The 143,131-nt window shown below is 43.1% G+C and overlaps 5 protein-coding genes, 1 long non-coding RNA gene and 10 other non-coding genes across 28 annotated transcripts; 14 read left to right on the top strand and 2 right to left on the bottom strand.

Moving 5' to 3' along the window:
* The first annotated feature begins 46,789 nt into the window (after window positions 1-46,789).
* Window positions 46,790-58,196, top strand: nt5e (5'-nucleotidase, ecto (CD73)). Its single transcript, XM_062550698.1, has 9 exons — window positions 46,790-47,180; window positions 49,845-50,067; window positions 50,376-50,564; window positions 52,681-52,878; window positions 53,151-53,305; window positions 54,078-54,186; window positions 54,412-54,561; window positions 54,856-55,056; window positions 55,190-58,196. The coding sequence occupies exons 1-9, from the start codon at window positions 46,848-46,850 to the stop codon at window positions 55,372-55,374; spliced, it is 1,743 nt and encodes a 580-aa protein (XP_062406682.1). The 5' UTR covers window positions 46,790-46,847; the 3' UTR covers window positions 55,375-58,196.
* Window positions 58,197-60,270: 2,074 nt separating this feature from the next.
* On the bottom strand, window positions 60,271-85,247 carry LOC134097629 (sorting nexin-14-like). 2 transcript variants are annotated; one of them, XM_062550553.1, is made up of 30 exons: window positions 85,009-85,247; window positions 84,401-84,550; window positions 84,170-84,290; window positions 83,997-84,073; window positions 83,794-83,872; window positions 83,658-83,701; window positions 83,485-83,572; window positions 83,174-83,258; window positions 82,872-83,031; window positions 82,592-82,667; window positions 82,244-82,288; window positions 82,057-82,137; window positions 81,534-81,648; window positions 80,374-80,529; window positions 77,989-78,113; window positions 77,314-77,372; window positions 76,756-76,782; window positions 75,080-75,212; window positions 73,335-73,521; window positions 71,928-72,011; window positions 71,718-71,818; window positions 71,391-71,502; window positions 70,813-70,853; window positions 70,236-70,355; window positions 68,710-68,833; window positions 66,246-66,410; window positions 63,876-63,971; window positions 61,704-61,795; window positions 61,251-61,307; window positions 60,271-60,449 (listed from the first exon to the last, which is right to left on the bottom strand). In XM_062550553.1, exons 2-30 carry the CDS (start codon window positions 84,535-84,537, stop codon window positions 60,411-60,413), a joined length of 2,826 nt encoding a protein of 941 aa, XP_062406537.1. In that variant the 5' UTR covers window positions 84,538-84,550; window positions 85,009-85,247; the 3' UTR covers window positions 60,271-60,410. The 2 variants fall into 2 exon arrangements, with proteins under 2 accessions (XP_062406537.1, XP_062406538.1); XM_062550554.1 differs by lacking the exon at window positions 76,756-76,782.
* A 423-nt stretch (window positions 85,248-85,670) lies between these two features.
* Window positions 85,671-92,817, top strand: LOC134098131 (uncharacterized). 2 transcript variants are annotated; one of them, XR_009941013.1, is made up of 14 exons: window positions 85,671-85,917; window positions 86,395-86,452; window positions 86,724-86,773; window positions 87,030-87,082; window positions 87,401-87,450; window positions 87,704-87,756; window positions 88,752-88,808; window positions 89,184-89,236; window positions 89,479-89,534; window positions 89,912-89,960; window positions 90,460-90,485; window positions 91,619-91,759; window positions 92,091-92,183; window positions 92,357-92,817. It is a non-coding gene; the product is annotated as an uncharacterized LOC134098131 (long non-coding RNA). The 2 variants fall into 2 exon arrangements; XR_009941012.1 differs by having other exon boundaries at window positions 90,460-91,536.
* LOC134098583 (small nucleolar RNA SNORD50) lies at window positions 86,211-86,281 on the top strand. The gene has a single exon (XR_009941080.1). It is a non-coding gene; the product is annotated as a small nucleolar RNA SNORD50 (small nucleolar RNA).
* Window positions 86,549-86,619, top strand: LOC134098586 (small nucleolar RNA SNORD50). Its single transcript, XR_009941082.1, has one exon. It is a non-coding gene; the product is annotated as a small nucleolar RNA SNORD50 (small nucleolar RNA).
* LOC134098580 (small nucleolar RNA SNORD50) lies at window positions 86,857-86,927 on the top strand. Its single transcript, XR_009941077.1, has one exon. It is a non-coding gene; the product is annotated as a small nucleolar RNA SNORD50 (small nucleolar RNA).
* On the top strand, window positions 87,229-87,299 carry LOC134098582 (small nucleolar RNA SNORD50). Its single transcript, XR_009941079.1, has one exon. It is a non-coding gene; the product is annotated as a small nucleolar RNA SNORD50 (small nucleolar RNA).
* LOC134098581 (small nucleolar RNA SNORD50) lies at window positions 87,536-87,603 on the top strand. The gene has a single exon (XR_009941078.1). It is a non-coding gene; the product is annotated as a small nucleolar RNA SNORD50 (small nucleolar RNA).
* Window positions 88,586-88,656, top strand: LOC134098577 (small nucleolar RNA SNORD50). The gene has a single exon (XR_009941074.1). It is a non-coding gene; the product is annotated as a small nucleolar RNA SNORD50 (small nucleolar RNA).
* Window positions 89,009-89,079, top strand: LOC134098585 (small nucleolar RNA SNORD50). The gene has a single exon (XR_009941081.1). It is a non-coding gene; the product is annotated as a small nucleolar RNA SNORD50 (small nucleolar RNA).
* Window positions 89,317-89,387, top strand: LOC134098579 (small nucleolar RNA SNORD50). Its single transcript, XR_009941076.1, has one exon. It is a non-coding gene; the product is annotated as a small nucleolar RNA SNORD50 (small nucleolar RNA).
* Window positions 89,727-89,797, top strand: LOC134098588 (small nucleolar RNA SNORD50). Its single transcript, XR_009941084.1, has one exon. It is a non-coding gene; the product is annotated as a small nucleolar RNA SNORD50 (small nucleolar RNA).
* On the top strand, window positions 90,283-90,353 carry LOC134098578 (small nucleolar RNA SNORD50). Its single transcript, XR_009941075.1, has one exon. It is a non-coding gene; the product is annotated as a small nucleolar RNA SNORD50 (small nucleolar RNA).
* Window positions 92,818-93,379: 562 nt separating the features above from the next.
* Window positions 93,380-103,694, top strand: syncrip (synaptotagmin binding, cytoplasmic RNA interacting protein). 10 transcript variants are annotated; one of them, XM_062550144.1, is made up of 12 exons: window positions 94,334-94,387; window positions 95,120-95,279; window positions 96,267-96,385; window positions 96,480-96,587; window positions 96,788-96,901; window positions 97,257-97,433; window positions 98,210-98,345; window positions 98,683-98,888; window positions 99,394-99,543; window positions 99,644-99,765; window positions 99,889-100,427; window positions 102,053-103,694. In XM_062550144.1, the coding sequence occupies exons 2-12, from the start codon at window positions 95,132-95,134 to the stop codon at window positions 102,076-102,078; spliced, it is 1,845 nt and encodes a 614-aa protein (XP_062406128.1). In that variant the 5' UTR covers window positions 94,334-94,387; window positions 95,120-95,131; the 3' UTR covers window positions 102,079-103,694. The 10 variants fall into 10 exon arrangements, with proteins under 10 accessions (XP_062406129.1, XP_062406133.1, XP_062406130.1 ...); XM_062550143.1 differs by having other exon boundaries at window positions 102,050-103,694; XM_062550142.1 differs by having other exon boundaries at window positions 99,889-100,442.
* A 657-nt stretch (window positions 103,695-104,351) lies between these two features.
* On the bottom strand, window positions 104,352-106,462 carry LOC134097849 (uncharacterized). Its single transcript, XM_062550802.1, has 4 exons — window positions 106,346-106,462; window positions 105,821-105,914; window positions 105,602-105,689; window positions 104,352-105,508 (listed from the first exon to the last, which is right to left on the bottom strand). The coding sequence occupies exons 1-4, from the start codon at window positions 106,425-106,427 to the stop codon at window positions 104,834-104,836; spliced, it is 939 nt and encodes a 312-aa protein (XP_062406786.1). The 5' UTR covers window positions 106,428-106,462; the 3' UTR covers window positions 104,352-104,833.
* Window positions 106,463-106,791: 329 nt separating this feature from the next.
* bub1 (BUB1 mitotic checkpoint serine/threonine kinase) lies at window positions 106,792-120,258 on the top strand. Of its 2 annotated transcripts, XM_062550138.1 has the most exons (25): window positions 106,792-106,947; window positions 107,336-107,395; window positions 107,680-107,821; window positions 108,420-108,616; window positions 108,708-108,751; window positions 108,839-108,921; window positions 109,005-109,048; window positions 109,159-109,340; window positions 110,274-110,410; window positions 110,837-111,450; window positions 112,106-112,161; window positions 112,550-112,669; window positions 113,146-113,241; window positions 113,401-113,485; window positions 113,636-113,714; window positions 114,062-114,236; window positions 114,708-114,777; window positions 115,114-115,931; window positions 116,342-116,491; window positions 116,883-116,983; window positions 117,094-117,255; window positions 118,022-118,179; window positions 118,746-118,923; window positions 119,310-119,416; window positions 119,571-120,258. In XM_062550138.1, exons 1-25 carry the CDS (start codon window positions 106,925-106,927, stop codon window positions 119,764-119,766), a joined length of 4,077 nt encoding a protein of 1,358 aa, XP_062406122.1. In that variant the 5' UTR covers window positions 106,792-106,924; the 3' UTR covers window positions 119,767-120,258. The 2 variants fall into 2 exon arrangements, with proteins under 2 accessions (XP_062406122.1, XP_062406123.1); XM_062550139.1 differs by lacking the exon at window positions 112,550-112,669.
* Window positions 120,259-143,131: the final 22,873 nt, after the last annotated feature.

The following is a 143,131-nucleotide window of genomic DNA, read 5'->3' as shown; positions in this document are numbered from 1 at the left end:
ATCGCCAGCATCCAGGTCCGGCCGCCTGTTCCTTTCGTCTGTGCCCCCCAGTGGGAGCTCCTGGCCTGTAGGGCTGACATTTGCACGTTGAAAGTAGAGCATATGTAGTCCATTTATGTTTGCTCTCGCCTGCGCATTCCTCCCCTCGCTGCTTTCTCTCACTTTTAGCAGGGAAGGTCGCTTTCTATTATTTATTGCGCCTCTCTCTCTCTCGAGCGGGCCGGGATCATGACACGTTCGCTTATCACCTCCTGTCAACAGTCGGTGTTCCCGAGGTGCCGTGTCGCTGAGCGAGTCCAGTGCGCAGCTGCGCTGTCACCTCCAACACCGCCACCATCAGCACCACCCACCCCACCCCCCACCCCACCCTGTGCCGACTGCTGCTCATGATCTCAGAACTTCAGTGGAGTGGAGGGAGGCACCCTCTCTCACTTCTCACTCCCCTCCTAGCTCCCCATGGAACCATGGGAACCCCCCCCCCCCCCCCCCCCTTCCTAAAGGATGGATAGAGTAGGCGAGCCAGCCATGATGAAGTGTGTGGTGTCCAGCACGTTGAAGACTTTTTTTCTTCCCCCCCCCCCCCTGCCATGGTAACAGCAGTGAGCAAGGGTCCCTCAGGACAGCCATGGATCTGAGTGCTGGTGTGCGTCATGAATTACTGACGAGTCCCCACCATCCCTCTCTCCCTCCGTCCTTCCCTCTCCTGGCCCGCCCCACCGCCCCGCCGCCGCCACCATCAGCACCGCCACCTCCGCCGACCCCTCCTTTTCTCTTTCCTCGCCGGCTCTGGCTGCGTGAGCCGCTGATAGCCATCGCGCTCGTGCCGTCCACAGCCTCGGGGAGCTGGCCTCTCCTGCCTCCCTCCACCGCTGCGCCGGCCATCTCTTCATCTTTCATATCCTGTTGCTGCGACGCGAGGGCCAGAGAGAGGAGCGCGCGGCCCGTGGAAGGGAAAAAGGGCGGAGAATGAGAGGGAAGGCCAGGACGCAAACAGGAGAGAGAATGGTGGTGGGAGTCGAAGGGGGCGGGGGGGTGTGGGGGGTGTGTGTGGGGAGGGGGAGTAGAAGCCACCTGCGTGCTCAGACCTCATGATGCACTGTGGATCTCATTTTGTATGGAGATGGAGAAGGAGGGTGGTTGTGTATGCTAGGGGTGAAGAGGAGGGAATGCGTGCATGCAGTCACAAAAGATGCTTGTGAGAGCCCCCCTGCAGTGGTAGTCTTAAAACCCGAGAGGGGACCACATGGTCTTAGTGACCTTTAAAACATAAACGCTGGCATGTTACAGTTGAGCAGTCCTCATCCTTGTGGAAAATCTCAAATTATTCAGTTGATTTACTTAGCAAAATAGCTAAGGGAGGGTAAATGAGGAATAATAGGACCTCTCAACAGATGGTCAAAATCTTTGAGCCATGCCTGTGAGTATTCTCTCCCCGAATTCACATATTTGTACAGGTTTTTCTTTCCCCAAATTGAAACATTTATGTTACTTATTTACCGTATTAAACATTTATGTATGGTCTTGGGAGCTCCGCTCCCCAAATGCAGTGGGTAATTAAAATGTGTGCAGCATGATTTTCAAAAGGCCGTATAAGAAATGGGCAAAGAAGTCCCATTGGTCTCCATTAGATGATATTGGGAAACTGTTTGAGAAGTGGGGTTTGTAGTTCACCATATTAGGGAAGGAAAGTGCTCTGTGCTCTTTTTAATTAATACCAAAGGGACGTAGACGCCATCTGTGGCTTGGCTATATGGTTAGGGAGCAGCCAAGACTCTTGACTGGACTGCACGGCCCCCACGGACTACTCGCGATGCCTTTTGTGCTGGACTTCAGAGCGCAATTCTGTTGGTCAAGGGCAGTGGCATAACATGAGTGTCGGCATTTGATTTAGTCTGACTCGTGATGATTATGCGGTACCCTTGGGATGATTCGGAAATGCCTCAGTGGAAGAAAAGATACTGTAAGAGCACAAGGCGTCCAAGTTGCACGCTCTAAAGCAAGTGTTTTCCAGACTGCTCCACGGCACACTCACGTCCCATGGAGGCTGCTTAGGTGTGCCACAGGACTAATTAACAATTTGTGCAAAATTCCGGGCTATTGAAATCTCATTAAGGAAATAGCTTCTAAGTCGATGTGTATTTAATCTGCATAACATTCTCTCAGTTCTGACTCATTGGACACATTCATCCATCTTTCTTGATACCATTCATATTGGTCAAGGAATGTTTTACACTCACATGCTGCTAATCGCACCTCGAACACAGCACAACAACAACAACATACAGTAACCTGCACTCAGATGTAGCATTCACTTCATCATGATGTATATCTGGGCGACACAGACTAAAACTGTAGGGATCATACTGACCATGACCTTGGCCCACCTCATTTTGTTGTGCTGGACAGAAAAAAAAGACATTTCAATTTGGGCAACAAACAGACACAGGGTTCACTCACATGGGTTCCTGACATTTTGTGTCAAAAAAGGAGTTTTCTTTCTGTTGACAGGGGGCTATTAGCAACAAGAAACTTGTGTTGTGGCTTTATTTATGTTTACAGTTTTTCTTAGTTGCTTTGGCGCATCGCTCAGATTTGTTCAAACTCCATGTCATCTTATTACATATGTACATCATTGAAGCAGTTTTTCCCCATCTTGAACAAGTAGCAATGCTTTAGTTTATAACATCCATACACCTGATTTTGTTCAAATGTCTGCAATTTCAATTATTAATGTCACATCAGTCAAATGCACCATACTGGTTCCCTGCTGAAAAGCATGTAATCCACTTGAATTATTTTGAGAATATGTTGCAACTATTATGCAAACGATGATGTTAGAAATGTGCCAAAGCACCTGAGATAAATTTTAATATCGTATTGTGCTGTGAGATTTTCTCATAGTAAATAGTGTGCTGCCAGAGACCAAGTCTGGGAAACATTGCTCTAAAGATTTTAGCAAGTCACAGGTTAGAGCTTGTGAATGACAGTTAATGCAGTCAAAGTATATTTGAAATAGCACACACTCTCACCTGGCTTTTAAGCTGACCCCACACTACAAGAGAATCGCAACGATTTTAGTCCCGATCTGATAAATTGATGCTTTCCAGAATTTTCCAGAACACAGCCGATTACAAAGCAATATGAATTTGATAAATTCAGCAAATTCATATTGCTTTGTAATCGGCTGTGTTCTGGAAAATTCTGGAAAGCTCTAGAAAGTTAACCTATCATAAAGTCAAGCAGTAGGCCTTATAAGAGCACATAGGGGTACACAGAGCAATTGTCAAAGGCAAAGTAACTACCATCACTATAGAAACTCAGTGTACTCAATAGCCCCTTTCAGACCGTCGGGCCAAAGCCGAGCTAGCCAGGCCGTGCCAGGGCTAATTGCTTTCACACCTCTTGGCGGGTGCTAACTGCGGGCCAAATCGGGGCTACTAGCCCCTGATTTCTGGCCCAACAAAATCGTTGGGCCAGTCGGGACTACAGTCGGGCCAGAGGCGGCGTCAAGGTGAAGGCGGAGTCAACCTGTTGCTGTGTGTGGAGTCCACAAACATTGCACATGGAATTTAGACATAACGTTACATCCACATAGATATTTGCCTGTCAGTAGGCTAACTCCGTCCAGAGATCACCATGTAGCACAGTAAAAAGTGAACTAATATAACTAACTAACATAGCGTCCCACTGATGTAGGCTATTCCTGCCAGTGTGTTTTCTGCTATTGATACGACCAAATATTCTTAAATAGTAGCCTAGATTAGCCCAGCTTGACGTTACATTATAAACTTTGTTTTTCATGCTAGCGCGAACTTCTCCTTTTAGTACACCAGAAGAATACATAAACGCCTGGACATGGTAGTGATTTTCACCGCTTAAAATTCATTTATTTTCATTTTGAAAGAAACATGGTGAGGCAATAGAAAATGCCATTGCAGGTCGTTTGTTTAGAACAGGAAATCGCGTTGCCGGGACAACCTGACATTTTCACTGCACGCACTCCAGCCCCTTTCGTTCGGAAATTCTAAAATAACTCTGTTTGTTAATGCTTCAAAATAACATTTAATAAATGAACCTTATATTTTCCAGTAGCCATAGAGTTGTGGATTTTAACAAAGTCCCGTTTGGTTCTTAGCAGGAGCGTCTACTACTGGCTTCAAAATATTTTCTTTAGCCTACTCTGCTTGGTGCTAGGCTGTGAACTCGTGGCATCGTCGTGAAACTAAAATTCCACTGGAGCTCCATGCAGATTTTACTGTCTATGGATTGTACACACAGCCATACAAATGTTTACTGCTCTTCGAGTCAGGTAAAATGTCATTTATGTTACATAACTCATTTAGATACACGTCTGTGCCATGCGTTTCTTTAGGAATCCACCGTCTTGGTTTGTATAGAAATTAATATTAGCCTAAGTGACATACAAACGGACAATAAATGGTGATGACTTCTATAGCACAGCATAGGAAAGCCTACGCGACTTTCTGCTTATCCTGCTTGAAAAGGTGTGGTAATGGTGACGTTTTCACAAGCGAGGGCGTGTCGAGGTAAAGCTAGATATAGGGAGGGAAAGTAATCTCATCGCCACCTGGTGGTTGCGTTCCTAGAGGCTAGCGGGAGAGGATGGGATTTTCTTGTAGAAAAAATATATCTCGGCCCACGATCGGAAGTTAGTTAAATGCCTTCAATATGCTATCCATGTAGGTCAGCTCTATTGCTTCTAGTGGTCATACTTTATTTTTTAGGATCAGTTTAATTGTTTTGAGTTTGTTTGTAACATGGTGATAACGAACTACAGTAGCTAGCTACAGTAGCATTTGACGTCACCAGTTTGGGCGCTCCATCTCCAACTGATCAAAACGGCAATTTGCTTAACTTGCTTATCATATTTTTGTAATAACAGAGAGCGATGTAAACCGCGTGGTAATTACCTTTATGTTGGGATAACTTGTGTTGTGCTCCTACTCACACAAGAGCTGGCAGTAAGTGTGATTGTCTACTAACTAACCAACTAGCTAACAGGCTAATAAACAAACCATGCTAGGTGAGTAACGTCGTCGAAGGGTGTCACGTCACTTGAAGTTGTAGTCCATTTATGAAATGAAACGAGCAATTACGTTTTTTTTAAATAAGGCGAAATAGAGTCTGATATTTTCACAGTTAGTAGATTATTACAGTATGCCGACTGAAAAATATTTTTGGTGGATAAGATCGCTGGTATAGCTGCGTAGTATTTTTTTGAAAAGTCGGTCTATGGGACTTAACATTGGAGCTGCTCTTCGATAGGAACGCAACCACTTGGGGCGCTGGTTTTCACTTTCCCTCCCCAGTCCCGCCCCTCCTCCGAGAGAGGTGCTTGTCCGGAAGTAAAATTCTCATTCATTTCTCCCATTGACTTCTGGAAAAATTCGGATATAAAGAGTTTTAGACCATGCCTTAGGCTAACCAGCTACGATGTGACTCATAAGCATATAACTTATAATTTCGAGTGAAAAAATGAACAGAAAATGTAAAAAAAGCGAAAGGTACAAGACTGTGTACATATCTTAAATTCCGAGATAGAGAACTCAAATCCCAGGATGCTTTGCAAACGTACACACATTTCCAACATTTGCAGCCTAAAGATAGTTTAACATGGTTCCATATTAATCTGATGATTAAAGATGATTACTTGATTGATGATTACTTCCTACAGTTTCCATTGAGTAAATTTAACCTTCAAGATGAGAAAACCGTTATTTTTCGGAAGACCACACATCGGTCCTGATCAGCCCTGCAGCCATTTTAAGTTTTGAAGTTCCAGCGAGACGAAGCTGGACGATAGGCGCGGGAAAAGCTGAGTACAGTTTGTTTGGCATTGCCATGGCAACGGCGATCTCTACCAATCAAAGGCTCTGCTTTCACCAGTTTTACACGTTAGGGTGTCGGGTAGTGTAGTACTCTCTCGTTAAATCGTGAATAAAGCATTGTTTTCTCAAAACAAGGTTGATGCCCCCATTAACTTTTGACATCTATATGAGCAGGTATAATCGCTTAGTCACATCGTAGCTGGTTTTAAGTCTACCATGGACGGTTACGATGTTATGGCTTATTCTCCAATTGTCAATGGAGAAATTGTATTGGATTTTTACTTCCGGACAAGGCTGTGGGCGGGACTGGGGAGCTCTATACTCGACGCGCCCGACCTGTCGCGCGACAATGTGACGTCAAAATGACGTAATTTCCTGTGTCGCAAGCCACATTTCAGCCGCGCACGGACGTGTCGCGCACCGAACATTTGATATCAGCCGCGCGCGCCAACCTCGCACGACAACTAGGAAGAGATTGAAGCCAAGCTCACGGAGCCAGTGTCCTTCTACAGTCATTAACCACATAAACCACATTCAGGCATTATCATATAGCCTATCCAACATCTTAAATAAGCCCATTCATTTTTAAAACGACTGTAGGCTAGTCATGAAGTTTGAATAATAGTGAGTTTGAGAAGTGGGAAGTTAACTTGGCTAGGCTGCAGCGAGAGTTGCCCTTTGGATGACTGATTTGTTTACAGTTGTGAACTACGTTGGATAAGTTAACGAAGTTACCAGTGAGAGTTGCAACAGGAGGAATTAGGGGGAAATGACTAGGACCGAGGCACATAAGCATTCCAGCAAAAGGTAAGGAAGAGATTTATTTTCAACCAAAGGATATCTGCTAGACCTAAAAAAAAAAAAAGATTACACAAACTCATCTCATAAACGAGATGGTAGGCTAATCCTTCAGTTGTGCAAGCTAAGTCTGAAATATCAGCAAAGAAGCTAGTTGCTACTGCCATTAACGTCATTGGATACCGTGCCTCTGTTCAGGAGAATACTGCAAGTTGTGTCGCGACTACCACGCGCAAGTATACATGGTTACAACGTTCCCCGTGACGTCAACATGTCGCACGACAAGTCGGGTGCGTGAACTGTACCGGGGCCTTAGAGGCTAATGGCCTGACAGTCTGAACGCAAAGGTGAGGCTTGTGGACCCGGGCTATTTGCACCAGTTTGGCCCGAAGTTAGCCTGGCCCAAGCTGGCCCGATGGTCTGAAGCCGGCTAATGGCACCCACATATCATTCACTTTTTATTGTTTGTTTTCCTTCTCTGAAAATAGACAAGCACACTGTAAAAAAATCGTCCTATTTCACTATTTCACAGTTTTTTGTGTTGTTTTTGAAGAATTTCACACCTCTTGAAAGTGAAGAACTCAAATATTCAAGTTAAATCATCAAATGCTAACTACTAACTAATCTAAGGACTAATTATTGTAAGTAAGGTGGACTTTAGTGGGACATAAGTTGGCACAACTAATACGGACTCAAAATTGTCAGTAAGGCGTAAGTGTGTAGGGCTTAAAGTGTTGCTAGAGGCAGGTACAGGGGTGCACACCCTTAGTGATGTCATTTTGAATGCATTTTTGCAACTTATAGTCCAGTTTCTGCAGCTTTTATATCTATTCACAGTAAATTTGTAAGGTCCAAGAACCTTCATTTTAAAGGAGAAGATCAATTCCAGCCCAGGAAGAAGTAGACAGACTTCCTGGCACCACTGGGTAGGGGGTAGGTGGTCAGGATGACTAAGCACACTAAAGGAGGCCCTCATAGAGCCTCGTCCCCAATAATACTGTATATTATTGGAGGGACCTGAATGATTTTCCATCATAGGGCCCAAAGTCTCTAGCAGTGCCCCTGCAGATACCTCTAGCATGGATCAGGGGTGTGATTCTTCCGTTTTTAAACGGAATTCCGTTTTTTCAGGCCTGAAAATGAGACCCACGCAATTCGTATAGATCCGCTGAGTTTTTTTTTTTTTTGGGGGGGGGGGTTCAGAGGTTTATTTCTGTAGCCTAAACACAGACTTGCTTTATAATAGGGAGGGAAAGTGAAAACCAGCGCCCCAAGTGGTTGCGTTCCTATCGAAGAGCAGCTCCAATGTTAAGTCCCATAGATCGACTTTTCAAAAAAATACTACGCAGCTATACCAGCGATCTTATCCACCAAAAATATTTTTCAGTCTGCATACTGTAATAATCTACTAACTGTGAAAATATCACACCCTATTTCGCGTTATTTAAAAAAACCGTAATTGCTCGTTTCATTTCATAAATGGACTACAACTTCAAGTGACGTGACACCCTTCCACGACCTTCTCACCTAGCATGGTCTGTTTATTAGCCTGTTAGCTAGTTGGTTAGTTAGTAGACAATCACACTTACTGCCAGCTCTTGTGTGAGTAGGAGCACAACACAAGTTATCCCAACATAAAGGTAATTACCACGTGGTTTATATCGCTCTCTGTTATTACAAAAATATGATAAGCCAGTTAAGAAAATTGCCGTTTTTATCAGTTGGAGATGAAGCGCCCAAACTGGTGACGTCAAATGCTACTGTAGCTAGCTACTGTAGTTCGTTATCACCATGTTACAAACAAACTCAAAACAATTAAACTGATCCTAAAAAATAAAGTATGACCACTCGAATCAATAGAGCTGACCTACATGCATAGCATATTGAAGGCATTTAACTAACTTCCCATAGTGGGCCGAGATATATTTTTTCTAAAAGAAAATCCCAACCACTCCCGCTAGCCTCTAGGAACGCAACCACCAGGTGGCGATGAGATTACTTTCCCTCCCTATAGGCCGCTGACAATGATGACGGTTTTGGCGCTTCTTTCATTCATATCACTCCGCAAGCCTTGTCCGTTCTCTCACTAGTGGAATTCATTGAAAGTGAAAGCAGACGGGTTGATGACTGTTTGATGCAAGTTCGATGTGTGAGTGTGTGGTAAACTATTTGTTTCTTAGCAGAAGCCATGAAACGGTAAAGGTCAAATTATTTGTTTAGGTATTATTATTAAGTTAAGTAGTAGGCTATTTATTACGTTTTTGCTTCGCATTCGCGTCCAGTTTGACGTGTCTGGATTTTCCGATAATGACGACAATCTCCTGGTGCTGATAGCCTATTGACTTTTAATTTCTGCGTGTGTAAACTAGTCTAGGCTACTGTACTTGAAGTTAGCTGTGACAAACTAGCCTACTGGTTTTCATCGTTTTCACCACAAAGCCCGTCTACCTTAGCTTAGGTCTACTAAATTGTTTAGTTAACACCTTGTCATTCCGCGTTTGTCCGGCCGTTCACCTCCGTGCGCCCCATGTCATTCAAAACATATTTCGGGATAGGCATCTCACTATGAGAAAACGTATTATGAGTGCTAAGAGATTGACACTTTGGCATTCTTGGTAAACATCAGTCTTGACTCTTGCATGTCATATTGAGCTGATTTTTTTTAGTGGAAATGGCTTATTGTAGCAATGTGCTGATACATGGACAAAAGTTGCCTATTTAAAGGCACAGTCTGAATTTTAATCCTAGCTCTCCATTGAGTGTGTGCACTTGAACAACTGTGTAGCCTATACCAGTAGGGCCTGCCATTTATTTTAGGAGGAGAGGAGGACATGTTACCTTGGAAGGAGAGGGAGTGATGCAATTTGATTTTCTTTCCAACTTAAATATCAATAACCTTCAAGCAACCTCTTCAATCAGCATCAATAGGCCTATATCGTACAGAACGACTGTAAGGGGGCAGGCTAAATGTTATCATAGGCCTATAGCCTACTAAATAATGTAGTCAACATTATAACTTTATGTTGGTTTAAGTTGAAACAAAACATGAACTGAGAAAATCCATAATTCTACATCATTGTTGGCAAAATGATCATGATAGCCTATATTTCAGCCATATCTGCTTTAGTCTTAAGTAGGCCCTTGGCTACTTTGCTATAAATGAGTTTTCTTTAGGCCTTATAGACCATTTTGTAATATGTTATAATGTTTGAAATATATGTATCTCAGTCTATCAATAGTTCTCATAAAAGTCATCAGATGTCATCATTTAAGGGGTTATTTTTCAAAATTTTCTCCCGGGGGTGCATGCCCCCGGACCCCCCTAGTAAATTACATTGAAGTGCACAGTAGCAATACTATAGTACCTTAGCTATACACTAGAGCAGCAGTTCACAAACTTTAGCCCCCAAGGACCACTGACTTGGCTCGCGTACCCCACCGTCGACACATTAAAAAGGGAGGGGGGGGGGGGGGGGGGGGTATATAGGGGTCGGATATATTTTCCTTTTTTTTTTGTCCTTTGCCAATCACACCCCTGATGGATACAGATCATTAAATATTGAAGTTGAGCGGACTGAATTTTACAGGTTTGCAAGATGAAATTGCAAATAAAGTTGGATTAACACTACACTGCTTGGACTACAGTATAATGGCAAGTGCGGCCCAAGGACAACAGGGTGGAAGAATCACATCCTCAAAACTCTCATGAACCCCCCCCAAAAAGATGACAGACATGTCAGTATGAAATAATGTAATCACTCAGATTTTCAGTTGTTCTTTTTTGTTCTTTTCCCCTTACACTATTGGTCTCTGCTACTGTAGCATTGTTGTTGCTAACATGTCAGAGGACAGTTGAGCTGACATTCCTCCAGCAGCCGCAGCTCAGATCCCTTATCACACAGCTGAGTGGTTTGGAGGGCTCAGCAGGTTTGGCCCCACAGTACAGTAGCTGCTCGGAGGCACTGTGAAATGACACAAACACTGACCTTCTCCCCGGCTCAAATCAGCTGACCTTACTCTATGGTTCCGCAGCTGTGATCTCATGTGAAGGTCAGACACAAAGCATGTTGCTGGGGTTTTTTTGTTTTTTTTTAAAGAAAAGAAAATGTAATGCATGCATGCTCAATGGTGTTTTTGCCCCCAACGGCACCTTCCAGGCAGCACAGCATAAAAGGCACTACCTTTACCCTATTCCTAACCCTAACCCCCTCAACCCTCATCCTACCCGAGGGGAGTAGTGCCTTGAAGGCAGCGGTGCCTGGAAGACACCGTTGAGGGCAAATAATACCGAAGATCATGCAGCTCATGCATGCTGTCTAGCTGACTGAGGCCGTCCTGTCCTGAGTCTGAGTGTCGCCTGACTTATCCCTATCTGTGCTGTCATAGCACTAATGAACCATGATTATGTGACTATTTCTTGGTAAATATGGACGGTTTCATGAAACGTTCGAGTGTTGCTATGGTAATTCGTCTGGCCCTAAATGAACTTCCACCAAAGATCCTTAAAGCCCAACGCCCACCAGAAACGGCGTTGAGCGGTGTTCGGCGGTCTGGGCTTGCCGCGCAGGATTTTAGAATAGTTTTCTATCTCTGTGCGGCTGCTGCGCGGCAGACGTTTCCAGTGGGCGTTGCTCCATTGAAAACAATGGAATTCTATTTTCTTTCGTGGCGCGGCGCGCCGCGTACGCTTCTGGTTGGCGTTGGGCTTAAGAACCTTTTAAGAAGCTTTTTCAATCGTCTCTGCTTCAGCTCTACTTTGAGTTTGTGTATCTTTTACTGTACCGCCGGCAACAATGGCACGTACAGCACAACAAGCAAAATTACAGTTAAGCCTAATGAACAGAAGGAAGTTGGGCTCAGGCTGTGGGATACAATCTCACATACAGGCCAAATGCCATTTCCAAAATTAAAATGTCCTGAAAGAAGAGAGGAAAATGAAAGCCGTAAAAAGAGAGGCATGGCAGCCCGAGAAAAAAAAATCGAGAATATGCAGTGCACATTTTGGGGGTAAGAAACTCATCAGATCCATAAGTGCAAACAGCTCACTATAAACAAGCCCAAGTTGATGCTGTATTGTAGGTTATCCTTACAATAATGTCAAATTAGTTTACGCCGCGATGTAAGTTAGTGACTATATGCAAGAACTTGAAGAAAGTAATGGTAGGACTGCTCCAGGATAAGGACTCAGATATACTGTAGCCAGCTGCTTTGCCAATCACACCATGAGGCCTGTAGCTGCCCCGTGGCATAATTAAACAGCCATTAATCAAGTGGGCCTCACATAGTAATTAGTGAGAGTTTTTTCAACCCCAAATTCCTACACCATAAAAGAAATATAGCAGTAAACATCATGGCAGTCCCAAGGCTCACAGTCAAAACTTGATAGCGGTGAACTCCAGCATTAACCAATTATCTGAACCCTCATTTGGGGTGATGCATTATGTACGGCATCAATCAAGCTGCCAAGTGAAACAGAGCGCGAGCGTGTCTGGCACCGGTCCCTTCCCCCCTATGTGCGCGAACGAAGCACCCGGGCTCAGCGAAGACCGCTGCTCTTCCTCTCCGACAGGAAATCCTGTCTCAGTGTGTCTGTGTCCACCTGCCAAGTGGAACAGAAGGTGACAAAGAGATGATTAATACCATGCTGCTCCATCCGTCTCCGATGCTGGGTCTCTGGCAGCTGTCCTAGAGGGGAGCAGCTGTAAGGGCATTCCTCCACGAGGGTCAGACCTCACGCTTAAAGCGGTGGCCTTCACTTTGTATAGGGTGAGAGGTGGTGAATTATGGACAGAGGACATGCTACTGTCGATGTGGCCGTATGTCTTCGGTTTGGCATTTTATCTATTTCTGTTGAGTGGGTTGGTGATTGCTTCCGTTGATGGAACCAGTGGGTGCTCTCTCGTGTGGAATTTATGTGTGGTCGTCATCATCAACTTTGTCCTGACACCTATTTCATATTTGACAAGGTGGTGTCCGTAATGTGGTTAGCGTCGACATAAAACTGCTTAGTAGCGTAGTGTATAGTGGTATTTGAAGTTTACCGCTGAACCTCAGAGTAAGATTATGCGTTCCAGAAAAGATGATATTGAAACTTGCTGCTGCTGCTGCTGCTTTGATGGGAAAACAAGCAACGACAATGCATTTGGTCTTGCGTTTAGCCACATCGCTTCATCGAGACCACAGTGTCCCTTCTCAAACATGCAGGAGGACAACAGCGCTGACACAGTGACACTGACAGTACAGTAGCTTCAGGGGACAGGCCTTTGTTTGGACAGCTCAGATAAGCAGTTAAACAGGAGGCATGATGGTTGGCCTCGTCCGCTGCCTACTGCCTACTGCTGTCTGGGTTGTGGAAGAGGTGCATGCCCCCACTCTCTCTCTCTTTCTCTCTCTCTCTCTTTCTCTTGTAGGTCACGGCAGCCCCAGGCCCGTCCATATGTGGGCATACAGGGACAGGTTACTGTCTTGTCCTTGATCAGTAGACTTTTCAACTCTGTGTGTGTGTGTGTGTGTGTGTGTGTGTGTGAGAGTGATTGTGTCTGTGTGTCTGTGTGTGTGTGTGTGTGTGTGTGTGTGTGTGTGTGTGTGTGAGTAAATAAGTAAGAGTGTCATGGGTAAGGTGGCATCCTGACAGGAGACGTCACCACAGTGCTGGAGTTATGCCTGGTGCTGTCTTGTGAAGAAACTCTTCAGGGTGCCCTTGGTGAGTGGCTGTCAAGATGCTTTTGAGATTTATCTAACAACATGAGGGAACCTTTGTATGTAAGACAAGAATCTCCTCCATGGTGAATTGGTTAGCAGTACATAAGCTGGATGAGAAGACAGACCAAGTAAAAACTCATGGAGGAAGGTATTTAGCTTTTAATTTCAGGTAGCAAAAATCATGTTGTTCTCAGCCAGCCATTTTCAACTGATTTGGACCCAGGATCCACCACTCTGAAAAAGGAATAAACCTGAGGACCACCAAATGGTGAATCCCACAGTGAGACTACATTATTTAATGCTTGGTCAGGGCCCACCATCACAGACCACTGTGGACTAAGGGTTGAAAACCCCAATCCTCCTGTAGGCCTATCAGCCAAGATCCATGATTCTGTGAAGACAACCCATATGGAAAAGATATAGAAAAAACGTATATAAGTTTTTTCTATATCTTTTCCGTATGGGAATGTAAACCAGGATCACAGACTTGTTGTTGTCTGATTTGTTTGATTTGTTATACAAGCCGTGTATGCATGAGCTAATACAAATTGATATAGTCAGATTGTTTGAATACAATTTCTTGACTGGTTTTCGTAGAGAATAACATTGGATACGGAATGCTGGATATTGGTTGTGATTAGTACAATGTTGACTTTTACAGCTTACAATGGTTCTAATTCAAGTTGAAATGCCAACTTTCGTGACTATCGAACAAAAACATACAAGCCAATATAGTTTTGCTCTTTTTGATTTTCTTGATTTTATTGAAAATCATAGACCAAACAAGGATGGTGCTGTATTCACACACCACATTCACAAAGCCAGGCTGAAGCAAGCAAAGATTTTCTAATGAGGGGAGACAGCACTCAAAAAATCCTCCAGAGAAATGCATGAGGTTAGTTTGTAACGCCAATGTGGCTGTTATCCCGCCGCTTCCGTCGACATGTGAATACATTGTGCCAATCATGTGGTGTGTTGTGAATACATCATGCCAATCATGTGTTGTGATCTCGCCGCGGGAGCAAGGCTGATGTTATGAATTAGATGCCTGATAAGTGCCCAAAAAGTGCTGCAAAATGACCACCGAGTGGAGGGAGTTGCCTAAAAGGACAAGAGAAAGAAAAGAAAAATATAAACATACAGTACTGTACATGATTTTGTTCTGTTCGCTCCCTTTTCCATCATGGCATGGTCTACCACTTACTGTACTGTAGGGCTCCTCGCCTGACACATCTGAGTCGACACGTCATACCCAAGAGGTTTTTGTCTTAGATTTCATTGGCTGTACTTGTGAGAGTGCATGATATTGACTATTGTGTGTTATAGCTCAATGAACACAAGAGCTCTCAGCTATCAACTAGCAACATGATGAAGGTTCTGTGGTTCATTACATTGTGAGGGCATGTTGGTTTAGCCCTTTATTATGGAATGCCATAGCCATGGATTAGAATGATGAAGGGCAAGGAAAGTGGATTACAAATAAAACCAAAATAAAATTGTCATTTTCAACGTAATCTATTAACCAGAAACAACATACCATGTACTGTACAAACCATTTGGCAAAACTAGAAAAGCACTCGGAGAGCACAGACCTCCGCCTGCATTGTTCTTCCTAGGTTGTCATACATTTGAACCTAAACTATTCCGAAATTTTCAAAAATGTGGTGAAGCGGTGTCTGACGATTGGTTGGTTCAGAAGCCACTGCTCTGCAGAAACGAAAGTGCAGTAAACGTGTTTGATTAAAGTATAGTGACAATGAATGTGGTGGGAGTGGACTGACCGATTCTCTCCAGAAATATTGAAATATCTTCTATGATGAGGTGTTCTTAAAGCCATTGAAAGTATTGTAACAGGCAGACACGTATTTTGCTTAAAGAGGAACTATGCAGGATTGGCGATTTCATCTCTGGTTTCGGTTTCATTTTTCGTTTGTGCTCGTTTTATGCTTGCATTTTCTCTGCAGAGCTTCCCCGACAGCTTTAGCGTGTATATTTATACATGTATAGGCTATATTTAAATATATAAATTGCAAGCGTGGTTCTTCGTCTCAGACTTCCAGATGTAAACAAGGAGCGATCGTCTCCTGCAGAAAGTTGCATAGGGTCTCTTTAACACATCAGCAGGTTTTTCCTTCACCTGTCTTTCTCCTTTTACTTTCAACTCCCTCTCTTCACTCTGGTCCTTTCACTTTATCAAGGATACCCATCTCTGTCCTTTACGGGTTTTTTAGCAATCTCAGAGGTCCTAGATGGAGTCGCTGAAAGTCGATCGGCACAGATAGAGAAGGCCATAGGGAAAGAGGGGTGTCCTTGTGTGGTAGGGTAGGACATGTCAGAGAATGTTCTCCATTTGTTGACGGAGTTTGAAATAGGAATTTGTTGGGCCAGCATCCTAAAGCCTGAGGGCTTTATAGTGTGGCTGAGCATTAATGTTTTGGTGTACTCAACTGCTCTCTCTCTCTCGCTCTCTCCCCCCCCCCCCCCCCCTCTCTCTCTAATGATCAAATCAGTGTGATCTTTGTAATTTACTGCACTTTGGTGCAAATTGACACTGTCTCTTTCCTCATTTGTTTTAGTTTAGCATGCTTTTGCATCACAGGGAGGTGACAGGATTATTTTTCCAGCGGCTCCATAAAGGTGAATTATGTCCCAGCGTGGAGCGATCAGAGCCCAGGAGGGGAGCGGAGGAGGAGGAGGAGATGGGATGGGGGGGGAGAGACACGGAAAGTCACAGACATACCCAGTCTGAGTCACAGCACTCTGAGTCCATGAGGATCGCTGTTTGAATTGGCCTTGAGGAGGTACTGTAGCATCCAGCCAAAAATATTAGAGGATTCGTAGAAAGAGGCTCACGCTCCCCAGCATTCTCAAAGTCAAAGTCAGATTTATTATTATTATTATTATAGCGCATTATCATGAATAATCATCATTTAATGTGCTTTACACAGACAGAACAAACAAATAACATTTTTTAAAAGCCCAAGACATACAGTAGACAGAACAAACATAAAATAAAATGGAAATAACCCTTTGTCATCATGATGCTCACTGCTTTGGGGTCAGTGATTCACTCAACGCCGTCTCAAACGAGATTCCCGCCTTGGAACTCGACCCTCTAATGGCAGTTATTTTTTTGAGATCTCATCATTTTAGGATTAATTAAGTTTGTGAGTCTGAGTGAGTTTTTCTTTGAGATCTGCTTTTCTGTGTGCTTTATCTTGTGCGTCTATCAACTGTATGAGGGGGGAAAAGTGGATTTTCGGCGAGACTCTGGCTCTAGTCGCAGGATGGTGGCATCCCCCGCATCACAAGCGAGACGCGTGGGGCGATCGATAAACACTCCTCTAATGCCTCCCTGCGCAACCACACCTCATTTCACTTCTGATGTTCAATTGTTGTTGAGGACAGGCATGATCTGTGTGTGTGTGTGTGTGTGTGTGTGCGTGTGTGTGTGTGTGTGTGTGCTTGTGTAGTGTATTGAGGACAGGCGTAATTGTGTGTGTGTGTGTGTGTGTGTTGAGGATAGGCGTAATATGTGTGTGTGTGTGTGTTTTCTCTCCCCTTGTCTTTGGGCTTCTTTGCGTCAGCTGCATCGGCTGTGATTGCTTTTGAACACAATGCACTCATGAGACCCTTTTGAGTTTAGGAAGGGAGAGAGAGAAAGGCAAGCCCTTGCGTCACAGCAAAGAGAGTGCTGCCGTCATGTGTATAAAGGTCCAATAGCCTACTAACGGCAAGAGATGGAGTAATGCACGTGCTAATTTAGCACACAGTGCACACTACTAACTAGCCTACTCCAATCAGACGGAATAAGTCAACAAAAATAAGGGGCGTCAGTGCTTTCAAACGATTCATCCCAGCATTATGAGAGCTGCTAATTTTGGTGTGCTCTGTGGCGATCTTTTTCAATGGAGGAGTCATTTCAGATGTGTCTCTGTCATCGAAACCATTTGCTGTCACGGATGAAACAGTGGTTTTTGAATAATGGAGGATTCGTGTCACTGAATAAAGTGACTCCTCTCGTTAAGTGGGGGTCCCTAATGCATCAGAGGCAATGAACTCCAGGATATGATTCATATCATTCATTTGCTGTCAAATCTTCATATTATATTCATTAATGATTCATTGTTTTAGAAGCAGAGGAGCATCACACAGTGTCACAGGGGGTTGGATGTTCTTTGTATACAGAAATCTTCGAAAGGCTCAAGAATCACTTTAAATTAGCAGACAGCATTGCTGTGGCCAACCGTGCAACTTCCATGGTTACAAGATTACTCTGTCACCGTAGCCGTAACCATGACACCGAATCCTGACTTAGTTTTTAATGACTATGTTGGTATTTCTGGTGTCACCTTATGGCCATCTTGGGACCTTAAATGAGATTTTATGATGCAGAAGCTTTTTTATTTTCTGAGAAGACCAAGACATGAGCTGATGGCGATGACGATAGTATTTACGTTTGCCTCTGACTTGCTCTGTAGCTCTCCATTCTGTCTCTGTGACAAAGAGATGACGTTAAATAAATCACCCACGAGCAGAAGTGACCTGAGGAACCCAGAAGGGAAGGGCAGAACAAGAGAAGCTTCAGAGGAGTCGTGGAGGCTGTGAGAACAGGTCTATGAGGTATTGCCGTCATTTGTTCGGGTCAACATGTTAGGGCTGCTGTAATTCATTGGTTGATTAAATTAATCAACAACTATAATGGTAATTGATTGAGCAGTTTCTTAGAAAAAAAACCCCTCAATTCTGATCTCAGCTTTTCTAATTTACAGTACGTCCTACTCTCTGGATATTTTGGGGACATGGACAAAACAGGGCAAATAAGGACATAATTTTAAGCTAGGCTTCTAATAGTACCGTCCATCCTGAAACATCTGTGGTCTGTGTTTTTAATTCTACAAATCACTAATGACCTTATATTCACATTTCACATATTGAGGGATTGGAATGAGAGACTTTACAAGACCAAAACAAAACCAATTAGTTTATTGCCTTCAGTGATAGTTTTTCACAAATAATTCTAAAATTGCTTTTAATTTATTTTCTTCTTTTGACAGTAGAGCTAATCAAGAGCTTTCATTTGATGTATATATTTCAATTTTGCCAAAAATGTCACTTACATTCAACACAACACTCTGGTTCTCACGCCTTTAAGATGACATTTCATTGAGAGTATTAAAGAAAAGGACGGCATTTCATTACAAAAAACGTCCACAGTTCGTCATGGTAACACATTGACAGATTGCTCTGCAGTCTTGTTGTCTTACTGAGATAAATGGAGCCAACGCACACAGTGGCGGGGAAAGGTCAAAGAGGCTTAACTACAGATACTGAGAAATGAGATCCTAAAGCAAGCAACTAAATGCCAAGGTCGACAGGCAAGGAGCCCAATGAGAAACAAACCGTGTTTTATTAGGTATGTAAAGAGTATTATACGCATTTGTTACTGTAGTATCTGCTTGTGGGCGTATAGTGGTAAACCCTGGCAGGAGTAAGGTACCATTCTGTGGACAAAGCCCGGTCTTAAAACTGGCACAGAGGCACCTGGCTCCCCATATAAGCACACAGATGGAGGTAACAGGGCCCGGACTTGGCAGGAGAGAACACAGTGTGAGGGGTGCCGCATTTGAACGCGCAGGCGCCCGTGTGCTAGTCGAGTCCAGTGCCCGCCCGCCCGCTCGGCCGTATTGATTTTGTCATCGCTCAAAAGTAGCGCTGCCGTTGCCCCTGGGAAGTTCCTCAGCATGCGGAATGATTCTGTCAGACTCGGAGCCCGGTCTGGCCAGACAGCCATGCAGCCAGCCGGCCCGCCCGCCCGCGCCTGACCCTCACACACGCTGGGCCGATAATGCTGTTTGAGGCCCCAGCTCTAACACATTTGATTGGAGGGCCATCTCGCTTGATGTCCGACGGCCCGTCCGACATTTTCAGTGAGGGTTATTCGAGGGCCCCCGCCCATCACAGAGAGCAAACATTTGATCTGAGGCTGTGCTGAAGGGATGCACGGGCACCCGGGAGAATGGCTAAAGCTTTAATTCTGCAGGATTCATTTAGTCCGCTGGATCAATGCTTGCTTCCAGCGCACCGTTGGTGCACACTGCACAGCAGGTGGGCCACTGCCAAGGCAACCAGGCTGAATTCTATAGCACAGCCCATAATTCTGCCTCATCTCTTGTGACAAAGCACCACCTGTAGTATGTACATATTCTGAAATTGAATTCAAAGAACATTGACTCAATTTACACAACAGTATTTACACAAGATCAGGACCCGAATCCTAAATGTGTGCACATTTTCCAGAATGAAGGTGTTGAGAAATAATTGCCTTTAAAAAAATGTGTTGCATTTATTTTGCTTTGTACTCTGTCAACAGCCCATCTAGCCCCTAATGTTTTACATTAAAGAGGCTCAGGCCTCATTAGAGTTGTTCAGATCAATCAATTCTGACCAACTGAGCACAAAATTATGCCAGTGTCACTGTAGTGGAGTTAAATGGAACGAAAGACAAAGAGCCCGCCTTCTGTGTTTGTGTTTGACGGTGCCAGAGAAAAAGAGTGCTCTCTGTTCAGATGTTGTTTTCATGCCATGGCCCCAAAATAAAAACTAATTATGAATTTAGGGGTTTATGATCTGTTATGAAGATGAGTTGCCTGAAAGCGCTGCAGCTGAGAGCCACTCTGGTTAGATTTCATTGGTATTGCGAGACCAAGTTTGCGTCTTTACAAACTTGTGTGTGTGTGTGAGTGTGTGTGTGTATCCTTTCAGCATATGTCTGAACCTCTGCCCTCTAAGTGCTCTTGAGACAACTCACACGGCTGCTTTTCTCCATCCATCACTCTGAGGAGGCGATAATGAGATGTGGGAAGTGAGCACGGTCAAATCCACAGGCCAAGAGGTGGAAGTCATTGCCGCGAAGGAGGTTCCCTTTATTGACCGTTTCCTCGAGTATTGGCAGTTTAATCTCGGAGTTGAGGAGGGTAATTCGGGCGCCTGCCCACTGTGGTCAGCCAGGGCAGAAGTCAGGGCGCTGGGCTGGGGTTGCCGCTCATGTCCTTGCTGGAGACCACCAGCTAAACTGCACAGTTGGCAGCCAGCCTGGTCAAAAAAAAAAAAAAAACCACGGAGAGGTTCCATTAAATTACTCTCTTTTTTTCATGGTCACCCTGTTTGGAGCCTTGAAAGTGCACAATTATTGCCGGGACTTTTAGAGGACTTCTAAAAAAGACTTCAGAGTGGTTTCCTCGATAGGGTTTACAGTAAGACAGAGCTTCAGACTTGCTAGGTATAAGACCTTGAATGAGCCTTGACTAGGCAGTGGAAATGCATTATTTTGTCCACGAAATGTTTGGCCTTTAGTTCTGATGTTATTTGAATAACTTTGACAAGCATACTTATAGTAGACACACATTTCCCTCCAGGTGGCCATGTTTTCATCAAAATGACTTACAGGTGTTTTTGAAGTCTTGCACATAATTTTCCCAGCCACCATCCTGATTAAAGTTTTATGAAAACATGACCACCTTCTCCTTGGAGTAATTGCTGTACGTTATCTGTACAGGGGGGGGGGGCTGTTTTCTCTAAAAAAAATCATGTTGGTATGAATAATATTTGACTAGATGTAATAGATTTCAGTGAAACTGCTCTTTCTTTGTCTGCAGTCACCTTACTTACCCTGTCATTCACATATGACCTCTGCTATAGCCAAGAACCATGTTTTAATAACATGAATATTTCCAAAGGACAAAAAAAAAAAAAAAGCTTCAACCACTGGCTTATGAAATTGCTCAAGACTAACCCAAGGCGATCTATCGAAAGGACAAGTGCACAATATTTCTCCGTCGGCTGTCACCTAAATGACACGAGATGCCCCATCTCATCTGCAACGATTTGTCTGAGCAATTTATAGGTTACTCACGTTGAAGTGGATGGTCTGTCTTGACGCCATTACAGCATTACAGAGTGACTCCCCCGTCCCCAGCTCTGTCTCTTCACGACTCCCTCTCACATGGGGCCAGATGAATGGGTGGGGTCACAGGTGTTTCAATCAAACCCTGCTGCCAATCCCACCCCGGGGCTGTAGCCTTGGCCACGTCAGTCATGCCAGACAAACACCTGGAAGTTACTCAAATCGGTCTCCTGACCCGTGATGTATTTCCCAATGTCGTATCACGTATTTGTTAACGTCAGAGATGTGAAATGATTTTGGGGGAATGTTTGGACAGGTTTCTGCAAGCACATAGGTGGCATCTCGTTGGGGCAGTGATGGAGTGACTGGCATAGCTCTCCATCACAGCCTGTCTTTGAACAGTTGGCACCTACAGTAGATTGAAACCATCTCAGAAACGTAAAAAAAGAGTCTGTAGATGTCTGTCTGCACCCAGTCTGATCTGTCACTCTTTTGATGACTGGTTTGAAATTTGATATTTGGATACTTTGATGCAGCTGTCGTGGCCAACAGCTGTCTAGTGAAATGAAAGAATTCTTTTGACAGACATGTAATGATGTAACAAAACAACCATAAGCCTGCTTTAGCTGGACAGTAGCGGACAGCCGAGTCTGCTGTTACATTTCTCAGCGAGTGAATTAGTTTTCGTGGACTAGTAAACTCATTGTTATTACACAGTAATATGCAATTTTCCCATTTGCTCAGCCAACGTATCTTTTCAAATATACAGTATAGCTCAAAAAGTGCATGAGCACTTCTGTGCTTGTTTTGGCAGAAACTCTCAGGAAATACCGATACTGTTATCTGCACACAACAAATATCAGCTGGTTTGTGGTACCTCATCAGTAATCTGAAACTGAGACTTGGACTAACCATTATAAATATCAGAACAAGGGCTCATAAAGACATGATCCTTGCCTCTCTTATTCATGGGCTCTCTCTCTGATTGTTTAACACTGTAAAGCTTCATGAGACGTGTAATGTTTTGCCACTCTCTAAGTGATATTGAAAAATGATGAATTGATATTTGCACCTTTGAGACCTTGATTTAAAATGCTAATAACTGCTGTTGAAATAGTGTCATCTTGTCATTTTGAGGTTCACGAGACCACGACATGTAAAGAATGAAAGAGGTCTCGCAGCCACTAGATCAAAGAGAGAACCCTGTGTGCCAGAGTTAGGAGATTAGGCTACTAAAAGGGTGAGGTATAGGCTATTTTGTTTTGTTGCTTGACTACAAATGAAGCCTTCAGCTGTGAATGAATGGCCGCTGCCAGGTCTCCTCTGCTGTGACCTGCTCTTTTGTTGCTGTCGTTGCACCTGTGTGTCACCGCCAGGAGCTCAAGGTGTCTCTTCAAAAAAACAATGACGGGAGTGCGGAGATCGAAGCACGGCTCGGGGATATACTGTTGAACAGCGTCAGTGTGTTTGAAAACATTTGCATAGCATTTGTATGGGATGACAGTGGCTATGATTACCCTTGGGACAACCCAGTCTGCACAATGCAAAAGCGAGCCGGAGATGGTATGAAACACTATCCAGTCTTTGTCCTCTCTTCATAGTGATGGAGACCTCATGTTACACGGTGGGTTGGAAGACATGTTTTTTTGTGAGGGACAGAGGGACAGTTAGAAGCCTGTTGCGCTTATTGTCTCTGTGCTCAAAAGGTCAGAGGTCGCTGATGAACAGAGAGCAAAGGGGCAGATGACTCCAGACTCTCATCATGAAGGTTATTTCACACTGCCACTGCATCAGCTCCTTCACAGTTGCTCAGAAACTTTTGTCTTTCAAACTCACAAAAAAAGAAGTTTCACAGCACAGCCATCCACTCCAATAAACCAAACTAAATACAGCAATTTCAGAATATTCTGTCTTCTGTAATAGTACAGTATGTTCTCCGTACACTGTTCGGACCACCTACAGTACCTTCTATTATTTTCACGAGCCACCAGTGGCTTGTAGTCTCTGACAGCTCTGACATAGAGACAGCGTGGTTGCTTTTTTAATAACCAACTCCCCAACAATCTCATCTTCATAGAAAGTGCACCTGCGAGGGAATTACAGGGCTGTATGCGCACCGTTAATTGCACGCTATAAAATTAAGGCAGGCCCGAAGCGATCAAACGCGACTTGGCTAAATCTGTTATTCATACGCTTCAAGCTCTGTCAATGTCAGTGGAGGGCAATTTCGACTCTCGAGAATCAAATTAAGGGCCTTAATTAGGGAAATGAAGGAGTTAGAAGTCTTAATCAAGTACAGCTGCTAATAAAAGCTCACATGTTGGATATCTGATCTGTAACAGGCCTACTCCGTCTATCTGGAGATTGTAGGCTGGTTAGTAATGTGTGTGTGTGTGTGTGTGTGTGTGTGTGTGTGTGTGTGTGTGTGTGTGTGTGTGTGCGCGCGCGCGCGTGTGTGTGTGCATGCGTGCGTGCGTGTGCATGCATGCATATGTGTGTGCGTTCGACAATGTCCACTGTTTTGGGTGTTATTACCTCCATAGGACATTCACCGTGTGCAGAAATCACACTGTGATTGTGATAACACAAATAGCTGCTGTTCTCAGCATGCAGATTTAATTGTGTTTATCTGTAGGCCTCTGGCTAGGCTGCCATTCTACAGACTCAATGCAGTCTCCACAGCTGTGGCTGGGCTCGTTTCCCTTGTTTATGCATATTGGTTGATTTTCTGTGTTGCCTGGGAAGCCGCGCTTCGTGATCGAAGGCCCTCATTTGAGCTCCCTTGCAGTGCACCGGACTTACGATTCATTTTTTTTGCTTTAATTCAATCGCCTCCATCTAATTAATTCTTTTTCTCATTACCTCCACTTTGCATTTGCAAGTGTCTCCGCTGTCCCTTTTGTTCCGCCGAGGCCTCTCCACACTCACAAATGAGCCGCTCAGATCATCTCCATCTTTTCTCCTCTCGCCCCATGATATGCCACGGAGATAAGCACACCAAGCACTCTCGTGTCCCTTGTGGCTTTTTATATTCCCTCATATCCATGGTAACACTGCAAGTATTTTTATAACAGGCTGCAACAAAAAAAGCTGCCCCTTGTCGTTGTCATCGTCGTCGTCGGTTCCCGCGAGTGCGTGGAAATGAGCATAATACAGCACACTCTCCAGGATATACGCGTGGACAAACCGACACCAGATGAATTAGCCACGGCTGACACGCGTGCCCCGTGTTGCTTTTACAAAAGGTCGATCATTTGCTAACATGCGGGGAGGAGAGGCAGCAGTATTAATGTGTTGACGACAGCAGTGTGATTGCAAGGCATTTGGGATCTCGCAGGGGAGAAGGTGGCTTAACAGGGTGAACAGATGAAAAAAAAAAAGCGTTGATTGTCATGTGGTTTGTCTCTCACGGTTGCTCAGAGACCTAATCAATCATAATGTGTGCTGGCATCCGAGCGTGATGCTATGATTTTAGACATATTCCCCGGTCCCTTGGCGGCCTGCTGGCTTGGGATTGCCTGTGTTTGTGGTTGTGTTTGTGACTTTATAGGTGCATGTTTGAGTGTATTTGTGCACGGTTTACAAGTGTGTGTGTGTGTGTATGTGTGTGTGTACATTACATGTATGTGGTGAGGGGTGTGTTTGTGCTTGAGGCTTCAAAAACTGTATATTACATAGGCCGCCCAAAGACCCCTGCTGTAGAGATTGAAAAAAACACTTGGGAGTAAATTAACTCAGAGTAAGTGGTAAACCTTCTACAACAAGAGCCCGATGGCATTGTTTTGTTAGGAGAACAAAGCCGTACAGCTCTTCTATTAGGAGGTTTACCACTTACTCTGAGTTAACTTACCCAGGTTTGTCACTAAATCCCATACTTAGAATACTCCCCTGGTCATCAGGGTAGGGTCTCTAAGCGTCCTCGTGTTCCCTCCTCTTTGATGTCTGGTGTTCCACACTGTACGTATGTCTCAGCCACTTCAATCGTCTTTTAACTCCCTTTTTTCTGTATGTTCTTTAAATAATTGATTTCTGTCAAGAAGAGAAGAGTGGCATTTGTTGTTCTTTACTTTTGTAATGCTTGTGCGGTTTTGCAAGTTGGGTTAGAAATATGGTCCAATAAATCTATTATGCCCTCTGTCTTTTAAAATCATTAATGTTTCTTCATGCAGACCCCTTCACGGTTGACATCTCCACGTTGTCAAAGGTATGTGCATGGCGGTGTCAGAAAGCTTTCTATCCCATTGAATTGTGTTTGTATGAATTGACTGAAACGTCAAGGAAATGACGAAAAGAAAAAGGCTTACATGTGCTACTTTTTTTGCATGTAGACATGCTGGCTTTGACAACCAGATAGCCATGTCATGTCAGGCTAATGAATCTCTGGCCACTTGCTAACCTCGTCTGCCCATTCTGTTATCAGCTCAGGATCAGGCAGACAATCACCATTAACAAAGACTGATCTACTTAGGTACGGTTCGTGGCCCATGAGTAACAATGACAGCGCGTACCTTGACAGCTCAACATGGCGGTCTATTAGCTGCATCATTTTTCTGACCCCATGCTGTGTGCCCACCCAACCTACAGTAGGCTTGGGATGTTTGCAAACATTGAAGGGGTCAGTAGGCTGCCAATAGTTTGCTTCATAACAGTATGACTTTGATCCCCACAATATTTTCGCTGCCACTGGGGTCTACTGCAGCCTTTTCTTGCTATGTCAAAGACTGGGCAATTATTAGACAAAATCAACACAGAGCAAGACTGCTCTCAATAATGTATTTTTTTTTTATTTTTGAAGATCCAGAGGTTCCATGTTCTACACGATCAAACTATTTCATGGAGTTGTGGATCTCAAGGCACTATGCACATTTCTCTATAAGCAATTAACAAAAACGTTTATTGATATGACACACAGGTGTTACTTAGAGAATCATGTTTTATCCATAAACAAGGATTTTTCTGTTGAACTTCAGCTGGTAGGGTCATTTGCTGATATGAGACATGTCCTAACAGGTCAGTAAGAAAGGTGATTATTTTGTCAATAAGTTAGATTAACTGTATTATTTTTATTTAATTCCCTGTACCCATGTTTATGTAATTCCCATGTATACGCTTTCTTTGTGATAAAGGCTGATTTTATGTTGATATTACGTTAAAAGGCCAAGTTATAGCATTGTGGGCTTTCATAGTCATGAGTCAGTCAAATAAAAAATCAGCTTGTTATCAATTCTGTTGTGCTAAATGTGCTACTGTACATGGGTAAAGTTGACTTGACTTGACCTCGTTTCAATAGCAACTGAAACATTTTCTAATATATCTAACTTGTAGTTAGTCTTGTAGTTGCTAATCAGACATGCAACATTTCAAGTCTGTGCCATTACAAATGTGTTCATGTATGTGACGAGTTTTGCGACATCTCAGCTGTGTGCATTTAGTCTCTTTTACAACATTTTGTTTTGTTGACTCACACAAAGTGGCATCTGGACTGAGTGACATCTGGACTAAATCTGAGTGACATGACATCTGGACTATAAATTTGCCTTAATGCTTACAGCGCTGTTTGTGCTTTACTGTGGACCTTTGCTTTGGAGTCCTGTGTGGATGAATTTAGTCACGTCTCTGGACACAGTGAGGGTCATGCAGCTGGTCTCTCAGTAAAGCAATTTGTCCCAACCCAACATTTTTTCCTTAGCAACATCTACACTCTGTCCAGCACACTTTCCATACTTAATGATTCAAATCTCTTATTCAAGTAAAAGTATAGGCTCTAAAATGTACTAACAGTATAATATAGTATTATGATGTATAAAAGGGCTATTTTACCAGTTGTTTCTGTTAAAATAGGTAGGCTGTAGCATGCAGTGATATTCCAATTTAACAACTGTTAGCCACTGTTACAACTATTTCATAACATATGCAAGCAAGCTTGTTGCCTATGTCACGACCCTGTCAGACCTGCACCCCGCCCATTCTATTATTCTATTCTATTGTTTCCTTCTACCAGCAGGGGGCGGTAGAAGGTTTGCACAGATGTGCGGCGTTTGGGCCTTATGTGGGCCAGAGAATGAAATGGCCAGTTCTCTGGATGCGGAGGGACTCCCTCTCCTCTCAGCCGTCGTTATGTTATGTTATAGTTTGATTATGTTGGCAAACACTCATACCCCTAGACACCAGTATGCACTACACTTTACTTTTTAGTTTCATTATACTGACCTTTCTATAATTACTTAATAAATATACTTTATTGTTATTTTTGCATGGAACTCCCTTTACGTTTCATATGCTTGAGCCAGCATGTGTGTGACGCTTCCTACCAAGCCAAGGATGAGCTCACAAAGAAGCAAACATTCTATGTGAGGTCAGTTTTCTGGCAGAATAAGCCTACTAGCAAAATGTCAGAATATTGTCCTACAGTACAAATTCTGAAGGCGAAAAAGTAAGTAAACTGTGACACACTGTTTCATGTAACCATTGTTTTGCCACTGCACTTTAGGTGGCACCTCTTCAGTTGCAAAGTCAAACATCTTTTTGCATCACTATTGTTGTCCCATCCATTTAGGCTGAAATCAGCTTTGATGTTGGGCAAGCACACAATAACCTCAAAGTCATGATAACTTACCTCAAATGCATTAATACAAAAACAACAAGACAGTTTTGAAATGTTAAGGAGTAGAAAGTATACAGTAGATATTTCTGTGAAAATATAAAGCAAAAAGTTGTTAGCAAAAATAAATACTCAAGTATTTGTCAGATACCTGACAACTGCCGTAGAAGTATTTGTACTTTGTTACTTCCCACCTCTGCTGTTCAGGACTGGCAAGGTGCATGTAACCCCAGATGTGATTTTCACAGCAGCAGAAATGACTGAGACCAATCAACATAATTTAACCAGCAACATTTCTTATGGTTGGTTTGTCGCCTTCTTCCCTCAGGGCCTGGCCTTATTTGGCTTGTCAAGCTTTGGAACCAGATTCCAGCATTCTTTCATATGTTGACCTCCAAGGGCCTGCGTCTTATTGACAAGCTATCAAAAGGTATATGGCTTTGATCTTGGCAGCCGCCGAAGCACTAAACCGGAAACGGAACGCCGCTGTGGCATTGAACGGGACCACCAGTGTCCGAGGAGGGATCAGCAGTGCAGTGATGCACGGGGCTTGTGACAGTTCTAATTGTTTTGAACCAATTGGAGTGGGCTGAGGAAGGTGTCTGGATTGGTTTGAACCATGGTCCCGAAGTCTCTTGTTATCACTTCAGGAACGTTTGCTGTGGCACCTCTGGGTTTGGAGACGGGTCGCCCCAGTGGAGGTGGAAAATGTTCCAGAGTCTCCAAAGTGGTTAGGATCGACTGAGCAGACACAATATTCTTTCTCTAGCTCTCTCTGGCTATTTTTAAATCTCTCTGACTTTGTCTTTGTGGAATAGCTCTTCTCCCCCTCTTCTCCTGCTGACGGGGAGATGATGGCTTAGGCACTTTTTTACATGCTTATTCTCAGCCTGTCTCATTGATCTTCTTCTCACACAGTGGTGTTAATGTGTCCAACTTGCACTATGGTTTTGAGGAGGTAGTAATTGTACACTGAAATTACCTACAAAAATATAATTGCACAAGAACTTTTGAAAAACAAGCAATTTGCTGAAAATGATGGTAATTATCAAACACACACACACGCACACACACACACACACACACACACAAAATGAAGATTTTAAGACATACGCGATGCGGTCTGGGTAAAAAGCAACTGGTTCCAAAGTCTCATGTTCACAGTATAGCGCCCCAGAATGATTATCATCCTGTCATTTCCCTCTATCTCTCTCTCCATCTCATGTATGAGTATAAGACTCCATTCCCTTGCTTTTCTCTCTTCTCTTGGAGAGGAAGATAATGGTCCTTGTCAGCCTCAAAGATGACGTTTCATCTGTATAACAGGACAATGGTGTGAGAATGTGATGGCCAGTGAGTCACTCTCTCTCTCCATCCATCTTTTGCTACATCTATCCCCCTCTCCGCTCCTCGACTCCTTCCTCAACCAAGACTGCACATGTCTGCACTCCTCAGGTAGATGAACCAGTACACTGTTTGCTTTGAAACCAGACTGTACTCTCACCATTGGTGGGGCATTGTACTTTGCAATGCAATGCAAAGAGAAAAGAATGCAATCATGTTGCACAACGGCTTTGACAGGCACTTAACGGTGCAACCCTTTCTCTAAGCATAAAAGCCCTGGCAGAAAGAAAGAGAGAGAGAGAGTGTGTGTATGTCTAGGGGGAGTCATAGGCTACTCTACACAGTCCTCTCTTGGTTCTTTTAAAACCTCACATCAGTGTCCTGTCTTTGTTTGTATATTGCATATTGCTCCCATTCCCCTTACAAATTCCCACAACATAGAAAGTGATTCATTTTAGCAGCATGGAAACCACAGCCACTCTTTTCACTTGGAAGCGGTGGGATCAGGAGGTGCATACATTTCACATATCCATTCATCTTGAGGCAGTGCTTGGACAGCCCTGCTCCCCAAAACCAAGGTTTTTCATTCCATGGATTCTTCTCATTTATTCCTTAATCCACGTTTTCTTTCTGACTCTTTTTAACACATGGTGAGTAACAGCATGAAAACACTCTCATGGCCAAGGAACGAGGAATATGGTATAACAAAGCGGACTGAAAATGAAAAAAATGGAAGTTAAAATGCCGAAAGCAACACCATCCATTTGGTTAACAGCCGACTACGCTCATCAGATAGTCATGCTGAATGATTCAGATTCATCAACATTTGGTGCCACATTCAGGACAGATTTTTCTGGCACGCATCTGTTATGAATTTGACGGTTGGTGTTGCATGAGATATTTTTGACTAATTTCTAAATGAATTCTTTGCATGCACACAATAGAGAATGAGATAAGCAATTTTGTCTTTGATTAAAAGAAAAACAATTGCCCGCAATTGTGTCAATCACTAGATGCAGTGTAACTAAGCAATGACAAGACATTTATCTAATGCAAGGAACATCTGTCTGTGTGTCACTCTGTCTGTCTGTTCCACGCGTAACTCTCGAACCATTCATCTGACTGCTCTCAAATTTGATGGGTGTCATCCTAATGGCACGAGTGTGTGCGGTGCCAAATTTCATGTTATACGAACAAAAAATGTCATATCTATGGGCTCTGCACTAGATTAGATAGGGACTAGTTCCTTAGATTGACAGCTCTCCTTCAGATATCCTATTACTCCTGCGTGTGTTCGTGTTCCTGCATTGGATTCCGTGTTTGGGGTCCCCCCCCCCACACACACACACACACGCACACACACACCCCCCCGTGTTCCCCCTTGAAGCTATACGTGCTTTCTATTCCACACACACACCTGGCCCACAGAAAGCCACAGCCCTGCGGGGTTGACCTGTGCGTCTGCTAAGGCGCCTGGCTTCTCCGCGTCTCCGCAGTTGCGGCTAAATTGGCTCGCAACCTTCAGAATCTATGCGGGTCAAGAAAAAGAGATGGACAAAGAGGGAGAGAAGGGGAGAGGGAGAGAAAGAGAGATCAAGGTCATTAGGATGGCTAATTTTTACAATCAAGGTCATTAGAATGGCTCATTTGATGTCTGCAGGTTGTATTGACTCACTAGGAATGTTCATTGCACACATACTGAGAGAAAATACTCATTCCTTGTGCCATACGGTTCCTGCAAAATGAATGGATCAAAGCACTTACTATGGAGCTAGAATGCTGCAGAAAGTTCCATTGACATGAACTGGCATGCCCAACGTTTGGAGGTCCAATAATAGCGTAATAACCATTGCAAAAAAATGTATAATGATAGTTGAAATGTTGTGCCTCTGCCTCCACTTCTTTCATATCACTCTGCAAGCATTGAGAGTGAAAGTCCGCTATTTGTTTCTCAGCATAAGCCACAAAACAGTTGCAAATTCATTTTAAAATATTTATTGTGTGAATTTTATTTTCTCATTTTCACAAGTAGCCATGTAATAGAGGGATTACTGTATGTATTGGCCAGCCTGTCGGCTCTGTCATATATTGTCCCATCCCAAGTAATCCCATTATTCATATATTATCCCATCTCCGTCTGACAGATTGAGGGGACTTTTTGAATGTATACAACACTGATGCCCGTCCTCCACTACCATCACCACCCTCCCATTGTGCTTGTTAATGAATGTGTACAAACTGTGATTGACAGTCAGATCTGCCAATGATCATACTTGTAGCCCTGTGCTTATTGGATCAGAAGAACCGGGAGCAATGGATTTTTGCTAAACAAATAACAGGCTTTGATTTGATTAAACACCATTAAAAACCTTTAAGGTAGTAAGGTATTTCAATTGATCAGTACATTTGTGTTTGTGTTGTCTATTAATAACATTTGAGGAATTTGAGTCACTCTAGAATGACTTTCAAAGCATTGTAAAACTAAAGATGAATTGCCTTTTGTGACAGAGCCTAGAATGGCTCAGCATAGGCATACTGTATGATTTATTCTCTAAATCAAAATGTAATCAGGTCAGCACCAAAATATCTGACCATGCAGGCTAATATTTGACAGACATGTGGAAGGATCTATGCAATTTCGACTGGAAATAGCACTGACGCATCACACTCTTTCAGTAACATGTACACGCACAAACACTGATACCAGTCACATAATGTGCATTCACATCAGGGATACATACCATTATTAATCCACAGAATACATTAGAATTACAAACACATGTGGGCACAGCAATCCCGTGCTCGCCTCCAGTTGGTAATTGGATTGGCGACCCATGGCGACCATCTCATAGAGCAATGGGGAACTTGTTAAGGACGGCGGCGGTGAATTATGCCGAGTGGCGGGCGGGCAGCAGCTATCTGTGATGTTCAGGCCTCCTCGGCGGCCGGCGTGTTTGATTGCCGCGGTCAGCAGGCGCCGTGTTTGATTGCCGTGGTCTTTTGAAGATTCCCTGTCCATCATACTCCAATCACCACCCTCACCTCTGCTGCCCTCACCAACCCTGCCCACGCCACTCAACTCACCCCCATCCCCCCCACGGACACACACACACCGTAACACACACAGTGACCATTGGCATATACACATATCAACTCCACCAACATGCACACACACATACACCTATATACACAGCGACTATTGACATACACACATATCAGCTCCACCAACATGCACACATACACATACACATACACCTATGTATGCACATGTGCACACACACTTCACCACCACTACAACACACACACACTCACACACACACACACACACACACACACACACACATCCATGATGCATGGTGGGCTGACCGGGGCACAGTGCATAATTTAGGCATGAAAGCCTGGTGAACGAGCACTTGAGTGATATGTGCCAGATGTCGACGCCAAGTGATGGCTTATGAGAGAAGGCGTCAATCAGCAAGCAATACTGCCAATCACATGCCGTATTTTTGGAATGGATTGGGGGGGGGGGGTTCAGTCTCAAATCATATTGTCACAGTGCATTTCCCATCAGACTGGCGTAGTTTTGCTGTCAGCAGCTGATGTCGTGTTATGAGCGCGCTCTGATATACAGTCTGTTCACGTCTCTGCCTCTGGTCTCTCCGTCATTACCACTGAACTCAAAGGGGCTTCAGCTCTCCCACTATAACTCAGCCTCTCCCCCCACCAAACAACCACTTTCCAAAACAAGTTCACTGTCCAAGGTCGGTCAACAAGTGCTTGACACGACCTGATATTGTTTATGCATGGTCAATCCATTACAGTGAAAGGGCATGTTTTTTTTTTTTTACGAGGGGTTTGGTCGTTTTGATGAAATGAAACCGATTATTAACATGTCTGTCACCTGTACAGTAAAGACGGGATGATGTATGTGAACGAGGCGATCATGCGAGCCCCTTGTGTGTAATGCGGAGCCTGTGTCTGACAGTTTGATGGACTTCCAGGAGCACCTGCCTCCCAGTTTATGTGACTACCGTGAAGCTCTGATGCGGCCTCGCTGATTAAAAACTTATCAGCAGCAGCTGGCGCTCACGTCAGGGCCGTGGCATGGGAGCAGAGGGGACGGGGGCTCAGGCCTGCGCTGGGAACGAGACTTCTTTCAGCGGGGCACCAAGGCATGAGCTTCCTCCTGCGGCCGGAGTCCTGATTAAAGAGGGCCGCGCTATATCCTCCACGCTATCACTCTCTTTCTCTCACACACACAGCTTCCATCTCTTCCCTTGCCAGCACACTCCGCACACACACACACACACACTCTCTCTCTCTCTCTCTCTCTTGTACGCCAGCACACTCAGCAGACACACACACACACTCTCTCTCTCTCTCTCTCTCTTTCTCTCTCTATCACTGTCTTTCTCTCACACACACGTCTTGCATCCCTTGCCAACACCCCCTCCACACACACACGCACATACTCTCTCTCTCTCTATCTCTCTCTCCCTCTCTCTCTATCACTGTCTTACTCTCACACACACATCTTCCATCGATTCCCTTATCAACACCCACCAACTACACACACACGAACACACACAAATCCTGCCACAGGTTCCCACTTCCCACTATCAATTAAGGTGACCCTGGGGGTCCCAGAAAATACCCCCCCCCCCCCCCCCCCAACTTACCCACTCTCCGTTGCCACAGTGGATGGGGCAGGTGTCAGCATTCTGACAAATTCCTCCTGGAGTCTCCTCCCGTTTTGGGGGATGCGTGTGTGAATAATGAAATGCATAGATTCGGGAGAAAATTCCATCATCCTGCCTCAGCGGAAATGAGGTGAGGTGGAATCTGATATGACTTCGCCGGGGAGAGAAATGAATTTGCTATCGTCTTCCCTCAAATTAACCTCCTTGCGATCAGTCTGGTCATAAATTTGGGGAGAGGAGTGAGAGGGACAATTCGACTTGAAAACTGAGCCAGTTCCCTCTTTCTCCTCCTTCTTTCTCCTCTCTTTCTCTCTTCTCTCTCTTTCTTTTGTAATCCTGAAAGTCCTCCCTCATTATTGTGATGTATTACATATCTGTAATCGTGACACATGCTCCACTGACTAGTACAAGAAGGTCAGAAGCCAACCAATTGTCACCGGTTCAAGAAACCTCAGCAGATTCTACGCAAAATGTCTGACTTAATTGATCATATCATTTGAAAGAGCTATTTGTCATTTGTAAACTGAAAGAAACTTACAATGGACACTTTTCATTCGTTTTTTAGTTATTCTTGGTTATTTGAAATGTTTCTCAGATTGTCTTTTTCTCTTGTAATTCCCAGGAATCTGGAGAATTGTTGTAGAATTCTATTGGGATGTAGAGGGTTGAGTGATTTCTCTTCAACAGACAAACAAATCTGCATATGTTTCTCTTTACTACTTTCTTTGTCTGGTTTTAAATTCCTCTGTGATTACTAGTCAGCATTGCTGTGGCGTTGGACTTCCTGCTCTTTGTCTCTCGGTCATGTCTTTTGTTCTGTGCCATATGTGTGTGTGCACAGAGCCCCTCGGAGTGCCCGTGGCACCAAACCTGGCACGAACTGGATGCAGCTGGTAGGTAGCCTTGGCGGCCTCTCCAACCTGTTTGAAGATCTCTGGGTTTGCAGTGCAAGGGAATGTTGCTATTGCTTAACTAACTACCTCTCTCCAAATCAATCCCTCTTCATGTTTATTCCTATTTTATCCAGTTCTATCCTCATTTCTTTCTCTCTCTCTCTCTCTCTCTCTCTTTCTCTCTCTCTGTCAAACACTAAATGAAAAATATCCTTTCTTCAAGGATAGCATTCGGTGGCAGCAATGCAAATATTTCTCCAACCATGCCTTCTAAGATACCATTATTTTGCCAGATGTTGAAGACAGCATGCATTCGGATTCTTCGCACTGCCTTCAAGATTCTTTAGAACATCTCTGCTTCAACTCCCACAGATTGAAGTCAGTTGTCAGTCTCCTGGCAACGCTATTCTGTGTTGCTATATTGCTAGGCCATCCGAAACAAAGTTCCTAGCTGCTATTAGAGACAGTTGAGGTAGCAAGCAGCTGCCTGGCATTTCAGACACAGCTTATCTCTCTCTACCTCTGGACCTACTGGACTTAGCTGAGTTCTCTACAGCTTTTGCTGAAGAGAGTCCTGATAAAGATCTTTACAGGAGTGTGTCCTTCAGATAAGTGACCACATCCATCCGGCACTACATATCTCTCTCACACACACACACACACACACACATGCACACACACACACACACACATACACACACACAGAGACAAGCAAACAAACAGCCCACTAAAAAGAAGTTACGGCCGGTCATAACCACTGTATAGGCCATTAGTGACCATTACAGCAATTCAGCCAGATAGCGTGAACCACCATCGGAAATTGACACATATTGCAGCACTTATCCAACCAGCGTTTCACTCATCCTCCTGACCTTTCGCTGGTATTCTATTATCGCCGGCTCTCTGGTTTTGTGGTCAACCATAAATTCGATCATATCTATAGACGATGGTATAATAATTGATAAGGGTATGTTGACCAGGTTCACTCCTCCATCCCCACTCCATCCTTTCACCTCTCCACCCCTGTGCTGTGCCCCACCACTGCCTCGTGCCTCCTCCACCCACAACAGCAGGTGTGCCACACGCCGTGCGCTCCTCCGTGGCTATCGACTGCTGCATCTCGCCATCCTCTCTTGTCGGGACTCTTCATCTGCCCAAGACGGACCGTTTTTTTTTAGGCCCACTCTCCTCTAGTCTCATCTCGTGTCTTTGCACGCATCAAAGACGTGGAGTTCGGAGGGGGGTGTGGTGAGAGCTTCCCCCCCGCCAGCCCCGCAAACACACACGCACACGCACACGCACACGCACACGCACACGCACACGCACACGCACACGCACACGCACACACACACACACACACACACACACACACACACACACACACACACACACACACAACTCCAGCGCTCTCCCCTGATTACCTGCTTTGCGGGGTGCCAATGGAGGGTGTCTCATGAGTCAGCCGGTGGTGACACCTTCATATCTGCTCCCTCGCGCTCTGATGGATGCACAGGGATCTCATCTACCTTCCTGCCCTGTTTCCCAGCAGGGCGGTGGGGGAGGAACGGGCGAAAAAAAGTTTCCAGCAGACATGTGAATCACAGATAAACACACACACACACACACACACACACACACACACACACACACATAATGTTCACACACACATACTGTTCACACACACATACACACGGATGGTAAGCATTTATGATATATGTATTTAATATACGTACATGCATTTCAGAGGGCAGGATAAGTGCAAAGAGCATTTAAGTGCATGGGGGGGGGGTAAGAGTAAACTGCAGGGGGGTGAATGATTCAAGTGTGTAGTGTGTGTGTGTAGGGGGGGGGCACCAAAGGAACACCCAGTGTATGTATCCTCCAAAGCTGATGATTTACAAGGCACCTTTCTGCTGCGTTCCCGAGTATTGTTGTTCTGACTCGTTCCTTTTGATATTGGGCAACTTGTTATTGAGAACTTTAATCATCTGCTGGCAAATGAACATGACCATCCAATCAGAGCTCATGGGACTGGTTATGTGGTTGTTCTGCACAAAAAGCTGTTCCATGGATCACCTACAGCAATAATAGCAGTCTGGGCATGCACTGACAATGTCAGAGGCTTCATTCTCCATATTATGTGTCTGTTTACCATGAGTATGAGTATATTTCAAGGTAATAGATCTGCACATGAACACTGATCCCAAGGCTCTTCTTTCCATTATAAAAGCTTTAGTCGGCTAGCTCATCGATCAGATCAAAACATGGCAACATGTTTCGGCCGACATGGCCTTCATCAGAGCAAAAGAGAACTGTAGCTTATTGCTTTAAGTCCACCTCCCGTGGCTCTCAGGTTTGGTGGTTAGTTTGTAAAAACTGCAATTCAGTGGTGACTTTTTGAATACATCTCTGATACAGTATTTAGGCTGTGAGATATAACAGACAGGTCAGCATAATTGATCTGTTGTCTGTTTGCAGATGTATGGCATGCATGCATCATAGGCAAAGGAAAGCTGTTGCTCTCAAACACTGTCCACTAAATCAACAGAGTCAGTGTACTGATGAAGGAATAGATTGAATAGACAGAAAAGCTATGGAAGGTTTGCAAAGTGGTTTCATGCTCACTTATATCTCCACTTTAATAATACCAATCACTAAAGTGTTTATGTCATTTTCATCGTTTATTAGTCACCTTTACAATGAGGTACATCTTGTAAGCATTGGGCTCCCATGGAATGAGCAACACAAGCAAACGTGTAAGTAGTGCCAACGAAAAATGTGCCAAAATGGCCTGTTATGCTGTTGGAATTCACCTTTGTTACTTCAAGCATTGACGATTGCACTCTCCCACAGAAATTAGGAAAACAAAACATGTTAGGCATACATTAGTTCATTTTATACTCAGTGTCAGGGTCCTCAGTAGCGTGTAGAGGATCCATATGCAGCCACAACAGTTTGGCACCTTCTTCTCATGCTGGTCACCAACCTGGCTACATTCTGCTGTGGGATGGCATTCCATTCCTCGATAAGGATCTGTTAAGTCAGCCAACCTGGTTCTGTTGGTGACTCTGGCACGTAGCACGCCCAAGCTGATCCCACAAGTGTTCAATTGGGTTGAGGTCTGGACTCACGTCATGGCAGGCCATGGACATGACCATCCAATCAGAGCTCATGGGACTGGTTATGTGGTTGTTCTGCTCAAAAAGCTGTTCCATGGATCACCTACAGCAATAATAGCAGTCTGGGCATGCACTGACAATGTCAGAGGCTTCATTCTCCATATTATGTGTCTGTTTACCATGAGTATGAGTATATTTCAAGGTAATAGATCTGCACATGAACACTGATCCAAGGCACTCTTCTTTCCATTATAAAAGCTTTAGTCGGCTAGCTCATCGATCAGATAAAAACATGGCAACATGTTTCGGCCGACATGGCCTTCATCAGAGCAAAATAGAACTGTATTGCTTTAAGTCCACCTCCCGTGGCTCTCTGTAGGTTTGGTGGTTAATTTGTAAAAACTGCAATTCAGTGGGGACTTTTTGAATACATCTCTGATACAGTATTTAGGCTGTGAGATATAACAGACAGGTCAGCATAATTGATCTATTGTCTGTTTGCAGATGTATGGCATGCATGCATCATAGGCAAAGGAAAGCTGTTGCTCTCAAACACTGTCCACTAAATCAACAGAGTCAGTGTACTGATGAAGGAATAGATTGAATAGACAGAAAAGCTATGGAAGGTTTGCAAAGTGATTTCATGCTCACTTATATCTCCACTTTAATAATACCAATCACTAAAGTGTTTATGTCATTTTCATCGTTTATTAGTCACCTTTACAATGAGGTACATCTTGTAAGCATTGGGCTCCCATGGAATGAGCAACACAAGCAAACGTGTAAGTAGTGCCAACGAAAAATGTGCCAAAATGGCCTGTTATGCTGTTGGAATTCACCTTTGTTACTTCAAGCATTGACGATTGCACTCTCCCACAGAAATTAGGAAAACAAAACATGTTAGGCATACATTCGTTCATTTTATACTCAGTGTCAGGGTCCTCAGTAGCGTGTAGAGGATCCATATGCAGCCACAACAGCTTGGCACCTTCTTCTCATGCTGGTCACCAACCTGGCTACATTCTGCTGTGGGATGGCATTCCATTCCTCAATAAGGATCTGTTAAGTCAGCCAACCTGGTTCTGTTGGTGACTCTGGCACGTACAGCACGCCCAAGCTGATCCCACAAGTGTTCAATTGGGTTGAGGTCTGGACTCACGTCATGGCAGGCCATGAACATGACCATCCAATCAGAGCTCATGGGACTGGTTATGTGGTTGTTCTGCACAAAAAGCTGTTCCATGTATCACCTACAGCAATAATAGCAGTCTGGGCATGCACTGACAATGTCAGAGGCTTCATTCTCCATATTATGTGTCTGTTTACCATGAGTATGAGTACATTTCAAGGTAATAGATCTGCACATGAACACTGATCCAAGGCACTCTTCTTTCCATTATAAAAGCTTTAGTCGGCTAGCTCATCGATCAGATCAAAACGTGGCAACATGTTTCGGCCGACATGGCCTTCATCAGAGCAAAAGAGAACTGTTTTGCTTTAAGTCCACCTCCCGTGGCTCTCAGGTTTGTTGGTTAGTTTGTAAAAACTGCATTTCAGTGGTGACTTTTTGAATACATCTCAGACACAGTATTTAGGCTATGAGATATAACAGACAGGTCAGCATAATTGATCTGTTGTCTGTTTGCAGATTTATGGCATGCCTCATAGGCAAAGGAAAGCTGTTGCTCTCAAAACACTGTCCACTAAATTAACAGTCAGTGTACTGATGAAGGAATAGATTGAATAGACAGAAAAGCTATGGAAGGTTTGCAAAGTGATTTCATGCTCACTTTAAAGAGTATTTTTGGTGTTTTACGCACACACACACACACACACACACACACACACACACACACACACTCACACATTCACTTACTTACTCACACAAATGCGCACAAGGATATACACACTCACACAAACACACACACACATACTGTACAATCACTCGCTCACAGAAAGTCAAAGACACACACTCATTACTGTAAGACTGCCAGTCTCTCACACACTCACTGAATACACACATTGACAAACCAGCAGTATAATCCAAGCATGCACAATAGGGGTACCCCTCTCAATTAGAAGAAGCTATTGTGCAGCGTTAAATGCAAATTAGGAAATTAGCCACCATGTACACACACATACATACATACATACATACATACACAAACACAATACCTCATCACCTTGGCCTACATTGTGTGCATCTATATGAGCGTCTGTGTAATTATGTCTAGTTGGGGATAATAAGTGGTCCTGCAAACCCTCACACATAAACAGTCCTGTATAGCTGACTCAAACAGGTGGTATTTGCTGTATTTGCTATCAGCTGTTGATGTGTGATTAAATGTGTGGGTGTTGGCAACGGAATGTACATGTACAAACCTTGAAAAACCACACACACGCTTAATTAGTTTGGGTTGTGGGATTAGTGGCACGCATGCATGTAGAGGTATAATGAAATACGGCATGCACTCAGTGCATAATTGCCATGTGTCATTAAGGTCTGCCCGGGATTAAGGGATGACCGGTGGCTGATGCATTCACATGCACACATACATACATGTAGATGATTCTCTGTAGTCTGTAGCACTGAAATAGGTCATTATGTTCTGTATGTTTTGTTTGTTCAGCAGTGGATGTATCCTGCACACGCACACGCACACGCACACGCACACACACACACACACACACACACACACACACACACACACACACACACACACACACACACACACACACACAGTATACACATCGCACAAACACATTCACAGAGAGAGAGAAAGAGAAACTACCTTCATCAGCTTGGGCATTACTAGCCTGGTTTCACCAAAGCCATTCACTTCATATGGTCTAGAAATGGGGAATGTTTGCAGTATGAGTAAAATATTGTATAGTAGTAATTAGTTTGTAATGTTTACATGCATTTCACAATCATTTTTAAATCATTGGACCAGCCTTATCAATCACATTGATCAGGTATTCCTAACACCACTAACCTTCGCAAACTGATACTAAACCCACACTTTATGTACAGTATTGCGAATTCATCTATCTCTGCCACTGGCATGACAGTTGTTGTGCTCCATCCTGGTGGCGTAGCAAACAGTTCAACAAACAGGGCTTCCAGACTTTAATCTCAGTGAGAAAATAGACTAGTGCAGTACAAGCAGAAGACTCGTCTCTCTCGCTGTGAGCAAATATTTACAGTAGCATGTTGGCTTGTGAATCTACTGACATACTCTCTAACACACAGATACACACACACACACACACACACACACACACACACACATGGCCGTTTGGCGTAATACACATACACACATGACACATATTTGTGCATGTCTAATATATTATCTGGTGTTATATATTTAGGCTTCTCTGGAGAAACTGTTTGATTATTATCATAAATATGTGTAAGCACATTTCAAAATTCACACCGACCATATACATCTACTTTAGATGACAGAGACACCACTCTGTCTATGAAGAGCTGTTTTGAATTATCAGACAAGAGGAGATTAGTGTGTTTGTACATGATGCTTCCAAGAAGTTGCATTTGTATTTCTGTTATTTCTAGAACATTCTTAAAGCACACCATATGTATGTTACCCCCTGTCTAATGCTGAACCATGTCAACAGCTGAATAAGCACATCACTCTCCAGTGATACTCACGGTCTGATGCCAAACAAAAAAACCTAACTTGTAATAGAGCGCACATGAATGTTAACATTCAACATAATCACTATACACTGTCTGCATACAATACGGAGAAGATGTTATAATCCATTCTTGTGTTTTTGAGTGAATCGTTTGCTATAAATTTGAGGTATACCCATGGAAAGACCTCATCGACCCAAATCCTGTGAAAATGGCATGAGAGACGATTGAAGTTGTTGTCGAGGTTGTAAAGGCAGGCAATGGAAAAGCCATAAAAGTTGCAAATTACCAGCGGCCCCATTTTATCACAGAAGTTACCTTGAGTGCACTCATGAAGGTTTTTTGTGCACCAAGATCTTACTTCTCACTTATGTTTGACCTTCTATATTGGATAACTTCTCAAGTTCTGGAGAAATAATTCATTATATTTTCCCCTAGGCTGTTGTGATCATATCGCCTTCGCATTCATAGTCCTCAGTGCTTGTTTTGTCTGGGTTAGACTACCTTTCAGCCACTCTAATTGCTTCACTTTCAGAGTAATTGGAAAGGGAGGGATGCCAGTCAGTCTGTCTGCCACGACTGCACAGGTGTGACAGGGAATCAAATGGGCCGGTGTTGAGGTCATTTAGAAGGTGTCATCATCAGAGAATATTCTGGAAAAGTTCAGTGTCAGGACGCAGATGAGAATAAGGGAGTTTAAGAAGTCTCTGCTTTTTTTTTTTAAACATGCTGTGCACGTACACACAAACTCACATGACACAAGCTCTCTCCAGAGACACAGCACTTTAAGAGTCATTCATAGAGATGCATGGGGTTAGTTTGTAACGACAATATGGCCACTTAACTGTCTAGCCTACATATATTCCGCCCCCATTCACTTGAACAGGAAAAAAGATGGCTGCCGAGTTGGGGGACTTGCTTAAAAGGACTCACAGTAGGTCTCTTTTTCTCTCAGGACTCTCCTGACATTCACACTTACATCCAGTATCATGTCATCTTTATCTGTGTTAAAACCTCTCTGGCCCAAGGACGGGGGACAACAGGTCTCAACTGGACATAGTGTGAGGCAGGTCTCGAATGTAAAGTGAGAACCGGGAGAACATGCTGTCTTCAGCACCATTTCATAAAGGCAAAGGTTGAGGAGCTCCCAGGTGACCTTGCACATGCAGTGCTGGTAACGGCAAGGACAAATCTGAGGGAATGAAAATCAGTTCACCCACAGGACTCAGTGTATACCCACACATGAAATAGATTTGGGTATTAAACATCAACAACATATTTGTGTACACTGTGCATATTTAAACAGTGTATACAGGGATGGGCACAAATACATCAAAATGTATTTCCAAATAAAATACCAATTATCCACCTTTAAAATATCAAAATAAGATACAAAATACAGCAGCCAAAACATTAATCAAAATAAAATACTGTATTTTTATATTTTCAAAATACTACAAAATACCTCTTTTTAAAAGCCTTTACTATAGACTTTTAGAAACTATACTATAAAACAGAAAAAAGAAAGGAAAATTGCAAACTCAAGAGTGCTGTCCTTGTGTGAGCTAGTGGTGTCTCCTCAGTTGATGCCTTTAAGCACAACTAACTTCTCAAACAGTGTTGCATTCAGACGACACCTATTGGGCCTGATGATGGTATTGAAATTGTGTTGTGAGTGCAATATGCCTAAAGTGGCATCACAGGGACTTGACTATGCGAAGGTGCCACAGACAGAGACAGAGATTTGGTGCTACTGTAACCTGCATTGTGTTGAACCACTGCGGTTCAGCCCTGCACACGCCCAGAGTCGAACCCGCGAAACAGCAGCACTTCGGATCAGGAGTCGAGCATGCTAACAATCCAGCTAAAAGCCCAGGCTACTAGCTTTCATACCAGCAGCATTTTTAGGGCGTCGGGGAGTGAGGTTAACCAACATTCTACACGTACAGCTAAGCAAGCTGGCATCCGTTACACCACACTATATTGGTGCACAGACATGTTGGAATAGCTGGGCTTAGCCCCTTAGTTCCAGTGAAAGGATGTCTGAATTCTCTGAAAACAGTCTAACAGTCAGTTCCTTCCCTGTTCCAACATGACTCTGCACCAGTGCACAACGCAAGGTCCGTAAAGACAGAGTTTGGTGTAGATGAACTTGACTGGCCTGCATAGTGCAGTCCATCAACCCAATAGAACACCTTTGGGCTGAATTAAAGCGGAGACTTAGAGCCAGTCTCCTCGTCCAACATCAGTGTGTGACCTCACAAATGCGGTTCTTGAAGAATGGTCAAAAAATCCCATAAACTCTCCTCAACCTTCCCAGAGGAGTTGAAGCTATAGCTGCAAAGAGTGGACAGACATCATATCAAACCCAATGGATTAAGAATGGGAGGTCAATTAAGTTCATGAGTCAAGGCAAGTGACCCAATACTTTTGGCAATATAGTGTATATTGATAGTTAGATAGATGTCATCACATCGTCTCACAGAAAGTATTTGACAGTATTTTGAAAATACAAAAATACACAACGCTGAAGTATTTTGATACAAAATACAAAGGCATTTTCATCATCTCAATAAAATACAAATTACAAAATAGTATTTTGTATTTGAAATACGTATTTCAAATACATGTAGAAATACTGCCCATCCCGAGTGTATAGACTAGCTATAGTTACTCTATGTATTCACTGCTAGCCATGTCTTCAAATAAATTTGAATAGAAATGAGAAATATCCAAATTCATATGCCATGGGGAGCAGAGTCGCAGATGAAAAATATATACAGTACACTAACAACCACAGAGGAATGTCTGAGTGATACTATGGAAGAGAAGCACAGCAGAGTATGTACTGTTTGTGTATAGACTATTGAGGGGCGTCTTGCACTACTTCCGCTGGCTTCCTGCCCCCCCGGTGTGTTGTGAGTGTGGCACAGGGGCTCAGAGCTGGACGCCCACAGTGACCGGGCGGCATTCCCCATCATCGGCAGCAGCATGTGGTGTGAAGAGTCAGGGGGCGGAGGGAGGGGTGGGGGTGGGGGTGGGGTGGAGTGTGTGTGTGTGTGTGTGGGGGGGGGGGGGTAGTTGATAAGAGCTGAGAGGTGATGAGATCACGCACGTCTCTCCTCTAAACCACCCAGGGAGCATCACTCTAGCCCTTGAAGCAGCTGTCGTTGCAAACACAGGTCAAAGTGAATGTCATAGCATCTCTTTCAACATACAGCCACAATTTAAACAGGCTCACTTAAAACACTTGGCCTGACCTTCATGGAAACCCTTGTGGGTTGGTAACTGGTACTGTGTACGCATGAAAAATTACTAGTGTTAAACATATGCTTGTGAATGTTCTAGAGTTACGTATAGCCAATATGTGTAGTAGTTGCCTCTTTGTGTAGGAAGAGGGCAGTCTATTCATGAGTGTTTTCTGCCACCTTGTGTTTCTGGAGGGTTTGTACATCCTATATTGTGGTGGCGTGTTTGTCACTTCCTTGATTTTATTTAGTGAGATGGAACTCTGTGATTAGTCCAAACACTATTCAGGTATTGCTAGTCTGCCTTATTGAAATCAAATGAAATTCAACTAAATGAAATTGCTTTAAGGTCCAGGGGTAAATGGACCAAACTGCTGTAGTATAGTTAATTAAACTAAATTCAGTTAAATAAAATTGCAACAGGGACAGACGATATGTAACAATTTCCTGAGCACATTGTGCACATGGTTTAACCACTATCAGATGTTGTACCGGATGATGACCATCTGATTCTGGTCAGTTTCAATGACATCAGTTAACGTATGCTCAGCAGATGTTGTGCCGCTTTCTCATTCCAAATGTTGTTTTGCATGGTTAAATGTCCCATCTCTTTACACCTTACTCTGTGGACATACAGCAGACGGTCTAACTCTTCAGGAGTAGAATTCCAAAAAACATTAAAACAAAAGTAATGTAAAGTTCATACAAAGATTACAACAACTGAACATACCCTACAAGGAACTCCTGTATATCATAAATGTCAGCACAACCACAAACTTGTGACATTGAGCTTCCTTCCTCTGTGAGAGTCCCATCTGTCCAAATGCTTTTTGGCCTAAGAAGAACTTGTTCCATCATTGGGGAGACCTTAAAACCTTGTGGCTGGAGGGGTGGGTATGTGTGTGTGTGTGTGTGTGTGTGTGTGTGTGTGTGTGTGTGTGTGTGTGTGTGTGTGTGTGTGTGTGTGTGTGTGCCTGCGCACTGAGATAGTGTTCTGCATGTTGTGGGTATAGGGTTAGTAGTTGATAACACTTGACTAAAAATGCCACCAATAGTGCAATCAGCGAGGGTGGACAGTAAGCATGTATTTGATTACTGTACTTAAATATGAATACTTGAGTATTAATATTTTTGGAAACACATCACTTTCATTTTAAAGACAAATACTGTACTTATGAAAGCCTAGTCATTACTTTTCAGCACATTTGAAGGGGTTCTTTACAGTAAATGCAATAATTTTCAACAGTTATCCTGTTTTGTTGGTGGTAAAAAATGTTTTAGATATGTCAACAGAGAATGAATAAAGATTCAAAATGTCATGGTTGCATCCATTTTTAACAGTTGCAAAGTTATGAAAATGGTAAGATATTGAATGTAAAGGCCAGAAAGTAAAGGGGTGTAAGCTACACCCAATTAATGGCATTGCATTAAGCCTACAATACATTAAGAACAAAAATACTTGTCAGCCTACCTTATAGGCATTTTTAAAAGGTAGGCCAAGTAGGCTACTTCAACTCAAGTAAAATAAATTGACTTAGCAACTTTTTATTTTATTGGAGTCATTTGACAAAGTGTAGCCTATACTTTCACTTAAATAAATAAATTGTGTAAGCTACTTTGTCCATCTCTACACGCAATAATGCAAATAAATGTAATTAAAGACTATCTTAATTTAGGCTATGGCTCTTATCTTACTCCAGCTTTTCTTAAACACACAATGCAGCACGGTAGCCTAATTATGTCCAAACCTGTGCGTTGGTGCTTTTACAATGCAGTTTTTGTAGGAATTCTTATTGGTTGTTATGGGTTCGTTTTGTATGCGTATGTGTTCTTTCATACATGGTTTCCTCAACCAGTTGGATTGAGCGCAAAGATTATGGAAACAATCAGTCATACTGTAGCCTAATTGCCAGCCCTCTTCTGGCGGAGCACAGAGCAGAGGCTAAAACTCGCCTTGAGGCTCACAGCAGCAGTGCACTCTGCGTTGCGTGTGAAGTAGACCATAGCCTACCTCTTCAAAGAGACAGCGATGGGGACTGGAAAGTGTCGGTTTTCTACTCTGGTTCTCACTTTCCTCTGTAGCCAAGCTCTCGTCGGAAATACATGGGACTTAACTTTGCTTCATACCAACGATGTCCATGCCCGGATAGAAGAGACGAGCAGGGATTCGGGAAAATGCACGAAAGCTCCGTGTTTCGGTGGAGTGGCGAGGAGACATACAAAAATATTAGAGCTTCGCAGAACGGAACCTAACGTATTGCTCCTGGATGGCGGCGACCAATTTCAGGGCACGGTTTGGTTCAACTTGTACAAAGGTGCAGAAGCAGCCTATTTCATGAACAAACTAGGATACGATGCAATGGTAAGACAGTCATATTCTCTTTATCCATAGGGATATCCTTTTTTGTAGCCCAAATTATGTGTTTCTTGTAATGAATACGAATGAATATGAATCTTGATAGCCTACTCCTACACTTTGCATTGTCTTTTGAGGCTGATTAGACCGATGTTGTTACTGTAGGCTTCCCTTGAAACATCTGGAAGAGCAATAGCATTCTAAGTGCGCGTCTTTAAGCATCATGACACAGTAGCCTAACCCATCAACATCAGTTGATTTCGAGTCAGTAGAAAGTAGGCAAGGCTGAGCCATGCAAAGCTGAGCCATACCATAGGCTAGGGTCAACAACCTTTAGGCTACTTTAAAAAGAGTGTTTTTATTTATTTATTTATTTATTTATTTTTTTACAACAATTGAGAAAAAAAAAATCTGGGGACTACAATATTATTTAAGTGCTTTAAATAAGTAGTCTACAGCCTATTGGTTTGAATTAAAATTTCATCACCTGAATCAGGGGTATAGCCTATACTGTAATTGGACGGGTAGGCTAGTTGTACGGCAGAGCAGAACTTGGCCAACGAGGAGTGCTCCAAAATAGACTGCTGCGTCTTTAAAGAGATTCTGAACAGTTCTCATCGGTTGCCGCCCCCTGTTAAACACAAGTGAATTTACAAAGGTGGGCTTTTGGGCTGAAGAGGTCTGCTTAGTGAATGGTTGGAACAAAAAGACTATGTGGCATGACTTGCAGTTCCATTGATAAACTTTACTTAAGCCTACTCTAACCTCTTCTCTGGACTATTGTGCAGTATCTGGTGGTTATTCCCGCAGCAGGCCTAGGTTTAGAGACAAACCTAGGTAAGAGTAAGTGGTAAACCTCCTACAACAAGAGCCCTAGACCTGATTTTGTTAGGAGAATTAAGCCACAAAGCTCTTCTATTAGGAGGTTTACCACTTACTCTTTAGTTAACTTACCCAGGTTTGTCACTAAACTACTTGGAATACCCCCCTGGTGTGATGAGCTACTGTTGACTAGCCTATGTTGGAAGTGGTATTGAGGTGTGACAGTATAACCATGTAGTTTGTTGGAAATCTCTCAAATGTGTGTAATTTGTTCATTTGTTCTCACAGAATGTTATGAAGCCTATTTTTTGGACATCCACTCATTCACTAGTGTGATATACAGCGAATGTAGTCAGTGCACTATGCAGTCAATTAGTGGATGTTTTGAACGCAGACTAAGTCGCAGGTTTCCATAAGTATGTGTATGGGGACTGACTTAATTCCATGGAGGATGTCCTCCAGACGTAGAGGTCTGGAATCTTATTTGGAGGTGCTGATGAGAGGCCAGGACATGTCTGGACAGGGGCTATCCTTTTCCCCTCTGTGACCATTAAGATACACAAAAGGGCTGTAAATCCGCAACCTTGGGATTCTGAGTGGCAAGATAAACACATGTGTTTTCTATAAGGAGAGATGTCATTAGTCACAGTAGTAGTGATGAGATCTTCTCTGCTTGTTTTGGTTTGAGAGCATAAATAAATTGTAGGTCATTTAAGACAATGTTTACCCAGTAAGTTTATCACCAGTAAAGTTTAGAAGAAAGTGGCCCCAGCTGTGGTGCAACTGGCTGGGGCACCTGCACCGTACCCCGGCAACCCGGGTTTCATCTCCGCCCCGTGGTCCTTTCCGGCTCCCACCTCTCTCTCTCCCATTCACTTCCTGTCATTCTACACTGTCCCTGTCATTGGCATAAAATTGCCCAAAAAATATACTTAAAAAAAAAAAAGATTAGAAGATAGTAATATAAATAAATAAATAAATAGTGGTCTTGGTGCAGTACGTGTCTCTACTGTTCCTTTGAATAGATACGTGGAATGGAGGAGACCACCCCCCTCCGAGTGCTGATTCCACTTTTCTGCTTCGTCTGTTTGAGACTATACATCAGACAGAACACCTTTATTTAAAGATTAACGCTCTGGCAGCATCTGACGCACGTCAAGTGATACCAAAGTTCAGAACTTTTTACTTTACTTATAATGGAGCAAAGCCCTCTGGCAGTGTCTGACACGCGTCAATGGCAAACTTTAGAAAATCTGAGTGTCAAATCCATAGACGTTAATGTGGTCGCCATTAGTGGGCGTTGGCCTTTATATACACAGATCAACATAAGGCGTAGACGCCGACCTCAAACCTACTCTACTGTTCCTAGTTTAGACCACGGAACGGAGCATCTAACGAATGTCCCAATTTAACACCTCTAAAATGTCACCAACATCTAAACCAGTAGTTCTCAAATGTTTCACAATGGGGACCACATCAGAAAATATACAGTATTTTACATTGCACATACTGTTTTGCTAAATTTTGGGAGTGGTCCCAATCGCCGTCTGGATCCAGGTGGCGATGTTTTCGCTTGGCAGAGTTTTGCGCTCTTTGGGTGCTTTTCTAGTTCTACATGTATTTTGACATAATTTGAAGTGCTTATTTGTTCTTCATGAAAAAAAAATGCCACTAGAGAAAGTCACCCTCACCACCAGTGGAACCCGCACCACAGTTTGAGAACCACTGATCTAAACACATGTAATCTGTTAACGTGCCACATGGTTTGGGTCACATGGATAACATGATATTGAGACACTCAGTGACCAAGACTGTTACTCATCTCATCCTCCCTCCTTTTCTCTCCAGGCTCTGGGGAACCATGAATTTGACAATGGATGGGAAGGCCTTGTCAAGCCCTTTCTGAAGGATGTGAACTGCTCCATCCTGAGTGCAAACATCCAACCAGATAGCTCGATGGCATCCAGCGTCTTGGGGCACTTTATGCCTTACAAGATTTTCAAAGTGGGTTCAGAGCAAGTGGGTGTGGTGGGGTACACATCCAGAGAAACACCTGCTCTGTCTATGCCAGGTAAAAACAACATGGTGTTTAAAAAAAAAAACACAACTGATGTCACTGACAGAGAAACACCATCCCTACCAATGGAGTTGTTCTTGCATTAGAGAGTATGGTTTTCATGGGACAGTATAATATGGCACAGCAGATACCCACTATATGTGCTCGAGATGGGATGATGCAGAATAGCAAAAACCCCAAAGTACATCCGACTGTTGTTTTAAGCCCCTTAGATAGCTACACTTTCATTCTACTCATGGCCAATGTCTTCTCTAAAGCACCAGGTACATTAACCTCACTTGTCTTTTTCCTCTTCACTTTAGGTCCAAACCTAAAATTCCAAAATGAGATAACAGCCCTGCGGACAGCAGTTGAGAAACTCACCACTTTGGGTGTTAACAAGATCATTGCCCTCGGCCACTCTGGTTTTACGGTAGACAAAGAAATAGCAGAACAGGTCCCAGGTGTGGATGTGGTGATCGGAGGACACACAAACACGTTCCTGCACACAGGTGAGTGTAACAGTATAGCCAACTGGTCCGTGGCTGTGCCATATGTAAGTTGTGTAATGTGTCAAACTGTATGTGTGTGCTATACAGTATGCTGTACCTGCTGTGTTGGTGTTTTCTATGTGTTTGCGTGCTATACAGTATGTCTGTGTGCTTCTCCTGTGGCACAACAATCTTTGCTTTTTGGGGGCAGCTGTGGTCTACTGGTTACAGTAGAGCTTGGGCTTGTAACCGAAAGGTTGCCGAGTCAATCCCCGACCGGTAGGAAGAAATGTGGGCGGGGGAAGTGGTTGAGCACTGCTGTACGGTCTAAACTGATTCAATGATCTATGCTAGGCTAGAGCTAAAAGTTGTATCGCCAGACTCACAGAATGGCTGGATGAAAGGGAAACAGGTAAATATCAAATTGTTTTGCTCGAGGTGAGGTGAAAAATGAGCTTAATTCCCCAAATGATGGAATAACCCTTTAAGAGTCATGTGAGAGCGAGAGAGCTGTCAGCCTGGGCTTGTACTGTACCTCGATTGCTAGTGTAGGAATGAATTTGAACCTTTATATCCTTTTAACTTTTATATGTGTGTGAACTTAGATCCTTATATGTGTGTTCTGTCTTTTGTCCATTTACTCTCTGTCTTGACTGCTAATGGTTCCTGAGGGTGCCGGGCATGAGCGAAATTGTACTGATTGAAGGTGACTGAGATGATTGTGTGTCTTAACATCTGGGGCATGTCTTCTATGTCTTCTGAGGAGTGTTGGCATTCTTGTTTGGTTGGGTTGAGAAAGTGTGGGGCCCAAGGAGTGAGCTGTCATGGTTTTAGGACCAGGGCCGGCATCCCCCTGGTGATTGAGTGAGTTCGACTTGCTCGACAAGTTTGACTTGCCACAGATAATGGTTTTGGGATACCCCTTTGGGGTCAACATATTCAACAGTATAGCATACCACAGGGGGAGATGTCATTAGCCAAGACTGTACAAGAAGTGTATCTTTGTATTGTATCGTCAGGCTGTGTTTGTTAGCCACACAACGTACTGTAAGTCTCTGGTCCCATGATTAATGCTCTCTGAAGAATTCTGGCCGACTGCTGACTCTGCCTGAGACTTTTTGACCAATCCTGAAAAGTTAGTACAGCACTGGCACACTCAACCTCCAATCTGAGGTGCTGCTGCTGTTTGCTGGTTCAAGTCTGGGTGAGGGCAAGGCAGAGCTGTGCGGTTCAACACAACGCAGGTTACATGTTAGAATGTGCCCTTACATGAATGTAGGCTCATGCTCATGTAGCAGCAATTAAATATTGTTTTTTAGTCCTTTATACAGACATTTATGTTTGTTCTGAAGGGTCATGTTTTTTAGCCATTGTAGATAAAGAAAGAAAAAGGGAAAAAAAAGAAAAGGTTCTGACCATTTCAAACAGGGAGGGGAACAGGTCAGAATCTCTAAATAACAAAGTGTTCATTTTAATATACTCATTTGTTCCAACTGTAGAGACTAAGGGGGAAAAATCTGTTAGCAGCTATGCCCCTTGCCTTGTGTCATGCACTGCTCACTCAAGACAATCTGACCAAGTGCTATACTGTTTTTGCTACAGCTGATTAACTGGGTGTAACTTTTGGGCAGGGTGGGTAGAACTGTAATTGAGATCAGATGTGTCTGCAACACAGTGTTGAGTTTTAATGTCCTGGCTTTGGAAAAATAACTCATTTTCTACCAGAGAGGAAGTTTGTTTCTTTTTATTTTTTCCCCCTCTACTTCCTTGTATTTCAATTGAAGAGTGGTTTGACCTCTTCAGTGTTGAGACTTTGCCAAAATCCTGAAGTCACAACAGCTGTATTTCCACCTAATATTTTAATGCACGTTTTTACCTATTTGAATAAGAAAGCTGAATCTAATCTAATCTTCAGAACCTTTGCTACAGTACATACGCTACTGTGTTTATGAGCTGTGTTCATGTAAGCCTGACAGCATACAGTATAGAAGTCTTCTGGCTATCACAGTGCGGTTGACGAGAGACAGTCAGAAGTGCGAGACTGAAACTGAACTGAAAGTATTTCATTAACCACATTCAACCTCTTAAATACCCATGTCCTCATTTTGTGTGTTTGTGTCCCTCCCTCGGTCTAAAGGAGAAGCCCCGTCCAACGAGGTCCCTGCTGGGCCTTATCCCTTCATGGTGACGTCACAAGATGGCCGGCAGGTGCCTGTAGTTCAGGCTTATGCCTTTGGGAAATATCTTGGCCATCTTAAGGTGACTTTTGACGTCAGTGGAAATGTCCTTGAGGCAAAAGGCAATCCAATATTACTGGACAGCTCAATAACACAAGGTAAATTAACATATTTGAAACGTTTTATGGAAAAGGCAGGTATCAATTATATCAGTACCTTAAATAATGAATGTTTTTGTTTTCCCGCTTTTAAAAAAAAAATGGCATCTCACAATTGATCTTTTCTAAACCTTGTTGCATGCTACACTGCACATTCTTAACTTGTGGTTTATGCATGCATACACATGTACACAAGAGACAGTGTCTCTGTGCGTGTGAGCGAGAGTGAAAGAGAGGATATCTGCTTCACTATCATATTGTGATCACTGCAGACCCTGCAATCCTGGCCGACGTTGAGGAGTGGAAGAAAGGCTTGGCTAACTACACCGCTCAGTTTGTGGGCAAGACTCTGGTCTACCTCAACGGGACTTCACAGGAGTGTCGGTTCCGCGAGTGCAACCTGGGCAACCTCATCTGTGACGCCATGGTGTGTACAAAACAATACACGCCCTTAGGCCATGTAAAAGAATAGAGATTTGTCAGCTGATATTCATACTGATAAACTGGTACAATGTCCAACATTTTGAATGGCTACAATGCGAATGCCTGAAAAGTACCTGATGGTGACGTGTTTGGATAATCAGAATAGGCCATTGTGTACATCAGAGTTGCAGGACACAAATCTGTCATACACTTTTTTTTTTTTTTAAGAAAGAAAAAAGGAGTCGATTTTTCCTTCCTTATTTTGTCTTGCTTGGCTTAGAATAACGTTGCAACCTTCATCAGACTTATAGGCCAGCATTGGTTGGAGCAGTAGTAGTGTAGTGGTGAAGGAGCTGGGCTAGCATGCTGTAGCTCAAAAAAGTTGTGGGTTCAATTCCTGGCTTCCTCCGTTGTACCCTTAAGAGCAAGACACTTAACCCCAAGTTGCTCCGGAAATAATGTAGACTCCCTTAGACATCTTTGTCAAAATTGAGTTATTGACACATTCTTTTTCTGTGGCAAATTAAGAAGGTGAGGTGAGGTGTTTCTTGTAGTTTTCTTGCATTTTTGGACATTAAATTTAACGATGTTTGTTCCGCTTATCATCAGTATACCTCTAAGACTTTGAAGCTCAATATCTCAGAACTACTCAGAATGTAGATATAACCTTAAACTGTAATTTCTAAGGGGACGACATGTAAGTCGCTTGGGATAAAACGTGTCTGCTAAACGCTGTGTTTGTAAATCATTCACTCCATATTCACTGTCTTCTGCAGGTGGACCACAACCTGAAGTACGCCGATGAGGTTCAGTGGAACCATGTGAGCGCTTGCCTGCTGAACGGTGGGGCAGTGCGCTCACCTATTGACGAGCGTGCCCGAAATGGTGTGTTTGTGTCTGCCTCTGGTTTTTGATGTTTTAATATAGTATCACAATGGTGAGATTTAGGCATGCAGTCCACAGGAATGTTATCCACCACGTTAGTACAGAAAATTGATAGTGGATAGTTGTTAAATAAGACGATGACTATGGAGGAGGGTTTAAGAAGGGATTTCTCTGTTTAGTTGCAGAGCCAGCCCTGTATGAACAAAAAGTATATTTGTCTTGCAGGTTCTATCACAATGGAGGACCTGATTGCAGTCTTGCCCTTTGGATCCACATTTGACTTGCTTCAGCTGAGAGGCTCCACCATCAGAAAGGCCTTGGAGCATGGCGTGCGACGACACGGTGGTGGCACAGGGGAATTCCTACAAGTATCAGGTACAACAGTGTGCAAGGAGTCTGATGTCACAGGCCAACACCGTAGTTTCCCAACTATAAGCCACAGCTTATACTGTACATTGATTTCGGAAAATTTCTTGAGCTATGAGGTTAATACAGGGGGACAGTTAATATGGTATTCATATGGTTTTGTTTTTTTAACTTGCACAAAACACAGTCTTGCGGCTTATACACAATGTGGCTAATACACAAGACTGTACATAGTTTGATCTTTGGGGCTTACCCCACACCTCCTCTTGACATTAAAGTTGTTTCTGTACCATGCCTCTGCAGGTTTTCGAGTTGAATTTGATCTCAATCAGGAACCCTACCATCGTGTGAAATCTGTCCACATCCTTTGCACCGAGTGCCGAGTCCCACGCTACGAGCCAATGGAGGATGGAAAAGTTTACAGACTAGTCATGCCATCTTACATTGCGGATGGTGGTGATGGTTATTCAATGATCAAAGACGAAAAGCTGAAACACGACAGCGGTAAGTTGGGTGCGAGGAAAGGAGAAGTGTTTTTCTCACTCACCGCCTTTCTGAACCGCAAGCATTCTGCTCTGCAGAGCCACAGCTGTCGATGCCAGTTTCTTTTTCAACCGTGCGTCATCTTTTTTCGCAGGCGATCTGGACATCGCGGTGGTGGAGCGCTACATCAGTGAGTCCAAGAGAGTTCATCCGGCCGTGGAGGGCCGCATCAGGTTCACGAGTTCAAGCCAGGAGGAGGGCCCGACAGGTGGAGGAGCTGGTCACATGATCTCACTTCCACTCTTGGTCATGCTTCTGGCTTTGTCAATGAGCCTATAGTCAGCAGTGTCTGAGCCGGAGTTAAAAACGAAAAGCGAAAACTAAATGATAACGAAAATGAACAATGCAAAACTAACTAAAACTAAACCGAGCTAAAGATAAAATCAGCTTAGTTTCAGTAACCCCCCCACCCCCCAGTTTGCACTGTGGGTGTTATATAGAGTGCCTGTAAAAAGTATTCACCCCCCCCCCTTGAATATTTCCCCTTTTATAGCTTTTTATAAATGGAATCTTAATCAATTTAATTTGGCCTTTTTTACAATCATTTTCAAAAATGAATATCAAAGTAAAAGCAAATTTCCACAAAGTAATGTCTCTGAACCCACCCTCACTCCTCCAAAACAATGACATTTCTCCATCTTATGCTATATTGGTGCTTTCAAGCACCTGATTCTTCATCCTGTTTCATTTCCCCATAACCACATCTGACCCCATCAGCTCTGTCCACACGTTTCGCAAGTAGCTGTCCAGTTCTAAATCCTTCAACTTTTGGCATAGTTTTTCATGAACTCTGTGACTTCCTGTGGTGTGATTCACCTAAAACCCCATGGCTACTCAGGTCAAGACTACAAAAGCTCCGTTTGCATTAGTTTGTTCGTTGGGTATAATTTGGCTGGGCAGCTTAACCACTGGTGTGGAAATTAACAGTTCGATTTTTGTTTCTATTCAGCAGTGCTTGAATAGCATTTTGCTTGAACACCACGATGCTTTACAGGTATCCTGAACTCTTCACCTGAAAACAGATGGTTCTAGAAGAATTGGTCTCGTGAGAATACACCTGTATACTCAACTCCTTCCCCACTGTGGTGGCGATTGGCGTGATGAACTTGAAACCAGAAGGTTAAGCACATTATACAGTGACAAAAGACTCAGATCTGGCCAATTGTTTGGGGCAAAGTTAGTGAGTGCAGCTTAGCAACTTGTGTAGACATCTAATTTGGGCTATGCATTTGAATTCAGTGTTATTTCAATAACACGTGTAACACAAGAAACCAGGACATTTCAGGGAAGAATTACATGTATTGTTGCTAAGCACGAACGGAAAGTTTAGATGTTTCATTGCACTGAGAATGCACCTGTGTGCCCAAGCCCTCTGACAGGTGCATGTGTGCAAGAAATGTTGGGGAAAACTTACCCAAGAACATAGTGGCCCTTATAGGGTACCAGGTAGAATGTTGCCTGTGAAGAAATAAAAACGTTTTGTAGATTGCTGTGTCGTTTCAGACAAGAACAGTCTACAAAAACAACAGCAAAATAAATAATAGCTTTAGCGAAGTCCTATTGGGAAGACGCATAGTCACATATTCCATTCACACCTCGCTAACCAATCACAGCTCAGGAGAAGTACTACTAGCAAGTTAACACGCCACGTCATTCATTCATTCATTCCTCTTCCAAGCCAATCACAGTCCAATTATGATCACATTGCCTACATCTCCCATTCATTCAATTACCCTATTACAAACCAATAAGTAGGGCATGAGCTTCTCAATAACGTCTGTGTCTAATTCATTTTTGCTACTCTCAGTAAGCTGAATTTGACATCACTACCGCCACCATCAGTTGGTCCCCGTTGAAAGCATACGCCAGGGGCTAGACTCCTTGGCCCTGCTTCGCTCTATCGGCAGGATCCGATATCCCCGTGCTGCTTGCTGGTCTACGCATGGGGCATAGGGTTAAAAATCCTTCCAATTTATTTTGTCTCTCAAGTCTTTTTGGTAGAATTGCAATACCAGGCCCCAGCTGTGGCGCGACTGGCTGGGGCACCTGCATCGTACGCCGGCAACCCGGGTTTGATTCCTGCCCCGTGGTCCTTTCCGGCTCCCACCCCTGCTTTCTCTCCCATTCACTTCCTGTCAATTCTCCACTGTCTCTATCATTAAAGGCATAAAAAGCCCAAAAATATCCTTTAAAAAAGAATTGCAATACCAGAAAGCTAAATAGGTTGCCAGCCCACTTGTGCGAGGACATGCTGTGTATATTAGGTCCCAGTTTTTTGATGAAGTAAAATAAATAAAATATGGCCTAAGAGGAGAACCATTTGAGAGTGCGTGAACTTGTGAGAATATGTGCAATTCATCAAAATTGGCACTAATATTTATTCTGAACTTCCACACCAATACACTTTAGAGGTCCCCTCCTCCTATGGCATAGCTCCAGCAGACAGGAGTGTTGATTTCACCAGCAGATTTCTAATTGCCTTGTCTATTCATCCCTTGCATAAAATGCAGGGGTGTTGCTTATACCGAGCCAAAGAGAGGAATATTCAAACCTCTACCATCAATGTGGCTGTTAGAATAAAGCCGCGTAGTTGAATAATCTAATTTCATTCTAAAGTAGAATGTACGTAGCCTCGAGCCTGATACTGCGCTGATGCACAAACTTAAAAAAGTCTGCTATGTCTAGGCTGTAGTTCTGTCTCTCAATACCAACACAATCCAATGTTCCACTAAATAACGGGAGTTTAGAAGAACGTGTAATAGTCTTTTAAATTGAAGAGTAATATTATAATGTATGTATTTCAATAGCTATTTAATAGCAGAAGGTGTCTTACAAATACAAGAGGAAGATGTTCTGTATAGACTGGCTTTATGATTTATTGTTCAAGAATTGTATCATCCAATTTTCTATACGTGGTAAACATGTAGGTTTTTGTTTATATTATCTTTGAAATAAATGGAAAGAATATAACAGAAGTTAAAAAGAAAATGCAGTTTGTAGTTGTCTAATGAACTGTAACTTATTGCTCATTATTGCTCATTCTGAAAATACTGTTTCCTGGCATAAGCAAAAGGATGAAATAAAATGGCTGTGTTACATGGCTTTTTGACCTTGAACCATTGCAAATGTACTCCACATCTGTCATAGCCTCCTCCTTGTTGTGAGGAATAAGCTGGAAAATAAAAGCAGACTTTGTTCCTGCAGGGTGCACGAATAACTGATGTTTCCCCTCTGACCTCCCAGGACAAAGCAGGCTATATGCACTCCTGTTTGCCCATCTGGGCACACACACACATAAACAATTGCCAGCACAGGGACCATTGCTTCTATTCCAACCATGCACTTTGTGTGGAAAATATGTTGCGGTATGCCAAAATCCATTAAGAACAAGGAAGTTAGTGAGACACTAAGGGGTGTGAGAGAAAAAGGAGTATGAATACTTTTTTTTATATTTCCATGCAGGGCAAAAGTTCACATGAACAGCTGTCTCAGGGGTCTCAGTAGGCCTATAGAAAGTGCAAGAAATTGAGTGCAGTTTTTAAACTTCTGTTTAAACCACAGAAGCTCTCTTGAGCTCTGAAATGCAGCGGTTTGAAACAGTAGTCAGTCATACAGCTCTTAAAACCTCTCCACATATAGAACCACACAGTAGAGGATGTCTGGTGATAATATGCAAATAGCCCCACTGGAAATGTACTTACTGAAAAAATGTCGACGCATTCAGTAGGCCCTACTTATGTGCAGTATGTGGGGATCCAACTACTGCAATCTACATCAAAAATGACTAGTAAGATGTTTCACTCCGGGTGAGGTTATGGTTAAAAGCAACACTAAAGAGTTTTTTGTACCTTAAAATAATGTTTCCAAAAATATTTCAGCGGTTTATCAACTCGAAACAGGGTTAACGGCAGGATCTGCTTTCACTTCGCGGCCCTCTATCGGCTTTAACCGCACTGTGTAACTTTACCAGATCGGGTAGTGTATCTGTAGTTTGATGAAATGAGACATAAGAAACTACAAATTTGACTTGCTTCGATCATAATTTCATAAAATCATGCAACATACTCTACGTTGTCTATGAACATCGTTATTTGCTGGATAAACAAATAGCGTGTGTGTGACAGAGGAAAAGTGCTTTAAAGAGACCCTATGCAACTTTTTCATAGTCATAAAATCACTTAGAAATCATTGTTTTGCTTGACTGACCAGTTTCATCGAAAACAGTAATATTTCCTCCCGCCCCCAGTGTCCCTATCCGCTATTGCAACCTTGCAGTCTCTGTAGGAGGCGATCGCTCCTTGTTTACATCTGGAAGTCTGAGACGTGTAAGGAACAAGAAGAACCACGCTTGCAATTTATAAATATATATATAGCCTATATAAATACACGCTAAAGCTGTAGGGGAAGCTCTGAAGAGAAATATGCCAGCATAAAACGAGCGAAACCGAAACCGGAGATGAAATCGCCAGTCCTGCATAGTTTCTCTTTAATGTTGCTTTAATAAACATCCAGAAATACATCTCTAGCACTACTGTGAAGTGGGGAAGCTGATGTTTGTTTCTGTCAAAACACACTAGTGCTGAACACTTCCAGTGTGCATGGATTTAAATCTTTGTTCTAAAGTGTGTAGAGTGCGTTCAGATGCCTTCACATTTTAATTATTTAAATCACAGTATCTGCATAACAATCTTAATATTTTACAATCTCACTATCACAACTAATTTCTTAATAGAAAAATGTTTTTACAGAAGCTAGTTCAGTCATCTCTCTGTTGAAAATGAGGGCTTTTCACTCCAGCCTCTCCTGTCTGCATGGCTTGGGAAGACGACCTATTCAACACTGCTACTAGTCAACGCTAGACTTGCTACGGGGAAGCACCCTGTGCTTTATTTTGAAGTCCTTTCAAGTGACTCTCACACAAAGTGCATTTCAACTCAAAGCCACTGATTTGGGGTGATCACTCTACTGTAATTATGACTGGGCGTTGTCAGATTTAGCGTGATCCACTAGTTCTTTTTAAAAGTGAAAACCACAGAAACTCCTGCTAACATTACTAACAGTGATTTAGTTAAGTCTTATAAATTCTCTCCTTCACATAAAACCTGCTGAACCGACCAAAGTACCACTGTGAAACCAGGTGCTGCCTAGGCAATCACGTGGACAGCACACTTACAGTTTAATAAATATACTCTCTTTATTTTTGCATCAATATTTATATGTCAATATTATTGTTTGTACAATGGAATGCTTTCGAGCTTGCATGGTCCTTTTGAGTGTGTCCGGTTCTCCTCAGTGGCCCAGCTCCAGAAGAGGCCTTAGATCTTTGGACTGGTGCTGGGGCTCTCCTTCTGCGTCTGTGGATGAGACCAGAGAGGGTTAAAGCGGAGCGAGAGGCGCAAACGTTTGACCATTTCCGCGTTCTGTGTTCGTAAGGGGAAGGGGGGCGAAATCCCCCTTTAAGCAGACCTAGAAAGTAACGTTACATTCGAACTGAACTGCTTGCCAATCTGACAGAGATCGATATCCCACTATGACGTCTTTGCGACACGCCTCTTTAAGCAGACAGGAACTGCTCGAATTTTGCTTCCATAGAGATGCATTATGTTGCTCTATCTTGTCAGTAATGAAGGATCTTTGACATTGCTTAATGGGAATGAAACACTCTGAACTCAAAAGAGGTCCATAGGAAACAACAATAACATCTGCAGTGTTTGTCCTTGCTGCCCACAAAATGAACACACATCTGCTGCTTCTGCCTAGGAGTGGTAGCTGCAGTAACATGTCTGTGCAAGAAAAGAAAAGTCATGACATAATGTCATACTATAGAAGCAGTGCCCCTGCCAGTGACAATATCTTGAGGTGCATTTCAATTGCTTTCAGTAATCCAGAAAACCAGACTTTCCCACATGAAACTTGCATAACAAGAATGTTTACCTTTTATCCGTTCTCATAGAATCTGACACAATGGCCTCTGATTTCCTGCCACATAAAACCGCCCACTGTTTACCAGTAGCTTACAGATACCCAGCCCTTCTGGCCTTCATACAGTACAGTGGAGGCACACAAGGTAAACGGCTCTGCTGTCGGAGCCCTAGCAGCCATAAGAGCCTTGCTGCTTTGTCTTGATGAATGTTTGTTTGGGTAAAGGGATGTACCTTCCTCAGTTCTGGGAACAGCTCCTGCACGGCAATATCCAGCAGCACGTAGGTCATCTGCAATCGGCACACACAATGGAGGCGGGAAAAGAGACATGAGTTGGGGAAACATGACCCAAGTTCCGGAGCGCTCGAGGAAAGATTAACACGTTAGGTTTCCAAGTGCCATTATGAGACACACGTCCTGGGAGGTTTCTCAGCCGGCACAAACATTTCTGATGGACAATCACCTGTTTGGAAATGCCTATTGTTTTAGTGGATTTATGCATGTGTTGAAGTTGAATACAGAATTGCATTGTCGGAGGCATAAACAGGATGTTTAGTGTTTCGAGTGAACATGGAAGGAGCAGAATACAGCAGAAGATGCCATAACTGCCACGCCACAGGAAATAAATGTGCTGACTGAAACAGCCTCACGTACAGTAGCATCTAGTCCACTCCCAATGCTCTTACCTGCTTGTTGAGGAGGGGCTGCTGCATCATTTCGAACAGAAAGCAGACACCATCATACCGGGCTTCCTCACCGATACACTTGACCACCGCATCTGAAATCACATAGATCCCAATCCCAATCAGAGTTAGGAAAAACGGACACCGCGTGCTTTGGCGCTCGGCTTGCACGTTCGGACTGTGCAGCCTTGCAGTCGCGAGGGAGAGACCCTAGCTACCCCCTGCCCTTGATTTCTTGAATTTCCCCTGGGGGATCAATAAAGTATCTATCTATCTATCTATCTATCTATCTATCTACATAGAGCTGAGCTTTCAAGATGAGAACAATTATCACAACTTTATTTTGAACTACCACACAAGCTTATGCCAATCTACTTCCAAACAATAATGGCAGTTTGGGCAGTCGTTTTAAAAAAAAGGATGTGTGGAGTCATAGCCATTTTAGGAAGCTGGGATGAGTCATTGTTGATCTTCCCATTTCTGCCTTCCTCTCTTCCTTACCCCACCTCCTCTCTCCCTCCTCTCTACCTCCCTCTCTTCCCTCCTCGTTCTACCACTTTCTCCTCCCACTACACTTTGACTAGAACTTCTAATGTAGGCACTCCTATCCTGTAGTACTAGTACTGACAGGTGCAGGGGTAATTCCTAGTTAAGGCCTCCTCTGCACTGTAGATGAAATGTTATTCTATTGCTGTGAGTGGCTTGGATAAAAGCGTCTGCCAAATGAATAAACGCATGCATGTTCATATAAGAAGCTGACTTCAGACACACACACTGACACTGAATATTTACTTCCAAATATCATTCCTTGTAGGGGGTAGGTTTAATATATTGTAATGCTGGGTTTAACAGCAAGGCCATATAATGAGTTTCTTTTGAAATGTTGACAATTCTGCCCTCAGCATGGATATTATATATATATATATTATATATATTTATATAAAAAGATGATTTTATATTGTCAGCTTTAGCATGTGTTCTAATACCTTTGGAGGGCACTGTATATATATATATATATAGAGAGAGAGAGAGAGAGAGAGAAAGAGAGAGGCAGAGAGAGAGAGAGAGAGAGGCTGCTCCTGCAGAAGCTATTAGCTATTAATGGGATAGGCCATTTAATCAACTTTCACCTGCAGACACCCAAAGGTAGTGTTCTGCGTGGGAAGGATTTTTCAGTCCTATCTAAGCATTTGCTCTATGGAAAAAATGAAACATCAACCTCGCGCCCACCATGAAACGAGGTTCAAACAATAGAAGCCCTATCAACCTATCAACCCTATGAACCTGCGGTTCCTCTCGTGCTGAGCAGGATAACCATTGCAACAACACATCATCAGTAGGGTAATGGCCCTATCAGCCATTGCTTTTCCTTTGCTCCATGCCAACACAGCATCAGGTCCTCCAGCACTCTGCAATCAAAAGATGCCACTTGCAGCGTTTTGGTCTCGCAAGTTGCATCCAACTCCCCTGAGAGTGCAATGACTTCTGCGCAGCTTATCAGGGAGGAGGATGTCTGCAACTAATGAAAGTGCTGTTTCCTCAACTATTTCCTCATTCTTTATAGCCTGCAAACATAAACTAAGACTAGGTGATAGGGTAGTCTCAAAAGTAACTACTATAGATGTGAAAATAAAATGATGCCTTCAGCTCCTGTATTGCATGTAGGATAGTTATTATGTGTGTTGCGGCGTTTTTTTCATTTTCTGGAAGTGAAATAACTCGGTCATATTTCTGAAAACAGAATGGAATGCCAAGAATGTACAACATGGTTTCGCAAGAATGCACAAAATGTTGCAAATGCACAATTAACTCTTGGTCCAACCTATGAACTGTTATAATCCTGTTTTCAAAATGGCCAAATAGGTATGTGAATAGTATTACCATACATGGGAACCAAAGATCATAGAGCGCTCTATGATCTTTGGTGGGAACATTTTAAATGCTAAACTTGCAGTGTCACTACCCAGATCACTATCTAGTCTTCTTCTACAGCTGTGTGTGTGTGTGTGTGTGTGTGTGTGTGTGTGTGTGTGTGTGCGCGCGTGCGCGTGCGGTTGTGATAACCAGACCACAGTGTCATACTGTGTGTGGGTGTGTGTGTGTGTGTACGTGTGTGTGTACGTGTGTGTGCGTAGGAGTGTAGAGTGAGATCTTTTATCATCTGTTGGCACTGACCTGGGATGTAATTCATCATTTCCTCAAAGGCTTGTTTGGCTCTCTTCTGCTTGTCCTCAGTGGAGCGGACTTCGTTATTCTCACAGAACACAGCATCTGTTCAGACAGCAGAGGACTGTGGTTAGTCGCTGAAGCAAGACACCACCCAGATCTCAATAGTAATCCTCACCACCAGACACCAACCCTGTAATATAGCTCAAACCACAGTGGATCGGTGGTAGACAGTCACGTTTAAGTGTTTGTGTGAGTAAGTCAGTCAACATGTTTTTCAGCACGATGTTAGTGTCAGCTGATAAAACAGCATGTCTAAGTTAAGTGAGTAAAATCATCGTCATGCGTCTCAGCAAAAGTATACGTCTCTAAAGTATAGACTTTAAACTAACGTGTGTCTGAGAGCTCAGTTTTACTTCTTTTTTTCATGATGATATTCTGTGGCTGATATGCTCATGTGCTCTAAATGCACAGCCTCGTGAAAAACAGTGTTTCACTGGTGGTGAGACAGTCAACAAAGAGGAACATAGCCATGGGAGCTAGAGCTTACTACATCACTTCAAACAAAAAAGAAAAACAATCTGTCAATGTTTCACATAGATCTCGGTTTCTCAAGGTCACAGAGTACTGTCGATACAAAAAAAGTAATGCTGGCCCCAGCCGTGGCGTGACTGGCTGGGACACCTGCACCGCACGCCGGCGACACAGGTTCGATTCCCGCCCTGTGGTCCTTTCCGGATCCCACCCCAACGCTCTCTCCCACTCACTTTCTGTCTCTCTCTACTGTCCTATCATTAAAGGCATAAAAGCCCCAAAAAAATACGTTAAAAAAAAAGTAGTGCTGTCCAATCCATTAAAAAAAATCAATTGCGATTAATCTCATGAATGTCCTATTTAACTCGCGATTAAACGCATATTAATCGCACATTTCTATCTGTTCAAAGTGTCCCTTGATTTATCATTTTAATACTCTTATCAAAGTAAAGTGGATAGGCTTGCTTTGTGCAAATGTTTTTTTTTTTTTTTCTAATTTTATTGCAAACCACAGTGTAGTGTTACAGCCATTCATGTCTGTAGTAATACTGTCAATAAGTATTGGGACAGATGACACCTGCTGGCAGCACCACTGAGCAAGAAACAACTTCTCTCCTCCTAGAAGTGCAGATACTGCAATAGGCTAATTCAAGCCTAATTCAAACATAGTAACACACACACACCGAATGCTCACTCACTCACACACACACACTCACACACTCACACACTCACACAGTACATGCAGATAACTTTGCTCTTATCAACTGATCCTGGCAATGTTTTAAAACTAAACTTTCCATTCATTAGAAGCAGCGTCCATTAACGTCTTCCGCTGGACATCTAAACAATGGCATTGTGGGGCGCGCTTACTGTTTTGCTTCTGGTTTACAGCCGGGTCCTGTAGTCTGTAATCTCGCGATAAAAAAAATAACGCCGGTAAAATTGTTTTGAGTTAACGAGTTAATAACGCAATATTTTTGACAGCACAAAAAAAAAACGGTTTACACGGCTACAGCTAGACAGCCAGACAGCTGCAGTGCTCCGCTCTATGGAATGATTTTAGATTTCAGTCTAGAAGTTTCGATCTGGTCAGACCACGATTACTGTTACTTTTGAACAGGACAGTGCAACCATCTTTGTTTAGCAGCAGATAGATACCATACAATTTACTGACCAAGCCAAAATGACACAAACATACAAAGCCAGCAGTTTGAATTCTTGAACAACAGCCAAGTTTTATCAAGAGGAATTCCTCGTTCATAACACTGTGGCCCTGAAAGAGCAAACGACTAAAGTACTATTTTAAGCACATAAAAACTTAGTCCGACTGCAAACAGAGTGTGGTCACTAAACCACAGAGTTCTAAGAGGGAGTCAACATCACATGTTTCCATAGCAACGTAGCCACATGCAAACACAAAAGCAAAACAACTTTTATGATGATGAACACCCTTACAAGCAACCCCCAGTGTTAATCACAATCATTGTGTCATCTAACCCCTGGATAGACTTCATATCCAAATCATTCTGCAATGAGTCACAGCTAGTTCTTGAGAGAATATTTAACTTGTTTGAAAGACATCTTCCGTCAACAGGAGCAGTCTTGGTAAGTTCAAACCACAATGCGTCCCCATTTTAAAACACACTGTAAAGCATACAAAGAACAGACAGACAATCTCTCTCTCTCTCTCTCTCTCTCTCTCTCTCCCTCTCTCTCTCACACACACACACAAACGGGGCAATTTTCACACACAAACATATACAAGACATACTGTATGTCCACAGAACATTCAAGAAAAACACAGTAAATACAGAATCAAACACACACACACACACACACACACACCTCTTAGCATTGTGATGAGAGACACTAGACGGTGCTCCTGCAGGATCTGGTCCAGCTTGAACTGCAGGTAGTGGTCCATGTAAGCCTCCAGGGTCTTCTTGAGCAGGATGCGTCCGCCACACAGCACATGGTGTAGCCAGTCCGGCATACTGAAAACCACTCGGCCTGCACGAGAGAGAGAGAAAGAGAGAGAGAGAGAGAGAGAGAGAGAGAGAGAGAGAGAGACAGTGTGTATATGGAAAACCATTCAAGGGGCCCTTCTCCTTCGCCTGAGTTGATTTTAGATGATATATATCCTGAAACGCAGGCTGGATAAGCCAAGTCACATTCCTCGAAAAGGTCCTCCAAGTGGGATGGCACTTAAAAGTGTGTTTCACAGAAAAATGATTAATTCATTTAGCAGGCACTTTTAGCGAAAACAACTGGGAGGCTACCTTGGGGCGCATAACTGAAGTGTTCCGTTTGCATGAGCCTGCTACAAAAATTTAACCTGACTCTTGCCAGACCCTTGTAGTTCGCTGAGCTTCACGCAAGGATCTGGGACTTCTAGATAGGAGACGTATTTCTGAAGGCGGGGCCTTGTAAAACATCCTTGCATGTGATATGATAAACCACTTGTCCGTTATGTTAAATGACGTGCTAGGCTACTTCAAGCTCTTGCCAAACCCGGTCGGAAGAAGAGTGAAAACATCCTTGCCACCAATAAATGTCTTCAAAACCATTCTCTGTTCATCTTTTAACGAATGAATACTCGATAGATTCGACAAAACGGTTGAAATAGCCGAATCAATGTCAGCATAAGACTCCTCGCTGCGTGCCGCCATTGTTGTTTGAATCAAACACTCGCTTCGGCGCTCCTGATTGGTTCATAATTTTTTGCTCCCTGGAAGGAGTTTGGATTGCCCTCGAGCCCAGACCCTTGTGTGGAGCTCAGCGAAACGCCTCTGGTGGAGCATGGCGGAACTACAAGGATCTGGCGAGAGTCAGGCTAACAAAAATGACCTTCTAATAGAACTGGCTACACCGGACGTTATAGCGGTAAGGGATAGGGATAACTATATTGTGTGGCGGAATAATATTGGGAGCACTTATACTCTGCGCAGTAATACCTCACTCCAAAGTGAAACTGAAAGTGCAAGAGGAAGGATATTACTACGCCACACAATATAGTTGTAGTATCCCTCTTACCTGCTTAGAAATGCACCACGTTTTATTTTGTCTCACCATACTTGGTCATGTGACTACTCGTGTAACTGTATTTTAATAGGGAAAACATGGAGGCGTTTGGTCGCTTCTAACTTCATCTCTGTTTGGATCCTAATGAATGCATTGGGCTAGCTAAGTGCTATCAAAGTTGCGCCACGCACCAGAACCAGTAAGTGCATGCATTGAAACGTGAGAGGTATGTATCAACTCGTCTTAATTAGGGGAATAACGTAGTTTAATATGAAAAAACGGTGAAGTGTTCCTTTAAACTATGTCTATTATACTATCTGCCTATCAACATTTATTAAACCATGTCAACCTAGTAACCACCATATGTGTCTTAGCAACACCTAACAATCTCAATTACCCTAGCAACAACCTAGCAACCACCATCATGTCAACCTAGGAACCACCATAGTAAGTAACCAGCATGTATTACCTTGTCTCCATATCTAACCTTCCATCCAACTTTCTCTCCATCCATTTACTTCAAACCATTTATTAAACTGTCTATCTGTCTATCAACATAAATTAAACTATTTCTCTATCAACATCCATTAAACTATTTATCAACATCCATCAATATATGTGTCTAATTCAATTGCTACTTAGCAACCTCCATAGCAAGCAACTCTGAAAATACATAACTTAAAACAACATACATGTAAATCCTCATTCGCTCTGTTTTACCCCATCTCTCTCTTTTTTGTTTTATTATAACTACAAATTATATTTTACATTTCATTTTTGCCATTTTCGTGCACTGGTAATTCCTTGAAATTGCATTTCTAGTTTGGTTTGTTATTCGTATCTTGTGTTGCTTGCTTTTGATATAAGCTAAATCAAATATCAAATATTTTCTCATCAGATCTGCACAAATCATGTAAGTCACCTATTTTTGATTCAAAATGGCGAAATTTGCCTAAAGGTGAGTTTCAGCAGAACTGTAATGGGGTTGTTGTTTGATTCAACTTTACTCAATTAAAACAACACGACTGGACATGTTGATATTATTGACAATACACAATTAAATAACATGACTTTCTAATGTTTAGACAAACATTTTGTCTGTCCACACTCCACAGTAGCTTGCATAACAATAGCTTGCATTGGTGTTCCTAACCAGGGCACTGCAGCCAGTAGCACACAACAGATAAGACATCTTCGCAATCAGAGCACTGTTACAATTCAACATGACATTGGTTAATGGGTAACAGGAAGGACAAGGAAATTACAAGGCTCCTAGGGTCATCCTTACCCATAAACATCATGTAGTCATACACTCCTTCCAATGGCATCACTTCCATGAAGTAGTTCTGGTTGTGCTTCTTTTCAACCGAGTCTGAGAGGTTTGCGTTGTTTTTGAACAGATCAGTGATGAGCTGAAATAAACAAAACACATTGCTTGCTTATAGTGCCAGTACATTAAGGGAGAATAGTTTACATTTCATTCTGCAAAACATCCATAAGGGATTTATGAGGGGAGGTTGTGTTAAAGGAGATCTCTGTTTCTTGAGGTCACTAGAAAAAGAAAAAGGAAAACTATCAGTTCTTCCGAGGTCAAGTTGCTGCAGCCACCAGCTAGAGCTACCAGGCAGCTACAGTGCTACACTTTGGGGGCATGTTCCTGAACCCCCTGTTAATGCCCCCACAGTGTAGCACTGTAGCTCTACAGTACATGAGAAACATCCTATCTCAACCCTGCAGTCCTTGTCTGGAATGTACAGCCTCAGTACAATAAGAATTCATCAAAGATTATTCAGAATGATTATTCAGAAAGACCGATCTATGACCAAGAGGGGTCTGAGACAGGTCTCAGGGGTTCAAAGGGGTTCAAAAATCTTAAAAAAAAAAAAAAAAACTCTGTTTTTGACCTGACAACTGGTTTATGAGGTTGTTCACTAAAGATAACAGATAACATATCTTATGCAATATATACTACAGTATATTTGCATAACTCTTCCAGTAAATAATTGCAGAGCAAACGTCATTGAGTTAGTCATCAGATTATCTACATCCTCAATTTTCCTTTTCCACCACACCCATGATTGTGACCATGTATGTGTAGCATCTGAACTCTCAGTGAACCCTGACGTCTACATTGTTGTGGACAAAGATATTTACATCTGAGGCTGGGGGGCTAGAGTGCCAGTCTCCTGAGCATGCTGAAACATCCTCAGTGAACTTTGACTTCTACGTTGTCATGGAGAGATGTTGACAACTGAGGCCGGGTGGATAGAATGTCAGTAGAAGTGTATAGAAGTTAAACAGTTTCCTAAGCATCTGAATCACCTTCAGAGCTGTTGACAACTGAGGCGGGGGATAGATAGTAACACTGTCGGTAAGTTCTATAAACCTATAAACCTGTAAACCTTTATTAACTTGGCTAATGATTTTATTCCAACTTACTCATTACGTTATTTATTACAAAGGCAATTTGGTGCTATGTGCCTTGTTCAAGGGCACAATGGTGGACTCAGATGGGATATTGAACCCACAACGTTTCCGGATACTTCATGCTGACACAGCTTCTTAGCACTACGATACCACCGCCCCATCATCTCTGACGAAATACATGGTTTCAGTCCTGCATTGGGCCCAACGTCATGATGACTACTTGTTCCAGACCACATGGGGGGAAAAAAACACCCTAAACTCAGAACAGCAATGGTGGTGGTGGGGGTCTGTGGAATCCCAGGCCCAAGGCAGACCTCCAGTCTGAGCGTGAACAAGAGTGTGTGGGTGGGTGGTGCGTACGAGACAGACGGCGTGTCCTGTGGTTACCTTCTTGTCATTCTCTGAGGTGGGACTCAGAATGGTGAGCTCGGGCTTGCTGGGTTTGGGTTTGGGCGACTCGCACGAGTTGAAGAAGGACTGGATGAAGGGCTCCAAGTTCTGGCCTTTCTGTCGTGGTGAAGGCAAGGAGTGAGGACAGAATAGGGAATAAACAAACAGGGTTTTACTAGTGCTGCAGTGTCAAGAGATTGACACTTTTTTGATGTCTTGTGTAAAAAATACTCTGGGGAGAAGGGTTACAGTGTACAGCTAAGGAGGGAAAACATTTATGGAGTTTCTTCACTCAATGGAAAAGCACCACTCAAAATGGCCTAATACAAACCAACAACTCTGTAAACACTCAAACAGGTCTAAATAAACTCCACTGACCACCACGGTGTAAGAGGTGTTGTGCATTGGATCTTCTCAAATAGCTCAGTGTTTACAAGGTGCGGAAATCATAGTGTGGCTCCAGCTGTCTCGTGCTTATACACATAGACTCAACAAAGCTGACACACACAACTGCACCAGTGATGTCTGCACCTAAAAGGGAGTTTAAAGTCCTCAGTTCAGTCAAGCAACTTACCTCTTTAATTAGCTTTCCTGGAACAGACTTGAAGATCTTCCCTGTATTAAATAAATAAATAAGAAATATTTATTTCCTATAATGAACATTTACATATATTTAAAAAAAAAATTGTTGGTCTACAAAACAGTTTTACGTATAGTGCTGTATAACTGTCAATCCTTTACTATTAGTTAGATATCAGTAGGTCTTCAGAGCTGAAAAGGGGAGAAGTTGTGCCATGGCCACAATGTTCAGCGATTGTGTGTCAGTAGAATGTCAAAACAGAAAACCACAATGACTGAAACAGGAGACTAACGACATATATTACATTAAGGCTGATGTCAATCGAATGTTCTTCTCATTTCTCAAAACTAAGTCTATTTCAATGTACCGCTGTTGAAAGGTGCTTGCACTTCTGGCTCTAGGTAATGAAGTCTTACATCAGAATGAAAAAATTCAAACTAAACTAGAGCTCTCAAATGCAATTGTACAGTGCTCTCTGTTTATAATGCCTGTACACGTAAAAATACAGAGTGATGACACCTTTAAACATGCCAATAAATGGAGAGCATCTTGTCTAAGGTTCTGATTCATACCGAGGTTGACATCTGGGAGCATTTTATCCAGGAACTGTGACTCCATGCTGTGGGGTGACAGAAAGTCTGCCAGCAGCTGACTGTTGCTCAGGTCTGGATGCTGAAGGAGTTTCTGTGATGGTATAGAACAGAAACGTGAGGGCAAATGTTTCATTTGAAATGATCTAGCACAGAATTATCTAGTTTATTGGGATTTCATAGTGGAATTAAACCAAAAAAACATTGACCAAAAAAAAAATATTTAATCTATTATTGGGTAGACATTTATTTTATGTTTTTTGTTTCCTGGTTAGGCCTACAACTCAAGCTTTCAGAGGAACTATGTACCTGAAGATACTCTTCAAATTCGACCCTCTTGGAGGTCAGGAACTCAACATTCTTGGGTCCAATAATCCTTTTAGAGGGGAGCTGAGCATCTGGAAAGGATCCTGGAAAAAGAAGATCAGGGACAGAAAGTCCCGTTTTTTACCTCCATTGTACCAAAGCTGGACACTGTACAGTATAGAGAAGATACACTTGATTCAATACATAACGTACCATGGAACTCTGTCAGTTTGGACTCGAGGCTATAGAATTCAAGATATCTTCTGTAGACTATCCAGGTTTCCATCTCATGTCCCACTGAAATCAGGGAAAAACATAGTCACTGATATTTTTCCTCAATGCTCATTTAGGCAAGCACCAGAATTTTGTTTTAAAGTTACCTGAGAGTAAACAATAAGACATACATGTGGATCTCAAAATTGAATACCATGGAAAGGTTTTTCCCATAATTCAAAAAGTGAAATTGACATATTTCAAGCCTTTTCAAGTTTCAATCTTGATGATTAGGGCTTACAACTCATGAAAATAAAAAATCCAGTATCTAAAAAATTAAAATATACACCAACGAAAAAGCCGTCACTGGGGTTATCAAACAGACACTTCCTTCATAGGCGTTTCATTGAATTAGGCCCACAACACCTCTAGAAAGCTCCACAATGGTATCTGGTGTCCCAGACCCACCCCCCCCACGGACACTCATGAGGGGTTCTCTGCCATATTATTGGTCCTCTTCATTGCTGTTTATTATCCGATCAACAAAATGTACAAACGAAACCCAATGGATATGTTATTCAGCAACATACCCAAACAAAATGCAAACCTTTGATAAGGGACCAGCAACTACAAAACAACAAAGTCCTTTCAGACTACAACATGACCCCAGGTAGGCTGTGATCGCCTCAGCCATACATTGGCTTGCTTTTTCAGCAGCCTCTGATAACTGTTTTACAACTCCTTTCAGTGACAGTCATCAAAAACCACAGTCTAGCAGAAAGGTTGTGGCTGACTTTGCTACAAAGCCTCTAGCACCTATCTCCACAGGTCTTGTGAGTGCTGCTTGCCAGCCACACTGTCTTACCTCTGCTACCAGTTCTGGATACTTTGATTTCTGCCTTTCAAAGGCTTCCTGGGACCTTTTAAACACTTCCCCAATCGCATCTTCAAAGGGAATAGTTAGCTCGATAAAGTAAACAATGAGCTCACTCTTCACACACAGCACCACATCTGATCTCAAAGCAGTCACAACAGTACAATGTGGAACTTGCAGTTGCCTACCAACATCCACCAGAAGCTTTCAGTTCTGTGCTTTGCTCTATTTGTTTTTGCATTGCTTATATTTGCCCTATAGCTACTTTTCTGCCCCTTGTCCATAAACAAAATTCTACAGCCCGTGTCATCTGCCAGCATAGAATTAGTCTGAACTTGTGTCAACTCTTGTTCTCAAGCAAACCCGCTAGTCATTTTAAAACCTGATTACATCTCCAGGTGTAGCAACCTTGGGCCAGGCGAGTTTTACAACCAGAAAGAATATACTTTCAAGAGCTATCAGGAGTTTATCACACAGAAACATCCTGTCCCAAAAACACTGATGAGAAGACCACTCTCTCATTGACCACTTACCTTCCTTTCGGTCATTGCGTTCCACGTCGATGCGGAAAACTGGTACCTTCTCCCTCTTGACATCGTCGTCGAAGAGGTCAACGAAGGGAATGGTGACGGCCCAGGCCGAGAGATTGCGTTGGATCCCCGGCGTACTCACCACCTCGGCTGGGGAGTCGTCCTCCACAACCACTGTGGCCTCCTCCACCTGGGACACAAACGCATATCGGTATGCAATGTAAGAATCAAATATATGTATGTAATGTATATGTATGTAGTATATACATACATAATATGTTTACATACATAATATGTTTGGGAAGTAAATATGTCTTTTTCAGCATATCATCTTTTTCGCCCCTGTTACTCATGAAGTTGCTCAGATATAGGAGAGATTGAGTGTGTGAGAAGGTGAGAATAGTGGGTCAACATAATAGTGTTTTTCATACAGTATATCTCCCTATGACTCCAAAGTCTGACATGACCGGGCATCAAAGGTTGTTCTAACAGACATAATCCCATTGTTCAAACTGGTGTCAGAGTTCAAGGTCACGAACGTTATTAGCTCACTTAGCTTGCGGAAGGTACATGCCTACTGCTGAAGTAATGGCAATGAGTGGTTCAGATCCTACACATTCTGGCACAACAACTGCAGGACATTGAGTCAGTGGCGCTGCTCTCTGGAGGCCTACAAAAAATCTGAAATCTGTCTGCTGTCGATTCAAAACTGACAATCACACACACCACAGTATTGTGTGCTAGGTTCCAAAAAGTGCTTTGATTAAAAACGTGTGAAATGGAGTCTTGAAGACAGTTAAGGAAACACCCACACTCAATGTTGAGTAATCTTGAAATGAGTCAAGCAGAGTAGATTACATTCAATAGACATGCAAGTGGTTTTCCTGCTTCTCAATAAGCTTACAACTAAGTTGCAACTATTTGTAGAAAGTTTGGAAGTTGGTTTTGAAGGCTCCACTGAGTTTACCTATTTTGGTAGTAACATTTTGTTAGTTTGAATGTATTTATTTCATTGTAAGAGCTTGAAAGGCTGAACTCCTCATTGTCCTCATTAAGAGAATTCACAGGTAAGCATCTTTGTGAGAATCATGGGCACCTTTTTACGACACGTTGTTTTGCTATGAACTGACCCTAACGTTATTCGCATATTACCTACTGATATTCCGATGTTACAAGGATACAAGGAGGTTTATCTGTCAAATGCATATGATTACTAAAGTACAGAATGCAGTAAAATGCTGTGTGTCACCAAAATGTATCTGCCAAATATGGTCGTCATCATCACCATTTCCACTCACATCTTTACCCAAATACCATGGCAGATTTATTTTGGGATTAGATTCACCACAGTGCCTTCCAACTGAATAATATGAACTCGTTCACTGACAGCAATCTAACTTGGGAAAACCTCTGTTGGGCTGAACATGTGGGAATACAGCCAAGTAAAGAAACAAGTGTGGGAGCAGTGGTAGCATAGTGGTTAAGGAGCTGGGCTAGTATGCAGAAGGCATACCGCACTGTTTAACTAGAAAAGCACTCAGAAAGCGCAGACCTCCGCGTCCATTGTTCTCCTAGGTTGTCATATATTTTAACCTAAACTATTCAGATCGCCACCACGTGGCCATACCATGCCATTACACCACTAAGCAAAATACATAAATGCCTCCTGACACACAGACAGACAGACGCTGGTCCCCGATGAAAACATAACCTCCCTGGCGGAGGTAATAATGGCAGTTGGATCGCACCTGGTCATCCATGCCTTCGACCATGGCATAGTTGGGAGGCATGGCTCCCTCTAAGGTAGTGCTTCTGAAAACCCCTTTGATTTTGCTGCCGATGCGGCTGATTCCAAAGGATTCCCCACGTTTGGAGGTGTTCCTGTACACAAGCACAGACAAGTGGAGACAGACAAGACAAACACGGAGACAAAAAGAGCCACATTTATCTTGATTTATTTGACAGTTCAATTCTTTGTGGTCCCAGTTGTTTATCTATTTTGAGCACTGGATAAGAGAAGAGGCCTCTCTAGGAGTTTTAACTCCAAAACAACAGCGCCCACTAAAGGAGGGAATGAGTATGCACTGCTGGCTGGCTGAGGAAAAAACATGACAGCCAACATGGCAGTGGAAAGTGTACATCACTCCCCTCCCCTCACACAAACACAGATAAACACAAAGACACAGACACACCCAAAGCGCGCGCACACACACACACACACACACACACACACACACACACACAGCTGTAAAGAGGAGAGGAGATATATACAACCAGAACGGACATTTTTGAATTTGCAAACACAGGACTTTGCTCTGTGGTTTTTGACGAGCAAACACACGCAGGCACAGGCACAGGCACAGGCACGCACACACACCCACACCCACGCACACACACACCGATGTGCAGGTTGGCATCTTGTATGACAGCTAACGCCATCGGTGTGTGAGTGTGTGTGTGAATGGGTGAATGTGAGGCATGACACAGAAGTGGAAATGCATGTACATGAATGCAGTCCATTTACACACACACACACACACACACACATAAACACACACGTAGCCAAACCACTAGACTTACTTCAGCGGGGTACTGAAGGAAGACAGGAAGCCTGAGGGCATCGCTCGAGGGGGGAGGACAGGGGGAGGGACTTGTGGTGAAGGGGCCAGCCGCGGGCAAGCTTTGGGCGACCTGCACCCCCTCGTGTCGCGTTTTTTTTGGGGGGGGGCTGGCGCTAAGGCTATGCATGACATGCGGACCTTGTGGAGGGGGGGATGGGGGGGGGGCAAGATGCAAAAGGGGCAAATCTAGCCGTAAGGCAGCAAGGGATGATGGGAGACACAAAAGGAAGTGTGGGGTGGCATGAATGAAAGCAACATGAAAGGTGCGGTGGCGCCTTGACACAGTAAACACAGCCACTGCCATTTCCTCTGTGACTGCAGGTTACCAAAACAGCAAAACGGCACAAAGCTTCTGGCTGGCAGAGCCACTGACACTGACTGACCTTTGCTGACCAAGTCTGTCTTTCAAGTGCATACTGTATATACTGTATGTATAGAGCCCCACTAATATTACTGGGCACTTCATCCATGCATGCAAACAATCCTTCATCAGATGGAAAGCATACAGTTAAATGGAATTCTTCAACGAGTCAATGCTTAGATCAAAATCTATTAGTAGGAGTGGTTAACTCAGTTCAAAGTGGCAAGGTGGCTTCAAGGCAGAGGGCAATACACACACTCAATCTACACAAAGCAAGCTTAACAAAACCTTAAGCCTTTGTTTCGTAAGCCTAAATATGAAACATTCTCTCTTTTTTTTTTTTTTTGGTCTCTACGGCATTCGAGCATCCTCTACGTGAGCATGCAGTAGGAGATGAGCGGCTGCACTGTCAGCAGACGTCATGCGCCATGCTGGAACTTACCTGAAGTCATCGAAACTCATGCTAGTCCTGAAAGCACAGGCACATGAAGGAGTTACAGTCTTTTCCACAGACACACTTGTATGCCCAAACATAGCTTTATTTGGGGTCGTTCTGTTGGGTTTAGTGCCATGCTGGGGGAGAACGGAGGTGTCTGCTAGGCAACTTTTACACGGCACAGAACGCCTTCAGGGGGAGAAGGGACAGGCTCGATGTGGGAGGCAGAATGAGTAAACAGTGATGTGGAACAGAAAGAAGGGAGGAAAAAAAGAGGACTGACATTGACAACACGGGAAGATGGATTGGGGTTAAAGCTGACAGAGCACTCATGATGGTGTCTGTGTGCAAGTTGGATCTGTGTTTATGTACGCTTGACATGTCTCTGGCACAGGGGGAGCATGGAGGATTCAGCGAGGGAGGGGTGCATGGTAATACAGAGGAGTGGAGATGAGACAGACAGAGAGAGAGGGGGGGGGAGAGAGAGAGAGAGAGAGAGAGAGAGAGAGAGAGAGAGAGAGTGATGGATAGAGAGTTTCACACAGAAGTGTGGAGAACACACACCTGCTCAGCCTGGTGCTTCTGGCAGGAGATTCAGCCCCACACAGCAAATGTCTGAAGTACTGCAGAGACAGAAGAGGGAGGCACTCAATATGAAATCACAACCACAGAGAGCACAGTTTACGTCTGCTTGTTCTAAAGATGACTGAAGTCATTTCTCTCATGTGCCACGGACTGAGTAGATGAGCTTGTTATGGTTACAATGTCATTTGTTTTTATTTCACATGAAAAAGGGAGCGCTAACAAGCTGATTCATGGATGATTACACTGTGCTATGACTCATTTGGAGAGAGGCATGTTCAAAGTTAGCTGTAAACTTTCAAACTTTCCTTAATGTTTACGAAAGCCGTAACATGTTTGCCGCATTATAAAACTCTACTCTAAAATACTACATTTCTACAGGAGGCTCTAGTTCAAGGAAGCGACGGAACATGTGTCACGAAACCACATGTCTTACATTAAGAAAGGAATTTGAGCTACGTAGTCCCCATTCAACTCTGAATGACGATCTCATTTACAAAGACAACCAGATTGAACCCCATTTTTAAAAAGACACTTCCTCCAATATCTGCCTCTTCTTCATCCTGATTGATTACATTCTTTACTATGAGCTGTTTTATCGTGTAGCATCTTCCCACTACACTGAAAGCGTGTGTGTGAACAGCTCTGAAGTCTCACCACATCACTGTGACAGAACATGGGGGTGAAAACGTTCTCCAGGAGGGACAGCACGTGCTCGTACGCCTCAAACAGACAACGCATGGTCTGCAGCTTCACCACCCCTTGGTGCGGACCCACTGCAACTGTAGAGAGGGAGAGAGACAGAGGACAACAGGATAGACCAGAGAAGAAAGGCAGAAAGAAAAGAGAGAGATAGACAGAGAGAGAAACAGAGAGAAAGACAGAAAGAAGAGAAGGAGACAAGACAGAGAAAGAGAGAGAAGGGCAAAAAGAAGAGAGAGATAGACAGTGAAAGAGAGATGTTAGATAAGGCCAATAGACACTTGTCTTAAAATATGGACTTTAAGGCCTCTATCATGACGGTGTAAAACACTTGGTCACCCACACAAAACGTATAGATCTTTTGAATGAAAACCTTTATTGCTCCAAGGGGAACCTGTCTTGCACTTTGGAGCCACAAATTACATAGAGCTAGACAACACTTAAGGCCAGTTCAAACACAAGATCCGCGACTAGACGAGCTGCAACATTCTAAAAACCAGCAACGTTCTAAAACTCTGCAACTAAGATTTGACATGTTGAATGTTTTAGCGACGGCTTGCAACTGCTTGCAACTGCTTGCAACTTTTGATTCACACCGCCGCAACTGCTCTCCGCAACCGTCTCAGACCGTCGCGAATCTTTGGTTTGAACTGGCCTTTAGACATACAGTCAGACTAGCATAATGCTACAATAGAATAGAATTAGATAGAATAGAATGTCAAACAATCTAAACCACATACAATATATATTTAAAATGTGCATGTATGCTTTAGGATAGCGTTAGCCTATCTGAATTCAACCTGTTCAGCAACTGAGTGTTCCTTGGCACAAAAATATGGTAGCTCTGTTTGTTTTTGCATGTGGCATCTAATATCTTCAAGGCTAAATGAATGGTGTCTTCATCAGAAATCTGCTTGACACTTTTCACTTCTGATCCAGTTAGTATGATCCAGTGGGCTTGACTGGCCCACATTCATGTTGATTCTGTCTGGCACATTGTTCAAGAAGGTGGTACTAATCCTTTTCATTAACCAGAGGTGTGTTTTGGGAGTAACATCCTGTGTTATGACGTCTGTCGTTCCCTTTAACAACAAGCAGCGAGACTTCATACAGCACATTGGTATTTTGATGGTCACTGGCGCATTTGAAGGACTCTGCATGCACGTGAGACTGTATGGAACAGGTATTCCTATAAATCAGCGTATGCTCTACTGGTAACACTAGAACTGCCAAGAATTTAAAAACAAGTATAGGACAACCAAGACTAAAGTACCAAGTAATTTTGCTTTGTTTTTTTAAATCTGACAGCCTAATGTTCCCCTTAATTTAAACTGGACTAGTTATAAAGCCCAGTCCAGACCACGACCCCAGTCAGCCAAAAACATACTGTGCAAGTTAGGGCCATGTGACATATACCAAACTCATAATTAGTCAAGTAAATAAATAAATAGTGAAGTGTGACTGATTCACCAGGTGTTCACTGTCCCCTAGATCATCCCAGACTTTTCGGCCCACGACCCCCAAAATAAGGGTGCCAGTGACCTGTGACCCCTACTATCCCCGGAGGTATACAAATGTTGCATGCAACAGTGCACATGCACTAATAGGTCAAAAACACAGGCATATTACTAAAAAAAACCATAAAAGCCAAACCAAAATATAATTTAACAACCATAATATAATATATTAAATACTCTAACTTGAAATGTAACTACTATGTTTATCTTTTGTTACAATTATGTTACTAAATATGCTATTTCTAATATCTTTTTATTAAATATATATTTCTGAAAATCATCTTGCAAAATCCCCGTTGAGAGAGCCTTATGCACAAAGCACATGCCTGAAATTGTATGGGAAAACAATGACAACACAGTTTATGAGGCTGTCAACGAGCGTGTGCTAAAGTTGTTCTCAGTGTCCTGACTTCTGCAGGAAGTTAAAACTGAAGAGATGATTGTTACACAATGAATGTAATTCTGTTTCTCCATTTACTAAGTCTGTCTGGCCAGCAGCTTGTTTGGCCTTCCATAGGCCAACTGCAGAATTATTCCACCCATGTGAAATAGACATTCCATCTCTGGACAAAATGTCCAATTCCAAAAAGGGTGTTGTAAAGTTGTAAATCCATATAACAGGTCCATCTAACAGGTTTTTGCCACTCAATCACAACATCCTCTTTCATTCATATGCTCAAGTTCATTTGTTTTAGACACTTTAGCTAGTTTCACTGTCATACAATTTCAGATGCACCCTATGTACTGTATGTGAAATTCAGGCATTTCAAAATAAAGTTGTCACGGACAATGTCATCAATGCAGAAGCAGCCTGTTTACTTACTGTTGCGGATTTCCTCGACAATGAAAGGGTCGAAGCGGATCTTGTCAATGCTCTCATCCAGACAGTAAACTTCGTAGATGTTCTTCACCTCGCCATGCAAACGCTCCATCTCTGCGTCGTTCAGGTCAGGACACAGGATTTTATCGTTGAACTCCTCTGGAATGTGGAAGATGTCAGAACTGATCAAAAAAATACTTAAGACGGCGTGTGCAAAGAAACTTGGTACCAGGACTGAATGAGATGTGTGCAATAATCATGGGAAAAGTCACTAAGCACTAAGCTTGTATTCAGACAACCTGAGTTTATGTGAGTAATAGTGACAATTGTATTACCCTATCCCACCCATAGCATCTATTCATTTGTAAATGTACATACTGTATTTATCATTTTATTCTTATACATAGCTTACTGCCCTTATTCTTGTTTACTGTTTGTATGTTATTGTTGAGTGTTGAGTGCAAAGATTAACCGGAGTCAAATTCCTTGTTAGTTCAAGCAAACCTGGCCAATAAAGTTGATTCTGATTCTGATTCTGATTCTGGGATAAAAGATCATGCCATTATGATGCTGACACACGCCACAGAGCTCAGCTTGTGATCTAGAAGAGGGTGCCAATGTGATAAGGAGAGACTGGTTGAACAAGCTCTAAAATGATGACAGATAATGCTCAACTTCTGTCAGAAACAACAAGATCCACCAGAAGCTGCTTCTTTTGCCATACTCATAATGCAGATCAAGTCGACCTCCCCACGAAATGCATCTTCCTTGTAGTGCTACATAACCTGACTAAACAGACAAGAAACTATCTAGGATCTCTGTCAAAGCACAGAAAACTTCTTCCCATGATGATGTAAAATAACACCACATGCTGAGACAGAACAGCCTCAACACAAAAAAAATCATGGGTAGATTTAAACATCATTGACAAATGGATTCCAGGTCATGTCGAACCATTTAAAATGGCATCAAAATCATGCACTCGTGAGCTTAAAAAACTGATATCTAGTTCCTCTTTGGATGGCACAGTTGTTTCCTGTGTAACACTCAACTCTAGCTGATATGATATTATGAAATATGGCATACCAAACGGCTGTGGCTGTGCGTGCCAACCTCAAGAGATCCTAATTTGTAAGAGTGCACGAGCACGGCTGCAGACTCACCGACGGCGAGGCAGAACTGGAGCACGTGCACAGCGCCCTCTGCCTTCAGGAAGCACATGAAGCGGAACAGCAGGTCCTGCTGCTCACGGATCTGCTTCAGCTCCAGCTTCAACACCTGTGCACAGGTAGACCGGCCAAAGAGAGTCAAAGGTTTAGTCACAGGTCATGGGGTTTGCATTAAGTCACACTGGATAGCAGCACCAACCATATATACCTGTGAATGTTTAACACAAACGGTTTAAATCTTAACAAAAGACTACCATAGAAAGCTTTGTGACGTGATGTATCTTTTGCATAATATGTTATAGTCATGGACATTATAAAGACTCCAAGCAGGGGAAACTTCAAGGATATTTACTGCTACATATGACATGTGAACAACACATCACATGTGCTTAATGTCATAGCCACTGCGTGAGGAAATTGCTGCTGCTAGGTTTCTAAACAGAAGTGCTAGGGTCAGCTGAAACACAAAACAACAATGTCTGAGAAATGGGCAGCAAAATGAAATGAAAGTCTTTACTGATGGCTTCTTGTCTCGGGGATCAGCATACTTCTGCAGGAACGGCACCAAGGGAGATGGAGGTTCTAACGCCTCTTCTGGCTGTGAGTATCAGAAGACAAACTCAGAATCAATCCCAATTGTAGGAGTGACACATGCTTTTGATGCCTATAGCTCACTAAATTAATATAACGTTCATTTCACTTACCGGAGTATCATCAATAAAGATGAGCACCATGTGATTCAGTGTATCCTGCATGGACGACATGGAAGACAACGCTATGTGAGAAACATTATGGGGAAATATACGTCAACTCTGTGCGGCATTCAAATAATTTATATTCACTCTAGAAATTAATTCTGCAATTATCTCTGTGCTTATTTTGTATTCTACATAAAAACACTTCTAAATGGTGCCCATTTCTTTTCAGAGAAACAGTCGTGGTATTGTGAAAAAACATCAAAACCAAGAATCGCTCCATGTCATAAGACAGTTATAAATGTCACTTTGAACACAGAGCTGACACCAACAGGGATTCTAGTTCAGATCACTCACAGGGTCGGCCATGAAATCCATTGTTGGGAGGACAACTGATCCGGTCATTACTTCCCGAAGTAGGTATGCAAGAGATCTGCTCCAACATTGAAAAGAGATGAAGAAGATGCTTGTGAATTCTGCAGGTTTCTGAACATTTAACTATAAAACTGTATTTTAACAGACTCATGTACAACTTGTGGTGAGAAATTAAACATCAGTATGAAAATATAAATCCAAGGAGACACATAGACCATTCTGAAATGTCCCAGTGTTTCCTGTGGACTGTGTAAAACAGCACCTGCACTCAGGAGCCTTTGGGGGGATGACGTAAGGGAACAGCATGTCTGTAAGTTTGCGCAGATAAAGCAGCTCCTCCTTGCGGCTGCGTAATGCTATGTGCAAATCGGGGCCATACTCATCCAAGGCTGCTTGCTGCAAATGCTCAGGACATCGGGATACTATCACACACACACACACACACACACACACACACACACACACACACACAAACACACACAGTTAGCAAATTAGGCAGAAATAACATTTTCTGCAACAGTTCCATCTGGAGAATCAATAAACAATGTTTGATGTAAATAATACCTTTCCTCCAGGCTTTTGCAACAATTTCAACATGTTTCATGGCTCCTTTCAGCATTTTCTCTGTGAGAAGTGAGGGGAAGTCCACCTACATTGAACCAGTGAATATTACATAAATCAGCAATTAATCACTGTGAGGGCAGATAATTGCACAAATTCATGTATTAGACGCATAAGGAAGCAGTACTGACAGTGTCCATGATTGAAATCTCACAAACTGAATAATAGAATGCAGATATCTAATGGCAATGCTAAAGTTATGACTTCTTCGTAATACAAGTGAGTGCATCAAATGACAGCTTGTGCAGTTCTACCTTCTGAGCTCGTCTCACAATCACAGCACCAAAAAACCGAAGCATCATCCTTAGCTCATCGACACAGGCCTCATCATCTGTAATATCCCTGAGACAAAGAAACAACACATTGCACTGTCAATGAGGAAGTCTTCTCTGCCCAACCCCAAACCCTAATTTACTACGCCCATTACCTGTACCAGGGATACACAAAGTTCTCCAGAATCAACTCCAAAACCTGGAATATATAAAAAGTGATTACGTGTCTTACTGTTTTCTTTTTTAATCGATAAAACTCATGCATGGACTACCAAAAAGCTTTTTAGCCACCTCTGATATGGAGGTATCCACTTTCGAGTACACCTTCAAGTCCAGCCATGGTTGATAGTTTTCCAGGAGAAGAGTTGGCCTTCAAGACAAAAGACCATGTATTATTGTTCATCTATGTATGACCACACACTGGCAAAGTACCCAAATTAAAAGAACTACGTATGCATGGTGGTCTAAGAAGAGATGTCACCGTAATTTCATACCTGTGGCGTTTACACTTCCTTTTCCCACAAACGGCACAGCTATGACCAGATGGAAACAATTCCTGCTGTTCATTTTGCTGGAAAGCATCATTCACAACAATCACACTTTAATACTGTACCTTATTACTTTTCAACTGTACGATGATGCTGTCAAAAACAATAATGGCACTTACTTTGCTCTTTGGTTTCAAATGGAAGAGAATGCTTGGCAGAAGGTATTCCGGACTGATAGAACAATAGAATGTGATCACCCCGGCCAGGAATGACCAGAATACCATAAGGATATGCAAATACCTTTATAGAGAAATTACAGGGCAATGGTTAAGCATGAAATCAATACTATAAGACAATAATGTGCGAAAGCAACTATCAAAAGCTTAAAACATTACATATTCAGGCATTACCTATTCAAAATGATGGTTGACAGGAACATAAACATAAGAAGGAAACATATGAGTGGGTATTGGCGGACCACCTCCCTCCAAATCTCAATCCTCAACCATTGTCGTACGTTTTGTACATATTCTTTCACACCAGCCATCTCGGTCTGTTGCCTGAGGAAGTTTTGAGCACAAAGCTTATTAGATCAAAATGCATTTCAACTATTCTGTTAACGATACTCACTTCGAGTGGGTAAATGTTTCTATGTTGGTAGCCTATGAGTTGTGGTGTAAGTCAAGCCATTTCATCATATAGGCTACGTTCTTAAATATCTTTCCAATCAATTTAAAATCATCCATCTGATCAAGTCAGCTACAGCTGATAAATACGAGAACGCGCTGCAACTTCTTGCTTGTAATGTAAGGGAGCTAAGTTAGCTATCACTAGCTACTAACGATAAGCCACTTAAATCCTGTGCTCTGGGAGTTGAGAGCAAGCCTTGATCAAACAAGTGTTGCTACCATTTCATCATAATGCATACACATATACAATCAATTATGCTGTTGAAAATAACTAACCATTTTGTTTTGGAACGGTGTTAACTAGCTCGCTACTGGTAGTTCCTACTTACCTCTAGAAAAGTTGCGCCGATACCACAACCTTCCAAGCAAAGATGATGGGATTTTAGAAACACGTCATCAAAGAATTTGATGTAACGTTAAAGAAACTTCCAACAGTATTGACATTGCAATCTCCAGTCTAAACGATCGGTGAATACATAAGTGAGAACAGGTAAGGCTTTTGCAATTTTATACTTTAACAGTGCCAGACTTCTGTTGACTCTCTTTTCCTCTGACAGACCAGCGAATGGTTTGTTTACGACACCAACATTCCTAACAGGGATAGGCTGAAAAAGTGAACTGAATAGTGTCACATGATAAGCGAATTGTCACTTCCTGTTGAATGAGAAAGATTGAATTATTCATTAATATGAAGTCTTCGCTGACTATTATTTCCAACGCTTTGTGAGAAACATTATGGGGAAATATACGTCAACTCTGTGCGGCATTCAAATAAAAATATTCACTCTAGAAATTAATTCTGCAATTATCTCTGTAGGCTACTTATTACCCTGCATAAAACACGTCTAACGTCATGGTGCCCATTTCTTTTCATATTAACAGTAGTGGTATGGAAACCCTTGGAATATTTATTTATCATAAATAGAAGGCGGAGCGGCGTTGCACCCCCCCTCCCCCCTGGCTGGGATCCGGATATAAAGCGCGTGAGCACCTCACAGTCTTTCTCCCCGCCCGAAGACGTCTCGCAGCGTCGGAATCGGTCACACTGAATTGATAAGATAGTCCACGTTGAGCAAAATGACGATAAGGTCTGTAATGTGTGGAAGAGCATGTAACTTCGATCAAACTGGATCTAAAAAGAGACTTAAACTTCGAAATATTCCAAGTTATATAATGGTTGCGCTAAACAAGCACGTGTTGCACGCATGCTAAGTGCCTCGAGGTCAAGAATGGCTGTGGTAAGCTTGGCTACTTGGATTTAGCGTTACATGGCCATTTATCATTCTTGTGTTTTTTTTCTGTCCTCATTTCATGTTGATGTTGTGCAATGAAATCGTGTAAAGCACCAATGCACCGTTGGCATAGCTAGCATAGTTCATTGAGGTGGGCATGCAGTCTGCCTTCAACACGGGACTGCAAACTCTGTTGGGTTGGGGGATCCTCTGGGCAGAGTCTTGATCATAATCTTTTCGATTGCACTTAAAATAATGTTTGCAGTAGTTTAATGTTTTAAGGATTGCTTTGGGGGTTGCTTTAAGGATGAATCTATCCCGAACCTGATTTCATGTGAATGAGATTCTTATCGGATCTGACTTCTGAAATGCAACCTGCTATGTTTATGGTAGCACTAGCCTACTAGTCTATGCTGTTCTGTAGCCTTTATAGTTTAATGATCTCCCTGCAAGAGCTGTATTGATGTTGGATCTTATTTCCAGGCCACATGAAAATGGAATTGAAGATGGATCATGATGTCTGTAGGCCACTGAGCTGTAAGTAAGTACCAAACTCCTGTTGCATTCATGTGGTAGTTGTGAAGTGAATTCCTGGGTAATCCTAGTTCTGTTGCCACAGCCCTTTGTTTTGACGTTGCCTTAAGGATGAATCTATCCCGAACCTGATTTCATGTGAATGAGATTCTTATCGGATCTGACTTCTGAAATGCAACCTGCTATGTTTATGGTAGCCTACTTTATGCTGTTCTTTAGCCGGTATAGTTTAATGATCTCCCTATAAGAGCTGGATTAATGTTGGCTCTCATTTTCAGGCCATGTAAAGAGAGAATGGAAGATGGGTCATGATTGTGAGCTGTAAGAAGTAAGTACCTAACTCTTACTACATTAATGTGGTAGTTGTGAAGTAATGACCTTAAATACCTGGGAGATTCTGGTGGTGTCTTGCTTTAAGGATGAATCTATCCCGAACCTGACTTCATGTGAATGAAATTCTTATCGGATCTGACTTCTGAAATGCAACCTGCTATATTTGATAGCCTGCTCTATGCTGTTCTTTAGCCTGTATAGTTTAATGATATCCCTGTAAGAGCTGCATTAATGTTGGCTCTCGTTTTCAGGCCATGTAGAGATGGAATGGAAGATGGGTCATGATGCCTGTGAGCTGTAAGAAGTAGGTACCAAACTCTTACTACATTCATGTGGTAGTTGTGAAGTAACGACAAAATCCTACAATTTCCTGAGATATTACCCGTGTTTGTCACTGCAAAACAGGAATCTTTTTTTGGAGGGGAGGGGGGGGGGGGGGGGGGGCTGTTGCTTTAAGGATGAATCTATCCCGAACCTGATTTCATGTGAATGAGATTCTTATCGGATCTGACTTCTGAAATGCAACCTGTTATGTTTATGGTAGCCTACTCTATGCTGTTCTTCAGCATGTATAGTTTAATCTCCCTATAAGAGCTGGATTAATGTTGGCTCTCATTTTCAGGCCATGTAAAGATGGAATGGAAGATGGGTCATGATGCCTGTGAGCTGTAAGTAAGTACCCAACTGAACTCTTACTACATTAATGTGGTAGTGAAGTAATGACCTTAAATGCCTGGGAGATTCTGGTGGTGTCTTGCTTTAAGGATGAATCTATCCCGAACCTGATTTAATGTGAAAATTCTTATCGGATCTGACTTCTGAAATGCAACCTGCTATTTGATAGCCTACTCTATACTGCTCTTTAGCCTCTATAGTTTAATGATATCCCTGTAAGAGCTGCATTAATGTTGGTTCTCGTTTTCAGGCCATGTGAAGATGGAATGGAAGATGGCTCATGATGCCTGTGAGCTGTAAGAAGTAAGTACCAAGCTCTTACTACATTCATGGGGTAGTTGTGAAGTAATGCCATTCTTAACTTTCCTGAGATATTATTATCGGAGAGGCACGTATTGTCGGACGGCACGGGTTGTCGGACACTTCCGTGTATGTGCAACTTAATATTAATTTCTATACAAACTAAGACGGAGGATTCATAAAGAAACGCAAGCACCCACACCATAAGTGTCTCTCAATGACCCATGTACCAAAAAATGACATTTTACTGTGACTTGAAGAGCTGTAAAACACTGTTGTAAGGCTGTATTTACAAAACCGCTTGGAGCTCCGGTGGAATTTTGATTAGCGACGAGCTAACCGTTGATTTACAGCAAAGATTCTAGAGCGGAGCAAGATATTCAGTTAATGTTTAGAATTCCCACGGTAGCCAGCCTCTGTGACGACACCTGAGCTTATCAAAATGGCGCCTATGGAGTCATAGAACGCACTTCAACGTATCGTATTATCCGGTCTGTGATCTATCTTGCTCTGTTGTAGAATCTTTGATGTCAAATGTGAAAAGGCCGACAATATGTACCCCCCCGGCCAGCGCTAAACCCCGAGCATAGTAAACTAAATTGGATATTTCAGGCGATAAAAGCCCCGGGAAGAACCAAGCCAGATATTGTTCTAATCTACACACCTATGGCTACCGAAATATGTGAGGTTCATTTAGCAAATGTTATTTTAAGGTATTGAAAAACATTGTTGTTTTAGAATTTTCGAACGAAACGGCCGACAATTAGGGGTCTTACGATACCTGTTTTGTTTCACTGCAAAACAATCCTTTTTTGGGGGGTGGGGGGTGTTGCTTTAAGGATGAACCTATCCCGAACCTGATTTCATGTGAATGAAATTCTTATCGGATCTGACTTCTGAAATGCAACCTGTGTTTAGGCTTCTCTTTCTAGGTGTATTTTTACCTCTACTTGATGAGACGTTATCCATTTTAAGCGTTTATGTATTTTTCTCCTCAGGGCAGTCCTCATCCACATGAATAAAGCAGTCGATGGTGGTACTGTGCCGGATAATGGGTAAGTGCTGGTCTCCTAGCTTCCGGTTGCAGCTGTTTTGATCGTTTCGTGTGAGATGGGGAGTGGGGGTGGTATTGGTCTCGTGGAGAGACTTGAGGGTAACAATAGTACCTTTTAGGTTCTTTTTAAAAACAAATGTTGTTAAAGGGATGAAGGATTACACTAATTAATGGTACTTCTGCTAATGGATCTGTGAGTTGCCTTAAGGATGAATCTATCCCGAACCTGATTTCATGTGAATGAGATTCTTATCGGATCTGACTTCTGAAATGCAACCTGCTATGTTTATGGTAGCCTACTCTATGCTGTTCTTTAGCTGGTATAGTTTAATGATCTCCCTATAAGAGCTGGATTAATGTTGGCTCTCATTTTCAGGCCATGTAAAGAGAGAATGGAAGATGGGTCATGATGCCTGTGAGCTGTAAGAAGTAAGTACTAAACTCTTACTACATTAATGTGGTAGTTGTGAAGTAATGACCTTAAATACCTGGGAGATTCTGGTGTCTTGCTTTAAGGATGAATCTATCCCGAACCTGATTTCATGTGAATGAAATTCTTATCGGATCTGACTTCTGAAATGCAACCTGTGTTTAGGCTTCTCTTTCTACATGTATTTTTACCTCTACTTGACGTTATCCATTTTAAGCGTTTGATGTATTTTTCTCCTCAGGGCAGTCCTCAACCACATGAAGAAGCGGTCTCTGGTGGTACTGTGCCGGATAATGGGTAAGTGCTGGTCTCCTAGCTTCCGGTTTTACTGTTTTGATCGTTTCGTATGTGGGAGGTGGGGATGGTATTGGTCTCGTTGAGAGATTTGAATGCAACAATAGTACCTTTTAGGTTCTTTAAAGAAAAAATGTTAAAGGGATGAAGGATTACATTAATTAATGGTACTTCTGCTAATGGATCTGTGAGTTGCCTTAAGGATGAATCTATCCCGAACCTGATTTCATGTGAATGAAATTCTTATCGGATCTGACTTCTGAATTGCAACCTTTGTGTTTAGCACTTCCTTCCTCTTTAGTCAAGTGCTGATTTGGTTACATTACCTATTTTAAGAGAATTTATTTATTTAATAAATATTTATTCATTTATCCCCCCAGAGCGATCCTCATCCACATGAAGCGGTCTCTGGTGGCACTGACAAAATGAGTAAGTGCTGGTCTGTCTTGTACTGGTGTCATGTTGCAGCTGTTGATTGCCTGTATTGGTGTGGGAGGGGAAAAAAATTTGTCTAAAGGGTTCTCATAGAAAGACTTGAAGGTAAAACTTGACACATTCAGGGTTTCTTTTATTTGTTAAAAGGATGAAAGTTTATTAATGGTGGTTCTAATGGTTCTGTGAGGGGACACGGGACTGCAAACTCTGTTGGGTTGGGGGATCCTCTGGGCAGAATCTTGATCATAATTTTTTCGATTGCACTTAAAATAATGTTTGCAGTAGTTTAATGTTTTAAGGATTGCTTTGGGGGTTGCTTTAAGGATGAATCTATCCCGAACCTGATTTCATGTGAATGAAATTCTTATCGGATCTGACTTCTGAAATGCAACCTTCATGTTTAGCGCCTCTTAAGTAGTTTGCCTCTAGTCCAGTGCTGACTTAACGACGTTACCCATTTTAAGAGTTTTTTTTTTTTTTGTCTCCCCTCAAGGCAATCCTCCACATGAGCGTCTCAAGGTACAGTGCCAAAGTGCTGGACATGGGAAGCATCATAAAGTAGGCCCCAAGATGTGAACCAATCTCCTAGCAGTGACTCTATCGGACTCCAATACCAGCCCCCCTGATCTGAGTTTTTTTTAAAAGTGCTATTTTTGGGCTCTCCCTCCTGAACTGAACAATTTGTTTCCCAAAACGATGATGGATTGTGTTCTTGGTCTTAATTCATGTAAATTCATTGATTATTAATGTTTCAAAGTCGCTACTTCTACATGGCTCAAATGCACTAGGTTTAAATGACTTTGTGCAATGGTCTGTCACCAATTACTTAAATAAAATGTTTTAAAGTCTCTGGCATTTCAATTGTCAATATATCAATTGTGTTGTCATCTACAGTAGAATAAATATCCCATAAGGGCCTTAGCCTCCACCTTGGCAAAATACAACTAGTTTTCTACAATGAAATACTTGGCAGCAAAAGTGTTTTATTTGGATGCTTGTATTAGGGAGTCAAAATCCCTTCAAATCAACTTAGGGAGTTGTCCGATTTGCTCAGTAAGATCTGACATGGCCACCAGAAGTAGGCCTATGCAGTGAAACACATCTGCTAAGCACCACCACCATGTTTCAAATCCTAGCTGAATTAAGGTGAAAGTCAAGATATAAAAAATATAAAATGGTTATGTATCGCTAATGAGATTGTTGGACAAGAATATCCATAGCAAGTTAATCACACTGTGTACAGCGCACTGTGCTAATTTCCCATTGCAGAAGCAATTCTTAAACTCATGGCTGTGGCCCATCTTACGAAATCCTAACTATAACTTGCAATTTGGCTTAGGATCCAAAGGTGGGCAGGGCAGCTTTTTGTCTCTCCTGCAGCCTCACAATGCAATCTGGTGTCCTAGTTCTAGAATTGCATAAAGTTTGATGTCATCACAAACACTTTAGCTAACAAAGATGTTCTAGATTTCCACACATTCAGTGATGGAATGTAATTCTACTACAGTATTTGGGCTGATTTCAGTACTTGCAGTGTTGTCCTAAAATGGATACCTCAAAACGTCTAAAGGTAATGGAGAAATGTATTTGACAAAGAAAAACCTTAAAAATGGTGAATATAATGTGTTAAACTGTTCTTTATACACACAAAGTCCTCTGCAGGAACTTCTAGAGGGTCCGTCTCTGAGGATTGTAGAATTGATGACCGACTGTTGGACAATCTGAGAGGCTCTCCCAGTTCTGGCACCAAACCTAAGCAGAGTATTTGGAATAGGGAGGAAGTTCCTCGAAAGGTTATTTTCCTTGCTTTTAATATAATAGCATTACTACCCAGTATGATGACAAACTAATTTGGTTTGATGTACATCTTCAGCCTGTGTATTGTAACAGTAATTCCAGTGTTGTAAATTGCTGTGATGTTCTCCCTGGAGGATCATATAGTGTCATCATAAAATTGCATACACTTGCAAGCCTGGCTGTGATCAGTACAAGTCATGAGATCTGTCTCATTAAATGCATGGACTGGGGGAGATGTATTCTAACACAATGCCCCACCCCAATTTAGATACCAGTGGAGAGATGTGGTCAAAAGTATGCCTTAAAAAACCTTATGTATACACACAGGTTGCAGTTGTTCATCCCAGATGTATATCAGAGAGTGATGTAAGTCCACTTGTCAGACAAGCTCAACAGCAGGCAATGGTTGAACAAGGCGAGGTAAATGTTGCCATAATCTGTCATACCCAAGGCACATGTCAGGCCGGAGAACTAGATACACGACAAGCAAATTAATATCAACCTATCATAGTTTCAGTTTCATGCAGTTTATTAACACCAATTAGTAATGGAGATGATTAGCATCTGATAGTTTCTGGTTTCCTTTTGTGCAGGCGAGAACCATTCGGCTCGAAGAGGGCACCACAGTGAGGAATGTCTTCAGGTCCAGCGGCAGTCTGACAGACAGAGAAAACCTAAGGGTGACCATTGTGCCTCAGCAACCCCGCATTCCAAGTGAAGTCATGGGTCCAGAGAGCGTCTTTCATTATTTGAGTGACTCTGATTCTGATTCTGAATCTGAATCTGAATCAGAGTCAGATTCAGATTCAGATTCAAACTTACTCTTTTTGTGGGGGATGTTACAGTTGGCTGCAGATATGGACTCTGACTCAAGTTCAAGATCAAGCTCAAGTTCTAGCTCAACTTCCAGTTCATCCAGCTCTTCCTCTAGCTCAGATTCAGAGACCTAGTTCTATTTCCAAATCACTTTTTCTAAGCAATTGATTAAATCGTCCTTTAAAACTGATCAACTAAAATACATTTTCTCTCAATAAATGATTTTTGCCATATCGCACACTGTTTGATGTGTTATTTCTTTAGTTTGTAGCCATGTCTAGCTATTTGTGGTTCTAATGTGTCTGCACATAGACAAATATAGTAGCCTATACTGTGTCTGCATTTAGAGACTTAAAGAGTCTGTCAGTTATTGTAGCAGGTATGTTGGGCTTATGGTCAACTGTTTTCTCACCGGTTTTGTGGCCTGTTATGGTAAAACGCATGAAAACCAGAACTGGTCCTATTTTTATAGATTAAAACGCTGAAACACACTTGCACTTTCATTAGTTTTAGAATGATAGGCCTCCAAATGATCAGTAGTTGACTTAAGTGTGAACTCATTATGTAAAACGATTGGCTCGAAATGCGCTGATCAATTTGCAACATAAATTCTATGCAAGCATTTGATAGACGATTTTTATTTTAGGTCTACTAGACGGGTTGTCTGGAATTCGATTTACAGTTCCCGTAGTTAATTTGAGATAGCTCTGGTTCCAGTGTACAGACAACTGAGCCCGTGTATGATTGTCTCAGAAACCCCATAGATGCGTGAGAAATCCTGGCGTGAACGTATCCGCCATTTTACATCACCCGAAGTGAAAGAACCCGACCGGACTTACGCCGGGGAGTCGTAGATTTATTTCTTTTCATAAAAACACCCCCAAAATTGAACAGATCCTTACCGTGCACCTTATTGAGCCATCTTAAGGTAACTATATCGTGAACTGTAAATTGCTCGCCCTACATAATGCTGTCTATTTTTTATAGCTGTAGTGTTTCTAAACAATGTGAGAAGTGGTTTGTCTTGTGCTGTAGCCACCCGGCTTTTTGAAAATGGACTCCAGTTATGTGGCGGCACGTTGGTCATTTGGGTTGATTTCAAGATTATGTTGCACCCTGTGAACTCCTAAACAACACGTTAATTAGTACTTCTGTCTTCTTGGTATGCACTGTGTTACATCTGTATTGCAATTGCTGGCATGATAACTTACGACAGACTCATTATTCACTGAGTCCACTGACTGTTGTGATATTCGTTAGCTAACCCACCTAGCCGGCTAGATTTTTTTATTTCAGCTGGATCAATGAAGGTCTAACGTTACATTGACATTCAGTAACGTTATTTTTATGCACCGATCTTTAATTCTGCAGTATGCAAACCCTACACTGATTCATGAAACTGTTCATTGATGCAGATAGCTTGCTAGATGACAAGAGGTTAACGTTTTGACAGGGCATGGCGAGCTAACATTATTTCAGTTAACGTGGGTTGTCTGACATGGAATGATATTTTTTTGTCAGATGCGTTAGCCTCTGCTATAGTTAGCGTGGACAGCTACCTTATGTGTTGCTGAGTGTTGTTTTACCCATCGGGGTATATGAGTTTGACATGACAGACTGACCACAAGCTCACTGGTTTTCAAAGCTAACCTGTAACGTATTCAACTTATCAGGTAATAGGAGAAGACTTGCTAATGTCAGTTGGCTTTCTGAGGACCTTACAGTACAAGCCATTGTAATTTATGTCAGGCATGCTTTACTTTCCAGCCGAATGTAAATATACTCCGTGTTCAGTCACAGTGATCAATGTAAATATGACACGTTTATTTATTACATGTCTTAAGTACACTGTAACGTTGATTATTTGTGAGTTGTGAGCTGTGAGCGGCATGTCAACAAGCAAATCACGGTGATGTGTAGTTAGCAATGATATTGAGCTAGCACTAGCTGCAACTGCAATTGTTGACATAAAACGAAAGCAATCGCTTAACCATACTATAACAGAAACGCGGGAATTCCAGTGTATGGTTACAAACGTAAACCTAATCTTGACGTTTATTAAGTGATGTTGCCGAACTTAGTGACATGCTTGTAGCTAATGTTGTTTTACTAGCTTCCTTTCATGTGCTGTTTTGCCAAGCTGTCTTGCTATTGGCATGTGTGGATGTAGCGCTTGTGATAACAAGTTGTTTGAGGTTAACGCTACTATTGTTTACATCGTTAGTATTTGTTTAACGTTAAGGTAGTAAACACTAAGCAGGCAGTTGACAAAGTCTTAAAGCACTAATGTAATACACTTTATGGCAACATGAAGGTGCCCAACTGGTTAGATGGACCTTTTCCTACAGCAAAACTGGTCGGATGCTTTAAGACTAACTTCACTGTTGGATGTTTTTGAATGGCTTTCCTGTCCCTTTCTGGTGTCTGATAAACAATTTACACAAATTAACTTACATGATGATATATTGATGACCCTGATTCATATAAATTCTTTGATCCTCCCAACCTCTCAATTAATTTGGCCCATTGCATTTGAACAGATTGCTGGAGACATGGCAACAGAACATGTTAATGGAAATGGTACAGAAGAACCAATGGACACGACCGCTGCAGTTACCCATTCTGACCATTTCCAAACTTTGTTAGAAGCTGGTTTACCACAGAAAGTTGCTGAAAAACTAGATGAAATTTACGTAGCAGGTAAGCCTGTGATAAGTACCCAAAACACACTCTCTTTTTCGCTCCCAGATATTTCCTCCTGTGCATGTACTTTGTAAGCTATAGCTATTTGCTCTGCGGAGTGGGAATCAGGAAATCTACAGTAGCCTAGCAACTTTGTGTGGTTGCCTGACAAAATGGGTACTGCAGTTGCAATTGACAAAATTCTCAACGCCTTCAGTAGACAGATTAAACCTTAAGTGCATTGTGTATAGAAGAAAGCACACTGTGTGGATTAGTACACTGTTGTTGGGGGTGGGTGGGGTGGTATGGGGAAGGAGAGGGGGACGGGGGGCTCTGTATTAGAGGTGCTTCTTGGTATGGTCCCATGGGAAAGGAAGGCCAGCTGGGTAGGCTCAGGAACAATAGTAGCAGCTGTCTGATGCTGGGACAGGTGATGTGCCCCTCTAAAGCCTACTGCCTACAGGCACACTAATCAGCAGAAGAGTGGTGTGTGTGTGTGTGTGTGTGTGTGTGTGTGTGTGTGTGTGTGTGTGTGTGTGTGTGTGTGTGTGTGTGTGTGTGTGTGTGTGTGTGTGTGTGTGTGTGTGTGTGTGTGTGTGTGTGTGTGTGTGTGTGTGTGTGTGTGTGTGTGTGTGTGCAGGAGGGGTTGAGGTACATAGAGGTAGGCTTGTGCCAAAGCTATACAATGTGCAGTCTTTCTTTGTACGGTGTTGATAAATTAAATTATTTTTTTTTAATTCTAAGATTAATTATGTGTGTGTCTTTGAAGTGTACCTTAAATGTGAGCTCAGTTGATTGTGGCTTGTTGTATGCATTCATATGACAGGGGGCTTTGTGTGTTGATCTAAATGTCCTTGTGATGCTATTGATTCTCTCTGTGGGAGTAATTTATGGATGGCTATGATGGTTCTTGTCAAGATCTCACTGGACAAAAGAGGTGATTCTTTGTATTTGCTGGTCTTACTGAACAAAAGTCTTATGGTTGACATGTCCCTTTTACCCCAGGCCTTGTAGCACACAGCGACTTAGATGAAAGGGCAATAGAGGCCTTGAAAGAATTCAATGAAGAAGCTGCACTACAAGTTCTCGTTCAGTTTAAGGAGAGCGATCTTTCACATGTGCAAGTAAGTTTGTACTCACTGTTTCGATTAAGATGATAGCCTAATGCTGCTATGGGACTTGGAGGTAAAACGGCAAACCATCCTCTCGTCTCCACAGAACAAAAGTGCCTATTTGTGCGGAGTAATGAAGACGTACAGACAGCGGGAGAAGCAAGGGACCAAAGTTTCAGACTCTACTAAAGGACCAGATGAAGCAAAAATAAAAGTAGGCTGTTTTCCCTGTGTGGTTATTGACGTAAACCTGTAGGCTAATACATCTGTTAGTAAGTGTACCAATTATGTATTCAGTGTGATCATACTGCATGTTGATTGATTGATTGCCTTTGTTCATTTAATTGATTTTGTTCTGGACCGTTGTTAGTAGATTAGAGTAGCTTTCTGATGGCAGTCTGATGATTTTGGCAGACGCTGCTTGAGAGAACCAACTACACACTCGACGTGACGACAGGACAGAGGAAGTACGGTGGACCCCCGCCAGAGTCTGTGTACTCAGGACATCAGCCGCATGTTGGCACAGAGGTGAGAACCCTGTCAGCAACACTCTACATCCTCCTGCACTGTACAAGACTGTGAACTGTGGCCCAACCGAAGCATTGCCAATTTGCCAAACAAACAAGTGTGAAAGATTCCTCACATAATCTCGATTTGAAGTGGCTTCTTCTACTGTGAAATGTATTAGTTCAGAGCCTGACACAATATTTGTCACGTTACAATGACAATTGAGATTATCCATATGATGAATTATGTACTGTACCTTGGCTACGATGATCATTTACCGCTATGAAAGAGTGTCAAACTCCAGTGTCCTTCTGAACTCTGGTTTATGAGTCTTCTTTAACCTTTGTAACTTGAATCTGTGCCCTTTTCCTTTTAGATATTTGTTGGGAAGATTCCAAGGGATTTGTTTGAAGATGAACTGGTGCCTTTGTTTGAGAAGGCCGGCTCAATCTGGGACCTGCGGCTCATGATGGACCCTCTCACCGGCCTGAACAGGGGCTACGCCTTCATCACTTTCTGCACTAAAGACGCCGCACAGGAGGCAGTGAAGCAAGTGAGTGTGTCTGTCTCATTGATCTGTTCGGCTGGAGTGTTCAAATCAGCTTGTATACAAGGATACAAGGATACAAGGAGGTTTATTTGTCTAATGCATATGATTACTAAAGTAAAAAAATGCAGTGAAATTGTCAGTTCCTTCGGGGGATAGGGGTAGTAGTAGGCTTATAGACCCTTTCTATTGCATAAACAAACATTTGCATTCCTAAGACATATCCGGTGGCACAAAAAAAAACACATTGAGCTAATGTCACTTAGGGACAAACAAGAAATAAAATAATTATAATAAAATAGTTTTTTGTAGAGCATTACGCTAAAGTCTGATTCGTTTTCAATTCAAAGTATATGCGTTGGTTTTGAGCACCTCAACTGGAAATCCTCTCGGAAGATATTGAATGGGTCTATAGCTTGTGCAAATAGCACTGAAATAGATTTCAGTTTGATCGTGTCAAAGCCATTGAAGTTGTGCACACTGATTTTTATATGAGCCACTGGACTTTCTTGTATTAAAAACAGATTCCGTTTATTAGACTTTATTGAGCAGCTGCTGGGTGCTGTTAATGCTCTGTGACATTGTAGAATGCATCATTGTAAACTCGTTATTTTCCACATTGAATGATACCCCGTGTTGGTGTGTTTATGAAGATATTTTTAGAAGCTGACTTTTAAATGTGACAATTATGCAGAACACATTTTTTACAAGCTCCTGTAATGTGATCAAGACCTACCATTCAAAATGAACATTATTCTGTTTCTCATCTCATTTTTCCACAGTTTAACAATCATGAAATTCGCCCGGGCAAACACATTGGAGTGTGTATATCGGTTGCGAATAACAGACTGTTTGTTGGGTCAATCCCCAAAAGCAAAACGAAAGAACAGATCGTGGAGGAGTTTTCTAAAGTCACAGGTGAGACATGGTCTTTTGTGTGGATGCCTTATGTATATTTTAAGTGAAGTGAATAATTGATGCTGTGACAGATTGATCCATTGGAGGTCATCAGGCTCCTCTCTGACTGTGAACACTCAGTCAGGAGTGTTGTGTGGCTTCACTTTATTGTCACAAGCTGGGAACACTAGAAAGACTTTTAAAATTATTCTTTTTTTAAAATGTAGGACTTCCTGCCCCACATAGAAGAAAAATGACCACGTCAGTTTTTCTTTAGGCTGTCATTGCTATTACACCAATAAACTACTACTGTACATGACCCATTAAATATTTCCTCTTTTGCCCCCCCCCACGACAGAGGGTCTTAATGATGTCATCCTGTACCATCAGCCCGATGACAAAAAGAAGAACCGAGGCTTCTGCTTCCTAGAATACGAGGACCACAAAGCAGCCGCACAGGCCCGGCGGCGGCTCATGAGCGGCAAGGTGAAAGTCTGGGGCAACGTGGTCACGGTGGAGTGGGCTGACCCCATTGAGGATCCAGACCCCGAGGTCATGTCTAAGGTAACGCAGTCTGTTCACTCTTTGGCTTCAGCATGGCAGGAGGGTAGAGCCTTCCCTTTTATAACTTCACAGTTGACAGGTTTCATGGTCCCAGGTTGAAGCAAGAAAGTCCTGTTAATGTTGTCAGCAGCTGTTAAATTCATGAGGCGTTTATCAAACATCAGGCAAGGAAATGCAGAAATGGACTCAGCAGAGTCAGCTGGCATTATAAATAAGATGTAACTGCATCATGGCAGGTTATTCTTAGGCAGTCTGAGAGCACTGCAGGTGTTGGTGGTATAGATTGGACATACAGTATATAGCCTTTGTGTTGGATCTGTAGGAGGTGGTATTGATTTTAATTGGATATGGAAGTTATACTTTGCTGGTTGTGTAGCTACAGCTGTAACTGAAATGTGAGATATATGCAGCGCGTGTGTGTGTGTGTGTGTGTGTTAATGCTAGACATGGCCTTTTGATGGCGATTATCACATTTTTTATTGTATCTTGCATCATTTTGTTCCAGGTCAAAGTTCTGTTTGTCCGAAACCTTGCAAATAGCGTAACGGAAGAAATACTTGAAAAAGCATTCAGTCAGTTTGGTAAGCTGGAACGTGTAAAGAAACTGAAAGATTATGCCTTCGTTCACTTTGAGGAGCGGGACGGAGCCGTCAAGGTAAGCGACTCGAGCGCGTCTGCTCTCATACTGTTCAATATGGACAGCGGAAGTCTCGCTTGCTTATCTAAACTTCATGTTGTGCTGGGAATCTGTGCAGGCTCTGGCTGAAATGAATGGGAAAGAGCTGGAGGGTGAGCCAATTGAAATTGTTTTTGCAAAGCCCCCCGACCAGAAGAGAAAAGAGCGAAAGGCCCAGCGGCAGGCAGCTAAAACACAAATGTAAGGCACCAGAATACCCTATAAAAAGATCCTAACGAAATATGTTTCTTTTGGTTTAAATAGTGCTGAATGGTTGGTCCTTGCTTTGTCCAAAGCCTGTTTCCCTCTACCTCCATTCCCCAGGTACGATGACTATTATTACTACGGCCCCCCTCATATGCCCCCTCCCCCTAGAGGTCGGGGCAGAGGCGGTGGTGGTCGGGGGGGTTATGCCTACCCCTCTGACTACTATGGCTACGAGGACTACTATGACTACTATGGCTATGACTACCACAACTATCGCGGTGGCTATGACGATCCCTACTACGGTTATGACGACTATCAGGCACCGCCAGCCAGGGCCAGAAGCAGCCGAGGGGGTGCACGAGGAGGCGCCTCTCCAGCCAGAGGGAGAGGAGGGGCAGGGGCGCCCCGGAGCCGAGGAGGGTCTGGCGGTTACCCCCAGCGAGGCGGAGGGGGTCCAGGAGCGAGCCGAGGGTCACGGGGGTCCAGAGGAGGTGCGCAACCGAGAGGCCGCGGGGTACGTGGTGCGAGGGGTGGCCGCGGTGGAAGTGTAGGAGGAAAGCGCAAAGCTGACGGGTACAGCCAGCCAGATTCCAAGCGCCGCCAAACCAATAATCAGAACTGGGGCTCTCAACCCATTGCTCAGCAACCGCTACAAGGTGGTGATCATTCTGGTAACTATGGTTACAAATCTGACAACCAGGAGTTTTATCAGGATTCTTTTGGGCAACAGTGGAACTAGAACTGTAGGGCTGATTTTTATTTCATAATTTTTATTTTTTCCCTCAAACCCTCTCCTTTTTTTTATCAAACGAAAGAAACTGAAAAAAGACTCAATCTGACATCTGATTGGCCCTTCAATCCATATGGTTGCTTACCGTTTACTAATTGGTTATATCTGGCACGGTTTTTAATGTACATATTTTCAATAATCCGCTTGGACTTGAAAAGTAGTCACTCTGTGCTTCGGGCGTACTGGTTTTATTGTTTTAAATTTGTGTTCAATCAGTGATCTATAATCTCGGATTTGAAAGAAAAAGAAAAAAAAAAAATTTTACTTATGTGCTCAAACATGTCTATTTGGCTTTATAGCATCTTGTATGTTCATAGCAATTTTGGTCTCCATGTCTTAAGTAGGTGACCGCTGCAAAGCAAATATCTCCTCATATTGTATTTACCATAAAGACCATTTGTATGTTACAAAAGAAAATGCTAGTACAATAGCGTTGTTGTTTTGGGGGGGAAAAAGACTTTTTTGGCTTTACATTTTGGCTTGTACTTTGCTGTTTTGTCTGCTTTAATAAACATTACACGCACCAGTGTACGAAAAACAAACTCAAATTGTGTTTCAAATTCATGTTTCGGCAAATTTTCTCCTTAAATTGCCTACAAATTTAAAGCTCCTTGTGGAAGAAAAGGACGTAAAGGTTTGCCTATGTTAGCCACATGCTGCAACCTCACTTATGCATGCCATCAAATTTGTAATCACCAAGTCGGCATCCTCTATCCACTTTCTCCAACTTTTATATGTATGTGTAGTGACATACTCCATCATTTCAGTTACCGCAAACCCAAAAGCATATGTTGATTTAAAAAAAAAAAAAAAAGTTCTTCCATTGGGGAAAAAAGACTTTGAGGGATTTTGTTAAAGAAATCCCACCAAAACACAGATGTTTCTAGCTATCAGGATAATCTTGTGATGGAGCATCCATCAATTTAGGAACCAGAGATCACAGGAAGCACAATTTGATTCCTTTTGACAGGAGAACTCGGCAAAATCAGACAGAATATCTGTCTCCAAACGCTTTTAACACTGATCTGGCTCTGCATGTACTTACTTCTAAGACTAAAAACTTCCAGGAAGTAATTGGCATGCATGCACTTACCTGCCTCTAGACTAAAACTTCATTTTTTTAAAAAATAACAATAATAACAAATAACAAAAATAACAGGCCATAACTTTTTCCCCCACTATTCTTGTCACCAGTTAGACACACCAGTATCACTGTTCTGCTTGTTTTCCTTAAACCATAGTCTTGTGCATGTGAATTGGAAGGATGTTGGTGGTAGTGATAGTGACTGCCTTCAGACATTTTTTCCCCCTCTTTTTTTCCCCCCTCTTTGTTTAGTTCTATCGTCTCAACATCCCCAGTGATGTTCTCAATCTAATTACGTCTGCCATGCACTTATCTGTATTTTTAGTTTGTGTTTGTTTATGTCTCTGTTTAAAGCTCAGATGCTTGAATTATCTCCTAATTGTTTCCTTTTGTTACCCGACAAGCAGGGAAAAGGGGCCGAGGACGGTGCTGACCAGTCACTATGAAGACTAACTTGGAATAGGGGGTTGCACCAGAAGCTGCTGCCAGTGGATTCGATGGTAAGGTCATTTCGGCGGTCCAGTGCTACTACAGCCTTACAGAAGCATATCTCCAAGACTGCCACACAAGAGCAAACGCAACATGTTTTTGGACTTTTGCAGTGTTTAGACATCAACTCCCCACCATCTGTACCCACTCTTCAGCACCCTATCTGTCCCCAAAGAGTTTGCCATTTGTAGTTGAACATAATTTGTTTTCCTGAGGACTCCTCAGAAAAACATTTTTTTTTTTTATTTTATTTTTTTTATTATTATTATTGTAATGAAAATCTTAATTTGCACTTTGCCAGAATTCAAACAGAGGATTGACATAAAGGTCAAAACCCAGTCCTAGCTAACAACAAATGCACTTAAGAAATCATAGACTTCCGCGAGGTCTTACCACTTTAATGTATATTAGGATTCATCACCTTTCTTTTGTTTTCTTTTATGTTGAGTTAGCTGGGACTGGTGTCTTCTGTACAGAGAGAATCCTCCATTAGAATTCTGGAGTTAAGTTTGATGTGGCTCTGAGGAGCATGATGCTATGTATATTTTTGTGCTAATTTTAGCTTTATCATGGAATATGTCTACTTTTTTTTATTATTGATCATATGGATGATGTTTGCAGTCTTTTTAAGGTGTAACCACCTGGCATGAACAGTCAGGCATTCCAGGCATGTGGTTCTTTTCAGAACTAGTCTATTTTTGTTTATTTCTCTTTTTTTCTCTTTTAATAAAGGGTTGGTTAACTACCTCAATATGGAGGATTTAAACTGCCCTATCTTTACTGTACATAGGGAACCTTGTGATGAACGCAGGGCTTGACCCAGCTCCTGCAAATTAGGTACAAGGGCAACATCAGAACTCTCTTTGTGTAAAGTTAGTTTTTTTTATATATATATATGCTGTTTCCCAGACATTTCAAACCATGAAACTGGGCCTTGTCAAACTCATATGAGCTTAAACAAGCCTTGCCTTCATTATCTTTCAACAGGATAGTTATTGGTTGTATCATAGTTCTAGGAAAACTGTTACTTTTATAAAAACAAAAACTACAAAAAAAGCAAAACAGCGCCAACTACTTTTTAAAAAGAGGTTCTGCAGTATCCCTTTTTACTCAGTGGAACAACAGGTCTTAACTTTTTTATACAACCGCATCCTTTTATGAAGGCGTGCTCTTCTACACTATGATGTCTAAAAGCCATCGTGCATACTATTCATGTAGACATAACTGACCGTAAACATTGGAGGAGCTGCCTCTGGTCACCATCTTAGACTACACCTAGTAAGTGAAGTAAGAACAGCAATAGCTGGAGTAGAGACTACCCCAGTTCTAAAGGGATACTGCAGCTTTGAGCTTCTTTTTCTTTACTCCATGGATTGTGATATGCAGGGTTTTTCTAAACACTACACTCCTACAGGGAGTCAGCATCATCTTCAACTCTTAGCCAGGTTTATGAACCAGTTTGTTGGTGGCTAACAAGTGTTTTTTGCATTCCTGCAAATAAATTGTTTTATATTGTAAATTAAGTGGTGTAACTTATTTTTAATAAAGTTATTGATTTTCTTTATGTGTTGATAGTGTATTAATTTTGTCAAATGATTCCAGGTTCAACAAAATATACTAGTCTCATTGATCAGGGATTCTTGACCTTACTTCTCACTTTGACTAAACTTTACTAACTGACAGTAAACAGCATTCATTAGCAGTCAGGAAACTGTGTATGTAATCTTACTTTGCTGTAAATAAATTGACATTCTTCTGACTGCAATTTATGATTTTTGCAGGCATTGCTACTGCCGTTTACCACAGCCACTTTTGTCACTTTTTCATCAGTGATCAGGCAGGTAATCTGTCGCCCGATGGAAATGCTAGTTATAGGGGGTGCCTCTCATTTGGGCTTTTATACATCCTCCCTCGCTCCTCGATCCTCTCTGATCGACAAAGAATGATGGGGCGAAAACAATGGGATAGTCTATCCAGTGTTAGTTACAGATCAGTGGGAACGCCCCTCGAGGATCAGGGAGGCATGTTGAGAAGCACCTATGGTGTCCCACACTCCCTGAAAGGAGATCTAGGTGGGCGTGGCCAGGCTAAGAGGTTACTTCGTGGCTATTTGTTGGTGATATTGTGTTCTCTACCATGTAAGGATTGGGAGAGCACTGTAAGTAACACTCCATAATGACACATTAAATACCACAAGAGAAAAAATTTTGAAAAAAGAAACATTTATTTTCCAAACTTGACAACACCTATCATTGACTAAATGTCCAATACATTTTGTTCTAAAAAACAAAAACAAAAAAAAACTTTAGTCAGTGACTAACAGTACAAGATGTGTGTACATCACATACACATGGACCTTAATGGTACTACACTACACAGACGTTGAAAGCATGTTACCTTAAGACCAAACCCAAATTAACAGGGTCTTTCAGGGTCACCAGTGAGACTTACACAAATCCACTATTACTCTTGACTGGATATTCAGCACCATGGTAATATGAGGTTTTTAAGGCCAGTAGTTGGTCCAACACAAGCAGATGACAGCCTTGCAATTCCAAACCAGAACCTGGTAGTGCTGATTGTTCACAGGCCTGAATACCCCTTCCACAAAGGGTAACTCATCATAAACAGGTTAATCCTGTTACAGGATTCCTTTATTTTCTGAGAACCATTAAGTGTGTTTACCCAAGACCAAACACTCATTTGTTGAGCAACTTCTCTAGAATAGAAAGAAGCCGCTCCTCTCTCTCCATATACAACCTCTCCATCCTTTCGTGTCGTTCTCTAAACTCTGTTTCCCTCCTTTCCTCCCTGTCTCTGAACTCTTGCTCCCTTCTCTCCTCCCTCTCTCTAGCTTCTCTGTCTCTACGAGCTTCTCTTTCCATGGCATCCCTCTCTCTCCGACCCTCTCGCTCTACTGCCTCCCTCTCTCGCCTCGCCTCCCTGGCGATGGCCTCTCTTTCCCGCCGTTCCTCTCGCTCCACGGCTTCGCTCTCCCGCTGCTCCTCCCTCTCCAGAGCCTCCCTCTCCCTCAGTTCCTCTCTCTGTATCCATTCAATGTCCCTCTGCTGGTCACGGTCCTCTTGCTTGCCCAGGAACTCCAGCATGACGTCGGTTGAATTAGTCCTCTGCCTCTTTATTGGAGGAGGGGGAGGGAGAGGGAGAGGAGGAGGGGACTGGGGGTCCACAGTCAGTTCCAGGGAGTGGACCATGTCATCATGGTCAGTAGAGATAAAAACTGCAGGCATCTTTATGTTACAGGAAGGCTTGATTTCTGGGATCCTCCCCCCAAGGGCATCCTCCATCTGGCTGTACCATCTCCAACTCTCAGCTGCAGAATCTGTACCACTTTCCATTGACACTCTTTTTAGGGTCTACAAAAACAAAACAATATTAAACAACGCCTTTGATAAAATGGGCATTTTTTTTCAGCTTCTAAAGAACAACCTATAAACACATAAACTTACCACATATTTTTGTTTGAGATTTTCCCATTTCTTCTTAATGAATGCTGGTGATACTAGCCCTTCCAACCCTCTCTCTTTGACAAACACTCTGTGTAGAGGGACATGCACAAAATAAGTTCAAGAAAAACTGAGGAATACACATAGCAGAAATAATATGAAAAGAAAAAGATGCTTTTTAAGTCGACTTCAGATCCCGGAAAAAAAGAGCTAATCACTTACTCGTAACCTCTGATGGCAGTCAATCTCCTGCCTGAGAAAATACCCGCATTGCGCGCTCGCCAGTCTATCAACATGGCGGTATCATCATTAGTCCCTATGATAAATCAGGGGGGGAAACACCAGATAAGCTGTTTGTTAAATGCATTCGAGAGACGTAGAGACAGTAATGGGAGTCAAGTGATTACCATTTTGCTAGCAGATCAAATTAAATTCAAATCACTTATCTACTGCGGATAGTTACAATAACTAATTAGATATGTTGCCTACAACTCTCACTGATGAGTTGGATCACTTCATTATTGTAGCACTTTAAGTCAGGAAGGCGTTTTCAATACATGCAATAGCGGGCAAGCTCATTACTCATCGAACATGATACGCCAACGTTACCAACGGTAAATACCTCAAAATATGCGCATTAGGTTACAAATGCTGGTTTGGAGAAGGCCCGAATGCAAATGCACCAAATTATTTACATTATGCTGTTAAAGAAGCCGTTATATTAACATAACCAACGAGCATACTCACACTTGTAAATGGAGGCCGCCATGTTTTTCAAAACACTCAAACAGACCCACCCCCAGGATGATATGATGTTGACGACTGCCATCCACTGGTGTGGAGGTTGAACAACTTAGCAGCTAGTAGCCTCAGATGTTGGTTTGTCTTTGCATGCTGTTGTAGTAGCAACAAGCAAGTAGCTGGCGTTTGGAAACACAATTAAATATTATAGTTTTTTCGTAAAGGTAGCTTCTGGATGGATACTGTTGTTGTACCAGAAGGTACAACATTTCTCTCTGGCTCACCCGGGTACGGGGTACATCCACCTGGTGCGGAAGTATAAGTTGCCCAATGACTACTTCGAAAACGCCCACAACGCTCAGTAATAGAATCCGATTGGTTTGTTCAGCGAGTGTAGTGACATTTTATTGGCCACGCCGGGAAATTTGAAATTCGGGTGTGGACGTCAAAGATTTCGCATAGGCCGTTGTGTTGCAAAAAACAACAAGGGTAGTTGTAGCACGTTTCAGTACTGCGGTAGTTTTATACGTTTTAATGATATAATTTGTATCACTTTTAAATGGGAGTTTATTAAGGACCATAGGAATGGACGTTGATACATATTTACAGTAAGTTTAATCTTCGGAAATAACTTGACACATTTCTGAATGTCCCGTAGTCTGGCCTGGTTAGCTCTGGCTCGCTTAAAACGGCGCATTTGTGTTTTAATTTTCTCAAACTCTCTGATAATGTTATCAGCTTTCGTCATAATTTTGTATGATAAATATAATTGCTCTTCAAGCGATTACTTGGCTTTTATATCATAACCATGTTCCAGTGGAATGGACTAATATTAGTTTACTGTCTTGCCAAAAATCATCATGATGTTACTAATCTGCTAAATGGCCAAGCATGATAAGCACTGTCGTTAGATGCGTATGGTAATTAAAAACGTTTTCTAAGATTGCTACTGTTATTTGCCATTTGACCGATGTAAGAACAAATCATATTTTGCAGAGCGTTTGAAGGATCCTTGAGCACATATTCTGGAGATGACCCACTTGATCCATGGGATAGGTAGGCTATATGGTATTGTTGTTGCAGAGATCTGGAAAAGTATGGAATTCTGAATCACACAAGTGTGTATGTGTGTGTACATCTGTGTTAGTATTAGAAAAAGTATTACATACATTTGTGTGTGTGTGTGTGTGTGTGTGTATGTGTGTGTGTGTGTGTGTGTATATGATTTAGAAAAAGTTATTTGTTATACTTTTTCTAAAAACTAACACACAAGCTACATTGAAAAGTGAACACAGTGTACCGTTAATGTTAACATTTGTATTGTGACTGTGTTTACATAGATTTGTGCAATTCCTGGAGGGGAAGCTACCTCAACAAGAAAGGAAAAGTATGTCTGTTGTATTTGATCGTCTTGTTCAAAGATTTCTACAAGAGGAACGGTATCATAACGACCCCCGATTCGTCGACCACTGCATTAAATGTGTAAGTTCAGACTGCAGCAGGTGAAGTTTCCACGAATCAAGATCTTAGATTTTACATTATGGGTGCAGGCCTTACCATTTGTATTTTAAATGTTGGTGTCACATTTATGCATGATAGAATAGAGCCTCATCAGTAATGAAGAATGAACTTCAGGGCTCCCAGGGGTCATGGTATTGCTGAAATATTATGAAATTTTGATGAAGTCTATTCCAGACATGACAAATCAGGGATTTTTTTTAAATTTGGGGTCATGGGACATCATGGGATTTTGTTATAGCAGTTTAAAATTGACTTGCCAAAATACATTAGGCCTAATACAAATATATTTCAATGCAGAATTTATTCAATGCCCATGTATTCATCCTCTGCTCTAAAGAAGTAAAAGATTATTGAAGGCTATGTGGCTACTCTGAAATCCTTGGTACCAGAATGTTGTACCATTCATGATGGGTTATGGAACTTTAGTTCTTTTGTCAGGGAGAGGTCATGGAATTTTACATTTGACTTGAGTGGGAACCCTGTATCCTTTTTCAAACATAATTTTTATTTGTTTATTATTATTATTCAATCTTTTTTTTTTTTTTTTGCCTTATTTCAGGCTAGCTTTTATGATGATCCCATCAAAGTGTACAGTTATGTCCATAGCCAGGGCATTGGAACCAGAGCGGCAACGTTGTACATTGCCTGGGCCCAACAATTTGAGAAAAATGGTCAGTTGCCACAAGCTGAAGCAGTCTATCAAAGAGCTGTGGAGAACCAGGCCCAACCCGTAGACACCGTGCTTCAGCACTACAGGTAACAATAAAAAAAATATAAATTAAATGAAATAATGGATGGTCCTCTTTGAGGCAGAATGCTAATTAAGATTGATCTGCTCGTTTTACAGGAAGTTCCAGGACAAGGTGTTGAAGCCTCAGACCGGTGCATCTGGTATGCATGCTGTTCAGCTTGCTTTATGATTATGATTTATTTGTGGCATCATCATTCATGTTAATTGCATTTACATCTTTTACATAGATGTGCCGAGGAGCCCTCTTCAGAATTCACAGTTAGCCAATCAACAGTCTCGACCAAGAGAAATACTTCAGCAACAGTGCAAGGTAGGTTGAAAACATTTCTGTGGCGTTTTTTATCATTGTTGTGTTAATCCAATGTGTGACAGTGAACCACTGTCTGTGTCCAGGAGCCTGATCCGCCCCAGTTTCCAGATGACCGAACGGTTCGCATGTAAGTTTTATCACCTCCGTCTGTGAACTTAAATTGCCATTTTCAGTTGAGTTTCTCTTTGTAGACACATTGCTTTTTTTTTTGTTGTTGTTGTTTTTTAACTTCTGCAGAATTTCCAAGTCAGAGTATAACCCATCCAACCAACCCAAAGCCCAGAGTGCACCTCTGCAGCAGGTGGCCATGTACTGTACGAGTGAGTTGGTCTGCGAGGGTTCAGAGTACTGCTTTGAGGAGTTGAGAGCGAATCGCTACTGGGCCAAACGTAAGCAGCAGGCTGAGCTCCGAGAACTGGGTGAGTGTTTACGGAAACCACAGTCACTGGTTCATCAACAAAAGATGGGTCCTGTTTGCACTTGGTTTTGAATTGCATCTCAGGTGATCACTTCACAAGTAGGCTAGGCCGTGTGAGTAATATAAAGGGCCATCAATTTGTGTAGTGCTCAAATTGTTCAAATTATCTGCCAAAGTTGTCTAGGATGCATTTCTTCTTTTTTGTGTAAATGATAAGTCGTCCTGCTAGCTCCAGTAAAAGTAATTTGATCCTTTCCAATGAAATCTGAACACAAGTGGTCAGCTTGACACCTGGAAGATGCATGATGGCCACAAGGGGAAATGGAAACGTGTTTTGGCTGTACATTTGTGACCCATAAAGTTGCTTCTATATTCAGGGGGTAGAAACCTTGTATAGTCATTATCAGAGGTGTGTTCAAATGAAAACATTCCATCTCAAAGGTAATACTTTCTGTCCAACTCCCAGCTCCAATGTTCACGGAGAACTACCTCCTAAAACTGTTTGCAAATGTTCACCTATGATTGCGAATTTGAACACAGCTCTGGTACTTTGGTATTCTAATTAGGACCTGTGTCAGAGTGAACTGCTGATAGATCGTGAGAGCAGGAGATTATTACACTGGGTAAACCCAGCATGATCTGCTGGTGATTTGGTTTTCTCCCTGCAGCTCAGGCTGGAAACCTGCACACACTTCCTTTCCACGTTTGCTGGAACCAATCACAAACTGACTTCTCCAGCAGGCAGACTCTGATCGTTGTTCTTATTGGTTGACGGACTATCCGAGCGTACAGAGTCATTTGGACTATGCCCGTTGATCACGCCTCTTGTGCAGTACAAATGCAGCGCAGGATTTATTTACTGAGCTTAGTCTGGTGATAGCCAGCCTAGGATTTTGGGATGGCTTTTTGGTTGATGGCTGTTTCCCGTTGACAGAGGAGGAGCAAAGGAAGGCTCGAGAGGCAGAAGAGGAGTTGAGACGAATGCAGGAACTCCTGAATAAACTGGACAACAAATCCCCCGTTCCACTAGCAGACTCGCAAGCATCTAGCAGACATCATGACGGCCACCAGGTAAGAATCAATGTGCTTTTGTCAAAGTCGCATAGCGTTGGTGTAACATTTAGAGGACAGTCTGTCATTTGCTGCTGACGTTATTTACACAAGATGATGCTCAAATAGCTTTTAATGTACCGCATAGAGTGATGAATCATAAACGTTAGTGTTGCGATATCCTGGGCGGTATTATAGATCTGATATTTGTCGGTTTTAAATATTGGTGGTGGTAGTCCCTGCACGTCCATTGAATGTGTCCACAGTAGTTTTGGTGAAATAGATAGATAGATAGAGTCTTTAACGTCCTATAAGAATATTCTTTTTTTCACACGTATCATTACATTCCACAAAAAGACAGCAGTGTCTGATGTTAATGTCACAGCCTACATAATGAATAGACAAGGGACAACGTTGATTATAACATTTGTATTGCTCTTGTGCTAGGAGAATCATGCTGCGCTATCAGCTGCAGGTCATCCGGAGCGAGCGGCACTGACGGCCCGACCCTCGGCGGCGCTCGGCAACCGGCTCTCTCTCAGCCACCGGCCTGCGTCGACCTTCAGGCCCAGCTTGGCCCTGCCGCCGAGTCAGGACCCGGGGCCCGGCGCCAGGCGGAAGTCCAGGCCGTTCGCCTCCGCGGTGTGGGGCCCGGGCGGGTCGCTCGGGTCGCTCCCTCCATCTGGTCAGCTGTGTCCCCTGGAGGAAGCCGAGGCCTCCCGCCACGAGGTCGCCTCCCTCCAGCAAGCTTCGGCGCCGGCCGGTCATCCGTCCGGGTCTCAGATCTCGCCCAGGCCGGCCTCGCCAGCCGTTGCTGTGGCTACCGCTACCGCCGCCGGCGGCGCGTCCTCCCTTCAGACCTCCCTCCTGCACCGCCAGTCCAATATCGCCGTGGAGACCGCGGCGGACACTCTCTCCGTCCGTGGTCACGGGGCGCCCGTCTCCTCCGAGGTCCCCTACGGAGCCCTGAGTCAGAGCGGCCTCTCTGCGCTGAGCAGCGCGGAGCCCCTGCGCTCCCACCACAGCAGCAGTTTCCACCAGCCCCTGGAGGACGCAGGCCAGTAAGTGTGTTACAGTCGTTTTCTGTGTGTAAGCCGCAGGACAGTGTTTTATGCAAGCTAAAAGAAACAACCATGTTATTACCATATTAACTGTCCCCGTGTATTAACCTCATAGCTGAAGACATTTTGCAAAATCAAAGTGGAAGTCGCGTCTAATACAGTAGTTGGGAAATTATGGTACCATTGAGGAGCCGCTAACCCACTTTTTAAAATGACTCCCTTATACAAATCTTTGCTTCGAACTCTTTAGGTTGTAGGGTTGTATTGTGTATGCGATTCATCTGGCTCAGTCATCTGTTGGGTGCTCTCTTCAATTATCTGTTCAACGGCTGGCTACTGTCCAAAGATCACATTAGCTTGCAGCATAAATTCATTTTGTCAAGGGCTGTTGTCGTTCACGTAAATAAATGGCAGCCTTTTTTTATGAATCGGAGCGTCTATGCGTGCATTGGTTTTTGTTTTTTTGCTTTTGTTGAGTAATTGTGGTCTGCTCCTTGGCTTCAGTCCAAGAGTCATGTCAGATGATTGTGTTGGTGTGTGGTGTGTGTTGTGGCTTGCCCTCATTTCTCAAGTGTCTTAATTGGTTCTCTCTCTCTCTCTCTCTCTCTCTCTCTCTCTCTCTCTCTCTCTCTCTCTCTCTCTCTCTCTCCTCCAGTGATGTTTCAAAAGATGGGGCGGATGGGGAGATCAACAGAGAAGGCACCAACAATGGTGGGTGATGCATCATGATTAACAAAGTCGTACACAAAGGCCTACATCATTGGACCAGACAGCCTGAATGCTTCTGGGTTGTACGTGAAATCCATTCTGGATTAATATCTGTATTTTAATTGATGCACTTTTCACTGTTTTTATGTTGAAGAACAAAAGAGCTACATTTCCATATTTGTTCGATAAATGTCAGCTGTTTTCAGTTACGTTCCTATTAGCATTCTAGGACAATAGAGCTGCATTTTGAAAATGTACATTTGAATTTAAATAAATGTCAGCTTCATCATGTAGCAGGAGCAGGTGGGCCATGGGGGTCAGATGGATCTGCTGTCATACCACACACACTCACTCACTCACACACACACGCTGCTGTTTGTCATCCGGTCAGTCTCACTGGTGGGCCAGGGCAACCACTCCCACATCACTCCAAACACCTCCCTCGGGCTGGTCCAGGCAACGCCGTCTCGGGTTCTCCCCTCTCCAACTGTCCACACGCGGGAGGCACTCGGTGAGCTGCTGCTTCTTCCTCTTCCTCTTCCTTGTCTTCCTCGTCTTCCTCTTCCTCTTTCTCTTCCTGCAATGGATTAGTAAAGAGCCAGGACACACATCCATTTACCACCCTCTTTAATATCTATCTACTATCTTCATTCTCACAAATCTTGACAGTTTTAGCCGCAATCTTCCATAAGGCCACCAGAGGGCGCAATAATGTAAATGTATGGCTGAACTATTTGCTTAGAGAAATCCCTTACTCTGGGTTGTTCCTCCAAAATTAATTAATTAAATAAAATAAAAAATCAGTTAGGAATAAACACAGGCTTTTTCAGATTAAATAAAATATCAGAAAGCCTCAACAATTTTAGGTGTGATGGTTATTTTTAGAAATCAGTTAAAATAGGCTCTTCATTTTAAAACATACTTTGCCCTAATAATGATAATTTCTGAAATGTCACTTGTCACTTAATGCTTTTTTCCTACATTTAGATCTGATAATGGACATGTTCCAGGCCCCAACCTTTGCACCAGATGGCCTTTCTCACATTGCTGAGGAGAGTCTCAACTTTGGACATTCAAAAATCAGTAAGACATAGGGGTTATGTCCCCAGTGTCAGTCACACACACCATCTGAATGATTTACAAAGACATGAGAAGTCTCGTGTGCTCCACAGTTCTGTCGAGTTTTACTCGGGTTAATTAGGTGTGAGTGCATCCCTCCCTCATCCTCTTGATTCCCTTCAGGTAAACCAGCTGTGCCCCAGCCGGCTGCTGCTGCCGCTGCATTTTTCACCGTCTTCCAGGATGAGAATGACCAGGAGAATGGAGGGTAAACAATCATACTGGGAACATACTTTCCCAAATTCTCTGAGCATATTTGAGTTTTTTAATTATTATTATTATTATTATTATTATTATTATTATTATTTATTTATTTCTGGATGTTAAAGACTCTTTCTGATTTAACATTACTTTACAGACAAGTTATGGCATCCAAGGAACGGAAAGCATTGCAGCCCCGGGCAGAGGTTTCAGTATCTGGACCAACACAACAGAATGTATGTTGAATGTTGATCTGATTATCTTCTGATTTTCCAAACACATAGTCTCTCTGGTTACAGGTACTATGACCATCACAGTGCATGCAATAGCTTGAAACGTTATGGGTTCAATTCCCACTGGTGTGCCCTTGAGCAAGCCACTTAACCCCAAATTGCTCCGGGGACAATGTAATCCCTTGTAATATCATTGACATGTAAATCACGTTGGATTAAAAGTGGATTAATGAATAGATTAATAAATATAAATGATAGAAGCAGAGTACTCCTGCAAGGGAGTGTATAAATAAGTGGCTACCCCTGCACATGTTCAATAATAATTCAATAATAACTTAATTGAATATCAGGAGACCGCTGTGGGCGTGGAGTCTGTGACGGACGAGACGGCGATGTGGGAGTCGCGGCGCCACTCTCTGGCCGCGTGCCCCAACAGCACCCGAGACTTCGCGCTGTCCGCCCACCTCGTGTCCACTCCCTTCCACCTCAGCGCGCCGCACTCCTGGGAACTGGACTCCGCTCAAGGTGGCGTGCTTCATTTGCACAATTACAGACGCACATCAACATCGTGTTGAGTGGCACTTTTGAGGGGCTCGATGAAAACGTATCTGAAAAATCTTCGTGAAGCACAAATGCTCAAAGTTTATGGATGCGTCTACCGGAATTTCCAACTATTAGCTGCGGCTTATACATTGATTTTGCAAACATTTCCTCATATATGAGATATAATACACAAAGGCAGTTAATATGGTTTTGTGTCTTTTAACTTGCATGAAACACTGCCCTGTACACAATATGTCTAATACATGCACAGGAAACAGTGCGCAGATCTTTCTTTTGATTTGCATGTGTTTATTGCTCCTTTTAGTTAAACGAGTCTAAATTGACTAGCACAATACAGGCACAGGCTTCAATACAAATGTTGGGAGTGGGAGGTGAGCGTGTCCTTTCTGGGATGTTGGCCGGGTCTTTGACTTTTGTTCTGTGCTATTGTAGAGAATGATGCCCCAACAGTGTTTGCTGAATCCGATGAGAACCACTTCATGCGCCAGCCCACCAAACTCAGGTAGTTGATTCTCCACGCAGGTCATGGAGTTGAGTGCCGAATGGGTGGATTAAGTACCATGCATAAACATGTTTATTCATTTATTGCACAAGACGTACGGACATTTAGCAATAGCAGGTGATGGAGTTGAAAGCTCAATGAGAGGGTTAAATGCACTACATAAAAATGGTACATTCAGATGCCAATACCATTTTTTTTTTCACCAAAAGCCCTCCTATTGTTCCCTTTTAAAAGATGTTTTAGGACTTTCTAAATCAATAGCTGTTCTCTGCTGTGCCAAGCTGGCCCAGTGCTTAATGCTTAATGCTTTTTGTGTCCTGATGTGTCTCGTCTCAGCCCCATCATGGAGCAGAGCCCGGTGGACGAGAAGCTCTCTCAGGCAGAGCGCACGGCCGGAGCCCAGGGCACCATCGTGGGCGAGGCGCTGGCAGCCGCCCAGCAGGATGTTTCCAAGATGGCCGCCTCCGCCAGCTCCATCAGCGCCCACCCGCTGGCCGCCCTCTCCTTCCCCGACCACACCGTCGCGCCCACCGAGGATGTCTCCAAGATGGCCGCCTCTGCCTCCTCCTCCTCCTCTGCCGCCGCCCCTAAACCCTGCTGGACCATCTATCAGAGCCCGGAGAAGACGCTTGCAGACCTCTCGAAGGTGATTGGCCAGTGCGCTCCCCAGGAAGTGGAGATGGAAGCGGACGTGCCCATGACCCTGGAGCACGTCCCGGCCGCCCACTCCTTCCTCTCCAAGAGCTCCTTTCACGTCCCGCAGACGGAAGACCTCTTCCCGGGCTCCCAGGACCTGTTCCACCGGTCACACTGTGACGTTCCCATGAGCCCGGACCCGGCCCCGACCCGGCCCTCTCCGGACGTCCCCATGAGTCCGGCAGCGCCTGCTTTCAAATCGTTCCTGGACGTCCCCATGAGTCCCGTCCCGGCGGCGCCAACGCAGGGCTGGTTCGGGCTGAGCAGCCCCGCGGCGGACCAGCAGTCGGACCTGGACTTCATGGGCAGCTCGCGGCAGCCCCGCGGCCACGCCGCCAGCCTGGCACACTCTTGGCTGGAGGTCCCCATGGCGATGAGCCCAGCCAAGGGGCCGGAGGTGTGCCTGGACGTGCCCATGAGTCCCGGGCAAGCTCTCGCGCCAGCGGCCACCCCTGCAGGTACACCCGCTCCACCTTCATCAAATACAGGGCTTTAAATCATCTCTAAAATGAGAGGGAATGTCCGCACACTGGAGTCGCTCCCAAAAGTTAATTAAAAAAACGCTACAGGGTCTTCTGAGTTTGCCTGCCGTTTCTTTAATTAAAGTTTGGAAGCTGTTCTGGTTCTCTCTTGTTTTACCTTATCATACAGTATACCTTGTCTTGCACCTGGCCCAAAGATAGCTGGGACATGCATGCAACCACTCGACTCCACCAAGACATGTAAAGCATGGCTCAAAGTCTTATTAACAAAAGCCTCAGCGGCAAAATGTCAGAATGCAATGAAAACAGCACATCAGATTGACCTGTTGTTTATAATGGTTGTAGGGAATAACAACTCAGCTGTTTTTTTATGTCTTGCCGTCCAGCTCCCTCTCACCTGGTCCCAGACCCTTGGAACGACGAGCTGATCAACTCTCTCCTGTCCAGGCTTGACACCCCGCTGACCACGTACCCCAGCGTCACCACGTGGGAATGTAACCTCCCCAACGTCTCCCCAAAGATGACCACCACCATGGGTGAGCAATAGATAAGCAGGGGATAGGAGGTCGTCATGTGCAAAATCAACATACCTGTCGTTCCAACTAGTGCCTAGAGATGCACTGTGCTGTTATGCATGAAGACTGAAAGTAAAAAAAACACATTGCAAACTAAACTGCCATAAGACAGCACTTAGTATGCCAGCTGCTTGAAAGTGTTTGTGTGGACAGCCACAGAGTAGAAGAAAATGTTCTTCTGCTTCTGTTACCCGGCATCCTCGCCGATTACTGATGAGGGGCTCAAAGGAAAACAATTTTGTGTGCGCTGCCATCTGTAATTTTCCGTGCCTGAAGAGCATCAATGTGCATTTTTTCTCATTATTGCACTTCAGCCACATCATTTAATTCATTTGAACTCTACTTCCCACAGCTGGTGAATCGTTGCGAGTTGATTTTGTCCTGGGCCAGGGTGCTTTTGCGACTGTCTATCAGGCGACAAACCTCACAACATCAGAGAAGCTTTTCCTGAAGGTAAACACACACACACACACACGCATGCACCTGTTGCATCATGTCATGCTGTCTCTTGTAAAAATGAAATTTACCTTCAGATGACCTTCCCCATCACTTTACCCCTGTAGGTGCAGAAGCCAGCCAACCCCTGGGAGTATTACATCAACGTGCAGCTCAACGTTCGGCTCAGGCCGAGCCTGCGCCACCTTTTCAACAACATCCACTCGGCGCACCTCTTCAGGAACGGCAGCATTTTGCTCGGGGACCTGCACAACTGTGGCACCCTTCTGGTGAGTCACGCCGGGATTTGATTCAAGTCTGTGAAACGCTCATGAACATCTTGTTTCGTGACACACCACAGCTTCCAGTCAAGTAGGGCTGTATCCCCCTCGACACTGTCTGGAGCTTTTGTTCCAAAACCTGAGTCATCCGTTGGCGTTCACTGAACAGAGAACAGAAGGTCTTCCCTTCATCAACACCATGTCTGTCTATTAGTCCTTTGTCTGCTGCAGATTTGGATACGTAGTCATCATGGTCTTTGAGCCTTACTGGCACAGAGTGCAAACCACAATCCTCTGCACAATCTTCTCCTTATTTCCAATTCTAAAGTGTGTGTGTGTGAGTGTGTGTGAGTGTGTGTGTGTGAGTGTGTGTGAGTGTGTGTGTGTGAGTGTGTGTGAGTGTGTGTGAGTGTGTGTGAGTGTGTGTGAGTGTGTGTGAGTGTGTGTGTGAGTGTGTGTGTGTGTGTGTGTGTGTGTGTGTGTGTGTGTGTGTGTGTGTGCGCGCGCAACTGGCAAAATTCTGCTCCATATCAGCTGTGATAGGCAGTCTTGCTATGTGGCGTAGGCGATGCTTTATGTACCCTTGAATGTCAAAGTTGTATTTTCTCTGAGAATATTTGAATCCTTTCTGTATGTGGATGTGTGTGGGTGACCGCTATTTGCCAATTGCACGAATATGCTGCAGTTCAAACAGGATACCATAACATACACACCTGCATGAAACAACCTTGTAGCATAAAATATACTTGTGTGTGTGTGCGTGTGTGTGCAACAGAATGCCATCAACCTGTACAAGGGGCGCAGTGAGAAGGTGATGCCCCAGGCGCTGGTGCTCTTCTTCACCTCCTGCATCCTGCACATGGTGGACGAGCTCCACAGCGCGCGCATCGTCCACGCCGACATCAAGCCCGACAACTTCCTGCTCGGGGAGAGGTAAAACTGTCCACGCCCTGTCCTCTCTGACTCTCTCTCTCTCTCTCTCTCTGACTCTCTCTCTCTCTCTCTCTCTCTCTCTCTCTCTCTCTGCGTCTTTTTGATGTGTTTGGCGAAGCTGTAGCACAGAGGTCTGTGATTCGCTCCTGGTGATGTTGTTCAAAGCGTTTTTCGCGTGGTGAGAGAAATGAATAAAACATGACCCGCGAGGTCTGCAGACGCCTCCAGCAGTTCAATATTTTTTAAGAGAATTCTAAATATTTATTGCCATTTTGGGATAGAGTGTAAAGACTTTGAGTTTGTTGATTGATTCAAACGCTGTTGGCTAAATGTTACTCAGAAGTGAATAATCTGCTGGATGAGGAGTGGCTTGTTTACCGATATGGACTTTTGCATAAGCCGAGTTCATTCACCTCTGAAATCATTTTCCCTGTTGTCTCTCTCTCTCTGTCTCTGTGTCTTTCTCTCTCTCTGTCTCTGTGTCTGTCTGTCTCTGTCTCTCTCTCTCTCTCTCTCTCTCTCTCTCTCTCTCTCTCTCTCTGTCTCTCTCTCTCTCTCTCTCTCAGGTTTCTTGAAAACGAGTCCTTTGACCCGGACAACTCTGAGCACGGCCTGGCCCTCATTGACCTCGGCCAGAGCATCGACATGACCCTCTTCCCGGAGGGCACGGCCTTCACGGCCAAGTGCATGACCTCGGCCTTCCAGTGCACCGAGATGCTGAGCGGCAGACCTTGGAACTACCAGGTAACCACCACGACGACCCAGCGCTGGGCTCCTGTGCCAGATGTGGCACTGCCCAGGTTTAGCAGCAGAGGGACCATTCCAACTCTTTGGCTTTGGATGAATTTAAAAGAAGAATTTAAAAGAAAGAGTTTGCATCGCAGTAGACTTGCTTTCCTTCCCGGCCCTGACTTTGCATTATAAGATTGAATAAAATGAAATAAAATAAAATGAATGCCCTGTGCTGATTCAGGACAGTGTAGCCATGGTAACTGTTTGCCCTTGTTGTTGTTGATGTTGATGTTGTGTTAAATCATGTGGACATGGTGCAACAGCACACCGCAGTTTCCTGCGGTGTAAATATAGATTGACATTATTGATCACCATTTCCTGTTGTTTTGTCCTCACAGACGGACTTCTTCGGAATCGCAGGCACCGTGTACTGCATGATCTTCGGCTCGTACATGCAGGTGACACAGGAAAACGGCGAATGGAAGCCCAGCGGAACATTTAAACGGTGAGCTTCCCTTTTTCAACTTTTGTCCTTCGTTACTTCTCCTTCACCACACAGACGCTTTTGACAACCCACACCTACACCCAGCCACAGCACATCCGCTTCTCTCTGACCGCACAAATGATGTTTGCGCCCTTTTTTCCCCCCGATATTTCAGGAATCCGCACAGCGATTTGTGGCTGGAGTTCTTCCGCGCGCTGCTGAACGTGCCCGACTGCAGCTCGCTGCCGTGCCTGCGGCGCCTGCGCAGCCGTGTGCAGGCGGAGCTGGAGCAGCACTACGGGACCAAACTCCGCGGCCTGAAGAACAGACTGGTGGTGCAGCTGCTGGAGTCTCGCTCATCACGCCGATAACACACACACACACACACACACATTTACGTCACACACACACACACACACACACACACATCCCCCAGTCATACTTTGTACAGCCATACACTCACACAGCAGCAGCAGCATACACACTGGAGAGATGCATGCACACACACACACACACACACATATTCCCTCTCTCTTCAGGGATGCGCGGAATGGACACCTGCAGTGGCAGCACTCCTTTGTTGATCCTGAGCTGAGCTGGTTTTATGACAGAAGACGGAAGTCTTTTTTTAAATTATACGTTGTGATCTTTTGGAATGTGCGACTATGAGCATTAGAAAATGTTAAACTGCAAAACAGACATGTGTAAATATGCTTTGAACTGTAACTATGTCATTATTTGTTTTAAATACAGCAACCTATAATAAGGCCAAGAAAATCTTGAATGAAGTCTTTGTGTTTTCTTGTTTACCTTTCCACTGTTCTCTTTACATATTTTTTTGAAAGAAACAAATAAATCTAAGAAGTTTGCTTTTAAATTTTTGTCCTTAAAACAAAGATGATTATGTACTCTAAGTATGTAGGCTTCCTGAGAGGGGCACTGTTGGCCTTGGATTTACTTACTACATAGTTAAAGTTCAAACTCCAGAGGTGAACGCTAAAATAAAGTACCAGGCAAAAATATAAATAAATGGTCACTTGCTCTTACCACTGATGATCAGTCAGGTCCCAACTGAGACTGTTACTGTGTTACCTGCGTAAATTCAAGCCAGGTAAGGGATTAACGTACCTAAATTACCTGAACTGCTTGGTAGAAACGAGCGATCTAGACTGGATGTCAGTTGTCATACTTGTTAATCAACTGGCCTCTGACCACCACAGGTGATGGCGTTGACCAAAAGGTTACTTGTCTATTCTATAGGTCTGTAACTTCCTGTATGCCCACAGTCGAACAAATGTGACTTGCATACAGAAAGCTAATATTTACTCGTTAGCATTTAAGGTGTAGGCCAATGAAGAATTTGTGATTGAGCATGGTATTGAGTTGCATAAAATCATGGCACATTTGATTGTAGATGTTGTTGAACAGCCAGCTTCGTCCCAAGCATGTTCTGGCTGCCACTCGTAAGCTAAACTGCAGCGTTTGTTTTGGCGAATGATTTGAATCGGGTTTGTATAGGAGGGTACCCGTGACAACACCTTCTGTATCATGATTATCCCCCGTCCGCTTGTTTTCTCGGGTTGATTTACGCTTGTTGATTTATAGGGGTCGTTTAGTTAGAGTTTCACACTGTTGAGTTTATCCCTCCATTGCTGGAGTATGAGAGCATCTCTGCATTCATCTGCCCACTGCTCATCTGCTCACTCTTCTAAATTGGTTGTAAAAGGGGAAAAAAATTCCCCAGTATGAAAAGTGAACCTGGCACGCAGTGACCTTTGAGTGCACCTGGATTGCTCAAGCCCTCCTCAGTAGGTCCACTAGAAGAGCTTTTGTTTATGCATCTCCTTTTGATGTTGAGTGCCCTGAAGCCTTGTTTGATAGACCCCATGTGAATTGAATTCCCCATCTCACTGCTTATGGTAGCGCACGTGACAGTGGACGCTGAGCTATTGCCAGGAAATGAATATGCCACTTTTTACCAACTATTTCAGTGACTACATGTATTTACATTAATTAATTTAGCAGACACTGTTGTTCTTACATACAGTATGTCAGTATTACAAGGGATTACATTGCCCTCAGAGGAACTTGGGGTTAAGTGCCTTGCTTGAGAGCAGGTGGAAGCTGGGAATTACACCCACAACTTTCCCAGCTCCTTAATCCACACTACCACCGCCCCTGTCCGTGTGACCACTGCATAAGTAACCTGTAGGCTGCTACTGAGAGACCTGACACTCTGAAGTAATGGGAAAGGGTACTCAAAGCAGCTCCTCATAAAATAAAATGTTCATTACAGCTATGGGAACATTTAATTTGACAAAGAAGAGATATTGCATACCTTACCACAATCAGGAAAAGGGGATATTTCATAGCTCTATACCCTACCTGCCTTGTAGAGGCCATCTATCTTCCGACAGTGTCTTGGGTGACAGTGGTTTTCAATTAGGTTTTTCCATGTTGATGTGTGAGGACCTTACCCAAAGTGGGAGGCCTAAGACTGGGACCTAAATTGTGACCTTTCCAGGAAATGAATCGCGGAATGGCACCGGCAACTGCCAGCGAGTCGTAATGAGATTTCTTAATTAAACTCGACCTCCCTAATGTATAATCTCACAGAGGTATGTCACATTAAGGCTTGCTAGCGCATATCATCCATGGCCGCCTGCCTTTGGCCCCCCTGCTGTGGGGAGTCAGCTGGCCGCCTGGGAAGCTCCTGGAATGGGGGTGTATGCCTGGGAGGGGTGTCAAAGCCCTGGAGGTCTTGGCCATGCATCAAACATTCCTTCAGGTTTGATGATTAGATCACAGCTAGTGCTACAGCAGCCCCCCCCCCCCCCCCTCGACCCCATCGCCCAGCATCCCCCTTCACCACCACAACCACCCGCCTCCCAAAACCTAAAAGCACATCTCTCAGAAATGCCTAATGAACCATGGCATTGGCAGAAGGTCAGCGCCGACAGAGAGGGGTCACTCTGTGACGAGCCGGGCCGATGACCGAGAACTAACAATGGCATCCAACCGTCTGTCTGTCCCTCTGTCTTAAATGAGAGCACCTCAGCGTTGATCATTATCCAATACCAGGGTGAGGCTCTGCCAAAAAATCGCGCCTCTCTTGAGAGCCTGCCAGGCTGACCTCTTCGTTTTCCGAGGCTCGCCAAATTCCCCACATTATGAAGCGCAGATGCCTGCCCTCCCGCAGCGCCTGTCCTCTCAAAGTCAGCGCTGTGCTGTGGCAGAGGAGAAGGGAAATTGGCGATCGGAGGCAGCCAGGGAAGCCCGATGTGGTTGACTGGCGCTCTCCGCTGTGAGGCCCTCACCAAAGCTGCTATTACAGTCGACTGACTGCTAATCAGGCTCTGTGTTACAAAGTGATTAATGTTGTGAAGGGAAAAGAGATGGGTGCCATCTTTTTCAGAGATCCAGGTCACTTGAGTTCATGGTGGGGAGATTCGGCGGAGGTTTTGATGTGGATTATATTTCTGTCACATCTGTAATGATAGGATGACAGGTGTGCACCTCATTGCAGATGAATTGAATCTGGTCATCTGGACACGGTTGCCTAGAAACAGCAGCCTACAAATTGATTTGAATCTTGCGTCTTAAAAAGTCAAACACGTTTTATATGCATTGAGCTCAGAGCTCCATATCGTTAGGCCTACTTTTAGCAAAGAAGTTAAAACATGTTTACTTCTTCACACATTTGAACAGATTCTTACAATATTTAATATCCCACTTCCTGCTATCGTGATATAACCGCAGTGCAGTAACTCAAATAGCTTTTTGAAGTGTAAATGTTTATTAGGCTATTTGTTTGACAAAAGTCCGGCATAGGCTACAGAGTGTACCCTTGCATTGACATAAAGCTGTGTGGGGGGTCAAATTTATTAAATGATCTTCTTCAGTCAGCTCTTTATTGTTATGACAAACGGTTGGCTCTGACCACCCAGGTCCAGCCAACTGCTAAAATTATTTGTGATGAAGGTGCCAGATTTGGGAGGATCAAGGTGATGATGTTGCAAGAAATGTGTTGACACTTGGACAGAGAATCTGGTTGCGCTGACGACACGGTGGAATGTTTTCCGGGCTGACTCACATATTCACCTTGATGTGTCTGCTATCCAGTCAGCCTCCAGACAGATGCACACCATTTGGATGTCCTGTGCTTTCCACATGGCATAAGATCTTAATTCTTTGCAACTGCAGAGAACCATTATTTATGTTATACAACACAGGCACATAAACAGATTATTAAACGGAGCATTATTTGAGGTTTTCCGGAATCTTTTGAGGACAAACAAAGGCAGCAATGAGAGGTGTCTCTTTGCCAAGACGTTCATTTTTCCTGTCCCCGGGCATACTAAAACTGCAGATGAAGTGATCATTACCATGTTGTTTTTCTGAGCCGATGGCATAATCAGCTTATTATTTCCTGAAAAGACACAAAGCCTGCTGCGCTGAGAAAAGCAGTGGAGATTAAGCACATGTGCCATTAACTAGCGTGAAAAATAAGTGGCCCCACTTGGTCCGTGTAACGCTTTGCAGTGCTTTGTTCTATTTGCAGAATTCACATGAAAATATGGAAAATGGGTTCAAAACTTTCATTATCCATTTGTCAGACTACTCAGCAAATGGACAATTGATGCTATATTTTTAACTTTCGAGTGTGGTTTTTGAAACGGTAAATAATGAATTTGAAACAAAACTAAAATTGAGTCCATTTTCCAATTTTCCATTTTTCCATTTCTGCATCGTGGTTGGACTGAACCAAACGCGCCAAGGGATGTATAGGCCTACGTGGCGCCTCTGGCCAGTTGCAGAGATAGGCTATAAATGATACAGATCGAGTTATCAAGTCAAATTCATGCTAAGTGAGCTCGAGACGTAGGCCTACCTAGACCGACTGGAGGCGATTGAGGACCGCTCAACTCCTCATTCCCTCACCTGCGCCCTCGATGGTTAGACTTCACAGTCCTTCAGATAGCCTACAGTAACTTGTCTCATGCACTTGTTGCAATCTCTGCTGATGGTGCTGGTCTGTGTGTGTGTGTGTGTGTGTGTGTGTGTGTGCGTGCGTGCGTGCGTGCGTGCGTGCGTGCGTGCGTGCGTGCGTGCGTGCGTGCGTGTGTGTGTGTGTGTGTGTGTGTGTGTGTGTGTGTGTTGGGGGGGGGGGGGGGGGTCTATGGTGCGGAGTCGGTGACGCTTTCATGCTGCCTATGCAAGCCTACGATAGCATTTGTTCACGGTTGTTGACGGTTTGAATAAATGTGAGCAACCCTACCCATGAACTAAAACCTCTCCACCAACATGCCTACAGAAGCTGTTAAACAACAAGTTGACAAGAGTAGGCTAAGCCCATTAATAACATCCCATTCTTAACCCAAGCAGACATCGGGTGAAGTGAAACCTCTGGGCCACAACGCAACTCTCCGGTAACCCCCAGCGTTCATGGTTCAGTCCAACCCCAAGCGCAAAAACACAAAGTTAGAATATGAGTCAATGTTTGACTTTCGAACTTCTGAGGAGAAAATCCCAAGTGTACTCAATGCAAAACAATAAAACACACAACAATCATCAATTTACCGAGTAGTCTGAAAAATAAATAATTGAAATTTCAAACATTTTTTCATTATTTTCATGTGAAATCTGCAAATAGAACAAAGCACTGCAAAGCGTTACACGGACCCCACTTCTTCCACAATTACCATTATGCCATGAGATTGTGCATATCTGCTGGAATGGGTTGCATGAAACAAGTATGCCTCAAAATTATGGCTGCTTGTGTTACTGAGACGCATGTAATATGTATGTTTTCTATTTCATTGTTTGTAGTGTTTTGTTTTCTGTTTAGTGAATGGGTTGATGAGAGATTACTTGCACGCTCCCTCTAACCTGTGTTATGTCTTGCAGAGCTGCCACTCAAATAGATTGGTATGGCCATGGCTGTTTATTGTGACTCTTTTTTTCCAACTTGAAAAAGACAGCTGGGCTTTGCACTTCCAATTACCATAAACATATGTATAACCTGGGCAGTCAGGAACGAATGCAAATATTAGCTGTCAAAGGGACAGGGTAAGGAGAGAGAGAGAGAGAGAGAGAGAGAGTGTGTCTGAGTGTGTGTGTGTGTGTGTGTGTGTGTGTGTGTGTGTGTGTGTGTGTGTGCACACAGCAGTCTTCTTCAACACACCGCATCCGATCTTGTGCCTCCATACGTCAGTTTCATCAAAGCAGCATGTGATGAATGTTCTATGCGGGACCCTTAATGGGAAGCTAACCCCCATGTGTCATCACATTTGACTGCTGGAAGACCCCGTCTGTTGCCTCAAGGCTGTGGGAAGTCAGGACTCTGTCCTTTGTCCTAGGACTTTGTCCGAGGTTGGTGCTTTTGATCCCACTTTTGTCTGGCATGTCACCATGGAATGGTGACACACCTCACAAACACAAATAGAACCGTTCATGTCAGCTCAGAAGAGGGAATGTTGCCCGAGGTTACTGGCTGTTGTGGTCTCTGAAAGGAGGTAGTTATATTTGATGGAACCCTTACAAAGCAGCAGGCCTTCCAAAGTCATCACCCTCAAACAACAAATTGCCCATTGTTGAAGACATGCTCCCTTCGCATTCTGTAGCGAGAGGAAGGGATACAAGCTTTTTCCCATTTTGTCAATGGAAAACTTGAGCTGTGATTCAACTTGTGAAAAGTTGCTGCACCTGAATTAATCCAAAGCCTGAAAGATCTGTGCTTGCCTCCCACATCCAAGGACAAATGACATCAGTCTGCGCTTCGGTCTCAGGTGCAGAGATCGGCACATCTTGCCAAGTACCTTTTGGCCCGAGATATGCTGAACACCTGGATGGGAACCTGCAGGAGTTACCCCTGCCGTCCTTAACATATGTCTGACAAGACTCAGTAGTGCTCTCAAGTTCATCTTCACTGTGGCTTGATGCCTTGACACTCTGGGGGAGACTTTTACCCAAGCAGTCTGGAACAGCATGGCCACAAGTATACTGGCCACAGCTTCAGCCAACCGTAAACTAAGTCATCTCTACAACTGAAGACCAGTGCCGTTGATATATTAGGTAACTATATACTAGGTTTTGCTTCCCAGATCCAAAGGGATAGAAATAGTAGGTGTAGTGTAAGGTAAAATAGCTCTGGCACATAATCAGTGCAACAGTTTTGTGTGCAGAGGGACTTAATCAATACAGCCACTTACTGCACTTTAAGGCCATGCTGAAACACTTTACTTGTACTTGATGTTTTTATTTATACTGTAGAAGGAAAGTCCTCCATCGCCCAGAGTTAAAAGAGTAATGGGCAGTGTGTGAAAGTGTTCATTGCAGATGATTTGTCATTTAGTGAAATCGACTGCAAGAAATTATAGCGTGAATTAGATTTAAGTAACCCTGTATCTGTTTCTAAGAGCAGATATGCCTATTACATCTGTATCTGCACATAGTCTGAGAGGTAGCTGCATGCGAGCAGACATTTCAGTGGGAGTGGGCAGCCGGCAGCGCTTGGTCGATCCTTATCGACATTATTCACAAAGGGTCCCATAAGTGGTTTGACCTCCTCACTTTTCAGCAACAAGGTTAAGATTTATGTTTCTGTTTGTGGTATTTGGCAGACCCATTGGTCCAAAGCAACAAGGCACAACTTATGAGTGTGTACACAATACATTAGAAATAATGGCATTCTGGGCGTTGTTTTTTCTACAAAAAATTGCTGTTGAGTTTATATGTGTTGGGGTTGGGCTGTGAGATTGAGTACAAAAAAGATGTATTTATTTATTTATTTATTTATTTTGCGGGGAGGATTTGATGTAAATCAACCAGCGTGTCGGAAAACATCACCCCAAATGATGACAAACCCTTTTACACTTCATCTCGGTCCCTGCAGCACCCAAATAGATAAATAGCCCAACGCGAGCATGTAGAGAGGAGAGATGCACACGGAATGAATGCAAATCGCCCATTCAGTCCCAAAAGGAAGCGAAGCCCGCTGCTCCAGCGGCACAGAGCTAGCGCGCTAACCTGAATAGATGAAAGCGGAGGAAGGCTGAACATGTGTATAAATAATGAGTAATGGTGGAGTCGGGCTGTGACCGGAGTGACCTATGTAAATATCTATGCATACATGATGTTAGGCTATATATATAAAAAAGAGCTCACCAAGGAAGCCTTCAAATGTAAACACTTGCCTTTCATGCCAGAGGTCGTCTCTTTCAAAACAAGCTCTGGGAATTACCCTGTTTGATTCTAATCAGAATATTTCGTTGCTTCGCTCCACTGAGTCACAGGTGAACTCTGCTGCAGCTGAGTGATTTAACACATGTTTTGTATAACACCTTGAATAAACCTGGATACACTAAACAGCAGCAGATATTTAATGTATTAATTCTGGGCATATTCTTTTAGATGCATTTCTGTAGGCTGCATGTGGTATTTAAAGTGTGTTATGATGCCTGCAGCAGTGTGCAGCACACACATGCATGGAAGAAATAAATATCATATATTATGCAGGAATGGAAAAAAAGGAAGTCAACAATAAATGTCAAATGTTTAGAGATATAACGTGGCCTTCACAGAGGCTCTCTGTTGCATTTCAGCAGTAAAGGAATGATTTTCCCCTCTTACATCCTCCTTACTGTGTGTGGTGTGTGTATGTGTGCGTGCGTGCGGGGGTGTGTGTGTGTGTGTGTGTTGATTTGATTTGAATTGATTTGAATTTCTTCAACAACAACAAAGCGTACTACAGACAGTACTACTAAAACTAGTGAGCTCTTTCCAAAACGTAAGCAAAACCTTGAAAACTGGTAGCAACCACACCTGTCCTTCACACGTTCATCGACAAAATAGGATGAGAATGATGTTGATGACGAGGATGGTGTTGGTTGGAGGTGAGGATGGTGTTGATGATGAGGATGGCGTTAGAGGAGAGGATGATGTTGGAGGTGAGGATGATGTTGGAGGTGAGGATGATGTTGATGATGAGGATGGTGTTGGAGGTGAGGATGGTGTTGGTGATGAGGATGATGTTGGAGATGAGGATGATGATGATGATGATGAGGATGGTGTTGGAGGTGAGGATGGTGTTGGTGATGACGATGATGTTGGAGATGAGGATGATGATGATGATGAGGATGGTGTTGAGGAGGATGATGTTGATGATGAGGATGGCGTTGGAGGAGAGGATGATGTTGATGAGGATGGTGTTGGAGGTGAGGATGATGTTGGAGGTGAGCATGGCGTTGGAGGTGAGGATGGTGTTGATGAGGATGGTGTTGGAAGTGAGGATGGTGTTGATGATGAGGATGGTGTTGATGAGGATGGTGTTGATGATGAGGATGGCGTTAGAGGAGAGGATGATGTTGGAGGTGAGGATGATGTTGATGAGGATGATGTTGGAGGTGAGGATGATGAGGATGGTGTTGGAGGTGAGGATGGTGTTGGTGATGACGATGATGTTGGAGATGAGGATGATAATGATGATGATGAGGATGGTGTTGGAGGTGAGGATGGTGTTGGTGATGACGATGATGTTGGAGATGAGGATGATGATGATGATGAGGATGAGGATGGTGTTGAGGAGGATGATGTTGATGATGAGGATGGTGTTGGAGGTGAGGATGATGTTGGAGGTGAGGATGGCGTTGGAGGTGAGGATGGTGTTGGTGATGAGGATGGTGTTGGAGTTGAGGATGATGAGGATGGTGTTGGAGGTGAGGATGGTGTTGATGATGAGGATGGTGTTGGTGATGAGGATGGTGTTGATGATGAGGATGGTGATGGAGGAGAGGATGGTGTTGGAGGTGAGGATGATGTTGATAAGGACGGTGTTGGAGGTGAGGATGGTGTTGAGGAGATGAGGATGATGATGATGAGGATGGTGTTGGAAGTGAGGATGGTGTTGATGATGAGGATGGTGTTGGAGGTGAGGATGATGTTGGAGATGAGGATGGTGTTGAGGAGGATGGTGTTGGAGGAGAGGATGATGTTGGATGTGAGGGTGGTGTTGATGGGGATGGTGTAGGAGGTGAGGATGGTGTTGGTGATGACGATGGTGTTGGAGGTGAGGATGACGTTGGAGGTGAGGATGGTGTTAGTGGTGATGTTGATTTGAAGATGTTTCCATAACCATTGCTTTACCTAGATGTGCAATTTTAGGCAAGTACCTGTTTTTTTATATAGCCATTCCTTGATTATGGAGGTCAACATATAGTATGTTCCCCTTAATTAGATTGTATGTTCTCTTGTCTTTCGCATGTTGAATAATGAATAAGGCACTTGTCCTCTGTGTCACCTTATTTGTGAAACTGCAAGTCATGGGTTTCTACTCAGAGACACTGATTAAGTTAAATGGAAATGTCATTTTAATGAATTTTCATAAATATTCTTTGTACATTTGTTTCCAAGTAATTTCAGCAGAACTGTGTAGATCTTTAATTAATCAAAACAACACTACTTCAATTGTATTGATATGATCAGATATTCACAATTAAAGGACTTTGTAATAATTGTAAAAATGGAGATATAGCGTTTTGTAACCAAACTCTTAATTTTTAGGGCGAGTTGTGGAATAAGCGGTAGTATGTGTACCACATTCCAGTGCCCTGAGCCTGAGGGTCAAATCCAGCCTGAGGTCATTTCCTGATCCCAGCTCCCTCTCCTACTTCCTTCCTGTAACTCACTGTCTTGTCTGAATAAAGCTTTTAAAAAGCCACCTTCGAAATGAAAAAGATTTCATTTTCTTAAACTAAAGATCGACTTTTTCTATTTTTATTTATCTTGTTTTTCAGGGTTTGGTTAAGCTAACTGACAAAAAGGTGAAGTGCTTATAGCTTTACTCTTAACTTTACCAGAGGTGTCAATTAATGTGGAAGGTACTGTTTAAAGGTAAACTATGCAACATTTTTCAGTTACAGCAATCATTTCGTTCCATACTGTTACATGATTAAATGAGTCATTATATGTATCTCCAATTCTAGGGAGTTTTTCCTTGCCCCTGTTATTCATGGGCTCTCTTTGAATGTCTAACACTCTGTAAAGCGCCATGAGACATGTGTAATGTATTGGCGCTCTATAATCGACATTAAATTGAATTGAAATTACCGGTCGAACGATGTTTTTTTCGGCCGCCCTAGTGGTTTGTAGCGGTAGAACCACGCTTGCAATTTCAGGAGCCCTCGGGCACGCACCCATGGTCTACTCCTGGAAGTGTCATGTGAAGTCTCATGAAAAGGCACAGAAGACTGACCGATTGAGGATGTTTGTAAAATATGCACGCTAAAGCTGTAGGGGAAGCTCTGCAGAAAAATATGCAAGCATAAAACGAGCGAAAACGAAAAGCTAAAGCGAAACCCGCGATGAAATCGCCAATCCTGCATAGTTTCCCTTTAATCTACTTAGAACATTTGACATTTCCCTTCCTTTGTTCCCCTTATTCATATCTATGAACAGAGGAGCCAGAGGACTACCTTTCATTCCTCTAACTGCCTGGCCGCAGACTGCCTTCTGTTCTTCCCCGTATAAAGTTCATGCTTTTTGACCCCTTTCACCTGCAAACTACAATCACACACAGCGTGCTGGCAGTGCTCCGATTGCACTGCCTTGGGTCATTGCCCTGGAGCAACGTTGCTGTGTCTGTTAGCCCTCCAGCTCCAGCCTCATTCTGACAGGCCATTCAGGCTTTGAGCACAATAAGAAGAACGCCGATGGGTGTGTGTGTGACACCTCTGTGAAAGTCTTCTCCCAGGTTCTCCTCCAGGCTCCCTCTCCAGTGAGCTTAGAGCCATCTCTCTACTCCTGTAGAAAGGGGGAGCGGCTGCTGATGTACACCCCAGCCTGGCAGCTCAGTTCATATCCCAGCACACTTGTGCCGTCCTCGGCAGTTCTGCAGCCTCTGCTCAAGCTGAATGCATGCGACAGCTTTTGTTAAGGACAACTGTGTGCTGTAGGAGGACGCCCGTGGACCTTGTTGTGTCATGACTCACGTTTACACACAGTAGTGTTTCTGGGGTGACCGAAGTGGAATCCTGAGCGGTGTAGAAATTCCTTTCCCCTACTTCACCTTGCTTAACATGACTATCTGAATGCAAAATATCTGCTCTATTCTATTATTTTGTTAAGGATTGTATTTAAATCTTCAATTTTATCAGGACTGTTTTCATCGTGCATGACTTGATCAAGGGTTTAGTAATGAAAATAAAGGTAAGGTACAGGGTCTTTGTTAGCTTAATTATGCCAAAACAAGGTCTCATTATGATGGACACGAACATTTCATTATATTGACATTTACGCAACAGGTTTTGTAACACGTTCACTCACATCTCACTCACCATTTCCCTTTTCTCGTTCATACACACAAGCACACACAGATACACAACTTTTTTCTCTCTGTCTTTTTCTCTTTTTCTCTGTCAAAAACACACACACAGACTGTGCTTACCACTGGTCTATCTCTGTCCTTAAAGTTAAGGGCTCGTCGAGGATCAGCCATCATGTGAGACTCTGTGACTGCCTGGCGTTCTCTAGAACTGCTCTTCCTCCTGCTCAGGACTTGGGCATATGTGTAGGCCTATATTCATATACAAATTGATATACGTAGAGTATTTAAATAGGTGATGTATTTGTCAGTACAGTTTGAAAAATAGTTATGAAAGTGAACATCTTTATGAGAGATATGTATGTGCACACACACACACACACACACACACACACACACACTGTATTTTCTTTTTGTGCATAGCTGTCAAACCAGTGCAGGATGGTTTTCTGTGTGTTCATTGGGTTGCAGCCAACGGAGGTTCTGAATGGAGTGGACGTGATTAAGGAGACTGGTGACTGGAGGCGCAGACTTTTCAGGGCGACCTCAAGACCTCACGATGAACCATGTAATAGAAGACAAAGGTAAACACTATAAATCATGTTAAGCACCGTGGACTTCCCACCATGTAAGCCCTGTGGCCTTTGACATTCATTACTGTTCGTGTTGCATGTTTTCCACTCACTGAAACAGCTCCTCCCTTTCGAGTCCTGAGTGTGATATCAAGAGCGGAAAACCACTGTGGTTGCACTTAAAGCAATCGATATCTTCTGTTATTTCATAACTATTGCAAATAGAACGTTTGTTTTACATACTATATCAATCGAGATCAAACCTTACCAATTGTGCGTTGTAGTCATTGTCTGAAGCAATGCTAGCTAAGCTAGCAACACCAACATCTTTGGTTCCACAAGGTTGGACCTGACAAACATCAAACCCCAGCCTCTCAGTTTTTGTCTCAAAAACAGACTTTGTGGTGTGGGTTGTGTCAGAGACCCATGAACAAACACAAGGCACTGCGTTTTGTTTAACTTTACTAAAACTGCTTATATAGGAGCGAGTTATTTTGGGGAGCATGCCTAGTTCCCACAGCACTTTGTTCCCTATCTTTGAAATTAGAAAAATCTTGAGAGAACATAGGCCTGTGGGAACATAGAACTGTGGGAACACATGTTTGTGGAAACATAGGGCTGTGGTAACATAGGGCCTAATTTTCTGAATTTTAGTAAAAAAAATCTTAGAAATTTGAGAACATAGCTGCTACGAAAGCGTATGCTACAAACAATGTTAAACAGTACCCTCTCTCGATGGCTTGAATCCATTTTATTCGAGAAATGTATGAAAGCTCAAATAGGGCTGTTTTTGTTGTTGCTTGTGTACAGAGATACACAACACCACCTCTTGCTTCTTGCCCCCCATGACCGGAATTAAAGATCCTCCCTCCTCTACAGTTGTTTGATACAAAAAGAACTGACTCCAGAAAGAAATTGGACCAAAAATGGAAGACATGACATGGTGGAGATGAAGAGGTGAAGGAGAAGACTCCTCCCCAAACATCAGCAGATGTGCTGATTAGGACAGAGAATAGGACTATCGTGTGATAAGATTGAACGTCTGTAATAGTCATACCTGAACACCCTCCAACATTCATTTCTTAACGTTTATTATAATTACTTATCTTGAGTGCAGGGGTGTAATCATGGAGCTTGCCATGGTGATTATGATTCAAACCACTAGTTTTACGACTGTTTACAAAGCCCGAGGCTATTTTAGTTTTGATTTCCTTTCCTGCGAGCATGTGCACATTTATTTAGTGAGAGCTGTTGGAATATGACAAGAACTTCAGTGAGTGTGTGGACTGAAACATCTCCAAAAATCTAAATTATTTTAGTTTTATTTATTTATTACCTCTGACAAGGAGGTTATATTTTCATCGGGGTCTGTCTGTCTGTTCGCAAGATAACTCAAAAAGTTATGGATGGATTTCAATTAAATTTTCAGGTCTGCTCTTGTCAGATATTCAGACTTACAGTATTTGACTTGGCTCTCCATGTAAGACTGAGATGGAACAACAGGGAGTACACCACTCATCTGTTTACTTACAGAGCTGTCACTAACAAGTATGACAAGAAGGAGACACTGATACTGACACTCACTCTGAGAAAAGACCTGGTGTGCTCTATACACACACATACACATCACACACACACTATACACACACACACACATCAGCCATGACCCAGTATATATGACAGCATGCTTTGTTTTGACATCATACATTATTTATAAACCGTACATGGTAAACTGTGGGGACGGGGGGGACAATAAGAGATATCATTTATAATACCTTAAGAGCCAAAGTTGCTTTGCTGATAAAAAATAGGAGCAGTCTCATTTTTTTATGAACAAAAGCTCCAAAGAGGGTGGTATACTGGCTATGTGTTTTACAGAACTTTGTTGAGGGGTCTCAGACTCAAGGACAGTACCTGTGATTGACACATTCTGTGGTCTAAGCTATTTATGTCTTGTGAAAGAGGTCTATTGTCGCTTTTCAACTTTTACCAGAAGTGCAGCACATTCCTTACACAGCCACACAAAGCATCTTCAAGGGCAACAGTTGATAACAGACTGCATTTAAGATGACATGAAAGGCACGAACGATTCAGTCCCCCACAGCTTGATTCCGAAAGATTCTGAACCGCACACAGGAACGCCGTTTCTAGCAGCCTCGTGCATACAGTAGCCTACATGCAAGTGCATGTGCGTGGCTTAAGTGATTACACTGGTGGTAATGAGGTCTCTGAGCGAAATGATAAATGTGACCCCCCTCTTGTCCCAGCAGACGGCGTGCACGGCACCGCCGTCTTAAGCTTTGATGTTTCCCGCTCATCAAACGCGGGCCATTTATCTGGCAGCTGCACGAGTGGACTGCGCTGTTGCGGGAACGTTCATTGTGCCCGTGCGGTCATTACGCTGATGTATTCAAGGTGACCCGTAGACGCTGCAAGATAAATGAGAGGAAATTGCATTTGCAAAGTCATCATCGCTGTTTTACAGGTCTGGGCGTGTGTGTGATCCCCATGGTCACTGGGTAAAGCTCGGCAAATATGCACACACGACTGACGGGGAAGATGTTCTCCACGCCCCATGAAAGGCCAGGACCTCGTAAAGATTGACTGTCGACTTATTCGTATTGACATTTGTCATCCCCCTTCCCAACTAGCTGTCAGTCAGCGGTTTCATAAATGATCCATTAGCCTTAAGGAGCAGGCCCATGAGGATTCAAAACCAACTGTTTAGTGCTCTGTCATTGCTATGTAATGAGCAAATAATGGCAGGGAAGCCGTCTGGGCCTTCAAACTCTTTGTCCCCGTGGAGATCAAATTTAATTTGCAAACAAAGGTACTTTTTTTTCTATAGCGCATTTAACGTGCACTGAGTGCAACCCAAAGCGCTTCACAGAACACAGAGACAGTGCCGAAACGGAGTGGCGTAGTCGCCAGCGTACCCATGACAACACAACAAACAAATTCACAAAATAACAAGACACAATGCCGGACGGAGTGGCGTAATCGCCAGCGTACCCGTGACACCAAGACATACAAGACAGACAAACAAATAAACAAATGTCAAATAAATAATAAAACAAACAGAAAGGTCCACGTCAACCTAGTCCAATCAACTGCACTCAAGTCAGATGGCTGAGAAGTCCCAGAGCAATGAAGACGTAGGCTACTGTAGGCTAGCTGCTACAGACTAGCCCTCAATCACTGGCAGATCCTCAGCAGATGAGATGGCCTGCAGGCCCAGCCGATACAGCCTGCTGGCAAATCGTGACCATCCGACCATCGCCGCTGACAGGTACCAGGAAGATGCGCCGATGCGCTGCACCAGAGGGAAGGGACACTGGGACACAGGTGGATCCCCCGGTGCTCGCCCGAAAACCGCGTCCCTCTCCTGCGCCAGACCAGCCGATGTCCCAGCTGAGCTGACAGTCAACCGACCGAAACAGCCACCGAGTCCGCTGTCTCGAAAACAGACCAGCCAGCAGCTTAAAAGGAGCCCCGCGGCCCCAGTCCAGCAACACCAGAGTAGGCTAGTCTCCTTGGTCTCAAACAGTCACAGTGCCTACGGCAGAACAGCTGATCCATACAGCGCAGGTCAAGCGCAGAGGCAGAGCACAGACGCCACTTCCCAAGATGCAGAAGCATTCCAAAACTATGGAAAACGCAAAATAAACGATTGAAATAAAAAGGCCATCTATAACTGAACAGCTAAACTAAACAAATAAACAAGATAAATGGAAAAATAATGGCGAATAAAATAGTAAATAGTAACAAAGTCCACACGTAAGTGGGCAAATAATATTACGCCAGGAGAACTCATCAAATGATATGTAATCATTGCTAAAGCATTTATATCAACGCACACACACACACACACACACACACACACACTCTCTCTCTCTCTCTGTGTCACACGCACACACACCTCAGTGTAACATGGGACAGAGAGATCACCGCTGTCAAGCCAGACTTGTTATTCAGGAACAAGTGCTTCTGTGATGTCATAACTTGTCCTTCATTTTAGCAGGTTGACTTACTTCCTTACTGCCGGGTCTGCCGTCTGGCATGTAGGGCAGCAGCAAAGAATGTCCACTCCTGTGTATTCTGGGCCAGTCTTTCTAGAACCCCAAGTGTGATGCAGGGTCTTCAGCTTCCTCTCCACTGTCCTATGCCAGGAGTTCTTGGGTCAGACTATGTTACGTTTACCGCCTGGTGTCCAGTGAAGGGCAGTTCGGGTGACGTTGTCCTGCTCTCTACGGATTTCATGCCTTAGTTATTTCCACTGCGTTCTCATGAGGATAGTAGCCATGTTTTCTTGTTTACACAGGCTAAAAAGATGTTGGTTGGACATGGCCAGAATATTCTCAGTTTTTTCTGTAGGCTTTTGCAGTGAAAGGTTGAAAGTTGGTGGAGATCCCTTTCTGTCATAAACAGTTCTAAGGCCTCTTAAGGCCTCTCTAAACCTCATCCTAGTGTGCTGCAAGAATGAAATGAAAACCATAAATTACACCGTAGGAATAATGAACTCATGGATACGTACTTGGATACTTATGTGATGCTAATTGGAAAAAAAGGAAAAAAGATTCCCTGACAGTCAGCAAACTTCACTCTGATACAGATTTTAGGAGCAAATCTATTCAAATCCAGAGAGAGGATGTCACAAGGGGTATTGTAGGGTAGCCTGGCATAGCCCTCCGTAAGCTTCCGCTCAATTTTCCCTTCACCATTATGTCTGGGTCTGATCCCATTGAACTTGATTTCTCAGGATGCATTCCGACCGGGCCAATCAGAGAATGGGGGGGATGGGGGGAGGCGGGTGTTACAGTAATGATGACGTTGAGCATATGCGGCGCGTTGTAGTCTCTATAGCTGTCACGACCAAACGTTAGTGATTGGGTAAAATCAGGCCCAATCGTTTCAAACTTCAACAGAGTTCACTGTTCACAAAGAGTGGCAACAGCTCTGGGTGTTTGATAAGGATCACTATCACTGGTTTGCTAAATTAGACTCTGGCAAAGTCTATCTGTTAAAAACAGACCTGTCTTCTTGTTATTCCACCTTATGTCTTTTATGTTAATTATTCTTTATTGCTTTCTTTTTATTTTTTTATTTTTATCATTATTACTATTATTATTATTATTATTCCTCTTTGCTCATCTATGCTTTTATCTGCTATTACTGTTTGGTTTTTGTTTATGTAAAGCACATTGAATGACCTCTGTGTATGAAATGCGCTATATAAATAAACTTGACTTGACTTGACTGCTCCTGCCTGAAATCGATTCTGAATGGAGTAGGTCCCTCTGTACGATATTAGTATGAGGGGTTTGGTATGACCAGGCTAATTGTAGGGTGTTATTGGCATGTCCCTGGAATTAACTGCTTTCGATTAGCCTTGCTATCACCAGACCAAGATCAATCTTGGTCTGGGAAGTCTGCGCTGTATTTCTACTGCACAAGAGAGGCGATCAAAGGGCATAGTTCAAATGACTCTGTACGCCTGGATAGTCTTTCAGCCAATCAAACTAATAATCCGGGTGCACCAAGTGGATAAGCCAGGTTTACGATTGGTCCCCACAAATCTGGAACGGAGGCAGGAGAGATAATGTGCAGGTTTCCAGCCTGAGCTGCAGGGCGAAATCCAATCGCCAGCCTATCTGGCTGGGTTTACCCAGTCTAGCCTTTGATAGGGGGGCAGATGAAAAAACATGCCAACATTTTCCAGGCAATTCCAAAGGCCTGTCAGTGCCCCCCAATCAATTCATACTAAAGTACATCCTCAGCAGGGCCAAGGCTCTGAACTGAACTTGTGTGTTGCAAATTAACTGTGCTGCATGGCGTGTCTTCTGCCTACACCAACTTTACTCTCCACTGCTCAGGCTGAGTCACGCAGGTGAAAAGACGCAGCGGTCTGCCCACTGACGCGTCCACTGCCGCCACCTCCACACCGCAGGGATATGAAGGAAAAAATGACCCTTAATTTGACTTCATTTATGTGGCGCCTTTCTCAGACTCACTGTACAAAGTCAACTCAAATAGAGCACACACAGAGCAACAACACACGACAACACAAAAACAAACAAACAAACAAACAAACAAACATGTCTGTGTGCTGGTGGAAGATGAGAAGTGTTCCTGAATCAGAGAGGTCTTGAGATGAAAGGGGGACAGTCACGGAGGGTTTGAGGGAGGGAATTCCAGAGCTTATAGGGCTATGGCACTGAAAGACCTGCCACCCAGAGTAGAGAGTCTGGTTAGAGGATCTGATGGAGCGGGAAAGAGTGTAAGTGACCAGAAAGTCACAGAGGTAAGGTCCATGGAGGGCTTTGAAAGTGAGAAGTATAATTTTGAATTCGATTCGGGACAGAACTGGTAATCAGTGAAGCTGAGAAAGAATTGGGGTGATGTGAGCAGATCTCTTGGTATGAGTGAGTAGTTTGGCTGCGGAGTTCTGAACTTAATCTTTGAAGTGATTTAGTGGGGAGGCCAATGAATAGAGAGTTGCAATAACCTAGACGGGATGTAAGGAAAGAGTGAACCAGGGTTCGTGCATCCATGGTAGAAAAGAAGGGGCGAAGGCAGGCAATGTTCCGGAGGTGAAAGAATGCTTCTCAGTGAGGGATTTAATGTGTGGATTGAAACTGAGTGAGGGGTCAAGCAGTATGCCAAGGTTTGCTATATGCTAGCCGTTAATACATTACTAATCAGTGCTAAACAAGGTCTGTATTAACCATCACTATCGGGTATTTATGTTCTTGGTTGCTAATAGCAGCCTAGGAAATAATGGGGCCAGTACTGGTTCTTCAGAGCGATGCAATAGAAGAACCTTTTTTGGTGCTTCAAAGAACCATCGAGGCAACAGTAAGAACCATTAATGAACGGCATAAGGACATGCCATAGGCCTAGCCCATTATGATCTGAGGCTCTGAAGAACAATTTCCAATGTGAAGAACTTTTCGCCTGATGTAATGGTTCAACAGAGTTTTGACTCTCCATGGAACCATCCAGAAATGTAAAGAATCATACTGTAGGCACCTTTCATTTTTTTTTAAAGAGTGTAGCGTCTCCCTGATGGCAGTTTACATTACATTACATTTTGCTGACGCTTTTTAACCAAAGCAATTTACAACATAATAAAACATTTAAGCTTTTAAGAGCATTTCTACCAACAAATTAAAAACCACACTAAGTGCATCAATGAGTGTAACTTGCAATAAGTGCAAGTTTAATACATTCTGTGAAAAGGATATACTGAGTCAGACAACATTTTTTGGACTTATTGCCTCATCCATTCTTGTGTAAGAAAACTTCAACAAATTGTCCTTTTGAGAACTTTTTGATGGTCCCTTCATGCGAGGTCAGAAACCCTCGAGGGTGGAACTGGAATCTAAAAACTGACACAAAATGGTCTATATCTAAAAAGTGAGTCTTTTCAGCAGAATATCACTGGGTTGTATTTACTGCTGCCACTAAGTTCTTTCCGTCTACGACTCTGGTCTTCTGAGATCTTGTTTACAGTGCTTTTAGCTATAGACATTCACCTTCCAACAATTTTGGTGCAGAGCAATTTAGAATCCACTAACATACAGTAACCACTGCAGGAATTTGCTTTGTACTGTACTGTACTGTATGTGTCCCTTTGCCAGCAGCAGCGGAGGCTCCAAGCAACATGTTACTCACGTCCCGTCCGGGGAGAGAGGAAGTCTCTGCCCGCGCATGCTGTGAGATGATGATGTGCCCTGTCAAGAGTTGTGCTAAATTGTCGCACTCCGGCTGGTGTCCCGCTGGTTTATTTAACGTGCTGGCCGGACATGAGAGACAGTCAAATTGAGTTATGGCCCCGGCGAGGGACGGCATGGGACCTGTTTCGCCACAAGATCAGTGGGTGGCACCTGCCCAGCAGGGTGCCCTACTTCCATTAATCAGCACTATGATGTCTCCTACCACTGGATAAATGATTGATGGAGAGATGATTAAAAAGACCGTAATATCAAAGATGTGGGTTAATGATACAAGCAGTAAAATCAGAGTAATGCATATTTACTCAGAAAACCAAATATTTAGCTTTATCCCCTACTAGCTGTTGTCTAAGTTTTTCAGCGCACACATTATTAATTTGATATTGTGTGTATAGCTAGCTATACACCAAGTTAATGGTGTATGTATTAGATCTCGCCGTTTCCAATTTCCCATTTCTAGACGGGTGGCACAAACACTGAATTAATTGAGCCATCTGGTTTCAACAAGATATCGTGTGGAGAAATTGGAGGCAAAGACATGTTATCCAGTGAAACTGAGTGAAATCTATAGTAGTCTTTGCTTTCCATGCCAAGATTTGAAGAAGTTCCAGAAGTGTTATTCAGCCAAGTTCCTGGGTCATTCATGCAGTAACCCCCCCCCCCCCCCCCCCCCCAGTGTGCATGGCTGTAGTCAGCTGGTGACCTTGTGATGTGGATAGGTACCAACCCCTCCCCCCCCTCCCGTCCTCTCTCATCCTGTTCCCCCTGCCCATCAGAGATGGAGGGAAAGAATATTATGTTGCTATCAGGAAGGTGAATGACGCCTCCACAGTGTCCACAGATAGATAGATATTCTTTATTGCCACATAAGTTGGTTGGTCATTTTTGTTACAGTGGTAGCTCAATTCAGTTAAGAAGAAAAGAAAAGAGAAACAAAATAAATGAATAAATTGAAAAAAACCAACATCTTTAGAAATGGAAAGAAAGCTGGCAGAGAGGAAAAAGAGCCCCACTACCTACAGTATTTACAGTTTGCAAGCAAGGCATTTCTCAGTGACTCGTTCAACTTTAGTTCTATGCGAAATATAGAATGTCTGTACACTGTAGAATGATATTTTGTCAGGGTAACACTCTTCAGATAGTAGTAACAAAGATCCCTTCTCAACCGTCTCTGGTAGTAATGTGAATATGACTTCTATCTTCAACTTACTGTGAGATGTTTTCTTGTGTTTTCTTTTGTTGTCCACATGCCGCCTGTTATGTAATAGTGCTTATGTGTCTGATAAGCCTGGAGGATTTGTTTGTCCCCTTGTCATACCTCTGTTTATGTTTACAAACCCAAGAGATTTGTGATTTCAGAAAAAAAAACAAAATGATCTTATCCCCATGGCACTAAAAGTGTTTCAGGCTATTTGTCACACAACCTATTTTTGAACTCAAACATCTGAGGCATTGTAGGGGCACAACAGAAAGATATATCCTAATATTTCTGTTGAGATGGTGCACACAGAGACAGCTTTGTCTGAACAGAGAAGAACTGCCTGGCTTTGAAATGCTGATGAAATGACCTGATGACCGTGACAATATGACCTAAACATTTCCGTGCTCTGAGCACATAAATGATCTCCCCATGGCTGTGCATTCTCCACATATCCTTTGGTGTCATGCTGAGTTGAGATGATATTTCTCATTATGATTTAGGCAATCCTCCATCAACTCAATCTGTTACAAAAAAATTAAATATTGTCCTCTGTGAGTCCCAAGCCACAAGCGTAAGCCACAGCAATTCATCTAATCATGTTGACTGCATGCATGAAATGCATGCACTAATTAACCAAATGGTGAGTCTGCTCCACAAAATGTGCTCCAATACAAACTATAGAGGCCGGAAAAATTCCACACGATGGAGTGGAAACAATAATCCTCTTAGCAGTGTCCGATACAAATCAGGGACATATGGTAATCAAAATGAATCATTGGAGTAAGATGGATTTTCAGGAGCAGATATTTGTACAACCATTTTAAGTGGCTACAGATTCCATATTGTCAGTATTAATGACACTAGACTTCAGTATGCACTGTGTCTCATTTGGACTGAATCATTTATGAGAAAATTGTAAATAGCATTTCTTAATTAATTTATTACTGGTAGTGATCATTTACTTTATTAATGTTTACTTTTACTTTATTAGTATGATTATATTTTGTAATAAGGAGGACAAACTTAAGATTACCACTCCTCTTGACACAAAAGGGCATAAAGCAAATGATAGTGTTGAACATGACTTATTTGACAGTGATCACATGAAGGCAATAGCTAAATCAACTTGTTCCCCACCTCAAAAAACAGGTCTTATGTCAAAACATAAATATATATATATATGTGTGTGTAATTTGGTATTTGTGATGAAAGGTTAGGGATTAGGGTTAGGGATAGGGTTCATGTGTCATATCAGCGTCATGTGTTCATGACATTGATCCCAGGTGTTGGTGATGTGCAGAAACAACAGACTTTTTAGAGACCACACACTGGTCTGATAGGATGTTTTATTTATTTATTTATTTATTTATAAATTCAGACTGAACAACACGTTTTGCAGTTGGCTTCCTCAAGTTCACTCACTAGTGTAGTCTTATTGTGACACAGATTAGTCCTCTCTGTGTAATGTGGGAGTATACTGTACTTCACACATAGCCTCCAATGACGTCTCACACGACTGACACGGTCAGAAAAACCGTGGAACTCCTAAACTCGCATGCCACGCATCCTCCTATATTCAGTCACGTACTTAACAGAAACAAAACTCCACAAGCACCTAATTAAGCTACATATCATCTAGGGCCTAACAGTGCAATCATACTATAAAATGTTACACTAAATTACATCCTGATATCAAAATAAAATTACATTAATTTGATTAAACATCAGAATTCATAAACATAAAACATTTCAAATGAATTATTCCAAATCTTACTTTCAATAACAAAAGCTATATTTGGCGGCTACAAAATCAGTCATTCTATTACATGAACAAATTCATGAACACATAGGGTGATATGATCATTTATGTTTTCTTTTTAAGATGTTTAATGTCTATTGGTACTTTCGTCA

This window comes from Sardina pilchardus, chromosome 12, assembly GCF_963854185.1.
Source record: "Sardina pilchardus chromosome 12, fSarPil1.1, whole genome shotgun sequence".
Classification (NCBI taxonomy): Eukaryota; Metazoa; Chordata; class Actinopteri; order Clupeiformes; family Clupeidae; genus Sardina; species Sardina pilchardus.
The sequence above is the reverse complement of the archived record's forward strand: the minus strand, read 5'-3'. Positions and strand labels throughout refer to the sequence as shown.

Coding starts and splice junctions, on each gene's coding strand:
- nt5e (XM_062550698.1), top strand. CDS start 46,848: ATGGGGACTGGAAAGTGTCGGTTTTCTACTCTGGTTCTCACTTTCCTC. Junction 50,565..52,680: donor AAACACGTTCCTGCACACAG/GTGAGTGTAACA, acceptor CTCGGTCTAAAG/GAGAAGCCCCGTCCAACGAG. Junction 55,057..55,189: donor AAAGCTGAAACACGACAGCG/GTAAGTTGGGTG, acceptor CTTTTTTCGCAG/GCGATCTGGACATCGCGGTG.
- LOC134097629 (XM_062550553.1), bottom strand. CDS start 84,537: ATGGCTGGTGTGAAAGAATATGTACAAAACGTACGACAATGGTTGAGG. Junction 73,522..75,079: donor TCGAAGGCATGGATGACCAG/GTGCGATCCAAC, acceptor TTTGTGTCCCAG/GTGGAGGAGGCCACAGTGGT. Junction 63,972..66,245: donor TCTCATCACAATGCTAAGAG/GTGTGTGTGTGT, acceptor CTGTCTGAACAG/ATGCTGTGTTCTGTGAGAAT.
- syncrip (XM_062550145.1), top strand. CDS start 95,132: ATGGCAACAGAACATGTTAATGGAAATGGTACAGAAGAACCAATGGAC. Junction 97,434..98,209: donor CACAGGAGGCAGTGAAGCAA/GTGAGTGTGTCT, acceptor ATTTTTCCACAG/TTTAACAATCATGAAATTCG. Junction 99,766..99,888: donor CAGGCAGCTAAAACACAAAT/GTAAGGCACCAG, acceptor TCCATTCCCCAG/GTACGATGACTATTATTACT.
- LOC134097849 (XM_062550802.1), bottom strand. CDS start 106,427: ATGGCAGTCGTCAACATCATATCATCCTGGGGGTGGGTCTGTTTGAGT. Junction 105,915..106,345: donor GGCGGCCTCCATTTACAAGT/GTGAGTATGCTC, acceptor GATTTATCATAG/GGACTAATGATGATACCGCC. Junction 105,690..105,820: donor ACTGCCATCAGAGGTTACGA/GTAAGTGATTAG, acceptor CCCTCTACACAG/AGTGTTTGTCAAAGAGAGAG.
- bub1 (XM_062550138.1), top strand. CDS start 106,925: ATGGACGTTGATACATATTTACA. Junction 113,242..113,400: donor CTTTGGACATTCAAAAATCA/GTAAGACATAGG, acceptor GATTCCCTTCAG/GTAAACCAGCTGTGCCCCAG. Junction 114,778..115,113: donor CGCCAGCCCACCAAACTCAG/GTAGTTGATTCT, acceptor GTCTCGTCTCAG/CCCCATCATGGAGCAGAGCC.